The sequence below is a fragment of the Dipteris shenzhenensis genome, chromosome 12 (genome assembly GCF_047967505.1).
Source record: "Dipteris shenzhenensis isolate YYH24624 ecotype China chromosome 12, Dip_SZ_1.0, whole genome shotgun sequence".
Taxonomy (NCBI): domain Eukaryota; kingdom Viridiplantae; phylum Streptophyta; class Polypodiopsida; order Gleicheniales; family Dipteridaceae; genus Dipteris; species Dipteris shenzhenensis.
Window position 1 is genome coordinate 5060225 of NC_141607.1, and position 137421 is coordinate 5197645.

General features: G+C 43.0%; 2 protein-coding genes across 2 annotated transcripts; one reads left to right on the plus strand and one right to left on the minus strand.

The window, feature by feature from the left end:
* Positions 1 to 6429: 6429 nt before the first annotated feature.
* On the minus strand, positions 6430 to 92348 carry XEG113 (xyloglucanase 113). Its single transcript, XM_087382449.1, has 13 exons — positions 91944 to 92348; positions 91349 to 91690; positions 79309 to 79514; positions 74986 to 75091; positions 68091 to 68347; positions 67817 to 67952; positions 61154 to 61248; positions 60938 to 60991; positions 39123 to 39236; positions 19891 to 19989; positions 7150 to 7266; positions 6934 to 7020; positions 6430 to 6790 (listed from the first exon to the last, which is right to left on the minus strand). The coding sequence occupies exons 1-13, from the start codon at positions 92107 to 92109 to the stop codon at positions 6623 to 6625; spliced, it is 1947 nt and encodes a 648-aa protein (XP_087238575.1). The 5' UTR covers positions 92110 to 92348; the 3' UTR covers positions 6430 to 6622.
* Positions 92349 to 110709: 18361 nt separating this feature from the next.
* On the plus strand, positions 110710 to 111923 carry LOC147895725 (protein SRC2 homolog). The gene has a single exon (XM_087383058.1). It carries the CDS (start codon positions 110775 to 110777, stop codon positions 111561 to 111563), a length of 789 nt encoding a protein of 262 aa, XP_087239184.1. The 5' UTR covers positions 110710 to 110774; the 3' UTR covers positions 111564 to 111923.
* Positions 111924 to 137421: the final 25498 nt, after the last annotated feature.

Below are 137421 nucleotides of genomic sequence, written 5' to 3' on the forward strand. Positions count from 1 at the left end.
GACTTGTAGTGGCAATAAATAAGGCATTGGTTTGCATGGATCACATTCTTTGTCAGCATGGACGAAGGTTGGCAGAGTTTGATGGATTGCCTATACCCGACAGATCATATTTGTCAGCTACAAATGGTTTATTGGAAGAAGAGAGAATGTTCAATGCTAAGAAAGAGGGACAGATTGGCCAACAGATGGAAAGTTCCCCGAATCATTGTTAGCGAGCTGCATTTGATCAGATTTTGGCAAGGATATATGCAGATGTTGGTGAGGTTTTCTTTCTTGATGGTTCGGGAGGATCGGGAAAGACCTTTCTTTATAATTGTTTGCTATCTCGATTACGTGGTGAGGGACATATCGCATTGGCATGTGCATCTTCGGGGATTGCAGCATTGCTCTTGACCAATGGACGCACAGCACACTCACGATTCAAGATACCTTTGGATTTGCATGCCACTAGCACTTGCAATGTAAAGGTCAACATTCAACTTGAAGATGTTTTGAAGTTGGCTAAGTTGATAATATGGGATGAGGCACCAATGATGCATCGGTTTGCATTTGAAGTATTGGATCGAACATTGCAAGATATCATGTCAAATGATAAGCTCTTTGGTGGAAAGGTGGTATTGTTAGGAGGAGATTTTAGACAAGTATTGCTAGTGGTTCCAAAGGCGGGATGAGAGGAGATTGTTAATGCTACGTTATGCCACTCAAAATTATGGAGATACATTAAGGTATTAAAACTAACACAAAATATGCGAGTTCTCCAAAATGGTGATAGTTCAATAGAGCATGAATTCATACAATGGGTTTTGAACATTGGAAATGGGATAAATAGATGCATAAAAGAAGGTGATGTCATGATTCCATAAAAAATGGTTTTAGATACAAACTCCATGGAAGGCCTTATTCAATGGGTGTATCAAGGACTTGCAAGGGTTGTGGATTATGCACCATATTTCTGAGACCGCGCTATTCTAGCACCTCGAAACCTTGAGGTCGATGCAATCAATAATGCTACACTGAGGGCAATGCCGGGGGATGAAAAAGAGTATCTAAGTGCAGATTCAGTGATCAACTCTGGTGAAGATCCTTTCTATTATGCAATAGAGTATCTGAATAGCCTTGATCTTGGAGGTGGATACCCACATTATCGATTGGTTCTGAAGATGAATGCTCCAATCATTTTGTTATGGAATCTGAATCCTCGACAAGGACTCTACAATGGGACCCAATTGATATGCAAAGAATTTTACATGAAGGTGTTAGAAGCTAAAATTACGACTGGTGCCAATGCTGGAGATAGAGTGTTCATTCCAAGGATTACTTTCCTTCCCAGTAGCTTGAAACTTCCATTTGAAATGAGGAGGATGCAATTTCCCGTTCGACTGTTTCCCCTTTATGGGTGGACCTCATATATGGCTCTGTTTCTATGTTTATTTGTCCATATCTGCGACCTACTTTTTGGACGACAGATACACTTTGGATTTCGTGGTGTGATTCCCTAAGGAGTTGCTAGGATCATTACCTCTATGTTCTTTTCAGGATACAGGGACTATGCGGGATTTGGGGTTTTGTCTCTGGAAAACTTATGAACATATTATATTCTTGCATATTCATACATTGTTCTTGGATGTATCGTTTGAAGTATACTAAGTATACTTATTCATAGAACACATTTTTTGTTAAATTATGACACTTGCATTTAGATATTAGTATGTTTGTTGTGTTTATAAAAGTTTTGTTGTTATGTTGTTGGTATAAGAGGTCATCATATAATGGGTGATTTCCACACACACACACACACACTATTGATATCAAATATTTTTTTTCCAAATAAAGGCATTGTTAGGGCTTCATTGGGATTTCGTTGAAAATTTGCAAGCTTACAAACTTTGAGATTTGTAAACTTTCAGATTGAGAGAGAGAGAGAGAGAGAGAGAGAGAGAGAGAGAGAGAGAGAGAGAGATGCAAAGTTACTGAAAACATTTTTCCCCACTAAAGGCATTCTGTCTATATCCCCGGTTTTTTCTACCACTGCTGTGTCATCCACACCGCCATTTGCGGGCCTCAAGCAGTCATTGGATCCTATATGGTAGAGGTAGATATCCCTATGGGTTTCTCTCATCTGGCTCAAATAGCTATATCGAGATATGAGGTTGCGGTGGCATTGGGACATGATAACCAAACTTATTGGGAATCGAATAACTATTCGTTAGTCAAGTCAAAAATTGATGAAATCCTTTTACTGAGTAGTCTCATCCTCCCCTTGTTGCATGTATACATGCTTATCCCACATAAATATTGGTTCTGATTAGGGATAAGGGGGGTTTCTCTTGTTCATAATCCAGTTATTACTGAAATTGCTTGAAGAATTAGATTGTAATACATCTCAATACATTGACTCAGGAATCTTTTCGTGGTTAGACTGGTCAGTAGAAGCAAAAAAGGGGATTGAATTCGATATCTGGTTCGCTTTGTGAATAGACGGGGGAAAAAAGGGGATTCAACGAATGAGATGTAGCAATCACATCTAACTAGATGGACCAACTCGTGGGTATCGCGCTCTTTTGCCTCCGACCCATATGTGGAGAGGAGGAAATCAAATCCCACAGTACCTGTCACCCATATGGATGGATCGGAATCGACTTCCGAGGAAGCAAATGATATGTTTGAAAAAGGGGGAGAAGGGTGTGGAACTAGTAACTCCCCACCATCAACCAATTAGCAATGAAATGCCAGATGGTTCTACCGATTCGACAATCAAATGAAGACAATACGTCTTCATTTGATTGTCGAATCGGTAGAACCATGTATTGTCTTCATTTGATTGTCGAATCGGTAGAACCATCTGGCATTTCATTGCTAATTGGTTGATGGTGGGGAGTTACTAGTTCCACACCCTTCTCCCCCTTTTTCAAACATATCATTTATGTCTTCATTTGATTGCGTCTTCATTTGATTGTCGAATCGGTAGAACCATCTGGCATTTCATTGCTAATTGGTTGATGGTGGGGAGTTACTAGTTCCACACCCTTCTCCCCCTTTTTCAAACATATCATTTGCTTCCTCGGAAGTCGATTCTGATCCATCCAGATGGGTGACAGGTACTGTAGGATTTAATTTCCTCCTCTCCACATAGAGTTTAATTAATTGCTGGGATTGTAGTTCAATTGGTTAGAGCACCGCCCTATCAAGGCGGAAGTTGCAGGTTCCAGACCCGTCAATCCCGCTACATTTTATTGAGTCATTTCAAATAACTCAGTCGAGATATACAAATTATAATGAAGTAACTCTGCGGTTTCTAGGTCAAGCTGGATTCGAACCAGCGTAGGTGTTGCCAGCGGATTTACAGTCCGTCCCCATTAGCCACTCGCGCATCGACCCATAGATTTAGACCGGGCTTGGAAGTACTTGAAAATAGAAATGCTAAAGATCCAATTTGATAATTTTGTAAAAAGCATTAGATTTGTAAATTAAAACCTGAAATTTTACTCCTTGAACTTAAAGGAACCTAAGGATCCCATCCTTGAGACCCAACAAAGCGGGTCGCTAGCTCGTCGTAGACGGGTCAGGTTACTTGTTATAGCTAAAAGCTCACTAAGGGATATTGAAGCTCACCAAGGGATTTTGCAGGACATCCTTCTTGTATACTTAAATAAAATTGTCCATAGCACACATAGTTGCATCAGAGTCTAACCTTATCAAGAGATTTATAAGATGGATGAATGGTAGGTTGTACGAAACGTAAACAAATAAGGTAGATCTCCAAGACAAAACCTGCTATTGACATGGGTGCCCAAAGTGAAGAATTACCAACAATAATCTTTAAAAATACGATAATAGAACCTGAGAGAGGGAGATTTTAATAGCACCTAAAGAGACCATATGAGACGAGTACACGAAATAGTCAAAGAGTCACGAGTAAGGAGCCAGGGGACATCATCCTTGCACTTTATCTTCCGATGTGGGCTCAACATTCCTCACTCTGTATATATTTTATGCAGTGGGCTCAAAATCCCAACGTGTAGGAGGGAGAGTATTCAATACTGATGCATAATGGACCAACACAAAAGCGTACAAATCTTGTTGCAACAATGTATCGAGGACCATGAGTAACTATGAAATGTCGCACCATCTCTGTTGTCACTCGCTTTTTTATTTACTATCAACTCTTGTCTACTTCATAATGTGCCTTCTCTGGCCACTATTAGGCCCCCCCCCGTTCAGTTTAAGGGGGGTAATTAATTTATTTATTTGCGCAAGGGATTTTGATTAACAGAAGTGTGGAAGGCGTTAATATATTCTTTGCACAGATTAACATAAGCTGCTTCCAGAAGGGTTACAAAGTTTCCATCGTTGCCGCCCTCGATAGCAAGGAAGAGAGGCGGAGAGAGGGGGGAGGGAGAGGGGAAGGCTGAGCAGAGGGGGAGGAAGAGGAGAGGAGCTGAGGGAGAGGGAGAGGGGAGGGTGGGAAGGAAGGAGGAGAGGCTGGAGGAAGTAGAAGGAGAGGGAGGAGAAATCAAAGGGAAAGGAGGCGAAAGGAGAAGGAGAAAAAGATCGAAGGAGGAGAAGAAGCAGGGGCAGAAGAAGGAGAGGTGGAAGAGAAGGAAAGGTAGAGGAGGAGGAGGAGGAGAAGGAGAGGTGAAGGGAGAAGGAGAGGCGGAAGGGAGGCGGGAGAGGAAGCGAAGGAGAAGGAGAGCCGGTGGTGCAAGGAGAGGCGGATCAATTAGATAGGTTAATTAGGAACAAAAAGGGGGGGAGAAAGATCGCGATTAATTAATTAATGCAATTAGGGAGCATTTGCGATTAGTAGCTGCAAATAGGTGCCACTAAAATGATGTAAATATTTTTCCTCTTTCTTAAAAACTGAAGTCTATATGCACAACTACAGGATACACAATGCAAGGAAGATAAAAGAAGTTTGCACATCAAAGAAACGCCTTCATGGTTTGAAACATGCACACAAGAAGTTGGTGTATGAAATGGACCTGTGTTTTGTAAAATTGGGATATGAACTGGAAACAAAAAGTACATTCTATCACAAAATTTAAGGGGAGATACCAATATTGCCCTCTTCTATGTAGAGCATCTTATTGTGATTGGAGGCAACGAAAACCTATCAATTAAAATTTTGTGGAGAATTTGACAAAGATTTGGGAATGGTGTATTATTTTTTGAAGATTGCACATCATTCTCAGTTTTTGAAACTTGCAATTGACATTTAATTATTCACATTGTGTATTTTCGTCTTGCATTTGTTGTGGATAGATAGTCTAATTGCATTGTACATGACTACGTAGTCTAATTGCATTTGTTGTGGATATACAAGGTTAATTTCTAATATTAGAGAGGAATCAAAGGAGTAAGACCAACCCAAACACTTTTTTTGTAGTATCCAGAAAAGATCAAGTTGGCACAAGTTGGTCTTCTAGGGGATGGACAAGTCTTAAAAAACAAGTGATCCATTTTCATCTATGGCCACTCAATAGAAGGCTGGGCACGTTTTCCGAATAATCTCATTCGCAGTATCTGCCTCCCTCAATTGATGGTGACACCTGTATCAAGTGCTGGTGCAAAGGAGACACGGTGCCTTTGGATATATGGTAGCTGCCCTAGGAGACTGGAGATGGACTACCACTTCCGTTGCTCGAGTGCATCTAAGGCTCGGTGATTGCCTCTCAATCTGCCTTTCCAAGGATGATGGGAACTAGAGTATCTAACTTCATCATCTGCAGTAGCAGATAAGAATTCTGTGATGCGAGGCTAAGAGCTTTGTGAGAACCCTGAAGAAGCACTGGTGCTGTCCTGCAGGACATGCCTTGCAAAAATGCTCATGCCTGTCAAGGGTCTTCCTAAAACCCTCTGTACCCTAACCTCCTTGATTACTTAGCGCAGAGCGCATCTGAATACGAGATGTGTCTCACCTATCTCGACTCATCCAAGTCACATAGCTGCCAGAGATACAAAGAGACGTGCATAAGGCATGTGACAGGCATATGATGTTGCCCTTGGGAGCAAGGTGAAGAGACCCTAAGATACAAAGAAACACGCATAAGGCATGTCACAGGCATATGATGTTGCCCTTAAGAAGAGGAGAGATTTAAACTCGTTTGTAAAGGAGAATTGGAGAATCGATCAAATTTGAAAACTAAATTGGGATGCTTTCCTTCCAAATGCGCAGAAAATACCCTTGTGTTGGAATATTTAGAGACGTCTTTTTGTTATTGCTGTGTGACCCAGAGATGAGGTGGAACTATTCTCCTTCATGCTAGTCATTCTAAACCACCCTAGGGAAGAGGAGGCACTTCTTGCCTTGTCCCTGTCGACTCTGCTTTCTAATGTATAACTAAATATTCCCGTACTCAGAAAGTACTTTCAAAAACATGATATTGACTGGTAAAAAATCTTTAGCAGAGAGAGATGAACGGCTTCATATTGATAAAACACATTTCAAGAATAGAGGCTGGGCCACAAGGGATGACAGGGCATTTTAGCCTGTCCTTTAGGCACCACTCATTAAAGACGGACTTTCTTAGCCCTAAAAGATGGCCCTTTGAAATAGCTCAAGAACATTATACAGGACAATGCAGCTTGCTTCACAAAAGGATATGGAATTACAACTATGTCCTCACCATGGAGGGTGGTCATCCTCCACTTTAGCAGGAGGAAGTGGCCTCCAATTGGGCTTTTCATCCCAGTACATATCATAAAAAATGTGGCCACGCTGAAGATTTTGTGCACAGCACCAAATACCAGTGTATCTTTTGACGCGAGTCCTAAACTTTGCTTCTCTTTGCTGTCAATTAAAATTCCAAATAATCCCTTTTGTAAGTATTCGTTTGACTTCATATAAAGCAAAAATAGGTTCCTTCAGCATACAAACATCCTACGAAAATGAAGGTTAGCAAAACTAATAATAAGCAGCAGGTAAGGTCATACCTTATCTGTGAAGCCTTTAAATGCATCAGCCATTGACGAAAATTCCAAGATCTTTATGTCACTATAACTTGAAAGAGCTTCCAAGATCTGGCAAATCAAATCTCACCTTTAGCAATACCCATGGAGTTATGAAAAACCCCTCTTTGTTTAAATGATTCAGGTGAGTTGGTGACAATTTCGTTCAGGTTAAAATCTGCGCTTAACCAAAATCATAACCTCATCCTCTGTACTGTTTTTTGGAAGCCATAATTTTTTAGGTGCTCCATCAACCTTTCCACCACATTCCGCAGAGCCTTTCTTGCACAACTTTGCCTTCAATTTAGAAGTTTTCACCTGAAAAGCACCATGATGGAAGGCTAAGGGTGCTGCAATAGTCACTGTCGCCTGACACTTTTCCACAGTTCACATGAAATTACACATTTCAAATTATCCAAGGGCCATGGAAAAGTATGACATATCATTAACTCATGCAGCTTTTAGCTGCACTATCAAAAGCATCGAAAAAAGTATCAGGACTTTGACTTCGAGAAATGAACTTTTAACCAGATATCAAAGCTAATACAGCCATATCCTTGCACTAACAATCTAAAAGAAAAAACGATGTTGCATAGATGCTCAAAACGATTCTTGTGGCTTGTAAACGAGTCACAAAACCAAGGCCATAAAAGTTCCAATTAACCACTCAGGAGGTGAAGGTACCAAACCAGACTCTATTAGTACGCCACATGCTCTTGCTGCTACTAACATCTGGGCAAATAATTCCCCCAAACTGTCTAGAATGAACTAGAAGACAAGGGAAGTGGCTGGTGCTGTCATTATGGCAGTGTCTGCATGATATTGCAAGAGCCAAAACTGGGCTAAGCAACAAAACATATTTCTTTTTTGTTTTTTTCCCAAAGAGAACTTCTACTAAGTGTGATCAAAATAGAGAACTTAAGGATAAACTCCTTTGCCACAAGGGGCCTGTGGCAAATATGCATGAAGAACAAACCATGGTTCTACTCCCTCATAAAAGATGGCCTCCTGGCCACAGCAGCATGGGAGGAACCCTGAATCCTGCCCAGCTTTGCATTTGAAATTTCTTGATGAAAGAAAATGAAACTAGGATGGCCAATGCACTTAGCAAGCTAAGAAAGGGGAACTAATGATGTCTTACCAAACTAATACCATTCTCCAAAGAAACCATGCAAGACCAAAAGTAATTTCTTCACAAGCAGCCATTTCTTGTGTACGTGTGTGTGCATCCCACTGGTGAATTTGCCTCGATAAATGTTAGCATACTGCTACAGACTTAACTTCCTTTAGCTCATAGGAACTTCAGCTAAAAAATTTATCCAAAATATTAGAAGAAAATATATATGCAAGTCCATATAGATTTCATGTAGGAAATGCATGTGGCGGATTGAGCAGGATCATGTTTTGGTAAAAGTATTCTTGAATGATTCTTTACAATTGGGATGTCATGTCATTGAGCATACCTAATGATCGATAGACTTGGGAAGAACCCTATGTCCATCTCATCTCATTGAATTAGACGTTTGGACATAATTGTTTACTAAAATTCTTGTTGTTTTCAACTCTCTCTCTCTCTATTTCTTCTGTTTACAATGCAAGAATGAAATATTTTGATATTTGTCAACGAATTGAAAGAGTTAGGAAAAGCAACCTAATTCCAAATGATATTTAGATATTTGTCTTCACAGAAATGAAAGAGTTATGAAACAAAACTTAATTCCAATTATATTTTAGGGATTATGGCATGTTGGAGGATTTTTCGACCAACTAGATACCTCAAATGGACGCAATGGGATTGATTACTCATTCTAGCTCAAGCATCCGTTTTATAATGGACCATACAAATGGGCTAGGTGTTAATCTTGAATACCATAGTACTTAAAAGAGACTTTTGACTTTGGATGAAATTATGCTATGTGGAATAGAAGGTCTGTAAAGCACAATTTCCTAGTTCTGTACTTCGATCACGGGAGCAGCACCATGAATCACCTCCCAGCCATATCTCGCTGAGGCTGACAAGCAGACAGAGATCTTCATTCAAAAATCAACGTGAATAATTTTTTTCTCTTCTCTCTCTAGCCTCAACAAGCCCCAATTCCCTAGATAGGTCTAGATGCCACATGTCATCCATATAGGGCCTTCCTAATGCAACATTTCACCCCTCTTGGGATGCATTAAATTCTTTGCCCCTAGGCACAACCTTTGCATTAGGCCCTTGGCCTTAGATCTACCTAGCCTGGTGCTATCAGCCCTCACCTAGGACCTTGATATTAAATCTCTCCCGATCATTTACATGAAGCGCAAACACATATAGATCCTTTAAGGGAAATGTCGACTGATTCTTCCGAGGTCATGCTACCTCGGCTAGAGCGTAACAATCCTTCCCTCTTCAAACATCAGCGTCCTCGATGATAAAATCTAGGAACACTTTCCGCAACTGATATACGGATTCCCAGGTAGCTTCGGATAGAGGCTGACCATGCCATGCAACCAACACCGTGGATATCTTCCAATTTCGTATTTGCATTGTTCCTCGGTCCAGGATTCTTGTTGGTTTGCGCCTTGCAATATCCTCTATCTCCTGAAACAAAACCACACCTTCGATTAGTGAGTCACCTGTATGTAAAAATTTCTTTAAGCGCGAAACATGAAAAACCGGGTGCACCTTACACCCCTGTGGCAATTCTAATTTATAGGCTACACTGCCTATTCTCTTTAGAATTAACCACGGCCCACAGTATCGAGGTGATAACTTAGCACACTCTCCTGAAGTCAACGACTTCGAGTGCGAAGGAACTCTGAGAAAAACTTTTTCTCCTTCCTTAAATACTCTTATAGACCGGTTTTCATCCGCATACACCTTGGCTTTATCCATAGCCTGGCGGATATTAGCTCTCGCAAGTGCTAGCATCTCCCGCATCTGAACTACAAAGTTCGCGGCACTAGGCACTTTCTGAGATACTCCAACTATAGTTGGATTGGCTGGTCTATAACCATAGTTCAGCTCAAACGGACTGAACCCTGTAGAGGAATGTTTTCTATCATTGTAGGCAAACTCCAACAATGGCAACCACTTGTCTCACGTATGTTGCCTCAATGACACATATGCCCTCAGCATATCCTCTAAAGTCTGGTTGACTCTCTCCATCTGACCATCCGTCTCAGGATGATCCCCACTACTCATTCCCAACTCAGTCCTTAGTGTCTCAAATACCGCTGTCCAAAAATGACCGGTAAATCTGACATCTCTGTCTGACACTATGGATCTAGGCAATCCATGCAGGCGAAATATATGTCTAATGAACAAATCCACCACTTGCGGGGCACTAACAGACTCTCTAGTCGGAATGAAGTGAGTCATCTTGGTTAGACGATCAACCACCATAAAGATAGAATCATATCCTCCTTGTGTCGTAGGCAGCCCTACAATAAAGTCCATGGAAATGCTCTCCCACTTACTTAGTGGTATTTCCAAGGGCTGTAAAAGTCCGGGTGGCTTCACCCGCTCGGCCTTGCTTACCTGACACGAGAAACACCGTGTCACATATTCATGAATATGCTTTTTCATCTTTGGCCAAAAGAAATCTTGCTTCACGAGATCATATGTCTTCTCGACCCCTGGATGTCCCGCACACGGGCTATCATGGCACTGTCGAATGACTCTCTGTCTGAGATCATTCTGACTAGGTACTACAACCTTGCCATTTCTAACTAGCATACCATCCCTTATGGTATATCTTGCATAAGTCTGGCCTTTTCTGGATGCCAGGTCATCCTTTTCATTTTCCCTGGGTTTTAACACATGAGCTTTAGGCCATAAGCTCTGGACAAACTCGTCCACCTTTTGAGTTTCTCTTATCTCGGTCATTAGAGCACTCTCTAATACCGTGAAACTCAGGTTGTGCATAATGCGAGACAACACATCAGCAACCTTATTATCTTTTCCTCTTCGGTACCGAATCGTTAGATTAAACTCCTGCATGAGCTTTGCCCACCTAGCTTGGCGGCCCCTCAAGTCAGGCTGTTTACAAAAATGTTTCAGAGTATCATGATCCACATCCACATAAAACTCTAAACCATACAAATAATGCCTCCATGTTTTCAAAGCATGGATAACAGCATACAACTCCAATTCATGAGTTGGCCAATTCCTTTGAGAGGGAGAAAGCTTCTTGCTTTCAAAGGCTACTGGCCTTCCCTCTTGAAGGAGAACTGCTCCTACCGCAATGCCACTTGCATCGGTTTCTGGGAACAACGGTTTCTGGGGATCAACTATTTTTAACACCGGTCCTGTGACCACAGCTTGTTTTATGGTGTTAAAACTTTCTTGTTGATTCTGTCCCCAAATAAAAGGTACTTTATTTGAGGTCAGATCAGTCAATGGCGATACTATTCCGGAATATCCTTTGATATGCCTTCTATAAAACTGGACAAATCCCAAGAATGATCGCAACGCGGTCAGACTCTGAGGGATTGGCCAAGTTAGTATCGCAGCCACTTTCTTCGGATCCATTTCTACCCCCTGTGGAGTAATTATGAATCCTAAATATTCAAGCCTAACCATACACAGTATAGTTTTCTTTTTATTTACATAAAGACTGGCTTTCCTCAAGTACTGAACACTACTCTTAAGTGTTCACGATGCTCAGTAATACTTTTACTGAATATCAGGATATCGTCAATAAAATGTACTACGAACTTTCCGATATACGGACGTAGTAAATCGTTCATAAGCATGACGAAGGTCGCTGGAGCATTGGTAAGTCCGAAGGGCATTACCAAAAACTCATAATGACCAAACCTGCTTCTAAAAGTGGTTTTATGCACATCCTCGGCTCTAATCCGGATTTGATGGTAGCCACACTTAAGATCAATCTTACTGAAAATCACGGCTCCATGTAATGCATCTAGCAAATCATCAATCCGAGCCATCGGATACCTGTGCTTAACAGTGATATTATTCAATGCTCTGTAATCTATACAGAGGCGAAACGTATCATCCTTTTTCTTCTTTAATATCACTGGCGAAGCAAAAGGTGAGAAACTTGGTTGAATCTGCCCCAACTTGAGGTATTCTTCCAGTTGTCTACGCACCTCCGCCTCTTCAGTAAAACTCATTCTATAGGGAGGTCTATTTACAGGCTCTACCCCGGGGATCAGTTCAATCTTATGTTGAACTTTCCGCTCTGCAGTCAACCCATAAGGTAGTTCATCCCTAAAACAGTCAGAGAACTCCTTTGTTATAAGATTAGCCAGCTTGGCCATCTCACCACTTTGCGTAACATCAGTGCTAGCCGAAGAATCATCAACCGGCTCTACCGATGCTGTGCAAAGGAATAAAAACTCTACTTGAGCTTTTTGGATTTCCATCACGGAAACCAACGGTCCTTGAGGTATATCTTTTTCACCTCGTAAGACATAAAGCACATCATTCATCTTGAATTGATATACGTGCTTTTTCTAATCAATGGCTGGATTCTTCTTAGAATGCCACGCCATACCCAGGGCTATATCTGCATGAGCAAGCTTGGTCATTTCAAAATCAAGCTTCTCAGCATAGTCCTGAATCCGAAGCTCCAACTGGGTAACCCTTTGGTCCCATACTTCAGTTGAACTTCCATCTGCCATCCTGACTGTATACGCATAGTCAGACGGGCTTGTCTTTAATTTCAGGCTCTTCACGAGCTTGGAGTTAATCACATTGTGAGTTGACGCCGAGTCAAACAACACAATGACATCATGATTGGCCACTTGCCCTTTCATTTTAATTAACTCCGTATCATTAAAGGCTGTATACCCCGTTGCTGCGGGCTTAGATAGGATGTTATCACGTGCACTCGTCACTAGCTTAGCAACAGACACACATAACAAACAAGGTACTAACCTCTGAGAAGATCCCGCTAGCTGAATCTGCATCTCTTCTGCTCTGGTACTTCCCTGCATCTCCACGTCGCACTCTGAGATCACCATCTCAGCCATCCGACGATCTTTGTTACGTGGACAATCCTTCCACTGATGAGGCTGAAGGCAACCAAAACATAAGCCTTCTCTCCTCGCTTTTTCCCTTTGTTCTGGGTTCAAGGGAGACTTAGACCAAGCTCGGGCTGCCATTGGGGTTACTTTCCTCTTCACTCCAATGGTGGTACTTGGTTTAGGAGTTTCAGCCGGTCTCGCCTGCTTGGCTTGACCACTCGGCTGCGAACCACTCCCTCTACTAGCCCACTTCTTCTTAAACCCAGATTTCTTCGGATACCCATACTGGGTTCCGACCTGTGCAAACCCACTTGGCTTGCTGCCCTTGGCATCCTCGTAGTTCGGGGCTATAGCTGTTGCATCATCTAACGTGTTCGCGTACTTAGCCCGAACTTCCATTTTTATTCGATCATTCAATCCAAATATGAAATCTTTTACTTGGATTGATTGAGGCAGGGGTTCGTCAACCTTCATTACACTCTCTCGAAACTTATCAGTGTATTCTGCCACTGATAAATTTCTCTGACGAAGGTTCCTATATTGATCCCAAGCTCGGGATGCTTTGTCAGGAGGTAAGAAGTGTTTCCTGAACTCTCTTTTAAACCCCTCCCAGGTAGTGGATGCTATCCCATCTTTTTGTTGTTTAATCCACCACCGATCCGCTGCCTCACTAAACATGTGGGTGGCCTAGCAGATCTTTTTGATGTCATTTCTGATTTCACAAATGGCGAACGCCTCGTCCCATTTGTGTAACCAGGTCTCAATGACATCGGAGCTACGGTCGTTCATCCGACCAGAATACTTTTCCGGTCTGTAATTGGCAATATTTGGCACTTTAGCCTTCCTAGGCTCGACCGTATGGACGCTAGACTCCTGTTCCATTGGAGCCTTTCCCTTCTCCTCTCGAGAAGGTCTGGCAGACATACTATGTATCGCTCTCCTAAGTTCGGACTGCCCTGCATTGGCCTGTAATTGCTGCGCTAACAACTGTTGCAAGGCATCCTTAAGCAATGCAATCCTGCCAGATAAAGTGTGAGCTACTGGGCGTGACACCTGCTGGGTCGGCCGGACTCCTGATTCACCAGGGTCCCTCCTAGAAGCTCCTTCTTCTGCTTCCATTCTGTTCAATGGGTGTTTTGGTTTGTTTTGTTTTGATTTGGGTTTTTTTTTTTTTAAATTTAAAAATAAAACACCACTAGCAAACTGTATTTACCAGCTGACACAATCCAGTGTGCTAATAGTCTGACACAATTCCCTATCCTAGGGAATTCCTGCAATCCCACATTCACACTGATCAGGCATTTAACATAGGCATATATCTCAGATGGCGCTTTTCCCTATACTAGGGAAATTTCTGCAAACTGACTCTAACTAAAGCACACATGCATATGCACAGGCATAATCTATCCCTGTTACAACATTAAAGCCTCATGCAGGCTGATCATTCACGAGATCTTGTCTATGAAAATAGAGCATCACCCGACTAAATCAAGGAGAAAAAAAAACAACATGAACTAATGGAGGTTGAAGAGAACTCCCTGGTCATCCACGAACAGCCACGCTCCCTTTTGGTTCCATGCAATTCGAGTCCCCGAAGCCTGCAGCCTCCACGTACTGCCTGCTCGCAAATAATACGACCTTGGTTTCTTTTACTTCTGTCACACCTGCGCTCCAAACCTGCTGTCTACGACAAAACCTTTCACCTAGCTCCACGTAACGATCAACATGCCTCTGCCTACGAACTATTTATGTGACCATGCATGGCTCTGACTGGAGCACGTCGTTCGTCGACCACGCATCGTCCAATCCACATGTCTGTAATTCGTTGAATGAGTCCGTCGCATGGAGGTCACGAGTAGCAGGACCCTCCTGCGCTCTTCATCTACCTCGTTTCGTCAAATTACCTTACGAGAACCCTCCTGCGCTCCAGCAACAACACAGACGCCTGCATATATCCCGCTCCTACGTTCTACGACCCGTTTGCGTAGGCCACCGTTGGACGACTAGCGCACTGCGATGATCAGGCACCGTCACGGGCACACCCCTCTCTAATTTCGTTGTAGTTGCGGGAGCGCCAACAACCCCCCCTTTCCTAGTTCGTGGATGTCACAGATTACCAACCGTTCCACCTAGGCTCCAGGCCTGCTGTCCGTCAGCGCCTTACGGGACCCCCAAGCTCCAACCACGATTCAGAAGCCTCCGTCAACGTCGTCAGGTCGCAACATCACATGGTCAGCCCGTCGATTGGCGCTCAGGTCCTTCGACCATCCCATGTGAAGGTCACCGTTGGGCGACTCGCCACCAACGCTCCACGCCTTTCCACTGCGTTGCAACTCTGCAATGCGTTTGACGAAACGCACGAAGCCATCTCCCTCCACTTCGTAGCCTCGGCTCTGATACCAATTGTAAAGCACAATTTCCTAGTTCTGTACTTCGATCACGGGAGCAGCACCATGAATCACCTCCCAGCCATATCTCGCTGAGGCTGACAAGCAGACAGAGATCTTCATTCAAAAATCAACGTGAATAATTTTCTTCTCTTCTCTCTCTAGCCTCAACAAGCCCCAATTCCCTAGATAGATCTAGATGCCACATGTCATCCATATAGGGCCTTCCTAATGCAACATTTCACCCCTCTCTTGGGATGCATTAAATTCTTTGCCCCTACAACCTTTGCATTAGGCCCTTGGCCTTAGATCTACCTAGTCTGGTGCTATCAGCCCTCACCTAGGACCTTGATATTAAATCCCTCCTGATCATTTACATGAAGCGCAAACACATATATATTACAGAGATAGATCCTTTAAGGGAAATGTCGACTCATTCTTCCGAGGTCATGCTACCTCGGCTAGAGCGTAACAAGGTCAAAGGCGCAACTTGAGATAGAGCAGCCTTCATGCACCCTGGTCCCATAAGTAAATTACTTATTTGGTCAACCAAGGGTTGCCAATAGGTACCCCTAGGGGGTTATGAGGGACAGTAAGGGGGTTATGAGGGCCAGTAAAATGTGAGGCTAGCATGGAAGGCCCCCGGTTTGAAGATAGACTAAGCCACTTAAGTGAAAGGCCAAACAGGGTAAAAAGCATTTATGATAACTATAGCTACATATTAGCATGAGGCGCTTGGGCCATGGGCTTTCTCAGAATGGTACTTGGATTGTAGTAGTTGAGCATAGGCATGGCAAACTAGCAATCTCGTCCAATGTTCCTCTAGAGGAAGGGACATCAATGCCATGGGATGGTAGGCCTGGGCATAATACACTCAGAATGAGGTTGAGGAGCTCTATGTTTGTGTTGGATTAACTGATGTGTAGCCCTCTCGGAATACAGAAACAAACCCCATGAGAAATATCAACCCAATTGAATCTTGCTCAAATCATACACGACATGCTCAACGTTTGCACATGAAAAACAAAACCATCTCATATCTTATGAGGAGGGACAGCTCCACAATGTAGACCACCGACATACTACTGCTCATGCCTCCAGGCGATATTGACTCAGTACAAACTCACCTAAGGACTCTATGACCGTTATGAGCAGCTGCTTTTTGGCACACTACCAGGAGCAACACAACTGAAACGCGAATGGACAGAGAGAAAAGACTCGAAGCTTCGAGTCGGTATATGAAGACCGCCATTAAACCGAAACCGCCTCTGAGAGATTAGCCACGTCGAGCAGCCAATGCACGCGCACCTTGCGCCACAAGCTTCCCATGCACTAGCCAGTACCATTACACCAATCGCCATTCGCACGTGACGTTGAAACAGCGAATACCATTGAGCCTACTAACAAGGTTAACACTCCCACTCATTTACCTTAGAAGAAGAGCTCCCCCATGAGGCATTCTCCAACAACCCAGGATAAACATAACACACGAAACCTTTGCTAAATCTCTCGAACGATTGAGCACTTTAACTCATGCAAATTCAAACAGCTAAAAAGACTCAAAGCTCTCACAGATCTCTCAGGTCGTTGCTTTGCTACTGAATGTTGGATTAATTGATGTGTAGCCCTCTCGGAACACAGGAACAAACTCCACGAAAAATATCAACCCAATCAAATCTTGCATGAAATAAATAGTTGCAGTCCGCTTGCTCTCTCTCTCTCTCTCTCTCTCTCTCTCTCAAATCATACACAACACACGCTCAACGTTTGCAATAGAAGCTCACATGAAAAACAAAACCATCTCATATATTTATCAGGAGGGACAGCTCCACAACATACTGCTCATGCCTACAAACCTTGTCACAGCTTACAAGTGATATTGACTCAGTACAAACTCACCTAAGGACTCTATGACGCTCTTGGACACAATACCAGGAGCAACACAACTGAAACGTGACTCTCATTGAGACAAATGGACAAAGAGAGAAGACTCGAAGCTTTGAGTCAGTACATGAAGACTGCCATGAAATTGAAACCGCCTCTGTGAGATTAGCCTCGTTGAGCAGCCAATGCATGAGCACCTTGTGCCACACGGCTTCCCCTGCACTGGCTAGTACCATTGCACCAATCGCCAATCACACGTGACGTTGAACCAGCCAATACCATTGAGCCTACTAACAAGGCTAAGGCTCCCACTAATTCACCTTAGAACAAGAGCTCCCCCATGGGGCATTCTCCAACAGTTTGGGTGATGAGTTTCATATGATGCTCTTTAGGTATTGAATATCTGTCTTTTACTCGATGGAACTCTAATCATCTAGGTCTAGGATTATGTCCTTGGCAACCATTGGTGTTAACTAGTCATCATGAAGGCAAAAACATGATTTTAGCATCGATTCTCAGCCAAACTATTTTGGGCTACTAGCTAGTTTCCAGCCCTGATTTTTTATGTTCGCAGCCATTTAGACCAGTCTCAAGTTCAGTTCACATGTGTGATAAATGTATTGCCCCTTAATCCATTGGCAGCCTCTAGAAGTTGTGTGAGCATCTTGTTGCAGAAGTTGGCAGCATTTTGCACCTGCTTCAGCCTTGGCACAAGCTTCAAGATCGCGAGTGTGACGTGATACAATAATAAACTCATACATACATATAGACAGACACCCAAACATAGGCCCACACGTTTTCATACCGAGTTTCAGAGGTGAAGGGTAAACTCAGTCGTGAAAAAGGCCAGCACTAAAGGAGAAGGCTAATAAAAAAGTAGTCCACATTCTTTCATTCAAGTTACAACATCTTGTGAAGACTACACAAATTCACTTTAGTCAAGGAGCAATAAGCAAAAAATGCTTAGACAATCTAGCTGACAGGGCAACACACCACTTAAGCCACAACATGGACGAAAACTTCACAAGGTGAAATTTGCATGTCTGAAACTAGAATAGGAACACATAGCCAAATGAATCCGGAACATGCCCAAACTCATCCTCTACAAACAGAACACAATGTGCAGTTTCAATCTCATGACAATCATTCACAAGGTTGAAAACTAGAAACTAGCAAGGGCTAGCTACTATGGCATCCCCAGTGACGTCATCAGTGCCCAACAATGGGTGTAGACCATAGTATACGTACGCTCTCACACATACAGATCCATACACCCAAACATACTTGAGCATCCATTTATACAAAGGTCTTCGTACGAAGTTTCCATCATCACTCTGGAGGTGAAGAGTAGACTCAGCCATGACAAAGGTTAACACTAAAAAATCCGTCCACATTCTCTTCATTCAAGCCACAATTGTTTGTAAAGGCTATACAAATTCATTATAGTCTCTCCTAAACGAGCAATTTTAAGAAAAGAATGCTTAGACAAACTAGCTGATAGGGCAATACACCACTTAAGATAGAAAGAATTTATCACAATAGCTGCAACATGGACGAAAACTTTACGAGGTGAAATTTGCATGTCTGTTAATACAGCTACATGAATCCAGAACATGCCTAAACTCATCCTCTAAAAACACAGCACATAGTGAAGTTTCAGTCTTGTGACTGCCACTCACAAGGTCAGAAACTCCATCAACCGTAGCATGGACTAGCTACTGACATTGACGTCATCACTGCCCAACGGTGGATGTACGCCATAGTATAAACAAATGATCTCACATAAAGCTCCAAATATCCACACATCCATGAGCATCCGTTTAGACAAAGGTCTTCGACCTGACTTTCTATAAGTATTCTGCACGTGAAGGGCAGACTCAGCCGTGACAAAGGCTAGTACTTAAAGAAGAAGGCTAATCAAGAAGTAGCATAAATTCTTGGAAGACCATACAAATTCAAATTAGTGTCTCCCACACTAGCAATTCTAAGCAAGAATGAGCTGATAGGTCAATGCAACACTTTAGATAGAAAGAATTTATCATAATATCAGCAAGCCGCAACATAGGCGAGAGCTTGACAAGGTGAAATTCACATGTTCGCTAATATAGCGAGCATGCATATCTCTAGATGAGGTAAACCCATCCTCTAAAAACACAATACATAGTGCAGTTTCAATCTTGTGATAGTCACTCACAAGGTTGAAAACCATATACTCCATCACGCATTGCAGAGACTATCTACTCTGACATCCCCCAACGTCATTAGCACCCAACCGTGGGAGTAGACCATCATACAAACATACTTTTTTTTTGTGAAACCACTGCTTTTGATTTTTCAGAATAGTCTTTTCTTTAGACTATTCTCATTGTAAAACTTTTCCATCATACAGACATACACTCTCACTCGTATAGATACACAACCCACACATACTTGAGTATCCATTTATACAGAGGTCTTCATACTGAGTGTCTGTTAGCACTCTGGAGGTGAAGGGCAGACTCAGCTATGACAAAGTCTAGCACTAAAGGAGAAACCTAATAAAACATTAGTTCACATCTCTTCATTCAAAATACAACTGCTTGGGAAGACTATATGAATTCATTTCAACCCTTCCCAAACGAGCAATTCTAAGCAAACACTGTTTATAGATCTAACTCATAGGGCTTAAGATATAAGAATTTATTTGCATGTGACAAACCTGTCCTGGCAACCTCGGGTTATCCAAAAAGGAATATTCCCTAAAGTGTATGGCAGGTCCATATATCTCCTCATCAAGGTTTTCTTGCATTCTGTTGACCTACAGAGAAGAGAACAAAGGCCATCAAGCAGCAGAATCATCCAAAAATATATAAATTCATAGAGAAGAAAGATACAGTTGAAAAATGTACAAAAATATAAATCTTCACCCAAAAATACGATACTATTTAGATACGATATGAGATATAAAACATATAAAACAGTAAAGGGAAACTAACTACTAGACATTGCTCACAAGAACAGTGCTACAAACTTAGGTGGTCTTCACATTTTTTTTCTGCATCCTCAACCCCTTGAACAATAAAGACCCAACATTGTTACAAAGAAAGAACCATATTTTTACTCAAAGTCTGTAGATTGGTAGAAAAGCTTGTCCATTCACAAGGACATTTTCAATTTACAAACCAATGTTCTATAAGATGGACATTTACATCTTTTATCTTCATACCTCACCTTTCGCTCCTAAATCTTTGGAGCATTGTGGTAAAACTTTCTAGGCATAGCTATTTTAATTTGCAAACAGCTAACCTGGAAAAAGAGCAAGCTAGTCAAAACCAGTCCTGTTTTTCCATCATAGGAACCCTTCTATCAACAATGACAAAAGTATGTTTCTTACTTGTGCCAATATTTAACCTATACAATTGCATGGCTTTGTATCAAACCTCTATGATTGTGTATCCGCATGCATGCGTGTGTGTGCGTGCGTGTGTGCGAGTGCGTGCATGTGCGTGTGGTGGTGTGGATGTGTGGGAATGGTGGGAGGATGGTCTAACTCCGACTTTCTTTTGTTTCTTATGGGAGCATATAGGCACTCCGCTCTGGCAGGCCTACCAAGAGATTTTTGACACAGGTTCCCTCCCCCAGTCCATGAGTCGCGGTTGGATCTGCTTACTCCCAAAAGGGGAGGGCAGGTCGGACATTTGCCAGTGAAGGCCGATTACCCTTCTAGACACTGCTTACAAGATCTTGGCCACAGTCTTGAGCTTGAGGTTGAGGCCCCACCTTCCAGATATCCTTCACGATACAAAGACTGGTTTTGTTCAGGAACGCAGTATCCTGGACAACATCTTTACTCTGCTCGATAGGACAAAGTGTTGGGCCAATTGGGCCCAAAAGTCATTGGGCGTCTTGCATCTCCCGGAAAAAGGTAGTCTTCACAATATCAATCCCGCTCTGTGGGCTGGGAATGAATAGGCAATAAGTCCCACGACGAAAGGTCCCTTTCAATGGCACCTTGTTGAAGGTAGAAACCCAATGTTGATGGAGGAACTCAACAAAGAAGAGGAAACAACAAAACAGCAAAGAGTCTCACAAGACACAGGGCAAGCTACTGCATGGGGGAGACACTTGCTCACCCTCTGTGGATGTTTCAGCTTGAAGATATGTAATGGGAGAAAGATCTTCGACAACACAAATAGCTTCTCATGCACAAGCACACATTGGTCTACTATGGTTGATTACCTCATAATTAACCCACACGCAACCCATTTATTTAAAAAATTGAGATTGATGATAAAGCACTTGAATCATTTTCCCTCTCCATGCACGGCATAACTAAAACACAAAACAGCCACTGAGGCCAGGACATCCCCCCAGATCAAGATGGACTACAGACAAAAACACCATGTGTATCAAAACACCTATAAAGCACCCTACACAAGCTGAAGTAGTGTGTTGAGTTGATAACCAGCTAAGAGACTCTCTAACAGAGGTAGCCCACACATGTTTTAATAAAGGAAAATGAAGGAGCAAAGGAATTTCCTGTAATAGCTGGTATGGTATGGAATGCAGAGATGCCAGACATGCATAGAACTCAGCAATAAAAGAAAAAACAGGGAGAGGGAATCCAAAACAGTAACCAGGAAAAAAAAAGAGGAGATTCCTGCAAAGCATACACCATACACAGGAGAGGTATAAACAGCTCAAAAGGAACCCGAGTAAATTCTTCAAAAAATTTCCATGCAAAAAAACCCAAAGGAGGGGCAAAAGGGAAGACATAATAGCATTTATCAAGAGCTTCTACAAGAGAGACCGGGGAGATGACAAGGAAACAAAGTCATTTTCTATCAAGGCACAAGGTATCATGTCAATTGAGGACATAAGAAATGGACTAAAGAGACTAGCCAATGGCAAGGCACTGCACCCTCAAGGCCTCCTTGCAGAAATTTTAAAATGGGGGGAACAAAAAATAAGAGAGACGATCACAATAGTAAGGAACAAGGCAATAGAAGAGGGGTTCCCACAAGAGTGGCAAACCAACAAAATAGTTCCCAAATTGGAAGGAGGGGGGGAAGAAAGGCAAGGACAAGCAGCCTAATGGCCAAGCTCTATGGCACGATCTAGGAACAGAAAATGAGTGAATGGGCGCACAGCAATGGGGCATGATCACCATCCCAAGCAAGTCTCAGGCCCAGGCATATGGTGGACCACCTAGTCACAATCAGAGCAATAGTAGAAGGGGCAACGGGTAAAGACAATGCTCTATATTGCTGCTTTGTAGACTTCAAGGAGTTTTGACATGGTCCCTAGAGAAAAGCTTTGGGGAATAGCAAAACTAGGGTCTCCAAGACCCAAGGGAAGCCACACTTTGACTGTACGAAAAGGTGTTGGATGAGATTGTGCATCACTAGTGAACGACTTCGATTGTACGAAAAGGTGTTGGATGGATTGCGCATCACTAGTGAATGACTCAAACTCATGCGTCAAAGTCACTATGAGCAGTGACATAGGCGTCACGCAAGGATGTCCCCTCTCACCAATCCTATTTGGGCTGTTCATTGATGAACTATATGATTGGATGATTACAGCCTACATACTCTCACCTGTTGCCATATGCAGATGACAATCCTATTTACAAAGGATGAACATGGACTACAAAGACACTTGGATCCTTTACACGAATTCTGTAAATTTGCTAGCGTGCCAGTAAACATCGCAAAGACCAAGGTTATGATCATTATTGGGATATGAATGTTTATCTAGATCTCTAGACTCAATCCCAAACAATAATATATATAGCCATGATTTTTCATATCAAAGGCTTTATTTGGGTCCTGTTTAGCCTATTTCATTACTTCCTCATTACTACCAATTATGACAATGTCATAAAGACAATGAGAACTATATTGCCTTTGTTATCATGCTTCGTATACAAATTATAATCTGAAAAACTCTTATTGAAGTCCTTTCCATGGAAATGTTTATCAATATTTTTATATCAAGCATGATGTGCTTGTTTCAAATCATACAAAGATTTTCATGTTTTGCAGAACTTTTCTCGCATAGACCTCTCTTTCATATCACCATTTAGAAAAGCGGTTTCAACGTCCATGTGATAAAGAGGCCAGCCCCATAATGAGCGGCAAGGGCTACCATCAATCTCATAGTATTATGTTTGGCTACTAGCACATAGCTCTCGGGTCACATTAGCCCTGGTTAGACGCAGAGCTATGGCCAGGAGACATGCCAAGGCTGCACCTTTGAGTGGCCGACAGCACTCTATCGCCGATTTCATGCCCCCATTGCCTCATCCCTCCTAATGTCCAAATGGTGATGATGATGATGATGGTGATGGTGATGATGATGAGATAGTCGACTACTGACATGACTATGTTGTACTTAGGATTTAGTACTGACATTCTGCATTTTTTGCATTTGCATTGGTGTGGATGCTCGTTTAGTAGCTCCACCACCACAGCTCATTTGTACCAAGTTTTTCACCGTCTCATAGACCCATTGGTCTTCCAAAGACTTTAATTTTTTTTTTTTTCAAAAAGAAGGGCTAATTATATTACTTCGAGACAAGGAATACAAGAGACTCAACAGCAATGCTGGAGCACAGGGATAACTCCCACCTGCGAAACTACAAGCCACACAGGGCTAAGCATAAAACTGTTACAAAATGCTGTCAACACAAAAAGCCCTAGTCTGGGTCTTCTGAAAACCAGTAAACCGCGAAACCAAAAAAGCTACGGATCCCTGATGAAGTGAATCCTGGAAGTACTAGAAAATCTTCGAGACAGTGAACCATCAACTGATATGACTCCTCTGAGTCAACATCCAGCAATCGAGGCCGACCAATAATCCCTGATGAAGTGAATCTTGGAGATACTTGTAATCCAAGCATGTATGGATCCCTCCTCCGCTGAGCTCCCGTCCATCGTGCCCGCGCGAGGGTGCCAATAGGAAGAGACCTGCCAGCATGAGCAACCACCACCTGACGGGGGGCGAGTCCGCACTCCAGTAGCCCGCTCCACGCACCTGCAGGCCTCAACCCACATGGGGAGCCTCCTCGTACGACAAGAAGAAGTAGAGCCAAAGGAGAAGGGATCCCTGAGGAAAGAGTCGAGGGCCGCCGCCCTGTGGGAAAAGAATCTTCGAGAAAAACTCTGAGTCTTGAGAAGCTTCGAGACCCAAGCAAGGAGGCCACTAGCCGACGCGACCCCTCTGGGTTGTTGTCCAAGGGCCAGGTCTTTCCAGCTCCAGTGCACCACTCGCGGCCAGGAGATGCTGATGGGACGAGGGCAGCACAACCACCACCACGGGGAGGCACGAACTGGACGGCTGGGGGATGGCCATGGCCGATGCTGCCAGGGCAACTCCAACTCCGGAAGAGCAGGAGAGTGCAGGGCAAACCTCCTCCCGCCAAAGAAATGCCACCGGGAAGGGAGAGACGCTTCCTGAAAGATGAACCTACTGCTGCTGTGAAAGTGCAAATGTGGAGGACCGCCAGGGCAAGGGAGACGGCTGAAGCCGAAGATACTCCCCTCCGAAGAAGTGCAAGGCCCCATGCCACAAGTGGCTCGACACCTCCAAATGCCCGAACACCCCCAACCCAGACGCTTTCTACTCCACGGAGAGGGAGAAGGGTGCAAAAGACCAACCTGGAAGACCACACTGCCACGGGAAGGAAGCCACCAACAAGCAGGCCAAGGCTGGGGATGCGCCATCCAGGAGAGGCTCACGGCTGAACCGGAGCAGGGGGGGCAGCCAGTTAGCAGGCGGGAGCACTCAGCAAGCGGAGGGGGCTTGCAGCAAGGCGAGCAGGGCGGCGAGCAGGGTGCGAGGGGAGGGCGCGGGGAGAGAAGGGTGGGAGTGGCAGGGCGGAGCCTAGGCAGCGCGAGGGGTGGGGGCAGCAGCGGGCGGGGTGAAGGTCGCGTCGCTCCCAAGGGATTGTAACATAGCACAGATATAAAGTACTCCAAAGACTTTAATAAACTTTCTTTCTTTCTTTTTCTTTTCTCATCGAAGTCAATGTCTTCTTTTTGGGCATGATCCTTTGCAACCAGCTTGGCTTTATACTTTTCCACTCATCATCACTCTGCATTTTAATCCGGTAGACCCATTTGTCATCGATGGAAATCTTTCTCATGGTAAATTTACTAGCTTCCAAGTTTCCTTTTGTATGATACCATCACACTCCTCTTTCATGGCTTCTTGCCACTTGGGCTATACTTGGCATCATATCTCTTAGGCTCGACTATATCTTTCATAGTAGTCATAAATGCACTCACATTATACCTTTGTAAGATGAGCAATAATAATTGATTTATTATCCAATTTTCTTATGTTGGCATCAGGAATCAGGATACGAGCATAAGCCGGGCAGCCAAACACCCACAAATGATCTATTCTAGGCTTTAAATCTGTAATGACAGCTCACAAGTTTTGTTCAATACAGCTTTTGCAGCATGCCAATCATGAAGTTACATAGCTGTATTTACTACTTCAGCCCATAAGTGTTTTGGTATATTATGGGCTTTCAGCATATCCCTAAATTCTCACCTAGAGTACGGTTCACTCATCTATTTTCTACTCTCCCCTTGCTGGATTCGAGGTTTGATCGTGAGACTCCAAGTTACTCCTCCTTTTTGTTTGCGGATCTTTCTGCAAAGAAGGCATATCACTTCCTGCTTCCACAGCCTTGGATTCAAGATTATGACAATCACTTTTGGCATCTGAATAAGTCCCTTTCTTGGTGGAGAACAACTCTTCGACGCATCTGGAACAGCAAACTCCCTCTCAAGCAAAGAGTCTTCCTATGACGTTGTTTGGCTAGGGCTTTACCGGTGGGATCTCCAAGTGCATTGCTTCCTCGACTTGCCCCACTTGCTCTCAGGCAAGAGAGACGGTCTTGCATCTATTTTGGACTTGTTCGCATGGGATTTTTTTTTTTCGAATGATGCCAAGGCTTCGAGCTCGTTTTCCATCCAATTCCTTTGGGAAGCAGTTTTGGTTTCTTGGAAGATATGCTTCTATCCTGGAGTATGATAATTTCTTCTCCTGGTGTCACTATTGGGCTCTTTGGGTGTCGTATCGTTCTCGTACCATTTGACTGTATGAGCACTCTTCAGTGAATGTCTTCCCACACTTTCGGGCTTCTTTGCTTCGGTCGATACAGGATGCTCATCCTTTGGAGACCTTCCTTAGGCCCAGTTGGAAGTTTTTTAATTACTATTTTTAGTTGAGTATAGCTGTCCCACTTTGGGACAGCTACGAATGTAAATGCTTTCTTGATGTAAAATTTCTTTTACAAAAAAAAAGAGAGAGAGTGTGTTTGTGTGTGCCTTCGCGCACGTGTGCACAAAGAGACAGAGAGAGAGAGAGAGAGAGAGAGAGAGAGAGAGAGATTAATGTCCACAGGAGACCTCGCGGGTCCATGGGACAAGAAAACACACACCAAAATCATCAACATCAGTTAGAGACTGAGAGTCTTTGGGGGAGTATATCAACTCAGCTCCAGTTTATTTAGATGCATAACTAGCTACTATTTTATCTTAGAAAAAAACGGCTTGAGCAACGTCAGTTTAAGATTGAGAGTCTTTGGGTTTAGATTTGAAATCACGGATCAAGGCTTGTCCATCCCTATATACTGCCCATTTTCCATCTTTGCGTGCATCCTTCACTTTAGTAAGTTCAACATTCCTTTGTTTGAGTTGATTTGGGGTAAGCTCCTCAGATATCCATACCTGTGTGCCTTTCAATTTGTTTGTCTGTTGGAGAATCTCGACTCTACCTACCCTCTCTGTGAACTCAACTTGTACTTGTGTTCCCTTTTGAGAGATCCAACTCATGTCAGTTTCATCCCATTCTATCTATAGTATTTCCTTCTTGAGACTTGTGATCTTCTCTTCTACTGTGTATCCCTCCGTAAAATTATCTGCAGGACATCCCATACAATCCTTTGGCAACCCCCCTATGCGCAATCTCTTCTTGTTTTTTGCTATGGCTTCCTACTCTGTTAACTCCGTATATAAATCTGCTTTGTTGATTTTGTTGTTGGCTAGCTGAATTGAGCTGAGTGGTGATCATCTTTTCGACCGTGGAGACAAGTGTTTGTGCTGGTGGAGATGAGCTGCATTTTTGTAAAACTTCAGCAATGATTTCCTGCTTACCTTCATTGTTTTCCAACTCCTTCACTTTCTTCCTGAGAGCTTTACTATAAGCCTGAGCTCTCTTACTTCCTGTGTTAGGTAGTAGATCTCTCTTATGGGTTTGGTCCAGGCCTTCGCTTAAAATGCAATGCATAAGGGCTGGGTGTCGCTGCTACATCGGAATAGGAGGGCTTGCTGAGGGGTGTTGTTGCAAATATCTTGGTCTTCAGAAATTCCATGGTGTCTGCTTTAAATGCAGGAGCCCTTTAGCTTGAATTGACCCCCTGAGGCTGATCCAAGGGCTCAGCTCGGCCTATGGGTGGTTCTCCCATGAACTGCTACTGCTGCAGAGGGTTGGAACGAGTTGGAGCGGAGGTGGAGTGGAGGTAGAACGGGGGTAAAGCGAGGTAGAACGGGGGTAAAGCGAAGTGAAGCGGAGGGGGTGCGGTGGACTAGCGGGGCTAGAGTGGAGGGCTAGCGGTAGCGGGGCTGGAGCAGAGAGAGAGAGAGAGAGAGAGAGAGAGAGAGAGAGAGAGAGGAACATGCCTAGACTCATCCTTTTAAAAGGCAACAAATAGTGTAGTTTCAATCTCATAATAGTAACTAATAAGGTTGAAGACCATAAACTCTATCACGCATAACATGGACTAGCTACTATGACGTTCCTACCGATGTCATTAGCGCCCAATGGTGGGTATAGACCATAGTATAAACAAATGTTCTCACACATACATATCTACACACCCACACACACTTGATCAACCATTTATATAAAAGTCTTCGTACTACCGAGTTTCTGTCAACACTGCAGAGGTGAAGGGCAAACTTAGTTGTGACAAAGGCTAGCACTATAGGAGAAGGCTAATCGATAAGTAGTCTACATTCTCTTCATTCAAGCTATAATTGCTTGTGAAGACTATAATATTTCATTTTGGTCTCTCCCAAACGAGTATTTCTAAGTAAAACATGCTTAAAAAAGAAAGATGATAGTGCGACACACCACTTAAGGTCGAAAAAGTTTATCGCTTATATAGCAAGAACATATATCTAGATGAATCCAAGAACACGCCCAGATGCATCATTTCAAACTTAACAAATAGTACAACACGATAGTCACTCACAAGGTTGAAAACCATAAACTCTATCATGCATAGTAGGGACTAGCTATTGGGTGTAGACCAAAGTATAAACAAATGCTCACACTATACATATATACATACAGATCCACGCACACTCAAGCATCCATTTTTATAGAAGTCTTTGTAGCGAGTTTCTGTCAGCACTCTAAAGGTGAACGGTAGACTCATTCGTGACAAAGGCTAGCACTATAAGAGAAGGCTAAATAAAAAATTGGTCCACGTTCTCTTCGTTCAAGCTACAACTTCTTGTGTGAAGACTATAGTATTTCATTTTAGTATCTCCCAAACGAGCATTTCTAAGCAATAGATGCTTAGAAAAGAAAGCTGATAGGGCAATGCACCACTTAAAATTGAAAGAATTTATTGCAATATCAGCGGGCCACATTGTTTTCACAAGGTAAAATTTGCGCATACAGCCTATATGTATATGTGTATATCATGGTCGTACAGTCTTTACGTGCATAGTGTTAGATGTGCATTAGGTGTGATCTTTGGAAGACTTTTATTTCTGAAATTTTAAGGTCCAAAAAAGTATTTTTTTAGAGTTTCAATATTCATGGGACATGTACAAAAGGATGATTGGGGCAGAGAAAGGGATGAGAGGGACTAAAGTCGACAGGGACGGCTGATAATTAAAGGGGGCTGAGTCTCAAAGAGGGTAGGGGAAAGGGGATGTGAGCATAGAGGACTGAGAAGGAGCGCTAACACTGAGAATGAAGGAGGGTTGAGAGGAAAATGGGTGAGAGGGGACTTGGAGAGAGACGGGAGGGAGAGCTGAGAATGAAGGGTGGGGCAGGGTTGACAGAGAGCTGACAGAGGGCAAAAGAGCTGAGAGGGGAGTGAGGGCTGAGAGAGGGCAAGGGGTTGAGAGAGGGCTGACTAAGGGCTGAGAGAGGCAAGGGGCAGATAGAGTTGTTAGTGAGTAAAGAATCGAGAGCTCTAGCAGACTCGAGAGCAGAATGAATAACAAGGTGTATGCAAAGGGGTTAAGTGGGACAACAGTGTTGTCTCGGTGAGTTTCACGGAAAACACCACCAAAAATAAAAAACTCCACTCCCACCCACCCACCCCAAAAAAAAGGGAAAAAAGGAGCACACCTTACGATGCGAAGGGTTCAAAAATGCCCTAAACGCTTTGAATGGCACCTTACGGTAAGGTGAGTGCACCTAATAAACCATGTTGTGAGTCTGTGTGTGTGCATGTGTCTATACATACACACATGCATGCATGCATGCATCCATATGCACATGCAAATGCATATACATATACGTATAATACACACACCCGGCGCGTGCGTGCACACACAATTTGGTGAAATCCAGACAATTATATGATCGAAAGTTGTCTACAAGAAGGAGAGCAATTAAATCTTTAGAAAACTCGCATATATTCCAGGTACTAAGAGTAATCCAACCCCACACACACACTTCTTTTTTTTTTTGGGTGAAACCACTGTAATTATATCAAGAAAAAGTTTTTACAATGAGAATAGTCTAAAGAAAAGACTATTCTGAAAAATCAAAAGCAGAGAAATCAATAAAATATCCAAATATAGAGCCACTTGGATATAGAGCCACACCCACACACTTTTTTTGGGTGAAATCTTTGATTGATTATATTATATGAGTAGCAACCTCAAAACAAGGTGCTACAATAACATCAACTGAAAATTTCAATATATGCCAAAAAGACCTCATGATCTATAACATAAATTAGCTCATTCAACCTCGCATCCATTTGAATAAAATTTGTAATAGAGTCAACTTTGTTATCTTGGGTATAAGTCCATCTCCTTTTACATTAGGGCCACATGATCGAAAAGGCACATACATCATCCAGATCATGTCAATCACTAGGGTTGGCCACACATTACACATTACTTCTGCTACCTATAATGACGATTTTCCATCACATGAAAAAAGAACAATCTTCTGCTGTGGTTCCTGTTGTTTTGTAGCAAGAAAGGACTTACTGCCTGTACTTGTTTGAAAGTCTTTTGCAATATTCTTTTTCGTCTATGAGTAATTTTGCACAGTTGATCACCCTCCCTATTAATATGGCTTACTCTTACATAACACCAATCAGCGATAAGGATGTTCTATTTCAAATGATCAGGTTGTGTCACCACAATGTAAATATCCTAAGTAAAAGTATAGTTGACCATTTATTTGATCATAATTAAAGAGTTTTCATATGTGTTAATTATGGTCAAAGAATTGACTACGGTCAAAGATACTTGACCCTGGTCAAGTAAACCTGACTTCAGTCGGGAGACTTGGTTTATTACCAAGAGGGTTAACTGCGGTTAACCAGAGAACTACAGAGCTGACTACGGTCAGAGAGTGTTGACTCCGGTCAACGAGACTTGGCATGCACCAAGAGGGTTAACTACGCTTAACCAAGATGTGCCAACTTCGGTTCAAGAGTTGTGCCAACTTCAATTGGAGAGACTTGACTATAATTAAGGCGCCTCGACCTTTGGTCAAAGCCCCTTAATTATGATCAAGAGCGTTGAATTCGGTCAACCAGAGAATAAATATATATTTTTATATTTGTTATGTGTGCACATGTGTTCAGTGGGGACGCCCACCGTGACTAGAATTAGTCCACAGTGTGTTATTTGCATGCAAAGCGCTAACAATTAATGGGTGCCATGGTGGTGCGCTTTAATTAATTGTTGCAGGTACTAGGAAGAGTGATTTTCCTAAGCGCAATGGAGCCTAACACGAGTCTAGGAGGCGGTTCATGTGACCAAGTGCTTCGAAGACTCCAGAGTTGCCCTTAGTGGCATGTAATTAGGAAAGTAAAGTAGAATTTGACAAGTGGCTTGTTGCCAAGAAAGGGAGCCTAAGAGCTCATGTAATGATTTCATTTTTGTTACGTTTGGATTTTATGCATGTACAGCTTCTACGCTGAACTCTTGTACTTGATTTCTCTCTTATGAATAAAAACCTTCGGTGGGGTCCAGCCTGACGATTGTCATGGGCCCTAGTGTATCTGTTGAGAGAGGGAGAGAGGGAGAGAAATGAAAGTGTCTTTGCTGTATTTTACGTGGAAGGTTTTGACTGTCCTCTACGAGTAGATTACATTGGTATCAGAGCCTGCTTTCGAGGCTTTTTCAAGCTTTGACGATCGGGCAGATAGAGTGTGAAGAGCGCAAGTGTTTGAGGTTACACAGAGCTAGGCACTAATGAATTTGTGACGAAAAATCTATGCTTGATGAAGCCACCTTGATCGCACTCTTGTTGGTAGATGCGATGAGTGCAGCAACGATTAGTAAGCATGGCCATACTCTCTATGCCAAGGCTCGGACAGGGATTAGCGTAGCAGCGCGGGACCATGAGCAGAGGAAGAAGATGAAATGAACAAGAAGTAAGTAGTTCTGTTGACGGAAAGACTGACGCAGAGATTCCGTTCACGTAGCAAGTACAAGCCACGAGATTTTATTCGGAGGTCTCGTCGTGATCAGAATATTTTGTTCATCGTTTGGAGTCTCTGATGTTGTGCGTCAAGTTGCGGGCGTTGATTCGCAATTGCTAGAAAGGTGTAGAGAGGGTGTAAAGCAGCGGGTCTAGCCATCGTTCCATTTTTCGGTGATGCTGAGCGCTGACAGAAGTCCTGCGATGGAGGTCACTAGAAGGCGCAGGCGCGATGCGCGACGCTGCCCAACCAGCCAAGGTCTGAAACCTTAGGCATACGTGGCTTTTGCTGATGTGCCCAGGGTGCCAGCTAGGAGTACACGTGGCAAATGAGCAGCAGGCAGGTGACGTGGCAGGTATGCATAGAGCTGACGTGGCGCTTACACATGGCACATAGGTGATATGGCGGCCACATGTGCGAGCTGACGTGACAACCAACAGGTCCAGCTGACATGGCAGACACACATGGATGCTGACGTGGCAATGGGAGCTAATGCTGACGTCGCAGCACATGCAGGGTGATGACATGACAGGACACGTGGCAGCCAAGTGGCAGACCTGGGTCAGAGCAACCCCTGTCAAGATTAACTACAGTTAGTCAACCATGGTTTTGTTAACCCTGGTTAAAGGTTCTATTAGTTGGTCTAACCAAACTAGACTGGTTAGTCAAACCAGGTCTGACCAACTAGCCTTAGTTTTAGTTAACCAGACCATAGCTGGTTAACTAGACTACAGATGGTTGGGGTCCAGTTGAGAGCCAACCAGACCAGAGCCAGTTAGTCTGGTTAGAGTAACCAGCCGGTTACCCATCCAGTTACTGTCAAAAAAAAAAAGAAAGTTGCAAAGACTGTTTCTGCTAGCAGTTTTCACTTATCTGAGAAAGTATTTACTGTCAGGAAAAAAGCAGAAATCAGAGATTTGCAGAAAAAGAGTATGCATGCCTTTGAGCAGTGAAAAGAGGGAAAAACAGATGCTTTTTGAAGCCATTTGCAGCAGCCAGAAAAGAGGCACACAGCTTTAAGTTTATGCCTTGAGTTGACAGCCCAGTACTGGCATAGAATGTGAATGCAAGACACCTCTTGTTGAGGTAATTTTTCTCTTTGAAAATCAAAGGTTGTGCGCATTAGTTGCATACACAGTGTGTGTGAGAAACTTGCAGATCTCAGACGAGTGGTAAGAAAATGGCTCAACCACCTATCCAGAGGGATTCACAAGATGGGGATGCACATCCAAGAGAGAGAAGTGTGCAGCAAAATCAGCAAGAATTTGAGCAGATGGTACCCACTCGTATACAAGAGATGGAAAATCTCACAAAGGATCCAAGAGCTCAGCATTTGTTTCAAGCAGAAACTATGCCTAATGCAGCTTATGATGTGCCAATGCTAGAGGCACACTCTCGTGTACAGCCAGAGAGAGAGAGATCTCATAGGGGACGGTCTCATAGCAGGAAGAGATCGAGGCATCATCACCGATCTCCCAGTCCTTCACCGTCTACCTCGAGCTTGACTTCTGTATCTTCTTCTTTATCAGATAAACCAGCTAGAAAAAGAAGGAAACACAAGAAGTCTAGGAAGAGTAAGTCTTCCAGAGAGACCGAGGAATTCAAAGAGGGAGGTAAATCTGTCAAGTTTATGACCTATAATGGACAATATGGTCATACAAACAAAGCATTGTAGTTCATCAGGTAGTTTGATGTTGCATTCGGTACTGGAAAGTTTTCAGAATCCTCCAAGTTAAGAATGGTCAGTTTGCACTTGACAGCGACAGCTAGTGCATGGTGGATTGCACAGACCACAGATGGGTCAGCCCCAGAGAAGTGGAAGGACTTCAAGAAAGCCTTCTACCAGCAGTTTATGCTTAAACAGTTTAGAGACCATGTTCTTCAAGATTGGGATAGTTTGCATATGGATGCAGGAGATACAGTGGATGTGTACAACCAAAAGTTTTGGGATGCTTATTTGCAGGTTGCACCTTTCAAAAAGATCTTCAAAGGAACCTAAATGAGAAAGTATATAGCCAGTCTCAGTCCAAGAATTCAGGCAATAGTGAATGCTTTGGGGGCAAAGAACATTCAAGACCTTATGCATTCAGCTTTAGTAGCTAGTCTTGTGCCGTTAGAAGATCCATCCACAGTACTATCCTTGCATGCAGGACATGCTGAAAAGAAGAAAACTGATTTTTCAGAAATAGTATCCCAAGATTGAAAAGAAAGGGTTTCAGCCTCAGAAGCCGAGGGGTACTCAGTTTTCAAAGTCATATAAAGGCAAATCCCCATTCACTCCTGAACAAATAGCAGAATTCCGCAGAGATGGGAAATGCTTTAAGTGTGGCAAAGAGGGACATGTGGCTGCCCAGTGCCCAGAAAAGCCTTCAACTTCGAAGGGAAAAGAGGTAGAGAAGCCGCGGGGACCGCAAAAGCCAATGGTAGGAGGAATTCCTGACATACTGGGTCATGTTTCAAACCCAGAAGAACGAGAATTGTTGCTATCATGGGGCAAAGTCAGAGACCAGCAAGTGCTGATTTTATTTGATCCAGGGGCTACTGATAATTTCATATCAGAGGACCTAGCCTTGAGGCTGGGAATAAAAACGGAGGAGTTGGGTAGGGCGATCAGATGTTCTGTGGAAACCCTGTGCCAGTCACTCCCTTGATAGGATCAGGAAGACTTCTTCATTTCTCCACTGAAACATCATGATGTAGTCTTGGGTATGCCTTCGTTTCATCGCAAGGCACTGAAGTTGACTCTTCCTGAAAGAGTGCTGGAGTTTGTACATAGGGGCAGAGTATATCGTGTGGTTGCTAGGAATAGAGGGGAAACTATTCCCATTGTATCAAAGAGTTCTGTTGGAAAAGAAATAAAGTCTGCAGTTTCAGCTTACATGATTTTTGTAAAAGAGAGAGATGTGGAAATGCATGCTGAAATAAGTGAGGCAGATCAGAATAAAATTCAGTTCCTTGAAAATTTTAAAGATTGCTTTTTTGACGCTTTGCCAGGGGAGCTACCCCTTAAGAGACCTGAGGATCATGGCATAAACTCATTTTTGGCAGCGAGCAACCCAATAGGCCCCATACAGAGTTAGTGCAACTCAGCGAGAAGAGATTATGACTTGTGCAACTCAGCGAGAAGAGATTATGACTCAGGTGCAGGACTTGTTGTCCAAGGGGTTGATTCAGCCCAGTTCTTCTCCTTTTTGTTCCCCTGTACTGCTAGTACAGAAGAAAGATGGCTCATTCCGTATGTGCGTCGATTACCGTGCACTGAAAAAAATGACCATCAAGAATAGATTCCCTATTCCGCGCATTGATGATGTGCTGGACCAGTTAAATGGAGCTTCAGTTTTCAGCAGGATAGACTTAAAGAGTGGCTATCACCAAGTGAGGATACAGTCTCAGGATGTGCACAAGACATCGTTCCGCACTACTTTTGTGTTGTATGAATATCTGGTGATGCCTTTGGATTGACAAATGCCCCAGCTACTTTCAATAGGATGATGGATCGTATCTTCCGACCCTACAGACAGTTCACTGGTACCTTCTTCGATGACATAATTGTCTTTTCTAAATCCGAAGAAGAGCACAAGGAACATCTTGCTATAGTGTTTCAAGAGCTGAGAAATAATCAGTACTATGCAAACAGCAAGAAAAGTGAATTCTTCCTAGAAGAAATCCATTACTTGGGGCATATAATATCCAAAGATGGGATACGGATGGATCCGACAAAGATTCGTGCCATTCACGAATGGCCAGAGCTGAAAACTGCTGTCCATGAAGTTCTAAGTTTCCTGGGCCTGTGTTCTTACTACAAAAGATTTATCAGACATTTTGCGGATATAGCCGCTCCACTCCACGATCCTATTAAAAAAAATGCAGCTTTCAGATGGGGAATTCCTCAAAAGATAGCCTTTACCACACTCAAAGAGAAGCAAACTACAGCGCCAATCTTAATCGTTCCAGATTTGTATCAGCCATTTGATGTGGATTGTGATGCTTGTGGGGAATGTGTTGGGGCTGCATTGCATCAGAATGGTCATGTGGTGGCCTATGAGAGCAGGAGACTCTGGGATGTAGAGAGATATTTGGGAATCTATGAGAAAGAGTTAATCCATGCCATCCATACATGGAAGCACTATCTTTTGGGTGTAGATTTTACTGTTAAAATAGATCACCAAAGTCAGAGATATTTTCTAACTCAGACAAAACTTTCCGAGAAGCATATGAAATGGGCAAATATGCTGTCAATGTATCATTTTCAGATTGTCCATACCCCAGGAATTTGGAACAGAGTGGCAGATGCCTTGTCCCGAAGACCCCAGGTCAACAATGTGACTATTGCTTATCATCAGGACCTGGAAGGCATGAGGGAGCAATATGCTAATGATGCAGATTTTAGCGAGATTTTACAGCAAATGCAAGAGGGGCAGTCCACTAGTCACTATTCCCTGAAAGATGGGTATCTAATGAAAGATGACTGCCTATGCATCACCCAGGAGATGAGGAAAAAGATTTTGGAGGAATGCCATGCACCTCCCTATGCTGGACATAGAGGAATTACAGCAGCAACTCTAGCCTTAGAGAGGTATTTCTTTTCGCCAGGGATGCGGAAAGATATACATCAATTTGTTACTGAATGCCTCACGTGTCAAAAAGTGAAGTATGATAGACGGAAGGCCCCTGGCCTACTTATGCCTCTTCCCGTGCCTCAGGCACCGTGGGAAAGTATTACAATGGACTTCATTTTTTATTTGCCAAGATCAAAGTCAGGGAATGATGGGATTTGAACTATCATTGATAGATTCAGCAAGCAAGCTCATTTCATTCCGGTTCGCAAAACCATAAAGGCAGATCATATGGCTAAGCTTTTCATGGCACAGATCTTTAAGCACCATGGTATGCCTAAGTCCATTGTCAGTGATCGAGATCCCAGAATGACCAGTCTATTCTGGAGAGCTTTATTTGATAATATGGGGACGAATTTGAATTTTTCTTCTTCTTTCCATCCCCAAACAGATGGTCAAAGTGAAGTAGCAAATTCTATAGTATTGGATATGCTGAAATACTACGTGGGTGACCAAGGTTCAGACTGGGAAAAGTACCTACCATTGGTAGAGTTTGCTTACAATAATACAATGCACAACTCTACAGGGAAAGCCCCCTTTGAGGTCATTTATGGGAAGGTGATTCTGCCACCTATCCTGAGGACCAAGGATGAAATATTTGCAGCTGATCAGTTTGTGAGAGAACTCCAGACAGCTTACAGCCAAGTCCGGACAGCAATTGAAAGGTCTCAAGAGAAGCATAAAAGAGCTGTAGATAAGCATAGGAGACAGTTAGATCTCAAGGAAGGGGATTGGGTACTTTTGAAGTTCGAGAAAGCTAGGCTCCGTAAGTTTAAAGGCAAACAGAAAGTGTATGCAAAGTTATCTCCCAAATACTATGGCCCTTTCAGTATTACAGAAAGAATAAATGAGGTTGCATTCAAGTTAGCATTGCCAGAGCATTGGAGGATTCACAATGCATTCCATGTGAGTCTTCTAAAGAAATTCCAGGGGCCAGAGCCTACAGAGCCAATATCAGAGGGTCCACCAGAAGTGGATGAGCTGGAGGAGGTCCTTCAGCCAGAGCAGATTCTGTACCATATTGTACGCAAAGGCCCTCAGGGCAAGGAGTTTTACAGGTATCTTGTAAAATTCAAGAATTATACAGCATTAGATGCCAAGTGGATGGATGAAGACATGTTATCCGATCATCCACAGCTTCTGGATGTTTACAAGGAAGCTTTTCAGTTGAGGTCAACTGAATAGAAGCCGAGGGGATGCCACCACAATGTAAATATCCTAAGAACCAGAGAATAAATATATATTTTAATATTTGTTATGTGTGCACATGTGTTCAATGGGGACGCCCACCATGACTAGAATTAGTCCACAGTGTGTTATTTGCATGCAAAGCGCTAATAATTAATGAATGCCATGGTGGTGCGCTTTAATTGATTGTTGTAGGTACTAGGAAGAGTGATTTTCCTAAGCGCAATGGAGCCCAACAAGAGTCTAGGAGGCGGTTCACGTGACCAAGTGCTTCAAAGACTCCAGAGTTGCCCTTAGTGGCATGTAATTAGGAAAGTAAAGTAGAATTTGACAAGTGGCTTGTTGCCAAGAAAGGGAGCCTAAGAGCTCATGTAATGATTTCATTTTTGTTACGTTTGGATTTTATGCATGTACAGCTTCTACACTGAACTCTTGTATTTGATTTCTCTCTTATGAATAAAAACCTTCGGGGGGGTCCAGCCCAACGATTGTCCTGGGCCCTAGTGTATCTGTTGAGAGAGGGAGAGAGGGAGAGAAATGAAAGTGTCTTTGCTGTCCTCTACGGGTAGATTACAGGTTGACCCTTTTGCAAGGCAGTATTGATTAATTTATTCTTGTTCTACACAACAAAATTGTTTTCGCAATTATGTTACTTATCATTGGACTTTGTATCATAACTCAATGAAGGTCTGCTGCAGCATCGTCAACAAGGTTGTTTGCACTTCAAGAGTTGAAAAGTTCCCTCTCATTTTCGAAAAATGAATAAATTATGATCTCGAGTAATGCCTCCTGCCTTCCCTATGAACAAAATCAGAATACATCTTTCTCTGAGGATATCTATTAAACAAATACCTGATAAACACCTGTTAGAATATGAAGCCAAGTTGAGTCAGTTTGGTATGTTCTAGTCTAGTGTGGCCTAATCAAGTATCAAGCTACAAGCTCTTTGGTCTACATGTGAGTACTCTCATTTTTGTTCATTGCTCTAGTCATTTCATTTCCATTTCATTATGTCTCCTTTTGAGTATTACACATTATTAAGCCCACGCTTGGACTTTTAAAACCAAAGTTGTCACAATCTTGTAGTACATTAGCCTACCCTCTCTCTCCCCCTCTTTCCACCGTGTTCCTTCAACACTATCTAACCTTTTAAAGCATAATCTTTCCATTGAAACATGTCTGGACAATCATCTAAATCACACAATAAAATTTCTTCATAGAATTTTCCAAGCTTCAGTTCAGCCCAAGTTGTGCTTCATTTGTGCAAAATTCACATTACAGAAAACACAAACATTCTAACAGCATCCAACTGTCCAATGACTGCATTAACCACAACTGAAGCATTTGTAAAACTAAAATTCCCACCTAATTGTCATGCCAGCAGCCACAACGTACAATGAATCCAACATAAAACTAAGTGAATGCTGACAAAGTCACCTCAAAGACATGGTCCAATGGACACAGAAAGGGTTGTCTTGTTTTTGTGCCTGGAAGTACCCCTGGGTGTCCGAACCACAAGCGATCCAGTCTGCACCACAATTCAGGCATTACCTGCACAGAATTTCCGAGGGCAGTTTTCAATCAAAACAACCTTCATACCTTCTATCAAAATACCATATGCTTCCGGCAATGACAGAGTGATCAAATAATCTGGACTGTTAACATTTAGCTTCTAAGAGCATATGATGAGTCTAGGGAGAAAATCCATGGCTAAAGACAAGGACATAGAAGGAGGCTCGCTTAAAACTGACTAAAACAAAAGGAAGGACAATTGTAATTACAAGTAATTTTTAAAAAGAGTTTATAACTGCATGATAATCACCTCACGATTAAGAACGATACATATCACTCAGGGAAAACTCTGATATTAAGCACACCATAGTGATAGACAGCAAACTGCACCTAGCTTTGGCACCATTTTGAGGGTTTAAAGTAAGAACACACGAGGAGGAAATTAGTGCATCGTCAGAGATATTTTGGTGTGCTTTCTTGTGTGATTAACTCTAGAAAAGAAGAGAATCTGAGGCTACAATTCATAGAGACACCACTGTTCAAGGAATGATCAAACACTCAGATGAAGTCAATGAAAGAAGAGATGAGTTTAGGCTATATGGTTTATGGGCTGAAGTAGTTAGTGATAAAGATTCCAAGAAATGTTGAAGAAGTTGGACACTCAACTCAATATGAGTCGACTGATTATCTCAAGTCAATGGACAGACTGAGCGAGTAATCAGACATTGGAAGACATCTCAGAGCTTATGTCTGCTTAAGGCAGTCTGATTGGGGAGAATATCTTCCATTGTTGAAATTTGCTTAGCAATGCTAAGCATTTAGCCACACAAACCAGTTCATTCATGTTGATGTATGCATACGAGCCTAGAGCCCCATGGGTAGTTGGTTTGCAGTCTTGCAAATTTGCAAGGCAAAGGCAAAGCCACAAATTAAAAGACACTCAGATTTGGATACCAGAAGAGCTCACTCCTAATCAGCTTAAACAAAGAGCTACGGAACTCAAGCAACAAAATCACAAACATGCTTTGAACATATTAACACTCCACACTTTATTTACTCTGTCTGACAAAGCTACATTCTTCAATCCTTGACAAAAACAAAGAAATTCCCTCTGTTTCACAAGACGATGAGACAATTAATGCTCAACTTGTACTTGTGTTTTGTTTGTCGATTTCTTTATGATTCTAACACTCACAAGTGTCTAGAATCTCTATCTACAACCCATCTATACTAGTGTTTAAGAGCATTTTGGGTCCTTTGCAAAATTAATAAAGTCTCCTCCTCCTCCTCCTCCTCCGCCCCCTCTCACCTTGATCTGAACAATCTTTGCAACCCCTTCTCACTCTCCATTTCTTTTCCTTCTCTTTGTTTCTCTTAGCAGAATTCTTTGTTGTCAAATGACAAGCTATTGCCTGGAGATTATAGAGGAGGAGGGAGGGACCTGGGTAGACTGGTCCTGCTAAGCACCAATTTTCATGCTTGATTTTTAAGTTGAAGGACCAGAAACAAGATTTGGTGAAAGAAAGAAGGCTCACCTCTTCTTTTTTTGGTATTTCTCTACTTTCCCTTTCTCTACTTTCACTTTCCCTTCCTTTTTCTAAAGTTTCTCTCCTCCTTTCCTTTCCTTTTCTTTCTTGAAAGAAAGAAACAATACACAAAAAACAATCATGAAAGAGAAGAGTATGAAAGCTATAACTATTATTTTTGTGCTTTCTCTTTGTTTGTAGGCTTCTCTTTGTTCCCTCAATCCAATCCCTTTGGAAAGTCGCTTCTCCAAACTCCTCATGGAAGTGAATGGACATCTTTAGCCTGCACCGAGCTGACAGTACGGAACTGTCAGTACGGATCCGTACTTGCAGTAGGTCAAAATGCAGCACAAGTAGTTGGAGCTGCTGCTCCAGGAGCTTCCACAATAGAGCAAAAAAGATGGGATTCTAGAGATGCACAAGCTCTATCAGTGATTTCTCTCTCTGTCAAGAGGTTCATTATACCTCACATTCGGTCATGCAAGACATCAAAGGAAGCTTGGGAGATATTAGAGAGTATGTTTGCAGCAAGAATGATGCCAGAGTTTCCTTTCTGAAGCGAGAGCTTTCTCATACGCATATGGATGAGGGAGATTCCATGATTTCATTTGAGGGAGCAACTGCTGTATATTGATGAATTCATTCCGGATTCAAAGATGATTACCACCACTTTGAATTGTCTTCCTAAGTCCTATCTTGGTTTCCACACCTCGCTGAATTTGTCATTGAGGGGGGGTAGCAATCCTCTCTCCTTTCACGAGTTGGTAGTACTTATGTTACAAGAGGAGCACACACAAAGAAATATGGCAACCAGGGCTGGCGAGCATGCCATGCTTTCCAAGTTCAAGCCCAAGGGAAAAGGGCAGCAAAAGCAACATGCCAATCAGCCCTCACATCAGCATAAAGCTGATTCAGGACAGCCCTCTTATAAGGCTAAGGGTGATGCAGATAAGCAGAAAAAGAAGGGCATTTGTCACTCTTGCAAGAAGCCAGGTCATTATATTGGTGAATGCAAGAAGCGCATAGCTAAAGAAAAGAAAAGGGATTCAGGTATGGTTGTGTCAGATGCATCAGCTCCTTCACATGATGGGGGAGATGTTGCGGCCAACTTTGTGGAAGAGCACTATGCCTTACTTTAGACTTTTCAGTGGGTAGTTCAGATGCTACAGCCACTAATGATGATGACCCTTATGCTTTCTTGACTTGCAGTTATGATTCTTCAAAGGATGCATGCTCTCTCAGTGTCAATGAGACACAGAATACTTAGTATTTTGATAGTGGTGCTTCAAATCACATCACTTCTAAGAAGAGCCTATTTGCATCTCGCATCCTCCACCTACTAAAAAGAAGGTGACTTGTGCAAATAATTCTTCTTATTCAGTGTGTGGAGTGGGGGACATTATTCTTGTGAGAGTTTGGGGAGAGAGAGAGAGAGCGAGAGAGAGTGAGCTTGAGAGCTGAAAGCTTGAGAGCTGAGTTGCAATAGAAGAGTGTAAAAGAGTACAACTGAAAGAGTTAGAGATAAGGTTTTGTCCTAGTGACAAAACCTTAGTAGTCACTAGACATAGTTAGTGAACTAACTGCGGTTAGGGGGAAAAAATGAAGGAGATGGAGAGAGTGAGAGCTTGAGAGAGTGTGAGAGTCGAAAGCTTAGAAGCTGTAGTTGCAAAATAGAGTGTAAAGAGTACAACACAAAGTAGAGTTGATAAGGTTTTGTCATAGTGACAAAACCTTAGTAGTCACTAACCATAGTTAGTGAACTAACTGTAGTTAGGGGGAAAAACCTCTAAATGAGGGAAAAGTGCCCCTAACTAACTTATTATATTACATTGGTCACTGCTGAATTATATCTATAATTCCAACACCCCCCTGCAGTGCCAATGTCATGTACAAGGCTGATCAATCACCAAACGGATATAAGTTCAGGGCACTGCGAAATGCCTCGAACTTCTCACGTGGTAGTGCTTTGGTGAAAATATCTGCAACGTTGTCATGTGTGGACACAAAGATCATACTGATCTCTCCTGCATGCAACTTCTCTCTGACGTAGTGATAGTGAACTTCAATGTGCTTCGTGCGAGCATGAAACACTGGATTCTTTGCCACTGCAATGGCACTCTGACTATCAGTGAGAATTGGAGAAGGACCCTCCAAAGACAGATGAAGATCAGCAAATAAACGTCTCAGCCAGACACATTCAACTGTTGCTGTGAAAGCTGCCCTGTACTCAGCTTCACATGATGAGGTAGCCACTGTAGATTGTTTCTTGCTCAGCCATGAAATGCAAGATTTTCCCAAAAAGAAACAATTGCCACTAGTGGACTGCCTAGTGTCATAATCACCAGCCCAATCTGAATCACTGTAGGCATGCATCTGCAAGTCACCCCCCCTGGGAAATAGTAAGCCAAAAGACTTGGTGCCTTGCAAGTAACGAAAGATGCGCTTAACTGCCTGCCAATGCATAGTTTTGGGGCTGTGCATGTACCTGCTCACCTGAGATACTGCAAACTGAATATCAGGCCTAGTATTGCAGAGATATATGAGGCATCCAACAGCTTGACTGTAAAGTGTGGCATCAACTGATTCTCCTGCATCATGCATTGTGAGTTTCAGCCCCGGTTCCATAGGAGTAGATATGGGCTTACACTCTTGCATGTTAAATCTGTCCAAGAGTTTCTGAACATACTTGGACTGAGACATAACAGTGCCACGTCTCTCATGAGAGAACTGGATCCCCAAATAAAAGTGAAGCAGCCCCAAATCTGACATATCAAAGTGGGTCTGCAAATCAGTTTTGAAATCTGCAATTTTGTCGTCATTGGACCCTGTGAGCAGTAAGTCATCAACATAAAGAAGGATGACTAATATTTCCCCCCCATCCATCTTGATGTAGAGGGTGCTCTCAGTAGGACTATTGTGCAGCCCCTTGCTGGTCAAAAAGGCATGTATCTTGGCATACCATGCACGAGGGGCCTGTTTCAGCCCATATAAAGCTTTATTAAGCTTGCAGACTTGAAGTGCATTTGCTGTAATTCCAAAACCCGGAGGTGGTTTGACATACACCTCTTCCAGCAAGTCCCCATTTAAGAAGGCTGTTTTGATGTCCAACTGATGAACATTCCACTCAAAATGTGCAGCCATTGCAATTACTGATCGGATGGTAGTCATCCGGGATGTAGGAGCAAAAGTCTCCTCATAATCTATGCCCTTTTTTTGAGCATAGCCTTTAGCAACCAGCCTGGCTTTATATTTGTCAATGGAGCCATCTGGCTTCCGTTTGACTTTAAATACCCATCGTGTGCCAATAGCATGTTTACCCTGTGGCAAGTCCACAACATCCCAAGTCTGATTTTTTGCAATGGACTGCAACTCATCGTGCATGGCATTCATCCAATGCACATTACCTTGTGCCTCTTCAAATGTGGCAGGCTCCTCTTCATCAAGGAGAGTACCTGCATATGCTGATTCCACTGAATTAGCACCTTCCATGTGCCTTGCTGCACTGCGAGTCCTGCCAGGTAACGGAGCATCAAGTTTACTCTCCCGGAGAGTCTGTAACAGCCAGTTTGGGACTGTTTTTGCTGATTGTATGTCTGCAATTTCTTGCTGTACCACTTGTTCCACTTCCTGTGGAGGAGGCATGACATCCCTTGGCGGAGCTGAAGCAATTGAAGGTTGCTGTAAATTCTGATTTGGATCAGAAAAATCAGCAGGGGAACCCAAAGCAATGGGTAGCAACCCTTGAAAGACATCTTCTGAAGGTGAAGGCATTTGAAAATCAGCCTGAGTGTAAGCTGAATTTTCAGAGAATATCACATCTCTACTTACAATGATTTTGCGTGTAGCAGGATTGTAGAGACGATACCCCTTGCTTTCCGCACTGTATCCAACAAATATGCATTTGATGGCTTTATCTGACAATTTGTGCCTAAATTCAACTGGCACATGTGCATAGGCAAGGCATCCAAAGACTCGGAAGTGATCCACTGAAGGCTTCCTGTCATTCCAGACCTCAAAAGGAGTTTTTGTTTTTAAAGCCTTAGTGGGAGCCCTGTTCAAAATGTAATTGGCACACATCAAACCCTCTAACCAGAATTTATGAGGCATGTGTTTGCTTTTCAGCATACATCTGTCCATCTCCATGAGGGTTCTATTTTTCCTCTCAGCTTTGCCATTTTGTTGAGGGGTCAGCTTGACTGTGAGCTGATGCACAATACCCTTTTGTTTGAGAAAAGCATCAAATTCTGCAGATAGGTATTCCCCATCTCTATCCGTGCGTAATGTCTGTATCTTGAGCCCTGTTTCATTTTCAACCATGGCTGAAAAGTGTTTAAACACTGTGAACACTTCAGATTTCTTTTTCAGCCCATAAACCCAAGTAAAATTGGAGTAGTCATCAATAAATGTGACAAAGTAGAGATGACCACCCAATGAAGGAGTCCTCATGGGACCACAGACATCACTGTGTATAAGCTGCAATTTGCGAACAGCTTTAACTGAACCATCCTTCTTGAAGGGAAATCTATGCATTTTACCTAAAATGCACCCTTCACAGGCATGTGGAGGAGGTATCTCAAGAGGTGGCAATGCATCAACCATTGAAAATTTCTGAAGTGTCATTAAGCTGTTGTAATGCATGTGGCCATATCTGGCATGCCATAATTCTGCATTTTGCATGGCAACTGTAGGGGTAGAAATTGCCAAAGCATGAGCTGCTCTTTTCTGAAAAATATCAAGCTGAAAAAGCCCACGCAGCAGAGTACCAGATAACATTAAGGCATAGTTAGCTTCCCTGTCCCGGACAGCACATTTGTCATCCTCAAAGATGACCTGAAATCCATCTCTGTTAAGAGTGGACACTGAAAGGAGATTTTTGGTTATGCCAGGCACATATAAGACATCAGAAAGTCTGAAAATTGAGCCATCAATTGCAGTGAGCGCAACTTCTCCTGTGCCACGTACTGAATATGAGGAGTTGTTGGCACAAGTGACTTTCTTACCAACAGGGGGTGGATTCAAGGAAGTAAAAAGACACTTCCTTGAAGTGATGTGCTTGGATGCACCGCTGTCAAAATACCATGTGTTCAGTGTTTCATCAACACTGAAAGCAGATGCATCTGAAGGAGAGTCAAAACTGCAAGTCAAAAATGCATATGTATCATCACTGCAAGAAGCTGTACTGTCCCGAGCATCTGGAACAGCCAACCTAGAATCAGAAATGCAAGATAAAAAGGCATAATCTTGACCAACAAAGTTGGCTGCAGCATCTCCACTGTCAGATGCACAAGGGGCTGAATCTGAAACAGCCATTCCTGAGCTGTTTTTCTTTTCCTTTGCAATCCTTTTCCTGCATTCTGCTATGTGATGACCTGGCTTTTTGCAGTAGTGACAAAAACCCTTCTTTTTGGGCTTGCTTGCATCACTTTTGGCCTTTTGTGAAGGCTGTCCTGACCCACTGGAAGGCTGATTTGCTGCTGTTTTTGCCTGTCCCTTTGTTTTTGATTTGAATTTTGAGAGCATGGCTTGTTCACCTGCACGTGAAGCCAAATTTTTCCTGGTCTGCTCTTCCTGAAGCAGAAGTCCTATCAGCTCATGAAAAGAAAGAGGATTTGCACCCCCCCTCAATGATAAATTCAGCGAAGTATGAAAGCTGAGATAAGACTCAGGAAGAGAATTCAGAGTGGTTGTAATCATCTCTGAATCAGGAATAATTTCATCTATGTTTAACAACTGCTCTCTGAGATCCTGTAGCTTAGTGAGGTGGGCTGACATGGAGTCACCCTCCTCCATATGTGTATTGCTCAACTCTCTTTTTAAAAAAGATACCCTGGCATCATTCCGTGCTGCATACATGCTTTCCAAAATATCCCACGCTGCCCTGGAGGTCTTACACGACCGGATATGCGGAATGATTGATCTTTTCACTGAAAGAGAGATGCAAGACAAGGCTAAGGCATCCCGTGAATCCCATCTCTTTTGCTCAGGAGTATTGACTGTAGCTGCACCAACAACTTGTCCTGCAGCTGCACCTTGTGCACGACCTCTTCCACCTCCTTGGTGAGGAGGGGTAGCAGGTGCAATATCTGCTGGTCGGATTTCATCCCCATTGACATAATCCCATAAATTGCGAGAAATCAGAATATTACGTACCATGAAACTCCAGAGGGAGTAGTTGGTACCATCCAATTTGTCTTCCTGAGAAAGACCACCGAACTGAAAATCATTCTGATTTTGATGGGCCATATCTGAAAAAGGAATTGAAGCAGATACAAAGCTGAATTCCCTTACTGGGAATAGAATGCACAACTCCCAAAAACCACACCCAAGCACGGGCTGTATATGCAACTTAGATTTCTGCACTTGAGCTGTCAGAAATCTGTCCAAGCATAAAACACTCTCCAAAATCTGCCAAAAGTGTTCCAAACACTCCAAGAAAGGCAGTATGTACTGAATACTCCAAAAAATGCTCTCCAAACACAAAAGCCCCAATTTGTGGCTAGAAATTGCAGCCAGAAAGGGGTAAAAATGCTAAAAGCCCCAAATCTGCAATTTTAATACAAAAGCCCCAAATTTCAGACAAATCTGCAATTTTGCTCTTGTTATAGCTTCAAACTTGTCCAATGATTGCAATGTCTGCAATCTGCAAAATACCCCAAATGTACTTGCAGAATACTTAGCCAAACAATGGCTGTCTGCAAACTTAGCCTGCCAAAGATCACCTGCCAAATCTCTTGTCCAAAACCAAGAAGATACCTGCTGCTGTACTGAAGCAGATTCAGTACAGATTTACTGTACTGAATACAGTACGGAGATGCCGTACAGTTTGTACGGCACCGTACGGCTGGTACGTCGACGACAGGTACGGCCACGGTGTACGGCGCTGTACGGCGTACGGCCACAGTGTACGGCGCGCAGGTACGGCGAAGTACGGCGCAGATGACGAAACTTTTCGCAGGTACGGCGCAGTACGGTGTACGGCGAAGTACAGCGCAGCAAATGGCGACACCTGCGTAAGGCTTCCGTACAGTCGTACGGACTGTACGGACGGATTGGAGCGGGCTGGAGCTCAAGGTAAGGCGCTGGTATGAAGAAGGAGCAGAGGGCACACAAGCCTAGAACCTGCTCTGATACCAAATGAAGGAGATGGAGAGAGTGAGAGCTTGAGAGAGTGTGAGAGTCGAAAGCTTAGAAGCTGTAGTTGCAAAATAGAGTGTAAAGAGTACAACACAAAGTAGAGTTGATAAGGTTTTGTCATAGTGACAAAACCTTAGTAGTCACTAACCATAGTTAGTGAACTAACTGTAGTTAGGGGGAAAAACCTCTAAATGAGGGAAAAGTGCCCCTAACTAACTTATTATATTACATTGGTCACTGCTGAATTATATCTATAATTCCAACAAAAACCTCTTAAAGAGGGAAAAGTGCCCCTAACTAGCTTATTAAATTACATTGGTCACTGCTGAATTATATCTATAATTCTAACACCCCCCTACAGTGCCAATGTCATGTACAAGGCTGATCAATCACCAAACGGATATAAGTACAGGGCACTACGAAATGCCTCAAACTTTTCACGTGGTAGTGCTTTGGTGAAAATATTTGCAACGTTGTCATGTGTGGACACAAAGATCATATTGATCTCTCCTGCATGCAACTTCTGTCTGACGTAGTCATAGTGAACCTCAATGTGCTTCGTGCGAGCATGAAACACTGGATTCTTTGCCACTGCAATGGCACTTTGACTATCAGTGAGAATCGGAGAAGGACCCTCCAAAGACAGATGAAGATCAGCAAATAGACGTCGCAGCCAGACACATTCAACTGTTGCTGTGAAAGCTGCCCTGTACTCAGCTTCACATGATGAGGTAGCCATTGTAGATTGTTTCTTGCTCAGCCAGGAAATGCAAGATTTACCCAAAAAGAAACAATTGCCACTAGTGGACTGCCTAGTGTCATAATCACCAGCCCAATCTGAATCACTGTAGGCATGCATCTGCAAGTCACCCCCCTCGGGAAATAACAAGCCAAAAGACTTCGTGCCCTGCAAATAACGGAAGATGCGCTTAACTGCCTGCCAATGCATAGTTTTTGGGCTGTGCATGTACCTGCTCACCTGAGATACTGCAAACTGAATATCAGGTCTAGTGTTGCACAGATATATGAGGCATCCAACAGCCTGATTGTAAGATGTGGCATCAACTGATTCTCCTGCATCATGCATTGTGAGTTTCAGCCCCGGCTCCATGGGAGTGGCTATGCTTACAATCATGCATGTTAAATCTGTCCAAGAGTTTCTGCACATACTTGGACTGAGACATAACAGTGCCACGTCTCTCTTGAGAGAACTGGATCCCCAAATAAAAGTGAAGCAGCCCCAAATCTGACATGTCAAAGGTGGTCTGCAAATCAGCTTTGAAATCTGCAATTTTATCTTCATTGGACCCTGTGAGCAATAAGTCATCAACATAAAGAAGGATGACTAAAATTTCCCCCCCATCCATCTTGATGTAGAGGGTGCTCTCAGTAGGACTATTGTGCAGCCCCTTGCTGGTCAAAAAGGCATGAATCTTGGCATACCATGCACGAGGGGCCTGTTTCAGCCCATACAAAGCTTTGTTTAGCTTGCATACCTGAAGTGCATTTGCTGTAATTTCGAAGCCTGGAGGTTGTTTGACATACACCTCTTCCAGCAAGTCTCCATTTAAGAAGGCTGTTTTTATGTCCAACTGATGAACATTCCACTCAAAATGTGCAGCCATTGCAATAACAGATCGGATGGTGGTCATCCGGGATGTAGGAGCAAATGTCTCCTCATAATCTATGCCCTTTTTCTGAGCATAGCCTTTAGCAACCAGCCTTGCCTTGTATCTGTCAATGGAGCCATCTGGCTTCCGTTTGACCTTGAAAACCCATCGTGTGCCAATGGCATGTTTACCTGGTGGCAAGTCTACAACATCCAAAGTCTGATTTTTTTCAATGGACTGCAACTCATCGTGCATGGCATTCATCCAATGCACATTGTCCTTTGCTTCTTCGAATGTTGCAGGCTCCTCCTCATCAAAAAGAGTACCTGCATATGCTGATTCCACTGAATTAGCACTATCCATGTGCCTTGCTGCACTGCGAGTTTTGCCAGGTAATGGAGCATCAATTTTACTCTCCCTGAGAGTCTGTAACAACCAGTTTGCGACTGTTTCTGCTGCATGTATGTCTACAATTTCTTGCTGCACCACCTGTTCCACTGCCTGTGGAGGTAGCAAGACATCCTGTGGCTGAACTGAAGCATCATCGGGAGGTCGCTGTAAATTCTGATTTGCATCAGAAATATCAGCAGGGGAACCCAAGGCAATGGGTAGCAACCCCTCAAAAACATCCTCTGAAGAAGAAGGCATATGAAATTCAGCCTGAGTGTGAGCTGAATTTTCTGCAAATATCACATCTCTACTGACAATGATCTTGCGTGTAGTAGGATTGTAGAGACGGTACCCCTTGCTTTCTGCACTGTACCCAACAAATATGCACTTAATTGCCTTATCTGACAACTTGTGCCTAAATTCAACTGGCACATGAGCATATGCAAGGCATCCAAAGACTCGGAAATGATCCACTGAAGGCTTTCTCCCATTCCAGACCTCATAGGGAGTTTTTGTTTTCAAAGCCTTAGTGGGAGCCCGATTTAAAATGTAGTTGGCACACATCAGACCTTCAAGCCAGAATTTGTGAGGCATGTGTTTGCTTTTCAGCATACATTTGTCCATCTCCATAAGAGTTCTATTTTTCCTCTCAGCTTTGCCATTTTGCTGAGGGGTCAGCCTCACTATGAGCTGATGCACAATACCCTTGCCTTTCAGAAAAGCATCAAAATCTGCAGACAAGTATTTCCCACCTCTATCTGTGCGTAATGTCTGTATCTTGAGTCCGGTTTCATTTTCAACCATGGCTGAAAAGTGTTTAAACACCATGAACACTTCTGATTTGCGCTTCAGCCCAAAGACCCTAGTGAAATTGGAGTAATCATCAATAAAGGTAACAAAGTAGAGATGACCACCCAATGATGGAGTCCTCATGGGACCACAGACATCACTGTGTATAAGCTGTAATTTGCGGACAGCTTTAACTGAACCATCCTTTTTGAAGGGGAATCTATGCATCTTGCCTAAAATGCACCCTTCACAGGCATGTGGAGGAGGTATCTCAAGAGGTGGCAATGCATCAACCATAGAGTGCTTCTGAAGTGTCATCAAGCTGTTGTAATGCATGTGGCCATATCGGGCGTGCCATAATTCTGCATTCTGCATGGCAGCAGTAGGGGTAGAAACTGCAAGAGCATGGGCTGCTCTTTTCTCAAAAAGATCAAGCTGAAAAAGCCCACGCAGCAGAGTACCAGATAATTTTAAGGCATAATCATTTTCCCTGTCTCGGACAGCACATTTGTCATCCTCAAAGATGACCTGAAATCCAGCTCAGTTAAGAGGACACTGAAAGAAGATTCTTGGTGATACCAGGCACATATAAGACATCTGAAAGTCTGAAAACTGAGCCATCAATGGCAGTAAGCTCAACTTCTCCTGTGCCACGTACTGAATATGACGAGTTATTGGCACAAGTGACTTTCTTATTAACGGGAGGTGGATGCAAGGAAGTAAAAAGACACTTCCTAGAAGTGATATGCTTGGATGCACCGTTGTCAAAATACCAAGTGTTCAGTGTTTCATTGACACTGAAAGCAGATGCATCCGTAGAAGAGTCATAACTGCAAGTCAAAAATGCATATGTATCATCATTACAAGTGGCTGTACTATCCCGAGCGAGCAGCCAGCCTAGAATCTGAAATGCAAGATAAAAAGGCATAATCCTGTCCAACAAAGTTGGCTGCAGCATCCCCACTGTCAGATGCATGTGGAGCTGAATCTGAAACAGCCATATCGGAGCTGTTTTTCTTCTCTTTTGCAAGCCTTTTCCTGCATTCTGCAATGTGATGACCTGGCTTTTTGCAGTAATGACAAAAACCCTTCTTCTTGGGCTTACTTGCATCATTTTTAGCCTTTTGTGAAGGCTGTCCTGACCCACTGGAAGGCTGATTTACTGATGTCTTTGCCTGTCCCTTTGTTTTTTACTTAAACTTTGAGAGCATAGCTTGTTCACCTGCACGTGAAGCCAAGTTTTTCCTGGTCTGCTCTTCCTGAAGCAGAAGTCCTATCAACTCATGAAAAGTGAGAGGGTTTGCACCCCCCCTCAATGATAAGTTCAGCGAGGTATGAAAGCTGAGATAAGACTCAGGAAGAGAATTCAGAGTGGTAGTAATCATCTCTGAATCAGGAATAATCTCATCTATGTTCAATAATTGCTCTCTGAGATCCTGTAGCTTTGTGAGGTGGACTGACATGAAGTCACCCTCTTCCATATGTGTATTACTTAACTCTCTTTTCAAGAAAGATACCCTTGCATCATTCCGGGCTGCATACATGCTTTCTAAGATATCCCACGCTGCCTTCGAGGTCTTACACGACCGGATATGCGGAATGATAAATCTTTTCACTGAAAGAGAGATGCATGACAAAGCTAAGGCATCCCGTGAATCCCATCTCTTCTGCTCTGGAGTAGTGGCTATAGCTGCACCAACAACTTATTCTGCAGCTGCACCCTGTGCATGACCTCTTCCACCTCCTTGTTGAGGAGGGGTATTAGGTGCCATACCTGCTGGTCGGATCTCACCCCCATTCACATAATCCCATAAATTGCGAGAAATCAGAATATTGCGTACCATAAAACTCCAAAGGGAGTAGTTGGTACCATCCAACTTGTCTTCTTGTGAAAGACCACCGAACTGGAAGTCATTCTGATTTTGCTGGGCCATATCTGAGAAAGAGATTTAAGCAGATACAAAACTGAATTCCCTTACCGGGAATGAAATGCACAACTCCCAAAAAACACAGCCAAGCACTAGCTGTAAATGCAACTCAGATTTCTGCACTTGCACTGTCAAAAATCTGTCCAAGCATCAAAAACTCTCCAGAATCTGCCAAAAGTGTTGCAAAACACTTCCAGAAAGGCAGTATGAACTGAAATCTCCAAAAATTGCTCTCCCAACACAAAAGCCCCAAAATAGGCCCGAAATTGCAACCGAAAAGGGGCAAATTGATCAAAAGCCCCAAATGTTGCAAGAATTGCGCTCTGTCTGCAAAAGCCCCAAATTTCAATGCAAAATTGCAGTGTAATTACAAAATCCCCAAATTTCTTCAAGAAATTGTACTGCAGAATTGAAAGCCCCAAATTTCGAGCTTGAAATTATCTGCAAAGTCCCAAATTTTGCAAAATGCCCAATTCAAATAATATGCTCAAATCTGCCCAAAAAACTGTTCTGCCAAACAATGGCTTCCTGCAAAGAAATGTCTGCCAGACGACCAATTGCAAGAATGCTTGCAGGAATGAAACCTGCTCAGAAGGCCAAATGCAACTGTACGGCCTATACGGTGACTGTACACGGTGACTGTACGACAGAGGTACGGTTGGCAGCGTGTACAACTGTACTGAATGTACGGTCAAGTTGTACGGACGAACGCCTTGCTGTGTACGATTGTACGGACGACCTTGTACGACAACTGTACGGATGGGCTGCACTCAGAAAGTACGGGAGGCTGTACGGAACAGTACGGATGCCTGATGGACTGACGACGAAAATGACGCAGGAGCAGTACGATCGACGCAGGTGTACGGATGGCGACAACGAACCGTACGGAACTGTACGACGAACCGTACAGTCTGGCGACGGGCTGTACTACTGAAGATCTACTGTACGGAATGGAGCTATAGACTGTATGACGCTTCACTTGTACAGGTGACGAGCTGTACGACGACCACGCAGGTACTGTACGGGACTGTACGGAATCAGTCCGTACAGATCTGTACGGACGATACGGCGAGCTGGCACAGGAGCTTGTGGGCTGGAGCTGGAGGACAAGAAGGAAGGAGCAAGGAGCACGATCAAACTGCTCTGATACCAAATGTGAGAGTTTAGGGAGAGAGAGAGAGAGCGAGAGAGAGTGAGCTTGAGAGCTGAAAGCTTAAGAGCTGAGTTGCAATAGAAGAGCGTAAAAGAGTACAACTGAAAGAGTTAGAGATAAGGTTTTGTCCTAGTGACAAAACCTTAGTAGTCACTAACCATAGTTAGTGAACTAACTGCGGTTAGGGGAAAAAACCTCTTAAAGAGGGAAAAGTGCCCCTAACTAGCTTATTAAATTACATTGGTCACTGTTGAATTATATCTATAATTCTAACAATTCTCACATCCACTGATGGCACAGATTTCAGAATTTCAAATATTCTCTATGTGCCAAGCATAAAGAAGAATTTGCTTTCAGTGTCCTTCTTAATAGAGGAGGATTTCAGGTTGTATTTGATGATGCTAAGTTTGCAGTCAAAGACAAAGAGAATGACTATGCTTTGATGTTGTCTGGCACTTTGTATCGGGTCTTTTTCAGCTTGATTTATATGAGAAAAGATCCGATCATGCATTTTCAGTAAGCACTCCCACTGCTGCAATGCAGAATGCGCAGTTATGGCATGCCAAGTATGGGAACATGAGCTATGGCAACTTAATGACACTTCAGAAGCATGATATGGTTGATGCATTGCCTCCTTTAGAGTCACCTCCTCCTCATGCATGTGAGGGTTGCATCCTTGGCAAGATGCATAGATTTCCTTTCAAGAAGGATGGTGCAGTGAAAGCTACACGCAAATTACAGCTTATTCATTGTGATGCCTGCGGTCCCATGAGGACACCTGCTTTTGGGGTTTATCTTTATTATATTACATTCATAGATGACTTCACCAACTACACTTGGGTCTATGGTCTTAAGGCAAAATCGGAACTGTTTATGCATTTCAAACACTTTGTGGCTATGGTTGAACACTTCGCATAGATAAAGGGGGGGAGTATATGTCTCATGAGTTTGAGGCATTTTTGAAGGAGAAAGGCATCACGCATCAGCTTACAATGAGGCTTACACCTTAACAGAATTGCACTCTTATGGAGATGGATAGATGCATGCTTACCAGTAAAAAGTTGCCTCTCAGGTTTTGGCCTAAAGGTCTCATGAGTGCCAACTATGTTTTGAATCGGGCTCCCACAAAGGCTTTGAAAACAATCACTCCCTATGAGGCATGGCATGGGAGAAAGTCTTCAGTGGATCACTTCAGAGTTTTTGGTTGTGTTGCATATGCCCACGTGCCTGTTGAGTTTAGACACAAGTTGTCAGATAAGACACTTAAATGCATTTTTGTTGGGTATAGTTCACAAAGCAAAGGCTATCGTCTCTACAATCCTGCTTCACGCAAGATTTTTGTTAGTAGAGATGTTATATTTCCTGAAAATTCAGCACATACACATGCTGAATTTAATATTCCAGCTTCTTCAGATGATGTTTTTGAGGGGATGTTTCCTATAGCATTTGGTTCCCCAACTGAGGTTCATGCTGAAAATCAGAATTTACAGCAACCTCCTCCTGATCCACATGCCCCCGATTCAGCCACAGGCTGATTTTATACCTCCACAGGGTGTGGATGAAGTTGTCACGCAAGAGATTCAAGAGATACACGCAGCCAAAACAGTCCCGAATTGGTTGCTACATACTCTCAGGGAGATTAGGCTTGAGGCTCCATTGCCTGGCAGGACTCGTAGTACAGTAAGGCACGAAGGCACGCAGGGAGAGCTCTTTCAGTTGAGATAGCTTATGCAGGGACTCTTCTTGATGAAAGAACCTGACTCTTTAAGAATAATGTGCATTGGTGGATGCATGGCATGCATGCCATGCACAATGAATTGCAGTCCATAGAGAAAAATCAGACTTGGGATGTTATGGATTTGCCACCAAGTAAGCATGTCATTGGTACCAAGTGGGTTTTCAAAGTGAAAAGGAAGCCAAATGGGTCTATTGACAGGTACAAGGCAAGGCTGGTTGCCAAAGGCTATGCACAGAAGAAAGGCATACATTATGAGGAGACTTTTGCTCCTACATCCCGGATGACCACCATACGGTCAGTATTGCAATGGCTGCAAATTTTGTTTGGAATGTCCATCAGTTGGACATAAAAACAGCTTTCCTTAATGGGGACTTGCAGGAAGAGGTTTATGTCAAACAACCTCCTGGATTTGAATTTTCTCGCAATGCACTTCAGGTTTGCAAGCTTAACAAAGCTTTATATGGGCTGAAACAAGCTCCACGTGCACGGTATGCCAAGATAGATGCATTCCTGGCAAGTAAGGGATTACACAATAGTCCCACGGAAAGCACCCTCTACATCAAGAAGGATGGGGGGGATATTTTGGTCATCATACTTTATGTAGATGACATGCTGCTCACAGGGTCAAATGAGGATATAATTGCAGATTTTAAGACTGAGTTGAAAGCTAACATGACAGATTTGGTCATGTTAAATTTTTATTTGGGGATCCAATTTATACAAGACAAGCGTGGCATTGTTATGTCTCAATCCAAGTATGTGCAAAAGCTCTTGGATAGGTTCAACATGCATGATTGTAAGCCTATTGCCACTCCCATGGAGTCGGGGCTGAAGCTTACTATGTATGATGCGGGTGAATCAGTGGATGTCACACTTTACAGCCACGCTGTTGGATGCCTCATCTATTTGTGCAATACAAGACACGATATTTAGTATGCAGTATCTCAGGTGAGCACATATATGCACAGCCCAAAGACAGCACATTAGCAACGCATCTTCCGTTCTTTGCAAGGCACAAAGTCTTATGGCTTGATGTTTCCCGAGGGGGTGACTTGCAGACACATGCTTACAGTGATTCAAATTGGGCTAGAGACTATGATACCAGGTAGTCCACTAGTGGTAATTGTTTCTTTTTGGGCAAAGCTTGCATTTCTTGGCTGAGCAAGAAGCAATCTACAGTGGCTACTTCCTCATGTGAAGCTGAGTACAGGGCAGCTTTCACAGCGAAGGTTGAGTGTATTTGGCTGCGATGATTGTTCGCTGATCTTCGTCTCTTATTGGAGGGTCCTTCTCCAATCCTCACTGATAGTCAGAGTGCTATAGCAGTGGCAAAGAATCCTGTGTTTCATGCTCGCACGAAGCACATTGAGGTTCATTATCATTATGTCAGAGAGAAGTTGCATGCAAGGGAGATTAGTATGATCTATGTGTCAACACATGACTGTTGCAGACATCTTCACCAAAGCACTTCCACGTGAGAAGTTTGAGGCATTTCGCAGTGCCCTCAACTTATCTCCTTTTAGTAATTGATCACTACCTTGTACACCACATTGGCACTGCAGGGGGGGTGTAAGAATTATTATTATATTCTAGGCAGTGGCCAATGTAATGTAAGGGGCACTTTTCCTATTAGAGGTTTTTCCCCCTAACCACAGTCTAATCTCTATACTCCGATAGTGCTCTCCACCCAGTCTCATATACCTCCTCGGGCACGTACTCTCCCTAAAACGGACTCATATAGGCTCATCACCCCCCAAATCATGACCCTTGGGAGTTGCATCTCCTGTAGTCTCGTGATTAAGCAAGATCACGAAACCGTGTCGAAAGCCTTCCGGAAGTCTACAAAGCAAGCAAAGACTTTCTGACGCCTGACTTCGCCTCCTCAATAATAGCTCGTAAAGTGAAAATGTGATCCAGAGTGGAGTGTTGTCTCCGGGAACCTACTTGCCCAAGAGCCCGCTGCCCATGTCCCTCTGTATGGTTGCTAATCGCCCGCTCTAGTACCACTCCATATATCTTGGCCACAGTGTGTCCAATCATGAGGGTGCGGTAGTTCCCAGTGTCCATGGAATCTCCTGCTTTATGTATCGGTACAATGGTGGTGGTGCTCCAAGTAGATGGGAAGCCATGGCATACGTGGTTGAACAAACGTGCTAGGATAGGGTCTAGGACCTCCTGTCCATGTGCAAAATGCTCGATGCGTAGTCCCTCATGGTCTAGTGATCTCTGGTTATGGAGTTGCAGGAGCACTTTGTGCACGTTGTATGTAGTGAACAGATGGCATGTAGTGGGTCTGGGTATGGCTAACACATCTGGTAGTGCTTGGTCTCAGACATCATAAAGAGAGCATGCATACGTGTGCCAGATACTCGGGTCTGTGATGGGATCTCCTACTTTATGTATCGGTACAATGGTGGTGGTGCTCCAAGTAGATGGGAAGCCATGGCATACAGCGTGGTTGAACAACTGTGCTAGGACCTCTTGTCTATGTGCAAAATGCTCGGTATGTAGTCCCTCATGGTCTAGTGATCTCTGGTTATGGAGTCGCAGGAGCGCTTTGTGTACGTTATATATAGTGAGCAGATGGCATGTAGTGGGTCTGGGTATGGCTGACACATCTGGTACTGCTTGGTCTCAGAAATCATAAAGAGAGCACGCATACGTGTGCCAAATACTCGGGTCTGTGATGGGAATAGGCGGCTTTCCTTCTGTGAGAAGCCCCCAACCAATAGTGGGGTTGCCTCCTCGGAAGGATCTCATCACCTCATCCATCTTGCGTGTGAGAAAAGCCCACTTCTTCTGTGTCATACGACGTGAGACCCGTTGTGCCTCAAGTAGTGTCATATGTCCCAAAGCTCGCCCACGTATGAGGTGAGCTCTCAACTCTCTGCACTCGTCATCAAACTAAGAGTTCTGAGGCATCTTTCCCTTTGGGACCTGCGAGGATCGAGTCGTGGGGAAAGATATGATCGTTGTAGCCTGTATCACAGTGACCAAGGTATCCGAAGCATGAGTGAGGTCTATGTCATCTCCAAGTAAGACTGGGAGTTGTTGATGCGTTGTCACGCATTATGCTAATATGAGTTTCACGGTATTAGAGAGTGCTCTAATGTCCTCGAGATTAGAGAAACTCAAAAGGTGGATGGGACGAGCCTTTGGCCTAAGGCTCATGTGCTTAAACCTAGGGAAAAGGATGACCTGGCATCCAGAAAAGGCCAAACTTATGCAAGATATACCATAAGAAATGGCAAGGTAGTAGTACCTAATCAGAATGATCTCAGGCAGAGAGTCATTCAATAGTGCCATGATAGCCTGTGTACCGGACATCCAAGAGTCGAGAAGACATATGATCTCATAAAATGAGATTTCTTTTGGCAAAAAATTAAAAAAAAAATCATGAATATGTGACACGTTTTTCGTGTCACGTGAGTAAGGTAGAGCGGGTGAAGCCACCCGGACTTTTACAGCCCTTGCAAATACCACTAGGCAGGTGGGAGAGCATTTCCATGGACTTTATAGTTCGTCTGCCTATGACCCAAGGTGGATATGATTCTATCCTTGTGGTGGTTGATCGTCTTATCAAGATGGCTCACTTCATTCTGACTAGGGAGTCTATTAGTACCCCGGAAGTGGTAGATTTGTTTATTAAACATATATTTCATCTGCATGGATTACCCATATCCACAGTGTCAGACAGGGATGCTAAATTTATCAATCATTTTTGGACCGTAGTGTTTGAGGCACTAAGGACCGAGTTGGGGATGAGTAGTGGGGATCATCCTGAAACGGATGGTCAGACGGAAATAGTCAACCAGACTTTAGAGGATATGCCTAGAGCATATGTTTCATTGCGGCAACATACGTGAGACAAGTGGTTACCACTGTTAGAATTTGCCTACAATAATAGAAAACATTCCTCTACAAGAATGAGTCCATTTGAGTTGAGCTATTATTATATGACTAATGTAATAATTATCGAACACACACACATATGCTAGAAGCGCACCAATGCATAATTTTAATAGTCATGCACAATTCATGATCCACATCGTAATTTCCAAACACAAGGATATAGAACAACAAATCCAACTATGGTTGGAATACCTCAGAAAGTGCCTAATGCCGCGAACTATGTGGTTCAAATGCGGGAGATGCTAGCACTTGCGAGAGCTAACATCCGCCACGTTATGGATAGAGCTAAGGCACACGTGGATGAAAATAGATCCACTCTCTAGAAATCTCCGCCAAAAGTCTTTGGAATTGTTACTGAACAAAGTGTTCAATAATTCCTCCTCGTTTCAACAAATAAATTCATGTTTCTTCTTGCGAACCAATCGATGATACTCGCGTATGGTGTCACGTTCGGTCTTATGTTTGGTTTCGAATCTCAGTTGGCAGCGCAAAGCCTTACACTTATCATCATACCAACTGTTGCAAGGGACGCAGCCCCAAGTGGTGGTGGACGTATAGAGCGAGTAGTCGAGGGAAGGCGTGAAGTGCAGCCTCATGGAGTGAGCGGGTGATCAGGGCAGCATGATCCTCTAGTAGGTGTATGAAGTCAATATATGTGAGGAGCGTATAAAAGGCATGCTGAGTACATAGGTGAGAGACTACGATCAAAATGTATCTCCTGATTAGTGTTGTGAATGATCAGAGGGGTGAAGGGTACTGCGAGGTGAGGCATGGAGATCTGGAGGAAGAGATAGGTGTGGTCTAAGAGGTAGTGATATGGGAGGCAAAACGAGCTAGAGCAAGTAAAGCGACCCAAGGATGGCCATCTGTCAAGACCATTATAAATAATGAGTTAATGCATCCTGCCAAGATCAAAGCCAAAACTGAGCTTCATAGAAGAACTTCTCACTCTACTTAATGATTTTGGCTCTAGTAACCACTGCTCAATAGATATGTGTAGCTGTGCCATTGGTAAGCTTCCTTGCATTTGCTGCATGCTCAGCTACTTGGGAGGCAATTTGGTCTTCTTCATCATGTCATTCTTTCGATAGTTGTGTTTGACACATCTCGTATCATGCTTTGTAAAAAGTGTATGATTCCTTGTAATGGTGAGCTCTGTGTTCTGTTTTCTCCGCCAAGGAATCTAAATGCTGATTTTCTATCTTTACTAGGGCAATGGTCCTCAAGAATTCTGTGCTTGGTGATTCTAGTTGGAGACATACAACATCTCGTCTAAAAAAGGAAAAGAGCTCACAAAAAGTACTATTTGTGAAAACTATACAAGATGTAATGAATCAAAAATCCACTTTCAGCTCAGTAAATTAAATCAAACAAAAAAACGTGGAGAAGCAGCGAGCTAATGAGAGCAGAGTAATGTTCAGGACTGAATTTCATTTTCATTTATAATCAAATTTCACCTTGCAATGTATGTTTATGATGATAACAACGTCACACAATAAACATTTGCTTCATTTTCAGAGAAGACAACACTTCAAAATGTACAAGGATTTTGGTGCTTACCAAGGTCCGATTCAAAATGGAAGCAATGGCAAGGGCATCCCGTATTTGTTTTATCTGCATGTTTTGGCAACATCGTCTTTCTTATACTGAAATTTTAAACAATAAAGCATTCCCAATCATGAACATATGCTAATGAATCAAGAAATTTCAGATTACAAAATATGTCCAATCTTTGAGATAAAGTAGAAGACAGTTATGTAGGGTAAAAAGGGATACCTGATAATTGATCAATTTAAAATGGTTCTCTATAGAGTGAGCCCCACTTGTCATTAGGTCTCCAGGAATAATAGATTGAAATGCCAAAAATCCACCTGTGATTCCATACTTAACGTAAACGTAAACATTCAGTAAGCACTTTTGTTCTTTCTTTAGATAGGTGTGTTCATGTTTACTTCATGTAATCTTTTTAAAATGAAACACACTTTTTTGCCTCCTGTTTTCCTGCCCCTTTTCAGATTTGAAGTGATTTCTTCTCTTTTATTTATTTGAAGTGATATTCTTCTCTTTTCTTTCTTGCATCATTTCTTTGTTATTGTCAGGAACATAGCAGCCTATTTTGGTGCGGCACTTGAGTCGTATAACAGGAGACCTTCAACTCGTCGATTTAGTACATTCACAAATTAGCAAGATAGTTTGTAGTTGTCCAGTTTCTTACCCCTTGAGATTATTGTATTTATTTTCATTTGGGTTGTATTCTCCCCCCCCTCCGCCCCCCCCCTCTCTCTCTCTCTCTCTCTCTCTCTCTCTCTCTCTCTGGTTGTGCAGTACTGTGTACCTATTGGCGCACCGTATCTGCTATCATGCAGGCCTTTGGAGGCTCTAAAGCCCATCTCCTCCCCATTTCATCCTGTTTGCAGGCCACTTGCAGTCATGGAGCCCATAGGCTGGTGAGCCTGCCACAGTCCCTGGCTGTTAGCACTTAGCCCTGGTATGAGCCTTGTAGGTCAGGTCAACTCTATGAGATGACTTCTCTGGTCAACCATATGGTTAACTTGGGGGCCATATAGGCCACCCTTTGTATTTTCCTCTTATTTATTTGAGTAGTACTAAGTTTTGCTCCAGCTTGTTGTTTGCTTCCCGCACTCCACCCCCGTTCCATTGCTTCTTGCACCCAACAGTCGTATCAGAGCAGGTTCTCGTGCTCCTACTGCCTTCCCTTGTGCTCTCCCATTGCTCCTACCTGCCATTTTTCTCCAGCTCAGTCTGATGCCTCATTTCATCACCAGAAACCTGTTTTTTAAGCGGAAAAACTGTCCAGCAACCGTTGTTTGACTTTTTAAGGTCTGATTGCAACATTTTTTGAAATTTCTGAGAGGATCATAGGGCTCTGATACCATGTTGAGGAACTAAAGGGAAAGCATGAAGTGAACACAAAATGAGAATGCTTGATTATGGAATGAAGAAAGGTGAGGTCCTTATGTAGGCACCTCTTACATGATCACAGACATCACTGATGACCTCTGAGCTCCACAATCATCTCCTCAATCAGCTCCTAGAATCAATCATTCTATGTGGCATCTTCCACCTAACAGTGCTTATGGGCACCTAACTGTGCCTCTAGCACACACACACAGAACCCAAGGTGTGCCTGGGGCATACACCTTGAGATATCCCAACACTTTCTGCTTCTTGTTTCGTGTTCCATACATGTCATTTGGCAGAGTGTGGCCACTCAATCGATTGACCATCAAGGCAAGTTACAATAGCTCTTGCAAGATAGTTCATCTCCCACTACCATTCGCATACACGCTGACTATGATTCAAGGTGCCCTAAGTGCATTGCCCCATTTGAATGTACTTAAGGACCTGTACCCTCGAGTACAAAAGGGTGCACATGACATATATAGGCAGAAGAAGAAAGGGAAGCCAAAAATAGACAATCACAATATGATTCATGCCATGCTCAAAGGTATGGAAGATGTTATGGTAGGCTTACAAATAAGAAGCCAGAGAAGTCAAAGTTCTTCCGAGTAGTAGTCCAGTCACAAGGTTTTAGCGCACAGAGAGATTTTGTATTCATTGCGTTGGCAATCAAAGAAACAGTGATGTCTTCATGAATGCACAGACAAACTCGATGTACAAGAAGCCTATAGCAAGGCACACATAGACCAAAAAGCATGCGCAGAAAAGACAAGGTGTCCCTTACAGAAAATTCAACAAGAGATGCAGAACTAACAGAGTCAAGATAGATATAATGGGAACCATTTAAAGGGCAGGCAGGCTCAACCATTTTAGATGTGCACAGTAAATGACAGTAAACAAAACAAGAATGGGGGGGAAATAATGGTAGGAATGCTAGAAAGATCTCACCTTAAATACTCTGGAATTAATCAGGGTGTGTAATGCCTGATGGCAAGGGAGAGATGCACAACATGACTCACTTTCTCATCATATGGACATTTAGATTACAAAACGATAACATCTCCATGAAAAGGAACATCAAGCATGCAAATGAGGAAAAATTTGTACATGATTCATAAATACAATGCTTTTGTGGAATCTAAAAACAAAGGAAGATTTGTTCCTGCCTTTTACTTAGGGAAATGAGACGCTCAGGATTCATGTGAATGTGCTGAAGTTCGATCAGTGGCACAAATAAAGTTAGACCAAGAAAAGCAGCGAAAGGTAACCAAAAAGATAGAAAAGCTGCAACAACAGATGTAAACCCAGGTGAACTTTATCGTGGATAGACGTGGTCAGAAAAGGCGAGCTAGGGCTCCTTTATAGAAGACCAGTTGAGCCATGCTTGAGAAGGAAGGGAGGGGTGCTTTTACAGGGCCAAAACATAGATGTGAAGGGGGCACTCATTGCTACATCACACCACTTTTATCTAAATTAGTGTGGGAATTACAGATTACCAAGTAGAAGTTTTAAGACGGGCTCTCCTTCGTCGGTTCTTCAGAGTCTTTTTGCTTGGTTTCTTCTTATGCTCCACTTTCATCCACATCCCACTAGAGGGCTCCGCCAAGGGGGCCTGACTCTGCTGTTGCTACTTGCGCATGTGACTTTGCCTGTCCACCTGAGGCTCTCGTTGGTGGTTCTGCAGCTTGGGGGGTCGTCTCTAGCCTCGAGAACAATCCCTGGCTAGGCATCCATGCTCTCTGCATCGAGGCACTGACCCGGTAACCCTGAGATCTCAATCCTCTGACGTAGCTCTCACCCCCCTCGAGAGTCTCGAGAAGGATCCACTCCGGGATGGACTATGGGTCCTCTATCACCAATTTGAGTCTAAGGACGCCCTCATCTATCACCACCGACATGGCTGACTCTAGTAGGGACTCCAATACTGTGCCAAAAGCTCTACCAATGGAGGGGGGGATGGGCCTATACTCCCTGGGAAGTCGTGGAAAACGAAGCGTCACCGAAAAGCAAGGCACATGATATGGGACGAGTCCATGTCCTCTACAGTAAAGCCGTAGTGCCACGGGAAAAGGAAAACCAGGTGGGGGCCAAGATAGATGGGGCTCTGCTCAACTAGTGTCTAGGTGGTGTCCGGTGAGCACAACTGGAGAAGGCAGACTCCTGGATGTGGTCCCCCCCTAATGCTAAACTCGCCTGTAACCAGTCACGGATCTAGCTCCTGGAAGGGGTGAGCCCTACTATTCAGCCCACTACTGCTCTGTCCGTGAGGGATTGAACTACTTGCTTGACCTATTTGCTTGTCCTGGGAAGAGAGAATAACCTTGATGGCTGGGGGTTTTGAAGGTGCTGCCATTTGAGCCCTTTTGGCCAAACAGAAGTCGCCACCAAGTTCTCTTTCTTCCATGTGTCAACAATTAACCCGAAGCTCCAAAAAAGAAAGAAGAGAAAAGGCCACGCCAGTGCTGCATACGGGCTGACACTTAGGCTAAGAAGTAAGCAAACTCGAGCGACGTGCAAGCAGCCCGAGGTGCCACAACACCTCCAAGCTTCTCAAGAAGCGCACCCCACTCAAGTCCTGCTCTAAGGGTGCTCAAAAGGAGACCCTCGAGACCTAGCCCAACCCCAACACAGGCAGTTGGTTGCCTTATCACAACAGCTCCAAGCAAATGGCTAAAAAGGCGGGAGAAAGGAAAAAAATAGCGCATGGGGGGCGGAAAAGGATCCTACGGGAAGAGGTGGAGGCGAAGGAAGAAGCGGGGGGGAGCGGAAGCGATGAAAGAAGGGGAGCGGAGAAGAAGCACGTGGGGGGGAGGAGGTAGAAGAGGGTGGGGGCGGCAGCTGCCTACACGCGGGGGGGCAGAAGATAGGGTGGGGGGGAGAAGAAGACGAGGGGGGGGGGGGCGGAAGTAGTGCGGGTTGGAGGAGAAGACGTGGGGGGCACGAAGGGAGGAGATTTAGGCACGCCGGGGTGCAAGAGGAGGGAGCAGCGACGGGAGGGGGCGTGGAAGGGGAGGCGGAGCAGGAGGTGTGACGGGGGAGGCGGAGGCCGAATGGAAGGGAAGGAGGGGACGATATGGCGAGGAGGGGAGCTTCGGGAGCAGGGAACCCACCACTTGCTGCAAGTTTTGAAGCTGCCAAAACATGTTTTCAGAGCTGTTGAGGGAGCTTTTTCTGGAGCAGATGAATCAATTATGGAGCAGGTCCTTGTAGCTTCCCAAGCCTTGAAGAATGACCAGGCAAGAGGAAACTTGCAGGGCAGTAAGTTTAAGCGGTTAGGCCCTGTCAAACAGCCACAATATGGAGCATTTAGCTTCCGTGATGTGGAGCTGTATGGAGTAGGTGAGGAAAGCAGGGAGACTAGGGGGCTGAGGGGATGAAGGGATGAGAGGGATGGAGGTAGGGGAGCAGGGAGAGAGAGACAGGGGGCGATGGGGAGCTGCTGCTGTAGTTCTAAGCTAAATATTATTGAAAAGCATTGTAACTGAACTAGGGATACCAAAGCATTGTGTCTGTCAAAACACTTAAAAGGGTCTTGATATTCTATCCAAGACTCATAAGCCTTTTATATGCTTTTCTGAAATAAAAGATGGAAATATCCTAGGATGAGGCAAAGAATTCTAGTGAAGGGACACGGCCTCATCGCATACGTCAGCCTCGGTTTTCCATTGTATGGTTAATTATTTTTGGTGATGTTTATGTGCTGGAATTATTGAAAATCTTCTGATGATGGTGGCAGTCTTGTGATGAATGGTTTTATGAGAGTTTAGTCTTAAGTGGAATCTGGTTCAATATTCATAGGGCTTACACAATTTTACACGACTCTGTCAAATATGCTGCTTTTTAATCAATCATAACCAATTAGCTGTGTCTGCATAAGCAATGGAGGCAAGGTGCTACCATCCCAGCCCCGAGGTGGAATGGACCATGTTATTATATGCAAACTCTACCTGTGAAGAAAACCGTTCTGACAATGTCAACTGGTCATCTATGTACACCTTGAAAGATCCAGAATAGCAGCTTTTGGTCTTTTGCTTTGACCAACCATCTATGACTGGAATGCTGAAGAAAATCCAAGTGTAGTGTCCGATTGACAAATTAAGCTTGCGAAGACAATGGTAATCTTACTATTTACCTAATTGGGATACAGGTGCTGCACTGGCATATGCTGCAAGTGCTAGATAGCAGTCAGAGATGCTGCGAGAGCTCATCCTCACTCCTCTCTCACACTCACAAGTAAATGGCACAAAAAGCAGGTAGATCCTGTATTGATGGAAAAGCCCTAGATTTGGGATCTTCCACTAGTCCCTCTATTTTCTCCTACTTACTGCTATATATGCATGGATCACAGCATATATTTTTATATTACACTCACATATTATTGGCATTGGTCACCTATCAGGCTAGGAAAAAATGGTAGGGTTACTGCATAGGTCACTTGCTGCCCCCGGGGCCCAGGGCCAATGCTCCCCCTTAGCTCAAGTCTAGTAGGTTGCAAATTAACAGCCGGTTTATGAGTTCTTTTTTCACTAGAGCATCAGGTTTATTCAGCAACTCTGTGCATAGTTGTTGCTGCCCCGTATACAGGGGTTTTTTAAGAAGGGTCAGGGTGTTCTAATTGTTGTGATCCATCACTTCTAATGTTTGAAGTCTGGTGGCAAAAGGTGTTATTTTGAGGTTGCTTCACAGTTAGGTTCACTGTGCATTGAGTGGTGGGTGCCTCTGGGTCTCATGCCAACATTTTTAACCAAGAATCTAGTGGTCTGCTTGCAATTAGCTCACATTTGGCTCATCAAAAGTTATGCAATTTGCAAGGCTACACTTTAGCAAACAGTGTGTTGAAGCAGATAGTATCTGTGTGTGCTCAGTCAGGTTTTTAAAGCTATGCAAGTATCACACGTGGGTTGTCGCCTTACGTGTCTGCCATTGTAAGCTAACTGGCTCACATGTGGTGTTAAAGGATGTGTAGGACAGAGGATGGCACAGCGATAGCCAAAGGTCCCGAAAATGCTTGTCAGCAGTAGTATGTTCAACAGGAGCAGCTCTTGCGAAGTGTTTACAGATGCAAACAGATAGTTCTCAATTGGGTCAACGAGTATGAGGGTACCAGAGAGTTTGGTGTGCAAGAAGATGGTTTTCACGGGGACTTTCTTTTGCAAGCAATCAATGCATCATGTTATGTTTTAAAGTATGGTATTTCTGTGCAAGATTGGTTTTTACAAGCATTTGGTTAAGGATGTAGTTTGCAAGCCTTGGTTGGGGCTTGTCCCAGCTAAAAGAGATCCATGTATTAGTTTGGAGCCCTTAGTTAGGGGCTTAATTTGTTCACTCTTCCTTGATGGCATTTCGCTTCTGCGAGCCAAAATATGAAAATTATTTGACTTCTTCTTCTTTAACTTTAATAGAGCTACCTAAATTTTTATCCTCCCCCCCCCCCTCCCCTCCCGGGGCCCCAACCAAAAAAACGATCCCCCACCCCACAGCTAGCATTTTGTTATGCTCGTCACAGCAACACCACACCTGGCACATTGTAGTATTCAGGTTTGTCATAAAACAGCTTAGCCTCTCGAAGCCGATGTCGCTTGCCTTCTGTTCCACCAAACTGGAATGTTGTATGCACCGCATAGGGCTTTAGCTCCAGTTGCTCATACAAAGCCTGCTCCGTGTAAGTAAAACAGATTGTCATAGAACATAAATACATTTTCTATCATTTCGCACTATAAGCACAATCTTTCACAATCAGAATTGTCCAGGGTTCAAAACAGATAAAGACAGGTTGTCATAGCCACATCACCTGTACAAAATATGTGTGACCGCTGCAAAAAATACTGACAGGAAGGACACCGAGCTTTAAGTTTCCATCATAAGAATAGAAAAGTCCACTGCCGCTGTCTACAGCAGGCCCTAGCTGCCTTCTCATCAAGTCATTAAACCCATTCTGATCCCAGATATGGTCGTCTGCTCGAAGTAGTTTTTCCCATTCATGAGCAAATTGTTTTGCTACTTCCGAGGGGCGCCAGTGAAAAATGCCAATATTGTATGCACTTTGGGCTGCAGGTATATCTGGGTCAGTGAAATCTTCAAAATGTGTAACAGAACCCATGAGAATCTTACTATGAGAGGTTGTTACCAAACCTGTTAGAATTAACCTGTGGAATAACCACCTTAGAATTCTCTAATCCAGAACAAAAAAATCTAAAATACAAACAATCATGAATGTAAACACAAACAACAGATGGCATCTCAATTACCACATAAACTAAGACCATACAATAAGGACCCCAGACAACAATACTAAAGATACTCTGATCCAACAATCCAGCTAAAACCGGTGCTCCATTTTTATTCGAACAAGAGGGAGATCAAACTTGCCACGTAATAAGAAACACAAGATTGTTTTGTTACAAAACATGCTTCTGCACTCCTCATCCCCCCACAAAAGACAGGTTACACCAGCGTCATCACCATCCAATGGCAAGAGTAGACCATAGTATAAACAATTGATCACACACATAAATATCCACATTCCACACACTTGAGCATCCCTTTATACAAAAGTCTTCGTATTAAGTTTCTATCAGCAATCACGAGGTGAAGGGCAAACTCAAAGGCTAGCATTAAATGAGAAGGCTAATCAAAAAATACTCCACATCCTCTTTATACTAGCTACAACTGCTCGTGAAGACCATAGGATATTTTAATCAACACACAACTAGAAAAGAGGATGTGGTTGCCAATGTTTTATCTCGAAGACACAGGTTCGTGCCATTCCACAGTCATCATGAAGGCTTAGCAGTCATGAAGGAGAATTATCAGGACAATCCACATCTGGACGGAGTTAACTAAGGGAGGAGCCACAAGGATGATCTGGACGGAGTTAAATGAGGGAGGATATGTATGAAATTAGAACAAGATCTGTGTGACAGCGATGTCATAGCCTTCCATTTGTAGGATGTCGAGATATGTTACTGTAACAGGGAAATAGCCTCACTCACTCTCTCTCTTGCTCAATACTATCTGAACTAAGAGAATGATGCACTCAAAATACAAGTGGAACTGTGGAGCGAGTGTGAGAACCAAAGGGGGAGAATATAGCAGCCCCCCAGAGAGGGAAAATGAATAATGAACAATGTCAGGCCCAAAGGGCGGAATACAACTGTAAATAGACAAGAACTGTGTGGAGGGGAATCCCTCACTACAGGACTAAGGACTACAGGACAAAAGAGTGGACTAAGGACTACTATAGACTAACTGAATGACTGGATGGGCTGCTCTGGTCTGCTGCAGTCTTCTCCGGGCCTGATCCTGGACTCAAATGCTGCTGCTGGCTGAGGGCTAGAGCTCACTGAGGAGGAGGATGAATGAGGGCCAAAGGCTGCTCTTTTATAGCACCCTTTGGACCCTAAAATGGCCGACTGGAAGGGCTGCTGTACCGACTGGACCAGTCTGCTACGAGCTTGCGACCGGTAAGTATAGACCATCACTCGTCACCCCGTTACTCTGACAAGGATAGGAGACAAACATAAGCCAAAGTAATAGAATCATTTTTTGGGGAACTACCCAGGGCAAAGGACCCTTATTGACACATAAAATCCATACATCATTTTAGAGGGACTTCTCAAGGCAGAGAACCTTTAATTGGCTCATGTCACACATACTTAGAATGCAAAATCTTTGTCATCCACAACATAGGCCGAGAGCACCTAATCTTGAGGAAGCTCGTCTGGTGGTTTATCAGCTGCAAGATTAGCATGATGTTGCTCTTGTTCTCGATCCTTCTTTTTGAAGCAGTGTGCTTCAAGATGCCCTTTGCGCATACAGTACCTGCATGTGATGTTCTTGCTGGCTCTTCATTTGTTGTGGGAGATGAGGGCCTCGTCAGTGCCTGAATAATGAGGAGTCGAATTCTTGTTGTGGCAATCCTTTTCAAGGAGGAGAGCTACCATATCATCAAATGTGGTAGTAACCAACCTAAGTACTTCGAGAGTGTTCTCAAAGCGAGAGACTCCTTCCATACTTTTCATAAGTACTGCCATCTTATCCTCATCTTCAGGAGGACATTTTAAACTTGACAATTGTTGTACAAGAGATTGCAATTTAGATAAATGATCACGAAACTCATCATGATCCTTCATTTCCAACTTGTAAAATTGCAACTTTAGAAAAACTTTGGAGTTTGTAATTTTGTTACCAAATAGAGTCTCCAAACTCTTCCAAATATCCTTTATAGTCGATTTGATGTCCACATGATAAATCAAGGAGTCCGCAAGGAAAGCCCAATGAGAGAAATGGCCCGAGTGTTCCGTTTCTTCCATTCCTTGTGTTCAATTTCATCAGCATCTTCGTCATCGATAACTTCCCATACACCTTCCTTCATAAGAAGGAGCTTCATCTTGGTTTGTCAGGTGGGAAAACCTTCCCCGTTGAATTTGTCCATGATCACCGAGTTGGAGGAGATGGAAACCATGATGCTCTAAGTACAAGAGAAAGATAGAGTTCTCCGAGAAGAGTCAGTGTGCAGGAGCATTTAGCATATTCAAGGCAGATTCCAGCATCTAATAATGTCCTTTTGCAAGGCTAAACCACGTTCTCATAATACATGAGGCTGAACACTAGCAGCCCACAGTTACAGACACGAAATTCGCGCAGGGATGAAATTCGTCACTTTCTTGTAGAGGCCATAACTTTTCACCAAGATGTCAAAACGAAAAGCTGTAAAATGAAAAATGTATTTCGCAAGATGCTCTACAACTTTGCTTCGGATTGCAGGTTGAACTTCCATTTCTGTCGCAAGATATGGACGCCGCTCAGAGAACAGGCGCTTTCCGGGCAGAAGTGGCTGTAGCTAGGCAGCCATCAGGGCATTTGCTGTGGGCTCCTTGCAGAGAACTGAGCTGCAAATGCCGGCCAGCAAGTCGATGAAGATCGTGAAGGTCATCTCCTTCTCCTTCTCCAAGTCAATACAGCCAATGTCGGTGGAGAGAATCAAGATCTCAGGCAACAGGAGCAGCTCCATGTCTTCATCTTCAGGTCTCCAATGCCGGTGGTGAGGCTCGGGTAGAGGAGGAGCAGAGCTCAAGGGAGAGGAGCTCAAGTCTCAAGTGGAAGAGAGGACCTTCCAAGAAGGAGGAGGGAGAGTAGCCTTTCTCACTTTCCTCACCTCAACCTCTTGGGGTGGCTCGGATACCACGTGAAGAGACATGGCATGGAGGAACGGAATGAAAAATGGAAAGGCAAAGAACTAAATGGAAAGCATAACTGAAATGAAAGGATGCAATAACCAATAGAACTTACATGACCAAGAGAGCTCCAAGTGAGTTGATTGATTTGACATGAGAAAGTACAATGCCTTTATAGGATAGGCATACACACACTCCAAGTGTCAAATGTATATGGGATAAGTCCCATAGTGACACGTGGCACTCTAGGATATAAAGTAGTCTAGTACTACTCTAGTACTCAATAAAAACACACTCTTTGACTCTGGTTTCAACAGTTTTTGAGCTTCTGGCAGCCCACCAACAGCCCACAATTTGCCCTGGTAGTCGAAAATCAGCAAGGCAATGTGATAGCATAGCCCTGGAGCACTTTCCCATCCTATGACTTGCCTCTCCCTCTTCTTCTGTGGTCCAGAAACAAGCTTCAAAGCAAATTTCGCCCTTTTTTGCTTGCTCTTCAAGCCAGCTTGCTAAACGTGGCCCCCTACGCTATTTTTAGCTGCAGGATTTGTCCCTTGCCTTGGCCCATGGAATTAATTGCACTGAAGTGTCCTTTGAACTGTTTTTAATCAGTTGGAGGCTTGGGCAATCACCGTAAATTCCTAAAGCTTAGAAATTCACGTCCCAGTGACACCCATCTTGGACTGCTCACTAGTACTCATGGTATCCCTTCCCAAATCTCATCTGTACCATAAAACAGTGGGGCTGTTCCTAAACTCACCCTCCCTATCTCAGAAAAGAAAATATGAAGCTCTCATACCAATGTAGTAGGGAGATAGCCTAACTCACTCTCTCTCCTTCTCAATACTATCTGAACTAAAAGAATGATGCACTCAAAACACAAGTGGAACTGTGGAGTGAGTGTGAGAATCAGAGGGAGAGAATATAGCAAGCCTCCGGAGAGTGAAAATGAACAATGAACAACATCTAGCCCAAAGAGCTGAATACAATTGTAAATAGACAAGAACTGTATGGAGGGGAATCCCTCACTACAAAAGAGTGAACTAACGACTACAGTAGACTAACTTAAGGACTGATGGGCTGCTGGTCTGCTGCATTCTTCTCCGGGCCTGATCGTGGACTCCAATGCTACTGCTGGCGGAGGGCCAGAGCTCTCTGAGGAGGAGGATGAATGAGCGCCAAAGGCTGTGGACCCTAAAATGGCCGACTGGAGGGGCTGCTATACTGACTGGACCATTCTGCTGCACCAACTAGATCAGTCTGCTGCACCGACCTGTACTGCTCACCCAATCTGTCTGTGTGTCCCTTTGCCTGCGTGGCAGCTGATGTGGCTGCCTGCGTGGCAGCCCAGCATGTCCACGGCTGCACAAGCCCGTGACAGTACCGACTTTGAGGCAGCTTGAAAGGTATTTCTATTGGCCTCAGATTAGAAAGGATGTTTATCAGTACATTTCTTCTTGTTCCATTTGTGAAAAAGCAAAACATGACCGTAAGCATACTTTTGTTCATTATGGTAATTCCAAGTCTATCGTTTCTAACCAAGGGAGTAAGTTTACTTAGAAATTATTGGCCAGCATTAATTGACAACTTGGGTACCAAACTAGAATTTCTATCTTCATATCATCTGGAGACTGATGGACAGAGCAAGGCTGCAAACAAAATCTTTCTTAAATTATTACACAGCTATGTCTACGATCACCCTCGGTTGTGGAAAGTTTATCTTTAAGACCATACACTCGTCTAGAAGTAAAGCTCCAACCCAGGAGATTTATGGGGAACCTTAACCTTTGTGAGTTATGCACATAAAGACGTGGTATTTGCTGCAGCTAAGTTTATCAAGGACCAGAAATTAGCATATGAGTATGTAAGAAAACACATTATTCAGGTCTAGGAAGGATAGAAGCACCCCAAAGCGTATTTTTTGACACTCATGCATGACGCGTGGTTAAAAAAAAGAAAATATGCATGCCATGGCAGGGTCCCTCTTGGGAAAGTTGATGTGCTTTTGGGTGCACTAGTGCATAGAGTCTAAGGCTCATATGAGTATGCATGAGAACATCTGCGTGTTTGTTAGGCGTGTATGTGTGTTGGTGTAATATATGTGTGGTTGGTGTGTGATGAGAAACTAGTGGCGTGATTTGTGGGTCAAGATTTCATTTGCTGATCTCATGGATGAAGCACAAATGTATCTTCGACATGGTCATGTTACCTTGAATATGACTGTCATCTTTCCAGTATGCCTTTTCGATCGATAGGATGGTCTCATTTTCACCATCCTCAGTATGGCATTATTTCTATCGGGCTCTCTAGCATGGTTGTGTACATACCATCTTTAGTGTAGTTCTACCATCTTCACATGATTATACCATTTACCAGATGGTGATTGACATTTAGTATCCACACATGCTTACATCTAATAACACGATGTTGGAAGCTAGTGCATGGGCTGGACCTACACATCAGTGGCATTACGAGTCGTTCAACTATAGTTTACACCTCTCGCTAAATTATCAACATGCCATACAAGACTGATGACACTTCGCACATCCACAAAGTACCACCATCGGGTCTACAACCATTGATGTCATTTCTGGTCCACCCAGTGGTCGTTTTTTATATCTCACACCAGCTACATTAGTTTGTGATGTTTGTGGATTCTCACACATAAGCTGTTCCATTCCAATCATGAGAGATTTGCCATGCAAGCGGACTGATTTCTCAAATCCCACTTGCTTCCCGCTCTCCCAACAAAATTGCAGTCAGCCATTAATAGGAGACAACATTATCAAGGGAAAAGCCGAGAAGCATAAATCGAAGGCAATGATTTTGGAGTAGGTGGTGACGCACCCTTATCCATGTAAGAGCATGCTGATGCTGCAGGGCGGCCTAGAAAAAAAAAAAGTGGACGATTTTGCCAAATGTAATATGCAGAACAAAAGAAAATTGTAGTATAAACAACAGTGAAAAACTACATAGTATCCCTAATCAGAGAAATAGTAATGTGCAGAAACTGTAAAAAATGAAATAATCACCCTATTCGGACTATACGTGCCTCCAGAAACCAGAAATGTTAATAAAACTGTGTATTTAAGTTTTCGGTCAACTGTTCGTTACTACCCACCTTCAACTAAGGGATCCACTAGCCAAAAGTAGCTAATAGCACTCACATTAACTTGACGCAATCAGTTGTGATGCCTGCCCTCCGTTACCTAGACTTGTATGGACTCTGGAGTAAGGCAGTAAATAGAAAACCAATAGGCAAAACACAGCAGGGTGAGGTGTTATGCAAGGTTTTCTCCTGTCGGGTAGGGTAACTGTACCAACCTCAGCTTGTTTCTTTCAACACTAACAACCTCACAATTCATCCATATTGAAGCCTTGAGATGCCAAGTAATTGCAAAGCTTAAAGCAAATTCAAACCTCATCTAGGGCGAAAAAGAAACATAGAATTATCTAGCTTTCAATGTGCTCCAACAGTAATGCCAGCTAGGAGCTAGAAACAGCGGTTACCTCTTTCCCAAACTTCCAATTGATCATTATTCACTGAACTTGCCACTTCGTCACTTGAGACCAAGACATCAGCTATAGGAAACCGAGCAAAATACGGAAGTGGATTCTGCATCCAGCCAATAATAAATAACAGAAGTCATCTTTTACATCTCAACTCCAATCTTTTAAAGTAGACACCTATAGAAAGTATTGCTGAAGTCTCTTGATGTGCATCTACATGTCAGAGACTTGAATATGGGCTGCACGGGTGAAATTTGAAATTGAAACAGATAATTCATCACCCACAAGACTCGAGGCACATTTTTTGCTATCAAAACCAAATAAACCAATGACTGTCCTAGTTGACTTCCAATCAAAGCTGTAATATGCCTAGAATTTGTGAAAGAGAAGTAACACAATCCACCAGCGATTTCCAGATATACAGGGTAGCCAACATTTCAGTGTTAAGGCTTACTATTGAAGGGTCTTGAGAACACATTTATTCCACCGACAGCCTGAAAGGCAATTGCCCTTATAATTAAATAAGTTGGTCAAAAGTTTTGGGATGCTTATTTGCAGGTTGCACCTTTCAAAAAGATCTCCAAAGGAACCCAAATGAGAAAGTTCTGTCGGCACTCCGGAGGTGAAGGGCAGACTCAGCCATGACGAAGGCTAGCAATTCTAGCTTATATGCAACCTCATTAATATCTTTTCAAGATTAAGAAGGGTCCATAGTACCTAGGGGATTACTTTTCTACGACCCCATCCGTAACGTCTTTGATACCTTTGATATTCGCAAGTACACATGCGTTCCCTCATAAAAATCTCTGGGCAAACGCAGTCTATTAGCATACAACCGTGCTCTATCCTAAGAACTCCTAATACATTCTCACACAGTCACTAACAGCTCTTGAATATCCTGCAAGAAATCTTTAGCTGCATCTAGCTGAATACCCTTCAATACAACCGTCATAGGAGACCTAGGTTTATATCCATACATAAGCATAAACTCATTGAATCCGGTAGCCGTATGCTTAGTAGTATTGTAGGCAATTTGGGATGTACTTCCCAATGAGATGGCTTCTTGGAGACGCATGCTCGAAGCAAATCTCTCAAGACCTAATCCACACTTTCTATTTGCCCATCAGACTTACGATGATCAGTGGAACTCATACTCAAAGTGCCTCCTAACTTCTTAACACATCCTGCCAGAAGTGTCCAGTGTGTAGGTAAATTCTAGCCATCTTTTCCAAATAGCACCATGCACTTGTTGGTATCCCACAGTGAAGTTTATGGAAAAACTCTTCAATTTACTTCCAGGATATCTAGAGGATGCAACAATCCTCCAGCCCTAAGGCACTCAGGCTTATTCGATTGACATTGCTTGCCTTTACCGCATAGTCAGTAATCTCAGCCTTCATCTTAGGCCAATCAAGCATCTGTTTTACTAAGCCATCGGTTCGTTGAATTCTAGGATGAACTATGGTTGGAGCACCATAACACTCATATAAGATCTTCCTCCTAACCTCTACATCATTAGGGACGCAACCCTTATCATTTCAGAATAGAAAGCCATTCAAATGTAGAACTAACCACCTGCCACATGAACAGATCGTTTTACCCTGAACCTTGGTCTATTTGTGTGGAGCTCCCGCCCTGACCCATTGCCAATACCAACCAAAATGATTGACGGCCTTATATAGCCCTCTCAAGGAATCATAAAAGTCAGCTCCTATCTAGGTAAAAACTCAAAGAGTTTACCTCACCAATGCGACTCAAAGCATTGGCAATCTTGTTCAAACCACCCTTCTAATATCTAATTTCCAATCAAAGTCTTGCATCAATTCAGCCCACCATGCCTTCCCCTCAACTCAAGCCTATCACATATGTATTTAGTAGACTCATGGCCCCTCAATACAACAAACTTGGCTCTAGACAATGTCTCCAAGTTTTCAATGCATAAATAACTGCATATAATTTCTTCTCCTAGGTTGGCCACCAAACCTGAGTATCATCTAGCTTTTTACTCTCAAAAGCTACCGGTCTGTCCTCCTAGAATAAAGCTATGCCTACTGCGAAATCACTAGCATCAACCTCAACTACAAATGGTCCATTGGGATCCGGAGCCAATATAGGTGCTTCTTTCACCTTAAACTAGAGAGTCCTGAAAGCCTATCAAGTTTATCATTCCAAGAGATAGGACTGTTAGACTGAAGTCCACGTCTCTTAAGGAATTCGTCAAAAGGAATAGTTCGCTTCGAATAACCTCTCAATGACTTCCTAAGAACGAAAGTCAAACATAAGAACGCACAAAGTTTCCTTAGTGTCTGACGAATGGGCCAATCCAATACCTTTTCATGCCTCTCAGGAAAGTTTATGTCCAAGTTACAACTTACAAGAGTCCTTTATCACGCCAATATAGGTGCTTCTTTCACCTTAAACTGGAGAGTCCAGAAAGCCTATCAAGTTTATCATTCCAAGAGATAGGACTGTTAGACTAAAGTCCACGTCTCTTAAGGAGTTCGTCGAAAGGAATAGTTCGCTTTGAATAACCCCTCATTGACTAACATAAGAACGAACAAAGTTGCCTAGTGTCTGACAAACGGGCCAATCCAATACCTTTTGGATCCTCTCATGGTCAATGCTCATGCCATCTCGGGAAAGGTCATGTCCAAGTTACAACTTACAAGAGTTCTTTATCAGTCTTAGACTCCTTCGCATACAGCTTATCACTCCTTATTGTCGCTAACACAATGAAGAGATGCTCAATATACTCATCAAGAGAATGGTTGTATACCATAATATTGTCCAAAAATAGCACTCCGAATTTCCCCAGATATTGACGAAAGATATCATTCATCATCCATTGGAAGGTCACAGGAGCATTCATGAGTCCAAAAGGGAGTACTAAGAACTCATAATGGCTATGCCTAGTTCGGAATCCCATCTTATAGACATCTTCCTCAACTCTGTGAATCTGGTAGTAGCCAATACGAAGGCCAATCTCATAAACTACTCAGCTCCTTGCAGCCTATCAATCAAGTCATTCGCTCTAAGGGGATATTGCTTCTTGATTGTAATTTTATTCAATTTTTGTAATACATGCACATTCTCTAACTTCTACCCTTCTTGTGCTTTAATTACTAGAGCAACCCAAGGAGATTTACTTTTGCTAATCTGCCCCAAGCATAGATATTCCGACAACTGTCATGATATCTCATCTTCTTTTGTTTAGCTCATCTTGTAAGGCGCCATGCTTACAGGCTAAGCTCTTGGAACTAAATCTATCCGATGATCTACCGTCCTCCTAACGGGTGGTAAACCAAGCGACAACTCTCTTTTTTTTTCAATGAAAAGACTTCATATGTATGAAAGAAACCCCAAGTGTGAAGAGCATGGCAAAATAAGGCATGAGAAAAGACACCCTAAGTGGGTAAAAAGCGTGCTCATCAAAGAGAGCTAGAAAAGCACCAAGGTTGAGGCTGAAAGTGCCACCTCAACCCTATTGGTGAACTTCGAGAAAAACGGGGAGCCACTCCACTTCTTGAGGAAAACTCTCCTCCTAGCCAAACCATATGGCCATCAAAGTGTGTATAGTATCTGTCCAAATATCTCGAAGCCATCTAGATAAAGACTATGTGCATCTGGATCTCCAGATAGGCCATGCTGAAATGCTCACCAGAATCTCCCAAAAAGTATCCATTGTAGCATGTATAGGTTGGTAAGAACATCATCCGGAGAGCATGACTCAAATAAATGTCATCAAACTGAAAGAGCCCGAGAAGAGTCATGCCTCTCACAAAACACCTGAGGCCAACATCCAATCCACGAACCCAAATCATGAAGAGAGGAGAAGGAACAAAAGTTCTTAAAAGACTAGCAATCCCCCTCCAGACGATCCTCGCCTATCCTCAATCCTATGGACTGGACAATGCTAAATAAACTCCTCCGCAGAAAGGCAATGAGAGCAAGTGGAACAAGGACCTCCACTGGTTCATGCAACCCCACTATAGATAGAAAGCCAAAAGAAGAGACTGATTTACTATCATGGCATTACACTAGTGATTTGTTGCTGACACAAATCTGAGAAAGACCTCTTGCAAGAATCAAGAGTACTTCTGCAATTTCACTTTTACAATGTGAAGGTAATAGGCAACAGCATTCAAGAGGACACACGTGTTTGTTATTGTATTTAATGGGGCTTGAAACAATTTTAGTATGAAATGCATGAAATATCCTGAATATTTTTATAATAACTGAGAAGTTTATATTTCAGAAGTTTAATTGTCACACACCACTCAAGAGATCATGCATTTAGTACTCTGAATAAAATTCCCAGCTTACCTGTATCCAAACCATATCAGTGTCGCACATAAGCAGTTCATATCCCATTGACAAGAATTGATTGACTAGGATAACTTTTTCTCTTCCCATCTTGTGGAAACTTGGAGTACCCCAGCCAACATCAAAGGTATTCGCATTGCTACCCATGTCAAAGACAGGGACACCTTCCCAGAATAAAGACTTCAGTATCTCTGTATCCATTGCACCTTCATCAACATCAACAGTCACTGACAATATTATTGAGGAGACAAGATCAGTACATAACTTGCAGATTACATCATCATGCACTGGAGTGACCTGGGCAGGCACATGCTTCCCTCACAAGGTTTCAGTTTTAGGAGTATGGAGCCCGCAAATCAAAATATATATTTCTGCCATACACATGTACCTACAGCATCATATGTCCAAATCTATACATTTATGCAAGAACCATAAAGACTATGGTCAGTGAAAGAGAAGCTTCTTCTTAGAAGGCAAAGCAGATACTTATTCAGGATTGCAACAAAGAGAGAGGAGTTGAAATACATCAGCAAAGGAACTTCTCATTCTACTTCCATGACATGCGAACTAATACCATTTCTCATAAGGCAGAGAATGAAAGACCATAAGAATAGATTTTGAAGCTCCAAACTGCTCTAGAAGCTGGCACACTTCACAAGGCAGCACCAAACTGCTCCAAAAAGAAGAAAAATGCTTCAAAACACTGAAACGCAGTTCGAAGCAGACTGAACTGTCTTCAAAGCCTGCTGCAGATTCCGTACAAGGCCCGTACAACATTAAATGCACCTGTCAGAAATCCGTACTGCAGTAAATGACTTCTGACACGGTCCGTACAGCAGTTAATGATGCTGATGCAGTCCGTACTGCAGTAAATGATGATGACGCAGTCCATACTGCAATAAATGCTGCTGTCGCAGTCACGTACTGCCCCGTACAGCAGTAAATGCTTGTCAGCAGATATGTACTGCACCGTACAGCAGTAAATGCTTTCGTACCGCAGTCCCGTACTGTTGTACGGACCACACGTGCGAGCTTTGAAGGAGTAAATGCAGTCGTACAGATCTGTGCCAGCCTTAAATGTGTCTGTACAAGGACGTAAAGTTGTACGGATTACGTACAACAGTAGTAATTTCACACGTGTGATGCCGTACAGTTGCAGAAGAGCTCGGGGCTGGTGCTGCAAGTCCGAAATGCTCCCAAATGCTCCGAATGTGCCTCCCTTCGCAGTAGCTGCTCCAAAATGCAATCTTCTCGTGTCAGAAAGAGGTTCTTTGCAACAAAAGTGCTTGGAAAGGTCTCAAACACTCGTGGGAGTGTGAAAACCAGTAAGACCAGCAGAAATGAGGGCTCCAGAGGCTGCCAAACAGCTTGGGAAAGCTGTCAATGGCTGAGGGAATGGATTCCCGACCTGTTCTGATACCATTGTTGGGTGTTGGAAGCAATGGAAGCACAAAGGAGAAAAACGAGATGCTGTGATAGACTGCTGTAAAAACTGAAGTGTGGAGGCTCAAGGGAGGGCCAACATAACAAAACTCTAGGGCTGACTGCCCTAACTAGACTAAGTGTCCTAAATGAGCTAGATGGTACATAAACTAATTGTGCCAATAGTCCTAACTGACTATAACTAGGCCTACAAGGCACATACGAAGGTATAAGTGGCATCTATGGATAGCCCATGAGATGGCCTACAATACCATACCTTCCCTTTGGTGCTCCTGTTGTAGAAGAGTGAGGTCATCATCCAGGTAAATTCTGGTTCCTTTCAGAGTCGCTCTCATGCTCATAAGGGTCTTCCTGTCCATAACTGTCTGGAACTTCAGCACTAATGGCTTTGTAGGTGCCTTAGGTTTGCCCACCCTCCAGGCTGTCGCACAAGTAAGATTGACCCCCATTATAGTGAACAATATCTTGGCATCTGCCATTGGAGTGTCTCCTATTGGTAGGCCCCTTACCAGGACATCTAGCACCTTGCTGGTCCTTGTCTTTTCCTCCTCATGTGCTTCAAAGATAAATTCTTTCTTCGGGACTATTGTGCCCTTTTTAATCACATCTTTCCATTCCAACATCTTAGCTTCCCCTTTGCTGATTTGTTGTTTAAGCTCAGCATGTGTGCCTTGCATTGTTTCCTGCATGGCTGCAATATCCTTCCTGAGAGTGGCATTCTCTGTTTTTAGCTCTTCCATTGCCTCGTAATTCCCTTCCGGGGTCGCTTTCATGTCCTTCGGTTGCTGCACTTCAATCTCCAAAGCATGTACCTTGTCCCAGAGCTTGTTTATTTCAGATATCCATTCAGCCTTCTCTTTCTCCCATTCCTTTTTTTGGCCTTTTCTTTTCTCGACTCCTCTTGCATTTTCCCTCCATGTTTTTTACCTCAGCTAGTGTTTTGTCTACATATACCTTCTCTGCAAGGAGGGCCACATTTGTAGATTCCAAGTTGCCAATTTTTTCAATCAATGCAAGGCATATCTTTTGGAGGCTAGTGAGGACACTAGATGTCGTGTTTTGGAGGATGGGCTCATCATCAGACCTCAGTATCTCGAGGACAGAGGAGTCTCACATGCGCTGAAGATTGCCATCGGATAGATGCAGGTGTCGTCCCATCAGCTGAGGATCGAGGCAGGGAGAGCTGCAGGCATACCCCGGGAGGAGCAGACTTGCAGGTTGTGCACAATGGGGGTGGTACAAACAGAGGAGCATTTTCTCTATGTCTGCCTAGACTACTATGAGATCCGAGGGCGCTACCACTGCCTTTTTCAGGAGGGGCACAGCTTTGGCCCACTCTCACGATTGTTCCACTTCCAAGACCAAGTCTGTATTGGGCTCTACTTGATGGAGATGCGACGACATAGAGAGATGCTACTACGACATATCAGAGAGCAGCAGGATGGGACCGCCACACCACAGGGTGCTGAGGTAGACCGAGCGCAAAGACAGGTCACGGATTTCTATGCATTTGACTCAGCTCCAGGGCACTCTGGGGTAGAGGAGGAGGAGCTAGCTGACATGAGAGATGTATGGATCGGTGGAGAGAGCCGACACAGCACTTTAGGAAGAGGGACACAAAGACCGTACACGATGCGACAGGCGACCAGAGCACACATGATCGAGGTTTGACCTATTTCAGCTCTCCTCAGGGGAGATCGACCAAGGCGAGGCGTCACCCTTGACATAGCCCATCGGATCCAGAGATCGAGGAGACCACACCCTCCACCACCACGGGAGACAACCTGACAGATGTAGATACGTGAGCTCTTTGCATCTCATCAGAGAGCCACCATGGAGCCTGGATATGTGGAGCCAATTCATGCACTTGGGACTCTAGCTCTGAACACTTGATATTTTCATGCCACCCTCATGCTATTTTGCTACTTTTTTGCTATTTTGTACTAGTCTAACAAGCACCTTAGCGAGCCCTTTGCCCCGGCCCACAGTGGTCTGTATAAGTTACTTGATTCTGTACTTTGTCCCATAGGCACACGAGGCCTCCTGCGGACATTAATATTTCTTTCTTTCTCTCTCTCTCTCAGACCCCTTCCTCCCTCCCTCAGACCCAACACCCCCCCCATCTCTCTCAGCCCCTCAGCCCTGCCCCTCCTGTGACCCTTAGCCTCGCCCTCACCTGCCCTCAGCCCCGTGCTCAGCTCCTGCCCTTTGTGCAACCCTCCTGCTCAGTGGCGCTGAATGGTACGCTACCCCGCGACCTCTATCTTCCCCGTGCTCACTTCTCCAAGATGCTGCTGCTGCCGCGGGCTGTGCGCCAAGCTGCGTGACAGCCCTGGGCAACTCTAGGCCCCCGCAGCAGCCTATAGCTTGGCTTAGGCCAAGCCAGGCTGCTGACTGCAGCCCCCAGGCCCGTCTAGGGACCCAAACAGAACGCCAGGGCCCCGAACACACCTCCCTTGCCCCGAGTCTGAAGACAGCCCCTGCCCTCAAGGCAGCCTCTGCCCAGAGTCTGAAGACCTGCAAATAACATCAAGAAGTCAGCTATGACGCCTGCAAGAGGCCCTGGATTTGCCTCTGCCTGTTCGAGGCCCAAGAAGCCACTGCTCCAGCCCCAAGAAGTACCATTGATTGTGAGGCTCTGGACGGCAGCAGATCCCTCATGGGCATGAGGACAACATTTAAGGGCACCAGAACTTTCTTGGATGATGATCTCACACTCTTGCAACAAGAGCACCGACGGGAGGGGATGCTCCGTGTAATGACAGCAAAACAGGAAGGGAAGTGGGCTGTGTACCAAGATGGCAAAATGATCATTCGAGAGAGAGCAAAAAGGACAGAGAAGATAGAAGGGGGAATGGATAGCACATGACAGTGTCTCCCCCGAGGACGTGGGTGGAGAATAACCTGAAAATGGCAGTATGGAATTGCAATGGCACCCTCTGGTCTGACCCGGGAGGTTTCTCAGAAACATACATTGGCAAAGACGTGATCTTCTACACCGAGACGCATGAGAGCTCGGAGAGAGGACTGCCCACAGTGACAGGATATGCTTGGGAGTCAGCCCATAGGAAGGAGATGAGGAGAAACAGTGGGGTACGCGGGTCTGGAGGGGTGGCTGTCCTTTTCAGATCACTCATGAGATCACTCATATCTATGGTACAGAGAGAGGAGCACACTCAACACATGTGGATACAAATCCAACTACTAGATACACATCCTATTTTCATCGCAGTGTGCTATTTTCCCCTAGATACGTCATCATATGCACACGAGGTCACTACACAGGGACACAACCCATATGAGACAATACATGATGACATCATAGAGTTTTCCAAGCAAGGTGATATCCTTATCCTGGGTGACTTCAATGCACGTACAGGAGATAGACAGGTAGGCTTGCTGGATTTAACATCTAATTCCCTCATAGTGCTGGAGCTATATGCAGCAGAGCTTGGGATAGTGAGACACTCAACAGACACAGTGCATGTGACAGGATATGGGCGACACCTACTTGAGTTGGGGGCATTCCATGAGCTAATCATATATAATGGTCTCTAAAGATGGCCATCATCAGGCGTCACTTGCTTCCCACATGGCACCGGAACGAGCACAGTTGACTACATCGTGTTTCCCTTAGCCTTCGCCTCATGGATACATGACTTTATCGTACCTCCCCCCCCACTTGATCCTGGCCACTCATACTTAGCCTTTCGTTTATCTGCTACTATGCCAGTTACAAGGAGGGCCCATCCCACATCCACTCGGGTGCAAGTCCACTTTGACTATGCCCTTGACCCCGTCTATGTGAGCCACTTAGCCCAAGAGCTCCTGGCCTCACTACTTGGAGATGATGGAGATCTCACCCATGCCTCAAACATCCTTGCCTCAGTAGTACACGAAGCCGCCATCGGGTCCTTCCCCACAACTCGATCCACACATGTCTCAAGTGGGAAGATGCCCCCCAAAACCCTTGGTATGATGACGAATGTAGAGAGATGATAACTTACCTCACACGTAAGCAAGCCCTAGGCCATTTGATGTCACTTGAGGCACAGCGGATCTCCCGACGATTGACATATCGTAAGAGGCGGGCTTTCCTCACGCATAGGATGGAGGAGGTGATCAAATCATTCCGAGGGGGAGATTGGATGGGGGCTTCTATCAGAGGGGAAGTCACCTATTCCCATCACAAATCCAATGGTTTGGCACACATATGCATGCTCTCTCTATGACGTCCCAATGCAGGCACCACCGGACATGTCCTCTATGCCCAGGCCCAATATTTGTCATCTGTTCACTGCACAGAATGTTCGGGCTGCACTATGTCGGCTTCATAACCGGAGAGCACAAGACCATGAGGGGCTACGGACTGAGCATTTCGCACAAGGACAAAGGTATTGACTCCGATCCTAGCATAGATGTTCAACCATGCGATATGCCACGGCTTCCCACTTGCTTGGAGCACTAGCACCATTGTACCGATACACAAAGAAGCTGATCCCATGGACGCTGGGAACTACCGTACCCTCATGATTGGCCACACCTTGGCCAAGATTTATGGTTCAGTTCTAGAGAGAGAGATCAATGGCCACACAGAGACCCGTGGACAGAGGGCTCTAGGTCAAGTAGGTTTTCAGAGACAACACTCCACCCTAGACCACATCTTCACTCTGAGGGCTATCATTGAGGAGGCAAGATCGAGAGGTCAGAAAGTCTACGCTTGCTTTGTAGACTTTCGAAAGGCCTTCGACACTATCCCACGGTCCCACATGATCAGGAGGCTACATGAGATGCAGATTCCAGAGCTCCTGATTTGGGGGGGTGATGAGCCTATACGAGTCCGTCAGGGGGAGAGCTCGTGCCCCAAGAGGCCTATCAGATTGGGTTGAGAGCACGATCGGCGTGAAGCAAGGATGCCCCCTTTCACCGACTCCTTTCGGACTCTACATTGATGAGATCACATCCTTCATAGACTGCCTAGGTGGCAAGAGATCACTACTTGCTGATTTGATTATATAGATACTACTATATGCAAATGACATAGTCCTCATATCATCTTCAGCAAAGGGACTACAGAGACATTTAGAGGCCTTGGAGGTGTTTTGCACAGAGAGAGACTTGACAGTTAACTTTGGGAAGACCAAGGTTATGATCTTCAACACCTCACGAGCAGTACTTCGTCGACAGAGCTTCACTTCCCGAGGGGAGCTAGTGCAGATAGTGCAGGCCTACACATACTTGGGGGCAGTTTTCACAGGACCAGTCTTCACGATGACCCATGCAACCAAAACACGACACACGAGGATGGGGTGCTCGAGCCCGACTAGAGAGACATTGATTCCAAGCTCACTTTCAAGGTCCACTGACGAAGGGCTGGAATTTTGACACCCTAGTGAGGCTCGCTGCTATGTATGCAGCACCGTTCTAGGGGGGTGATCTCCCAGCACCAGAGTGGAAGAAATTTGAGACACAACAGGTGACCATGGGATCTAGGATGATTTGGAGTAAGCCCTCAGTCCCACATCAGATCGTACAAGCACAATTCGCTATGACACCACTTCATATCGATGCCATCTTTCAGACAGTGACTTTTCTGCATAGAGTCTAGGAGCTACCCAGTTGGAGATTGCCAAGGCTAGCATTAGAGGCTAGCATTAGAGTCATCTAGACAATTAGCAGAGTGTGGAGGCAGCACATCATGGTATGCACTCGTATTTGCATGGTTTGCCAGACATGGTATTCAGACCGGCTCCCCCCATTTCAGTATAGCATGGATGCACCACAGAGTCGATCCGACGAGATGAGATTAGACCTCCTCTAGCTCTATACGTCTCGGACTTGGGGTGGGACAAGGAGTTACCCACCAAGATCCAGTTCTACCACGCCCATTTCCTGAGTATCGCAAGAGGGACTCATCATTAGGGCCCAATACCTTGAGGACAATGGTGTAAGATACATCATCTTATATAGGTAAGGTCACCACAGAGGGACACAACCAGTATGAGACAATACACGATGACACCCTCCTTCTTGGTGACTTCAATGCATGCACAAGAGATAGACAGGTGGACTTACTTGACTGTGCATCTGATCCCCTCATATTACTGGAGCTAGATGCGGCAGAGCTCAGGATAGTGAGGCACTCATGCTGCAGTGCTCCACTTAACAGCCGATCATGTCTTATGGAGAGCATCTTTGATGCTGTGTTGCCAAACCACTTTGTGTTTGTTTCAAAGGAAATTCAGACCACTACTATAACCATCTTTGCAACTAGATAATCTAGGTTGTGCACCACTTTCCAATTGTACAGATCATCTCTACCTTAAAGAGTATAGTCTTTTAGTCAAACAAGTTTTGAGGCATTGTAGAGTTGTCACTTCATGAGTCCTTGGGTGCAAGGTGAATTTTATAAAGACGTGAGCCTAGTAGTCACCCAAATGACTTGATGTTGTTGCCTAGAATGCTTCCAATAGCTTTGAGACCACACTTTGATGGCAATCCTTCATGCATCTGCTACCTCTAAGGCATGCTGCTCTATACATTGAGGATGTAGTTTTCACTTTGTTGTATGGGGCTTCGCTTTTCATGGAGTTATTTCTCCCTCCTCAAATATTGCAAATTTATTTTCTATTGTTGTTTGGATATTGTTCCATATGTTTCCTCCCCTTCTGTCCTTGTACCTTGACAAAAAAATTTAAGTTTTCTATCTCATAGACTTTTTTCCTTCTCTTGCAAGCCATGAAAATCTATGTCATACCATAAGATACCCTATTTTAAGTAAAGTGAAACAGGAATAGAGACTAGCTAGCCCATAAAGAGACTGCAAGTATACCCAGAGAGCAGCAGACTTGCAAATTGTGCCCGCTCGGGGAGGTCCAGACAGAGGAGGCGCCTGCCCCGCCTATTATGAGATCCGAGGACGGTACCACTTTGCTTCAGTCCCTCACTCAACTGATCCACTTCCAAGACCAAGTCTATATTAAGCTATACCTGATAGAGATGCGACGACACAGAGAGATCCTACTGCGACATATCAGAGAGTAGCAAGAGATGACCACGTCACAAGATACTGAGGCACACCGACCACAGAGGCAAGTGATGGACTTCTATGCATTTGAGTCAGCTACAGGGCACATGGAGTGGAGGAGGAGGAGATAGTTGATATGAGGACAACATGGATTAGGAAAGAGAGCAAACACGACATATACACCGAGTGGAACCAGAGCACACACAATCGAGGTCCGATCTATCTCAGCCATCCGTTCCTCACCAAATCATTCGGGCGGAGTTTGGGTCCCCCACTACAGCTAGATGCTGCATTTCAGGTCATCACGTATCTGTATCGAGTCATGGAGTATGGGGATTACACCTCTAGGCGTAGCAGGCTACCATGGCTAGCACTGTCCTCTTCTATGACACTTGCAGTAGGAGGGGACCAGAGGTGCTGGTATGCACGCACAGAGAGATGGTTTGAGGGACTGGGGCTCCACATGGACAGACTACCTCCCTTCCAGTACAGCATGGATGCTCCGTTCTCTCCCCTCCTATAACACGAGGTCAACCAGGTTATCCGTGAGGATCTATTACAGCTACACATATTCCGGTCCTGGTTGGGACCGAGTCATCTTCCAATGAAACTTAGCTTCTACAGAGATCACTTCTTACATATCACAGCAGAGAGTTTCATTGATCCACCAAGATACACACAGATTTACTTACCCCACTCACTTAGGATCTCTCTTGGGAAGTTATGGGTCTCTTCACATAGACTTCGTATCGAGAGTGGCAGAGCAGAGCGACTACCCAGGGAGAGGCGCATATGCACTTTGTGTGACATGCAGGAGGTTGAGACAGAGGAGCACTTCATCTTCAGGTGTCCTGTTTACTATGAGATCCGAGGGCGTTTCTACTGCCTCTTTAGAGACAGCTATGGGATTTTTGCCCGATTCATCTCCTACCCATACCAGCAATGTTTGGCACATTTCATTCATAAGGTACTCAAACACCGCGAAAGGATACTTCGAGCACAGAGACAAAAGCAGACTTTTTCCGTGGCTGATCCGTCTCAGAGCTCTATCACAGAGTTTTTTCAGCCAGATCACATGGACCCCCACGAGACGAGGCCTCGACATGACCGTGACCCGGAGCCTATGACCCGACAGCTCAGACAGAGGGTTGACACACAGATCACACTTGGGGACATCTCCTCCTTGTTTAGAGTCGGGTCATGCCCGGCGGGGGTCACAATAGCCATGGTTAGACGCAGAGCTATGACCAGGAGACATGCCAGGGCTGCACCTTTGAGTGCTTGACAACACTCTATCGCTGATTTCATGCCCCCATTGCCTCATCCACCCTGTGTCCTTATGATGATGATGATGAGATAGTCGACTACCGACACGACTAGTACTTAGGACTTAGTACTGCCATTCTGCATTTTTTGCATTTGCATTGGTGTAGATGCTCGTTTAGTAGCTCCACCACCACAGCTTGTTTGTACCAGGTTCTTCATAGACCCATCGGTCGAGACAGCCTGACAAATGCAGATCCGGGATATCTTCACGGCACATCGGAGAGCTACCACAGTGCCGGGCTTCGGCTTATGAGTCTCAGACCTCAGCCCACACTTGAGCTTACACTTGAGTTTCTTTGTTGGAGCTTTTAAGCTCCATATTTTATCAGAGCACTCAGAAAAAGGGTCTTAGCGTACCCTTTGCTTTTCCTTCAGCCCCGTGAGGCTTGTATGAGCTATCTTTTTCCCCATGTACTTTGTCCCATAGGCCCACGAGGCCTCTTGCAGACGTTAATAGATCTCTCTCTCTCTCTCTCTCTCTCTCTCTCTCTCTCTCTCTCTCTCTCTTATCCCTTCTCCTTCCTTCTCTCCCTTCCTCTCCTCAATCCCCCTTTCTCTAATCTATCCCCTACTTCCGTTTCTACATTGGTATCAGAACATCACGTTCTTGAAACCATGCAGGTCCAAGTGTAGAGATGGCCCTTGTTAAAACATAGGAGGCTGCGCTGAAGTCTGCTCTAGAGTCTGCATTGTGCTCTCTGTGAGGTTGGAATTCAGATTGAAGGTGAAAGGGGGGAAGCAAAGGTGTCAGGGTCAGAGCTCTGATACTGATGTAGAAAAGGGGTAGGGGCAGAGTAGAGGAAGAGGATAAAAGGGCGGAAGGGAGAGAGAAGGAAGGAGACAAGGAAGGGGAGGTAGGAGAGAGAGAGAGAGAGAGAGAGAGAGAGAGTAGGAGAGTAGGCAGCAAGTAGCAGGAAGGCGGAGAATGGATAGGATTAGATGTTACAACCAAAAAAGTCAGTACAATGGAAGTGACGTGGGCTTATATAGTCCCTTCATTACTTAGACCTAACCCAGTCCCTTCATTACTTAGACCTAACCCACACTAACTTAGGCTAGTTTTGGCCTTCCAGTACAACAAAAAATATCATTAAGTGTGGGCTGTGAACCATGTACCACAAAATCGAGTAATGGTCTAGATTACAAGTTATCTCACTGCAACCTATCCATGTCATAATAATCCACCTAGACTATCTATATGTGAATTTGTGCAGCACAGCTGTCGAGTGATTATCCAGGTGAAGGTGCTTCATCTAGAACAACATTCTAAGGAGTTTGAAAGGCAGGATTAACTTGTGCAGCCAGACTTGTGGCATGCCAGCACGAAAATAGGCTCTTCCATGTCATTAACAACACAATTTTAGCCGTGTGTTTGGCAGCTGCGCTGGAAGCATAAAGAAAAACCAAAGCTCTTCAGAATGATGATGCTCTCAAGGTTAAGGTTCCAAACCCACATCCTCCTCCCAGCATCTTTGCTTATAAGGCAAAAAAACTCCTTCCCTATTATTACTCAAGCCCTCCTATTCCTACCCTGAGCGTCCCCCGTCAGATGATGTCAAAGCTGTTCTTAACTTTCTTTCTTTCTAAAGAGAGCACTCATCTAAAATGTTAAACGAGTTAAAAATTCACAATCGCATTTGGTAATAAGCATTTTAGTAATGTGGACAAGGGTACTGTTCCTATTTTTCTGACTTGATGTCATTCAAACATATAGTTTGTGCTGGTACTTTGCTCCTCAAAGGTCCATTATATAATCGGCGCTCCACAATAATTGTGCTTTAGCATGAAGCAAGACTGATGTTACGTAGGAAGCATCTAGACCTCAAGTAAGCTGCTAAAACGGTCCTGAATCATAGGCCATGCACACTGCTCTTGTAAGTAATCAAGGACATCGGAAGACGGGCAACAGAGAGCCTACCTTTCTATTTCCAACAAGTTATGCTCTGCCCTCTACTCCACAGTATCTCTTGCAGGTGAAACGAGCAAGGATGAATGATATTACAAATGCAAAAAGCCATAGAATCTTTCCCAGAATAAAAGATTAATGAATCATGATGTAAGTTATTATTACCTGCACACGCATTGCCTGACTAAAATGCCTGAAACTTGGGGTAAAATAACAGAATACCTGCTTTCCACTGAGAGAATGATGCAGATAAAGTAGCTTTGTACGGAAAAGTTGCAATACATAACACAGTGAACGTCAAGAAAGGGAGACCCTTTGTTTTAGGCTGGAGAACATACCCACAAGGATATTGAAAACTTTCATCTCCGTCAGATGCCTAACCCAATTTAGGACAAAATCCAGGAACGCATGATTTGCAAAAGTAACAACGATCACATTGTTAACGGCTCTAGACTCGATCATTTCTTTTGTCAACTTGAACACCTTCGATGGAGGCATTTTGCTGCCAGCAGGAGGCTGTTCCCATATTGTTCTTCTTAAAAGGGCTTGATATTCCACTCCTAAGCTCTTGTTCTCATGTCTCCTTTTTCTATTGTCTGATTCTTTTTTTCTAACCTTACTGTTGTCCGTAGGTTGTTCTTCATCATTGCTAGCGGACACGTTTCGATCAATGTCCATTCCTACAGACAAACAACAATCCCACCAAAAAAAGGATCCTTCGTGAAAGAAAGATGAACTAGGAACAAAAATTAAGGATGTGGCAAAATTCAAAGAGATCAGATAAATATCGGGCATCGCTAGAGGAAGCCCACTCGCATTCTAAATGATACGAGCAAAGTGGGTTTCAGACACGGTGCATTCTATTCGCCCAATTCGAATCAATTCAGCATGATGGAGAGCCAAAAATATTCTCTCGACGCGTCTGAGCAATACCAGTGGAAAGCGGAGAGAGCCCGTTTGCAACCTGACCCACATTCCCAGCACCGACGTCCTTGACTCTTGCTACGAATTCCCAGTAAATGGGACGTCCAAGGTAGTAGGAAAAAATGAACACGCAAACCACGACACTGAGCTGAATGCCGACGAAGAAGGGCTTCATAATTGCAAGGAAGGAGCGTTTGAGGAATGCGGGCGATCGGGGTAGAGCAAGATGAGTGATCGGAGAGGTTTAAGACGACGATGTGAGAGTGAGGGTGAGAGTGAGAGAGGGGAAGTCAGGTGTGCAAGCTCGGTGCGGTGCACGGATGAACGCCACTGTGGCACCTCCCCTTGCCTACATGGCACGCCCATGTGTACCCTTCCTTTGAACTTTCCATGCTTCTTTCAAGTTTTTGGGAACACAAGTTCGTTGAGAGCCTATATGGAATCAGCAACTCTTGATTGTTCTCATCCTACATGTTGGTTTTCTAGCCATAATATAAATATATATTAAACCTCGGACATTTGTCCAAGAGCCACCTTCTAGATTTTGAATCCTCCAACGTAACTTAGAAGACTGCGCATGCTAAATAAGTATCCATTTTTCTTTGGTTCAATATATTTTTCAAACATTCTTGCACCATTTCAACATACCATTGCATTGCAAGGCTTAAAGGTATATATTTCTCCAACTCTAACTCCCCATAAACCAACCTAAATTATTTTTTTGACACTTGATTACCACCCTAAAACACTTGTTAGATCCTCTTTCTCATTTTTGTATGTGGACTAAGTATATCAAACAATGTATTTGAATAGCAAGGAAACTAAGATGTCTATAATACATATTAAAGTGCCTTTGTTACATGCATGGTAGCCATAACCAGACCTAAATCCCCACAAGGATTAAAGTTACCCACTTCATTGGAATTCATTGGTAAATATTGACTATTGGTTAGGATTAGTGCGATGCAACTATCGGCATGCAACCCACTCCCTTGAGTTGTTGGTATGCAAGGTCTGATAGACCCTCAGCAACTAATATGGCACCATGATGAAGAACTAGAACTCTTAGATTTAGGACTCATAGAGCACACTAATTGGGTTTCACCCATCGTCATCGTGCCTAAATACAACAAGAAGCTAAGGATATGTGCCAACTTAAAGAATGTGAATGCCACCACAATCGGGGATCACTAACCCCTATTCCTAATAGAAACAATGCTGCAAAAGGTGGCTGGATCAAAGTATACAGCTACTTGGATGGCTTTAGTGGCTATAAACAAGTGCAAATTGCTCCTCACAATCAATTCAAAATAGCATATGCTATAGAATGGGGAATCTTTGCCCATAGATTCATGACCTTCGACCTATGTAATGCCCCTGCCGCATTCCAAAGAGTCATCTTCACCGCCTTCAAGTCATTGTTGCTGAATAAGTTCCTATAGGTATTATTGGATGATTTGTGCATCCACTCCAACAAGTGCCAATTCATGGTCACCCACGGAGTTGTTTTGAGACACATCATTTCTCAACATGGGATTGCAACTGACATGGACAAAATCAAAATCACCATGGAATTGCCACCTCCTACAAATTCAAAAGGTGTACAGGTCTTTATGGGACATGCCAACTACCATAGAAGATTTGCAGTATATGATAGCCAGACCACTTTACAAATATTGGGTGGAATTGTTATCGACAGAAGAGTGCGACCAAGCCTTTGAGATTCTAAAGTGGTGCCTAATCAAAGCACCCATCCTTATATCTCCCAATTGGGATATTTATTTTCATGTTCATACTGTGTCATTTATTTTTTAACAAAGGCTAAAGTCAAGACTACCAACGTTGAAGACAAGATTAAGGTATGCCTCCTTGTGTCTTTATGCAAATTAAGAGATAAAGAAGAAGAAGAAGAAGGAAAGAGTCACAAAAGCACGAGATAACGAAGAAGAAAAAGATCTACCTTGTATTGCGTTCTAATTTAGAGGAAACTCCTCCTAGGGAAGAATGCATAAAGAAAATCTTGTATGATTTGTGGATATCTTTCCATAGGACCTTCCGAGAAGGCCACATCCTTGACCTCTTTGATCACACAATAAGAGTTATACTAGGGATTGTGCCTCATGTTAGGGCACCATACAGGACTACACAATAAGAAAACATGAAGTTCAAACTCTAGCTCGATCATTTGTTGAAGCAAGGCTTAATTATAATTATTTATCTCCATGGGAGCTCTAGTATTATTTTAAAAAGGACACCATCTATGTATAGATTATCGAGGGTAAACAATAAACAATAAATATCATTAACCTAGATTAATGATCTTTTGGATTGGCTCTCTAGAGTCTTCTACATATTTGATCTAAGATCTGGTTATCACCCAATTACAATAAAAGATGATAATATATTGAAGAATTTGTTTAAACGATAATGGACACTATGGATGTACTACTTTGCCTTTGTTATAAATAACTACACTAGTCACATTGATATACCTAATGAGCGATATTTTCCATGAAGATACAGCATATTCCTATATGATATAGTCATCTATTCTAAAACAAAAGAGAGTAGTTGTCAAATTTCTTTGATTTAATAAAAGAGAAAGTGACAAAATTTTGTGTACTAAGGATCTTTGAAATAGGAAAAGCATTCACAGTCACTCATTATGCATTGGAAACAAATAGGCTATGTATTTTCTCAATATGGAAGGGTAGTAGCATAATAAAGTTAAAAGAACATGATAAAAAAGTTTCCTACATATAATATAGAATTAGTTGTAGTTGTGCATGCATTGAAGCATTGGCCAAGAATTGTTCATTGAAGCTCTAACTATTTTATTATCAAACCAAATTTGAATAGTATACGTAGATAATGGAACTTGAAGGAAATTTTAAATGAAAAGGTTTTGATGTAAATATTATTATAGAATTCACAACAAGACAAAGCACCCATAGACGCGCGCACAGACGCATTTCATGAACTAAATAAAAAACTTACGGGCGCGTCTATTTGCACGTCTGGAGACCCGCATCTAATTGCGCGTCTATATATCAAACTTATGTGCGTATAGACGCGCACAAAGACACATAAATAGACGCGCTTATAAACGCTTTTATAGATGCACGTATAGACGCAAGTCGAACAGACAGACGTGAATATAAATGCGTTTTTAAACGCACTGATAGACGCGCTTTTTTTTTAAAAAAAAAATTTACAGAATACTGTGTATGTTGTGTATGCTATATAGTTACAAGAATCCCATATCCACTGTAATTCAATTCTTACAGCCAACCGCATTTTAATTACAATTCCAAATAAAATATTACAACTCCAAAACGCAATAAAATTGAAAGCTCAAAAAGTGCTTGTATATACATATAGCACGAAGCTAAGCCACGTCATGTGGCTTCAAGTACAAAAAATAAGGAAGCTAAGCCATGTCATGTGGCTTCAAGTACAAAAAATAAGAGAAGTCTATATACAAGAGGCACGAAGCCAAGCCAATGGCTTTAAGTACAAAAAAGAATAGTAGCACTACTTCTACGACTAATCCTCGCTGCCTTCTACGCTCCCTTCTGCGCTCCCTTTTGTGCTCCCTTCTGCACCTCCTTCCTCGTCTTCCTCGTCGTCTTGTGCATGGGCCTGTAAACAAGGGACAACATAATCAACCCGTCATCATAGAAGTGTCTCCATGTATCTCCTCTGCGATGGTGGCGGTGGTAGGCTGTCTCCACTGGAGTAGGGTATCTGCCCACGATCTCAAGCTGCATGACCGCGATACACTTTGTGGAGGGATTAGTACAAAGAAACAACCAACCTCCTAATAAACTACATAATCAATATAATTTGAGATCGATACTTACAAATTGGGCCTCCCATGATTCAACACCCCCTGCTCCAAAATGCGCGCTTCCATATTCCTCCATCTGGATCCTCCGTGCCTCCACGTGCCGCAGACTGGGCTCCTCCCTCGCTGACTTCATTGCCTTCTTCCACTCACGCTTGTGAGCGGTGTGGGGCGGGCCCCTTGGAGGTTGACCTGCCTCAAGCCTGGCAAGCTCCGCTAGTGCCTGCCTCTTAAGCGAAGATCTTTTATTGCTAAGTATCGTAACAATCTTTGACTTCCCCCATTTATCTGTGAACTGGCGATTGGGGGGGTTAGGATACCTAGAGCGAACAGTAGCGAGGGTCTCATCAGCCAACCTCTTTGGGTGGTCTTTATAGTGGATAAAGCAATCTCTGTAATTGTTAGCAATTACAGAGAGCGCATGAAGGCCATGATGTCCTTCCCCCGTGCATCCATCAAGATGCCTCCTGTCTGAGTGATGTCATAATAAATCGTACCATCACCCAGAGGCACGTCTAAATCATCTGAATCATCCTCCTCCTCACCGCCACATGGCCCAAAGCACTGTGCCATGCATCCGCCACCGCTCTCCCTGCTACTACGCCTGCTACCCTATCGTGTTGAGCTCGTACGCTGGCCACTCGTAGCTGGGGACTGCACGGGACTACGCTGACCACTCGTAGCTGGAGAACCGAGTCTCGATGGCTGGGGAGTACGTCAACGGCTGCCCGAGATAGAAGGACCTCCTGACGGCATGGGGGAAGGGCATAAGACGGGATGGCAGAACGGACATAAGACGGCATGGGGAAAGGGGCATAAGACGGTACGGGGGAAGGGGCATAAGACGGCTGTGCTGACTCCGCTGGAGTGATCTCAGGTGGTGTGGGGTGGCTCGGAGTCTGTAGTGCTGACTCCTGGGGAGTGTTAAGGGTACCCGTCATATACCCGTATAACTCCGCAGGACTAGGAGGGTGCCCTAAAAGATTATATAAGTCCTTCCAAATCGATTCCCGCGGATCAGGTGAGCTAGAAGCACTTCCTGGCCACATGTTGAACTGGAAAAAAGGAAACAAATCTATTACTTTGGGAGCTGAGAAGAAAGGGGAAGAAAAAAGAGGCTCTATCAGAGCGCGTCTATAGACCCGTCTGATTTGCGCATCTATAGACGCGTCTAACAGAGCGTTTAACAGTGCGTTTAACAGTTCGTCTAACAGTGCGTTTAACGGTGCGTCTAACAGTGCGTTTAAAAGCGCGTCTAACAGTGCGTTTACAAGTGCGTTTAACAGGGCGTCTGTGTGAGCGTCTATAGACGCGTTTGTGTGTGTCTGTAACAAGCCAGACGCATGGATAGACGCGCCTGTAGACGCGCTTTTAGACGCGCCTATAGACGCACTCCGACAGGCGAGAATACTAAAAAGTCAAAAAGGACGTTGCGCCCGACAAAAGAGCGTGACGCTCATACCTAGATCCTGCATTTCCTAGATGCGAGAAAGTACAAAACTGGAAAGAGCAAGCAAGAACAACTTCAAAAGGACTTACTTGGATAAAGGTATGGAAGGTTCTTTCTTTTCCAAACTTGTTTCTTCTCCTTGTTCGTACTCCTCCTCTCCTTTAGGCTTGGAAGTAAGTGTAGGTACGGTCCCTTTCTCTTGAGTGAAAGCTTGGAACTATGTATGGGAGGCTCTCTCTTAAGCTTCGAATCTATGGAACTGCTAATAAAGAAGGAAGGAAGCCGCTCGCGAAGTTTAAGTAATGAAAAGAAAAGCAAAGCGAGCGGCGCACCGAAAAGCAGGTTTAAAACCGCGTCTATAGTCGCGTCTATTAGCGCGTCTATAGGCGCGTCTGAATACACAGAGTAGACGTGTCTATAGTCGCGTCTATTAGCGCGTCTATAGGCGTGTTTAAATACACAGAGTAGACGCGCGTTTAGACGCGCCGTTAGACGCGACTATAGACGCGGCGATAGACACAACACAGAGTTTAAATTAAGCATTTGAAGAAGAGCAAATTTGGTGGGTTGTTTGTTTGTAGGATGTCTCCATCTTCAACAAGTAGCTCCAGTGAGGATGAATCCCTCCGTATCCACCATCGCGAAATGTGGTTGGAGCAAAAAATCAAATGTCTGTGTGATCGATGATAGCCAAACATGAAGGGGAAGTACATGTGGCAAGAGACGAGCTAGGAGATTTTAATATGTATAATATCAAACACATCATGTCTAGTTTAGTATCTATTAAGCTATGTATCAATCGAAGTAGGCAAATTTCAAGAGCTTGCAGGCCATGGATGGAGGACCTACAAATCTAAAACATAGTGGTAGATCAGTAGCCATGCGAGAGGATTGAGGAGGAGGATTGCAGTTGTGCAATTAAGGATTTATTTCCAAAACCATTAGTCAAAAAATGGTGCCATCATAGGCTACGCACTACCTCTCTCTATGAAAGGAATCACATTTCTAAATGGGGGAAGAGAGGAGACCAATAGACTATGGACTGTTTCCATGTAGAACATCCCCAAACATGCCCTGGATGCTGCACAGGTCTACAAACATGCTTGCTGCCTTCTGTCTTGGAATAGACCAGAGATGCACTCCTAATGGTCTAGGCCCTATGCTCGTTAAAAACTGGCATATCGTTTATTCTCATATTGTATGTATCAATGGTCATAGAATTTCTCTCATCTAGTCTCTATTGCTCAAAGGTCTACTGTTTCTAATTACCAATCATTGAGAGCTTAGCTGCTGCTCCTTGAGTCTCTTAATTGATGCTCCCAACATCCCTTGGGTGCTGCAATCTACTTGTAGACTTCTGACATGAGACTAACAGCTTAACATTGATATCTTTCGACACCGTAAGGGACTCCTATAAATTTGCAGTTATCTGCCAATGACCTTTTGTATAGTTCCTGGTGCCCACATGGTAGCTAGCATGTTGCCCATGTTTCCCCCATGCAATATCACATTGCATTCTGACCCTCTGTTGGACACCTCCCCCATACTCTCCCATGTGTTGCCAACAATAAGAGCATGGATATCTCAACCTTTCTCCAAGGCTGCTATGTTAGCACTAAGAACACAGACAAAGTTACCTCGTCTGGCTTCACACCTTCATCCTACTTTTGACCAAACAGTTGTAGGGCTTCCTTGTTGAACCCGTTCTAAGCACATGCTAAAATTATGGTATTCCATGAGACCATATTCCACATAGGCATCATTGCAAACACAGCCCTTGAATCATCTAGACTCCCACATTTCCCATACATATTGACAAGGGCTGTCCCCACAACAACATCAGATTCCAATTTACATCCAACAAAACTAGCATGTAAGTGCCTGCCTTCTTCCAAGGCTTTTTCTATGGTGCACACATCCAAAATGCAAATGAAAGTGACCTTGTTATGGTCAATGCTTTCACCCTCCATTTAACATCGTGCACGCAGGATTACGCTCAATCATATCTCAAAGTATGGAGAATGGGATGTGACCGTAAACAGGGTAAGGGTTTGTAAGTTAAGGTTGATTGAGATACCTATGGGTGTTCATATGTTTGAGTTATGATCCCGTTTTAATTTGATACAAGATGCAGTGCCACACCCGCACATGTTACCCTATGCCCGTCGTGAGGAGGCGAAGCGTCGGCGATATGAGGTGGGATCTTCAGGAGGGACCGTTATGGATGCATGGAGTGATCGTGATAGTAGCCATCCGCCATTACCTCATGAAGCCATGGAGGAGGAGGTGTTTGATGATATGGTGCGGGATTTATATGTCCAAGGGAGGGATAATAGCATGGAGCAGGATGATCTTTTTACCGCAGCATCGACTCCACTGTTTGAGGGGTGCACATTCTCTGTTCTACGTGCCTCCCTTGAGTTACTAAACTTGCAAACCATCTATGGATGGAGCAATGCAAGTTTGAATGCATTACTCAAGTAAGCTTTAAAGTCGATTTTGCAAACATGGTGAATTATGCGCGTGGGTCAATTACTCGAATGCTTTTCCTCATTTATGGTCTTCACGTGCAGGCTATTGTGTAAAATGCTTCCAAGGGAGAATAAATTACCGACCTCAAGAGATATGGCAAGGCAACATGTGACCTCTCTTGGAGGATTAGATTACAAGCGCATCCATGCATGTGTCAACGATTGCGTTTTGTTTCGTGGACTACATAAGGATGCAAGAGAGTGTCCTACTTGTGGAGAGGCAAGATATAGAGCAGATCTCAAAACCTTGGACGTGCCTGGTAAGGTATTGCGACATTTTCCCATAATCCCTCGCATCCAACATATGTTCAAGTGCAAATCTATTGCAGAGCTCATGTCATGGCATTCCTCCCATCGATCAACCGATGGCAAGTGGAGAACTCCCGCGGACTCTCCTGCGTGGAAGCATATTGAAGACACATGGCCAAGCTTCAAGGAAGAACCTAGGAGCTTGAGACTTGGATTGGGTATGGACGGTGTGAACCCATTTGGTCTCAAAAGCACGCCTTACAGTGTATGGCCAGTGGTATTGGTGAATTACAATCTTCCACCCTCTATGGCTATTAAGAAAGGACATGTCATGCTGTCCCTTCTAATTCCAAGGAAACATAAAGTCAAAAACCCTGATGTTTATTTGGAGCCTTTGATTGATGAGCTAGAGATACTTTGGAGAGGTATCGAGGTGCATGATGTGAGCAGGCCTCCCTCGTCACGAGACTTCAACTGCAAAGCAGTCTTGATGTGGACGATGCATGACTTCCCAGGCTATGGCAAGTGTTCAGGTAAGCATTGCATTTTTTAATTATGAATAGGCAAAGGACGTGGCACCCTAAACCCACCTTCCACTCTTAATTGCATCTATTGTTCAGGTCTCACTACATCAGGTTACCATGCATGTCCTGTTTGTGGTCCTTCGCTAGTTGCCTCACGGCAGACGCATTGAATAAGGTCATCTATGAGAATCACCATCGAGTTCTCCCACCTGATCATCCTAGATATGTTGCCCCTTGGAATGAAGTCCTCCCACAATCACTCACCGCGGGAGATTGGATGAGAATTTGGGACGGTTCCACGACGACTCCACCACTTGGCATGAGCCGGTAAGGGTTTGTAACTATTGGCTGGAAGTAAAGATTGGCTATATTGGTTGAAAGTAAAGATTGCACGCTAACACTTTATTTTTTTTAGATACTCCATCTTTTATCGTTTACCATATTGGTCCCACCTCAAGATCAATCACCTGCTCGATCCCATGCATATCTTCAAGAATGTGGCATCTACCATTTGGGAGCATTTGAATGGGACACGAGATTCGGCAGGCATAAGGGAGGATCTACGTACCACAGGGAGGATGCGTGAAGCTTGGCCTCAAGAGAGACCAAATGGGCGTGTTTTTTTACCTCGTGCACCGTGGATGTTATCAAAGCTAGAGATGGCGACGGTGAAGCGCGCTATTACTACAATTCGTACTCCCACTGGATGCATGAGGTGTTTGAAGGGAGCCTTTACAAAGAGCAAGAAAAGAGGTGTAGAGCAATTATATGGCTTGAAATCTCATGATTGGCACAAGATGCTCCAAGTAAGTATTTTATATGCATAATATCTTTTTCCTTTCAAATTTGTGAGTGAATAGCTATAAGCAACTAATCAACCACCTCCTCGCGGGTTCAGTTCATACTACCTACTAGCATTTCACGTAGTGCATCAAAGGACGTGAAAGATTGTATTTACAAGATGGGCGAGCTTGTGAGGTATGTGAGCTCAAAGGAAATAGATCCCACCATGCTTGAGAATGCTCGAGTTATGTCAGTGGAGGCAGTTTATTTAGTGGAGGAGACATTTCCACGTTCTATTCTCACAAGCCAACTACATCTCATAGTACATTTGGTGGATGAGATTGCTATATGCGGTACTATACATGCACGATGGTTGTTCTTCCTCGAGCGCTTCATGAAGACCTTGAAGGGCTTCGTGAGACAAAATGCAAGACCCGAAGGTAGCATGGCCGAGGGTTGGTTGGTACAAGAGTCACTTGTATATATTTCTGAGTTTCTTGTTGATGTGGATAGCTCTCTCCCACGACTATGGAAAGATGATGAAGACCTAAGGATGACCTCTATTGTGCCTCAAGGAAAAGGACGCAACAAAGTAATAGACACGGAGTTGCATAATAGTATCAACCTCTTTTGCGTGCTTAATAGTGATGTGATGAAAAGATGGGTGACAAGATACGAGGATGCAAAGGCAAGAAGACAAGAAGAAAGGGCCCTCTTTCGTACACACCACGGATCTTGTGTGCCATACCCTCAGCATCTAAGAGCACTTCCAAAGCATATTCATGTGGATTGGCTACTTGATGAAATGGAGAAAGCAGAGAAAGACGAGGGGATGCATATCACAATGGAAGAATGGGAGTATGCTAGGGGATGCATGAGCAAGGTCGGTATATAGAATGTTATGCATAAGTTAGGAGCTTTTTATAATTTAGATTGCTTATTTAATTGATTTTTTCTTGGTGTAGTGCACTATGTTCAATGCTATATGGTGTGAGGGCAAGCATTTTCGAACAGAACGGATTGATGATAAGAGAAACACAAAAGATTGCGGCATCATTGCTAGCTTTGAGGGAGCCAATGGAGCCATGGATGATTATTGTGGCATAATCCAAGATATCATTATGCTTGACTTTCGACGCTTCTTTGTGTATGTTTTGGATGTAAAGTGGTTTAAGGACGTGGTGGAAAGAGGCCCTAATGCAACAATCAAATGCCATGCAAGTGGCTTTGTAACTATTGACTCCACAAAGTTTTGGCAAAGTAGAAAGGACACACTAGTACTACCGCAACAATGTGAACAGGTACTGTGCACACACATAAAAATACTCGCTTTTAAATATTTGATGCAAGAAAAGTAACATGATTGTATTTGTGTTTGAATTAGGTTGTCTATCAACCAATGGTGGATAATAATAGATGGTGGCATGTTATACCTATTATGCCACGTTCCAAAGTGATGTATAGTACATTTACTAATATGGAGCGTATGGAGGATGATCATGGCCATGGACGTGATGATGACCATGATACAAGAGAGGAGGATGATCATGACATAGGAGATATAGATATTGAGGCCGGCATTACCCGTGAGGACGAGCCTACCATTGGAGATGCTGATTTCGATGAGCACATGAGTGGCACAAGTAGTAGTGGGTTGAATGTATTTGTAGATCTAAACACTTGTTTGGATTTTGAAGTAGATAGTTTAGCAAGGGTTGATCTCATTGAGGATGAGATTGAACCGTAGCCCCACAATTGATATTGGCAAAACTATTTTACATATTGTCTCATTCTCCTCATTTCACTTAATTCTTGTATATGTGGGCTTGCAAAAAATTATGTGCTTTGGTAATCATGGGCAATGTTTGGAAAGCAAAGATGTACACCAAAATCTCACTTTCTGTATTCTCTGGAACGCGTCTAAATGCGCGTCTGAGTCTCAGTGTAAACACGCAAATAAACACGCAAATACACGCGCAAATAGACGCGCTAATAAACGGGATGTTAGACGGGCCCGTATTTTCTCAGGTCAAACGCGCAAATAGACGCGGTGATTTACGCGCAAATAGACGAGCGTTTAGCCACGCATTTAGACGCGCTCGTAATTTCTCTACTAAAGTAACGCCTATAGACGCGCCCGCTATTTTGCGTGTCTACCAAGCGCGTCTATAGTTGCTTTGTGTTGTTGTCAAATTTCTTTGATTTAATAAAAGAGAAAGTGACAAAATTTTGTGTACTAAGGATCTTTGAAATAGGAAAAGCATTCACAGTCACTCATTATGCATTGGAAACAAATAGGCTATGTATTTTCCCAATATGGAAGGGTAGTAGCATAATAAAGTTAAAAGAACATGATAAAAAAGTTTCCTACATATAATATAGAATTAGTTGTAGTTGTGCATGCATTAAAGCATTGGCCAAGAATTGTTCATTGAAGCTCTAACTATTTTATTATCAAACCAAATTTGAATAGTATACGTAGATAATGGAACTTGAAGGAAATTTTAAATGAAAAGGTTTTGATGTTAATATTATTATAGGGAGAGAAAATAAAGTTGTCAATCCTCTTAATCATATATATTTTTTGCAATGCAATGATTGTATCTATGTCAAATATGATTGTTGAAATAAAGGATGGTTTATCCTCCAATCCTTTCTATAAGCCTATTATGCAAGAGTTGAATGAGAATAGTGATGTTTTTCTTGCTAAAAAGTATGATAAAGTGAATGGTATCCTTTATTATAAGAAACTATTATGTGTATATAGATATCCCAAAAATCAAGAAAAGAATTCTGTTTAACTATCATCATAACTCAAGTTTTTGGGATTTAATAGGACATGTTGGAAAGTAAGGAAACGAATTTTTTGGCTTGGTTTAAAGAGATATGTCATAAATAGATGTTTATATTGCTAAATAGTGTTCAAGGCAAAGCACCCTAGAATAGCCTCATACCTAGGGTTGTTTTGGAAATCCATTACAACAAGGCACACCCGATGTGTGATACCGAAGGTTTTAATTTTAATGTCCTTGAGTACTCCCATGGGATGAGCCATGCCTCCACTAGCTAATTTAACTACCAAGGAAGTACTCTTTTGGTCAGGACTTCCCCACTTTTCCCAGCATTGTTTTGTGATGATGCTAACACCTGCTCCTCCATCTAAGATTGCCATAGCTTTCTTATCATGGAAGGACATGGGTAACACTGCATTCATGTCATGTCTTGGGGGGGCTTCCCAGCCCCCTGCTTACTCCATTGCCCCCCTCCTCCTTTTATACAGCTCGTGAGAGGCGATTCACGGAAGCATCTCAAAGCCTGTGGAATTTTTCAGATGTTACGTGGCGCAATTTGCAAAGTTTCCAAGCCTTAGGTTTATCGCACCTTCGCAAATTTTCCAAGACTTAGCTTAATCGTGCACTCGACCCCCACGTCAAATTAATTAATGAATCATTTTTTCATCGTTGGGGGGCTCTATTCACCTCAGTTCATGTATGACATGATGGGATTATTGGAGTTAAAACCAACACCATTCCAGCTCAAGATGGCTTCATCCGAAACTAGGAGATTCTGACCTTTCGAGTGAAATGCATAGTCCTTGCAATGGAAGAAGGGGAATGCCACACCCAATGCTATTGGGAAGACCTAGTTTAAGACAAATAAAGCTAAGTATGATTGGGAAGTGTCAAAAATCACAGTTCAGAGTGGGAAAAAGAAGCCGAAGAAAGGCAAAAGAAAATGGTAAAAGTTTTGCCATAAGTCGAGTTTGTCTGTCTGTCTATCTATCTATATATCTACCCATCTATCTATCTCTCTCTTTTGAAAGTGTTAATGCATTTGTAAAAACATATAACTACAACCAACCAAATTAGTTGTTACCATCTAAAGTAGTCTATTGGCAATATTGTAGTGTCCCCATAAACATTTTTGATTCTACAAATATGATACATGTGTCAAAAGAGACGTTGCAAAGCATGGATAAGGATTTGAAAATGATTAAGTAATGCATGAGACAGCTCAAGATAAACAAAAGAAATATTGTGATAAGAAAATAATGCACCAAGTATTTAAGGCGAGCTTTTTAGTGTTCTAAAGAGTTTGGCCTAAGAAAAATGGGAAAATATAAAATACTATCGCATGTATGGTAGACGCTTAAGACATTGAAGAAATAAAAAACTTGACTCATAAATTAGAGTGGCTAAATCCAAGTGTACTTTGTATGATGATGGTAGTCTAAGAGTGGTTCCATAGGCCATTCTTGTGATAAGAAATTGAGCTAACATATCAATTCATGAGGTCCTTTCAAATGGGATCTTTATCTAGTGGACAAACTAACATAGGAGGGTTGGGAGATTTTGTGTGAAAAAATCATACATTTGTGCTCTAAGGTCCAAGGATAGATCATTTTGAAGGAGTGGTTGATGTGAGGCCTCATGTTGCTCAACTTTCTCATGCTCATTTTGATTCTTTAGGTCTTTTGCATATTTTGTCAGCGTATGCAAGGCCAATGTGTATATGAGATGACTTTATTTTTAAAAAGTATCTATGGAAAATTTTATATTCTTTGAGGACTACAATTTTTCTTTTCTAAATGTAATGTTAAGAATGCATTTTTAGTAAATCTAACGTTAGTGAATGTGAAAACATTCAAACAAAAAGCCATTTTTGGCATTGATATCCATTTCAAAATGGTAGCACATTGTTGAGTCCCAAGATTTGTCTCTAATAACTTTTTTGTAGGTCTTTGAAAGGCGGATAAAAGTCATCTTATTGGTTTTTTGGAGATTTTGCTTCATTTGGAAGCTATAAGCTTTCGAAGTGGATAGATATTTTTCAATGTAGTATTAAATTTATAGAGAATCTCTACGGAATATTATCAACAGAGCCTAGTCTACTTTGTAAAAAAGCATGTGGATTTGGAAAACTAGGTAATTTCTAAAACCATATTCGCTTTTAGAAGAAAGGGCAATTTTGGCAATTTAACGCTTCTTCTAGATTTTCATGGCCTTTGAGAGGCTGAATTCTAATGCGATAGATTGATATTACGATAAAGGTCCAATGCGTGGATTTTGAGATGATTTCTCTTTCCAAAATGAGATCAAAATTTGAGATTCAAGGATCATATGATTTGCAAGCATTGCGAACAATTTATGTAAGAGATTTACTAAATGATTCATGCATGAGATTTATCAAGATTGAGACTTAGACTAAGATTGATATTGAGATCAAGATTTTACCTTTGATGATATCAAAATTTTATGCCTGGTGGCATTCAACGTAGGAGTTAACTCATGGTGTCAATGAGGATGTACCAATTAGATGTGTTCTTTCTTATTGAGCGATGTCTCTCTTGTAAAAAGTTATTTTGGAATAAAGCTTCAATTATCTATTCTTTCCTATTACAAAATTGTGTTAAAAGTGAGGTTTCTTGAATTTTTGCATTGATGCCTCACAAATTATAGGCTCAGTATATTGGTCATAATATACAACAAGATGCATTAATCCTCCTCCATGCAAAGTTTCAACTTGAGTAAACCTACTTAAGTCATCCTAAACACTTACCCATAAAATTGTTGCTACTTAGTGTGTATATACATGACTACTAAAGGGTTTTGGATGGCTACATGAATTACAATGGCGATGGAATAATGCACATATCACTATTTGTGTGTAGCATTTATATATGCAAAAATCTATTCCATAGACCTCTTAGTTCACTCTATATGCTTATCATATCAAAAACTTGCTAGATAAAATGATGTATCACATGAAATGATAGCATAGAAGTTTTAAAAAGTCTCTGCTAATAATGGGATCTTGCATATATTTTAATTATAGAACATGGCCTAACTTGGTTTGTTAGTCCACTATATATCGACCAATAACTTACTATGGTGCCTTGGGGTACAAAGCACATCCAACAACACATAGCAATAAATACAAACTGTCAAAGAAAGGTGATGGTAATGGGCCATGTGACTAAGCATGTGAATATGGTGAAGAACATGCCCTACCATGCTCTGACCAAAAAATTTAAAGCTAAAATCAGAGGACCCCTAAAAGCGGGCGTTATAGCTATAAGACCAATATAACCATCATGTGTTTGATTTTAGCAATGCTTATATTGACGCTATTCTGATATTGACAATTATTTCAAAGCTTGTTCCACATCAACTGTTTTTTTGATGTTTAGGCTTTCTATTTAGTTATTTCAATGTTTATGGTTTAGGATTTTTGGATGAAAAGCATATTTCCTATGATAGATAATTGTTTGTTTTTCATAATTTATGATGAAGTTTTATTGGGGGAAATGTGGTGATTTATAGATGTCATCGAGCACCTCAAATGTGGTAGAGTGATCCCAAAGTACACAACTTCGCATAGCTAATAAGCATATTCAAGGCTATGGGTATATCGAATTATAAAATTACAAGCACATGTGCGAAAGAGGTGCAAAACATGGAGGACCTATGAGTAGGAGGATTGTGCTTGCCTAGATCAATTGGCCTTGTGGATATTCTATTTTAGGATTGTGAAGAGGAACCAGATGAAAGGCAACATCTTGCATTGCATTACTGACCTCATGAGTCACAATTGAATCAAAACTAGTATCGATGTTTTGCTAAAAGAGGCATGGGCAAAGAGGAGGAGAATCACAAGGGACACCCAATAATGTGAATATGTACCTACAAAGAGTGACCAAGAGCAAGAAGATGCCATGTGCAACATGATACATGCTTATTTTGATATGTATCCAAGGAATAAGCATGAGTTAGAGGATCTTCTAGGAGACTGGAGAGCATTCAAAACCACATCCCATGAGTCCTGAGGAGGCTCGATTAAGAGATGAGGCAAATACATTGTTATACATAGGATGTAGCACACGTCACCTTGCAACAATTGTTTTTGCATTGAGTCAAAAGGCTACCTTTGCATGGTTTGACATATGTGTCACCTTTATCTTGTGGTAAGGAACCTTGTTTTAGTATAAGAAGAGATTTTATAAACATAGACCTAATTTGACATGTAGCATTTTTGCATAGGTTTCTTTGTACGTTGTTTCCAAAGGGTAACATGGTTCCAACTCCATGCTTTTCCAAATGGTTTTATTCCTTATAGGGTTACATATGAGCATTCCACAATTTTTGTAAAATGCGGAGAACTATGATATAGGCAAGATACATAAGGCCAAAAGATACCATGCATATGTACGTTTCTTTTAAAAGGGTAACACGGTTCCAACTCCATGCTTTTCCAAATGGTTTTATTCCTTATAGGGATGCATATGAGCATGCCACAATTTTTGTAAAATGTGGAGAACTATGATATAGGCAAGACACATAAGGCCAAAAGGTACCAAAGAGGTGTCATGACATATCCCCATTACCCTATGCTAAAATACATGGTTTTTTGCACTTCATTGGGCCAATTTACTAATTGGCATTCTCAAAATCACTCAACAGATGGCATGTTGAGAATCCCAACTGATGTAAAGCATGGCACCACATAAAGAGCGCCTTATTGGAGACATTTAGAATTAAACTATCTTTTGGATCCGACGCACATATTCAAACATGTTTGTAAAAGCCTATGGAAGCATTTGATATGAGATAAAGACAATTGGAAGAAATGAGAGGACTTGAGGGTCATTAGAATAAAGAGGAGGATGTGGCCAATAGAGGTCGATGGAAAGGTGAAACTGTATCCAAAGACATTGGGGGTCTTTACTCCAATGGATGATAGCTATGTCAAAAGTGTGATTGCAACATGAGAACATTAGAAGATACATACACTCCTTGAAAAATACTTCTATCGACTAACAAAAGACTAAGTCATCTAAAGTCACGTGGTTGGCACAAGATGTTATTGGTGCATTTCATATTTTCATACCATAAGTGAAATAGTTTTTCAAAAAATTTCGATGCTTCAATGTGTTTTTTAACATTGGTCTTTTCCTAAATAGGTAGACTGATGCTACACCAAAATTTATTGTCTCTTTTACAAATAAACTACCTCCTTGAGTGCAAACACTACTCCACTCCAAAGATCACAAGAGGTAAGAATCCATTTCTATTTTTGTGTGAGGGATTTCCCTTTAGCTTCCTTCTTTCCTTTCTTCCCCTTGCCTTTCGCTCCTTTCCTTCCTACTCTCCCATAACCTTTTCCTCCTCCCTCCCCCCCCCTCTCCTTTTCCTCCTTTCTTTTCCTTCTCCCCTCTTCTTTTCTTTCTTCCCTCTTTTCTCCTTCTCTAGGTTCTCTCCCCTTTCCTCCTCGTTTCCCCCTTCTTTCTCCTTGGACCCCTCTTTCTTCCTCTCCCCTCTTCTCTTACTTGCTCTTTCTCCCCTCTTTCCTCCTATTTTTTGCCTTCTCTCCCCTGACCATTTGCCTTCTCTCCCCTAACCATGTGCTTTTCTCCTTCTCTTACATCTTTCTCTCCCTTTTCTCCTTTTTTTCTTCTCTTCTTTAGTGTAAGTGTAAAGAGGAGCAATTAGTGTAAGTGTGGGAAGGCCCCCTAGGGAGACGAGTTTATTTTAGTTACCTCATGTCATACACTCAAGAAAATCCCCCAGAGCTTGAAAAGCTACTTGAACCGAGGACTGATAACCCCCTAATAACAATCTAAATCTAGAAGTAACACTAAGCCCAAGTGCTACACACTATAGTATTGGAGACCTTTGACCCCAAAAAAGGTTGACGAGGAAAATCCTCCATGCCATAAGTTGGGGACCAAACATTTTTTCTTTCCATTTTCACACCCCCATGCAACTCCCTCTTTCTTTTTCAGCTATCATGGGGGAGTGCCAAGTAGCCGAGGTAGTGGGCCAATTATAATGGTAAATTTCCATCCAACTCTCAGGTCGAACCAACGTTAGAGGATAGTTTGATGAAGGGTTTGAGACCCTAGGTGAGAGTGGTGGGCTATGTGATAAGAAGAAGACTGCGGAAAAAGATGTTAAGCTTATCGGGCCCATCCGCCGGAGGCCTACGCTGCCATGTTGCAGGGTTTGATTGCAGGCAACTCGCTACAAGATTTGAACGCAGGCAGCTAGCTCAGGTGGGCAAAGCCCTACCGCCTGAGGTGCTACTGCACCTAGGCATCCTTGAAGCAAGGCGTTCCCTCCCGATCTTCTATGTGAGAAATTCATTCTTGAATTGAAGAATGCAAATTCTCATAAGGGAGGCATGCCACGTGGCAAGGGTGAGAGCATTCTCGAAGAATGTGTGTCTCATACGGAAGGGGCCAAGTGGAGAGTGGCGAGGAAGGTTCGTGGAGAGGTGCATGGCGTGTGGGAAGCGCGGACACGTAGAAAAGAAGCGAATGCAAATGCAATGTTTACTCCCGACGCCAACACTCCGCTATCCTCGAAAGCTCCACTTACTCTTCTTCCATTCCCTCCGTTGAACATTCCCTCCTCCTCCTCCTCCCCCCTCCGCCTTCTCCATTTCTCCATCTCTCCCATGGAGCACCGCCCCGTCTCCATCACCCTCTCCTCCGCTGATGACCTCAAGGATGTTAGCTTCCTCGGCAAAAAAATGCACACCTACGCCGTCGCTTGGATCGACCCCTACGACCGCCGCTCCACCACCGTCGACAAGGCCGGTGGCACCCGCCCTGTTTGGGATCAGACCTTCTCTTTCTCGGTGCCCGAGGCCGCCTTCGAGCAGCCCCGCGCTCGCCTCACCGTCGAGATCTACAATCGTGGGCCTTTCGGCAACCGGTTCGTCGGTGCGGTTTACGTACCGCTCGCTGATATCGTAGGAGCCCGTGAGGAGAAAAGCTTAACTTATCAGGTGAAAAGGCGCTGTGGGCGCGTTAGGGGATCTCTTCTTCTCTCCGTTCGTGTAGGTGAGAAGACTGTGGTGGATTCATCGAGAAACTATGGAGCGACTTCATCTGGCGATGACCCGGTGACGGCTTACACCTATGGATATGGTGTGTATCCACCCCAATACGGCAACCAGGGCAGTTGGCAACAACAGGATGCGTATCCACCCCAGTACGGCAACCAGGGATATCCCCCTCACTATCCTCCGCCTCAGTATCCTTCTGCCTATCCAACACAGGGATATTCATCCCAACAAAATTACCCACCTACAAATAGCAGGCCGGGCATGGGGCTTGGAACTGGATTGATGGCCGGTGCCCTGGGAGGCTTGTTGGTTGGAGATCTAATCGGCGATATGTCGTCGAACGATAATGGTGGATACGCTGGCGGATACGATGGTGGATTCGATGGTGGCTTTTGATCAGCTTTAGAAGAACGGCTGGGTGCCTCAAGTGGACAAAAAATCAGAACTCAATTAATTAATGTAATTAAGCTAAGAAATTGAAGTGTGATCGAATTAGGCTAAGGTCTCTTCAAAATATTAATCCCAATCACTTTCACCGTTTAGAATTTTTCTAGCACCCACTTGCTCCTCTCGTCTTCCTCAATGTCGAGGCATCCCTTGTTGCTTATCCCTCCATGCGACTCGTTTTCTCCTTGGCATCCTCTCCCTATTGCTTGCTCCCTCTCTACTCCTACTTCTTTTCACCCTGCGTGTCCATCCTTTCCTACTGCATGAACTGAACATCATCGGCCTTGTCTCACAACGTTTCATCACACGCTCTTGCCACCTAACAAACATTCAGAATGTAATTTTCTTTTGTCAACTATTACACTATTCAAAACCAATGGACTGATGTCTAGATCATTACATCGATACACCACGAGGAAAGGACCTGTTCTTGGTTTTAATAGCTCTTGGAGAGGAAGCGTGCAACCATACTCTCTCTCTCTCTCTCTCTCTCTCTCTCTCTCTCTCTCTCTCTCTCTCGTATTACTTGCAATATGGATAAAGTATATCTTTTAATCAATTAAATTTCTATATTGACGATTCCTATCTTTTTATGCATGTTCTCGATGGAGCGAACATTGAGAGTCAGTAAAGAGAGCAATCATATTCTTCCTTTGGAGATTTTTTCATCTTCAGGTTGATGTTGTCATCGTCAATGCGCATCAATTTGTGAGGTAAGTCTTTGTTTATGCTTGTAGGATTCCACATCGCTTTGTGTTTTCTTTGTCGTGTGACTATCTAGTTCATTGCGTTTGCTATTGTGCATTGGCTATAGCGTTTGATGTAGTTGTTGTGGTTATAATTGTCATGTTGTCCTTTGCCAACCTATATTTGTAAGCTGTAGTTGCTAAGTCTGTCTGCGCCTTGCTGTAGATGTCATAGGTCTTTATTGTTGTGGTCAAAGTTGTGGTTGCCTAGGGAGTGTGTTGAGTCTACGTATTTGCATTCTCATTGGTCTGCATTGCGATTTGCATCATAGTTGCTACCTTCTAGTGTTTTACTTGTTTGTTGAATCCAACTTTCTTTGTGGCTGTCTACACATAGGTATGTGTCTACACTTGATTGTTTACATAGAGGTATGTCTAACAATTGTTTTAATGGGAAATAATATTCTTGGAAATTTTAAAGTAGGGAAAGATAATATCTTTGCAAAACTTGCATCCACATTTTTCTACTTGAAAATAATAATGACAAATTTGAGAGTTCATAAATCAAAGGTTTTTCTACTGACACAAAAAACATTTTATGTGAACTCGATGGTTATCTGCGCTGTTACTGGGTACATAATGGGTCAACTTTTTCTAAAATCTATGAATCTCGATCTACATCTCCGATCAACACAATACCAAAGCTATCTTTTTCCTTATTTTGCATATAAATCCCATGCAAAAAATAAATTTGCATTACGTTTTGTAAATAGTATGATTGACACTAAGGTAAGACCATACTTAATTAATGCTAGATCTTACCTCACCTTTTCCAGCCTCACTCAATTCACCTGACCTACTCTATCCTAGACTAACCTTAACTAGGCTAGGCTAGACATAACCTAAGCTAAGATAAGATAAATCAACCTAATGCACCTTGGTGGCATGGGGTATTGAGATGGAGAAGGAAGGGGGGGAAAGAGATGACGAAGGGGGATGAAGGGAGGTGACAGAACAAGGGAGCACTAAGCTAGTGAAGCACACAAGCTCACGTGCGCATGCACACGCGTACGCACACAGACACACACATGCACATGTGCACACACACACACACACACACACACACACACACACACACACACATGGACGTGCACACGAGATTTCCCCCTTTCCTTCCCTTTGTGACAAAGTAGTGTAATCTATTAGACATCTCTTTTGGGGTTCCCTAATTGTGAGAGGGTTTCGGTGGCATTTGGGCTTGGTTGTGAAGTGGTTTGGAATTATTCTCGAGTGTGGTTGAGTGGACAACAGTTAGATTGTTGAGTGATGTGCAAGGCTTTTCCTCGTCTGTGGCTACTATTTAGCTGTATCTGAGATCATCAATTCTCTTGGCTCTTTGGGTGTGTAGGAATCCATGGGTGTTTAGAGGGAGGGACTCGGTGTGTGCGTTGATAAGGGATTCGACTCATTCGATGTGTTGTCTAATGTTGGGCACCCAAAACCTAACCTAACTCTAACCAATAACCTAAATACGGCAGCAAACCTATCCACAATAGCCAGCTACCTCCTCGACTTTCCCCTTCTGTCATGGCCAACCAAACGCAAGATGCACAAACGCAAAGGCACACATGGGAGCAGTAAGAACACACACAAAGCGTGGTGGTGATGGGAGGGAGAGCACGAGAGCGCAACATGTTGCAGGGGGGCACATTGTGAGGGGCGACTCAAGAAAGGAGAGGGGGGAGGAGCAAGGCTACATTATACTTATTTTTTATATTTTTAATTAAAATAAATTGCGCCCCTAATTTAACATTCAAAAACCTTCATCTTCCTCTATTGTTCATTTCTACATTCTTAACAACAAAAAGCTGCTCGGCTTGGAAGCTTGATCTTATTCTTCACTATTTCTACATATTTGACAATTTCTTCATTTTATCGCCAAGAAGCTGCTCATTCCTGCCATGTCCTCATCTCACTCTTCCTCTCCTTTCTCCTGCTGCCTTGGGTTTGGGAGAGAAGGGAGGCCATTGGAAATCCTACACTAATGACACTCATCATGGAAGGTCTAAGCATATATGCAACAAATGCAAGCTAATTAGATATTGTGATGCATGTAATCAAAGTATGGACAACCATGAAAAATCCAATTCCAAGGATGAATCAAGCTCGAAGAAGAAGATGAGGATGAATCAAGCTCGAAGAAGAAGATGGATGACAAGGATTCCGAGGGCAAGCCAAGATCAAAGAATTTAGAGGACCATGAACAACAATGCAATTTTAAAGAAGAAAGAAGAACGAAACTCTGAAGAGAGTTCGATCCTAAACTGGGAGCAGGGAGTTTCTCATCTACAGTGGCCTTGCTTGTCCTTTTTTTGGTTTGATAGGTGAAAAAGTTTCTCCCGACGAAAATCTACCTCTTTCAATTTGGGTAAATTTCCCCTATTCCTTTTATTTGAGGAATATATTTCAAACTCTTAAGCAAGTAATACTTTTATTATTCACGATGCAAAATGATTAGCATTTTTTGAAAATTGAAGCCCAACAAATAGACAAGTAAGGGATTGCTCACATAAGCCTATGAGTTCTCTTTTCGATAACATGGAAGTAATCATCATTGCAACCTTTAAGATATAATACAATGGACTATGATCACATGAATGTTGACATTATCATCTGCTGATATTTTGCATTCATCATGGTCATTTGATTTTGATTTCCCAGTGCTCACTCACCGTCAAAAAGCATGCATAAAAAAATAGAGTATTGGTAAGGTAAAATCATAAGTTTATACGAATGTGTGTTGTAATTGAAATTAAACATATTCAATTCATCAATAGGAAGCTCCTACCCTTTCAAAAATACCCAAAATAACCAAAGTTTAAAAGTTTTATTTTCTTTTAGCTTAGCTTTCAGTTCTACTTTCTATTTTGCTTTATGTAGTTCAGATACAGCAATTTCACCTTGGATGAGTTGCTTGTGCACTCTTGTCCTAGATAATGGTCGTCTTTGACTGGACACCTGCATGCCAAAGATAACACATGAAGTATATTTAAAATATATCAACATATACCGATCATAAACAATGCACACATACGCACTCACAATGCCCATTGCAACAAATAACAACAATCTCCATCATAGCTTGCAAAATGAATTGTAACATGGGAGCGTAAAACCGCTTTGGAACCAACCAAACCTTCAAATTCTTCTTTGGTCTAGCATAATCAATTTTAGTTCATATATCTGATACCTATGCACAAGATAGAGAGACAAGGACAATGAGCTAAAGAAAAGAAATGGATATGGCTGTCAACTCCAAGAAAAACATGAGTCAAACTTTGCCCTACAGGGCATCGTGACTACTTATGAAAGCATCAAAGGTATTGATTTAAGGATGGATTGAACTACACTACAACTCAAGAATATTTGTGAGGAGAAATTCACACTTACAATGTTAATATGATAGCTAAAGTGGACTGCCACTCACCTTAATAATAATGACTAGGTGCTTAACCTTATGATGTGGTAACACTACTAATCAAATCCAATATAAGAGACACCCATGGAACACTAAGATAAACAAAATAATATCGGAAAAAGACCTGAACCTAGAATGTTATATGATCCATAAGAATTGCTTTCATAGTTTCAGCACAACTATAATTCAAATATATAAACATCGTATATTTGGAGATCCATGTTTATATTTCTTGCAAGCAATGTACCATCTCCTCTTTTGATTATTTGGGCCAACTTGAATGTCTTGTATCTTATGACTTGCATCTCCATCATAGAGACAAACTACTAATTTTTAGGCCAAGAATAGATGGACAAAAATGTTCAAATTTGCAGCTAGTAGTCCTGATTCTAGTATTACTACACTTAGCTAGCAAAGAGGTTGATATAAGTGAGTTAAAACATAGGAAATAACCATGTTTTTTACTCCATGGATGTGAAAGAACTTCTAAATAATGATGTCCTTCTCTTATCACCATCTCTTTTGTGAAGTGCTGTAGCATATGTTGTATCCAATATGAGACCATGCTCAACCCTTCCATCAAAAGATTCCAAGCTTCCACTTACAGAGCACTTACATCATCTAGGCTTGCAATCGGTGTCGTGATAAAAATCACATCTAGTATAAAATGCCCCTTAGTTTTTATAAGAGAAGAGTCACTAGCCCCTTAGTTGTAATCATTGTCGTAATAAAAATCACATCTAATATAAAATCCCCCTTAGTTGTTATAAGAGAGAAGTCACTAGCCAATGGACCTATTTCTCAATCATTCATGAAATCACTCCACATGCTAGCTCCCATGAAAGTTGAAACGTATAACTCAGGTTCCCATTTAAAATCATAGGTGTAGATAGGCTGAAAGGTAGGGCAAATAAAACATTGAAGCTAATCTGTAATGATGAATACATTGTATGCACCATAGATAGGATTGGGAGTATGGCGATGAGAGGAATGTACCTTATCCGATCCATCCGACTTCGGGTGGGAGACGGAGGTAACATTCTCCATTGTGATGTCAAAGGGTTGCCTACGATGATTGTGAACAACATTAGATATTCCTCAAGCAAGCAGAGAATCCTTCCTGATGCTGCACAAAGCTTAAGGCTTGCTTGACGAGGAATAAACTTCTCATGGGGATTAAAAATAGGGATGGCATGCGATGGTGGTGATGATTTTTGCATTAGCGTGAGGAAATCATGTCGCAATATGGGGAGCATCTTGTAGATGCTAAAAAGCATGGGATCTAAGAGTGCTTTTGCCTCCCAAGCCATTAGGGGAGAAATGGGGCCTCAAAAGGGCCTCCAATTAGTGTTTCCTAATTTTAAGGGATTAGAGAGGGATTTGAGGTGTACCAATGAGAGTGCTCCTTTGTCTAGGGCAATGGTATGTTGAGGTGGAGGGATGGCAGGCATGCAAAGAGCCTCTATTGGCTATTCCTCTAACATTGGTGACCACCCAAACCATCCCTCCCTCCTTATAACCCATGCTTGACCACCCTCCCATGTGCACCCCAAATCTCATTTAAGGTTTTGTCGGCCCTTGTGAGTAAATTTCTCTTCTCCTTGGGTGTATCGCAAGTCTACCTCCTCTTTCTCCTCTCCTCTGCTCTAGTCCAATTGCCCTCTCCCTCCATTGTGGGCGTAGTTGGAACAAAGTGACACAACTTGGCAATGTTGTGAGCTCCAGTGTGTTCTAGCACCATGGTGAGGAAGAAAGTGACACAAGCTGGTTGTATTGTGAGCTCCACTATGTTGTAGAGGCATGGTCAGGAACAAAGTGACCAAAGCTGGCAATATTGTGAGATCTAGTGTGTTCTAGAGGCATGGTCATACATAAGTTGGCAATATTGTGAGCTCTAGTGTGTTCTAGAACACTAAAAATGCATTGAATGACTTGAACTTACAATTTGACTAACTAGATAGTCATGGAAGGTTTTGCTAAGAATCCACATAAGCTTCCCAAGAGGAAGGATGTCCTACAACATCTTGAACTTAAAGGAGAGGAAGAATCTCTTGCCAAGTTGCAACAAGTGTACAAGGCAAATGACACATGCCTTGCTTCTAGGATACCATCACATTGTAAGTCATTCTTTCTATGTACCTTCCTTGCCTATCTTCTTTACAAGTGTGAGTGTAAAGATCCTATTTTAACGTAGAAGTGGGAAGAAGTGGAATCTTTGATAGGTGACTCCATTACCCTTCATGAGGGTTTAGATATTATTGACAATGGACTGTCTCTAAGTTATGTGCAGGAATACCTTCTAGTCATGGATAATGAAATGTAGGGTCTTTCAACTTTACTTGAAAAGGTAGGCAAGCATCTAGAGAGATGCATGAACAATGTCCATTTTATCCCTCATGCAACATCAAACAATGTGTTTGACCAGTACAAGCTACCCATAAATTGTAGGTTGGGCATTTTGGCATTTGCATAGCTTTCTTCATGACTAGTACAAGCTGTCCATAAATCGTAGGTTGGGAGTTTGGGCATTTGCATAGCTTTTCTTCATGACTAGTACAAGCTGTCCATAAATTGTAGGTTGGGAATTTTGGCATTTGCATAGCTTTTCTTCATGACTTGGAGGACATAAAAAACATTGATGCATTTTATATTGATGTTTTTATTGTGTGGTTTCATGTCCAAAGTTTATAGGTAATATGTCTAAAGTTTTACAGTTAATACCTATTTGTTTTGGGTATATAAAGGGGTAAGAGGCACTTTCACTTCACTTTTCTTCTAAAAATTATCATTGAGATTTGCTTGCATCATACAAAGGTCAATGAACATTAGAAGAGATGAAAACTTCTAGAGATTAATCATGATTAAAGGAGACAATGCTATGATGGTAAGCAACCTATGTATTGATTTATATTTTATGGTCTTTTAATGTAATGTGCTTTGTTAGGTCTGCTAATGTAATGGTTGTTGAATTGTTGTAGGAGGCATTTGAGATTAAGGAGTTCTCTCCTTGGCAGGCCAACTTTCATAGCACATTTGTTTGAAATCACTCATTGGTGCACTATATTAGTCAAGCAAGAGAATACGTTGTGGTCTTCCACATCCAATCAGAATGGCCTACTTAACTACTGAAGTGCATCAAAGTATTGACAACTTGATCATTGTGATCCATCACATGGCTTCCCCTATTGCATTGTATCCAATTGGGAATGGTGTAATAAACTTTGTGCTTGGCTACCCAGTGAAAGGAGAGCCTTAATGGTATTTGTATTAGGAGCTTACTAGGGGAGTTCAAAGCCTCTTTTTTTAAAGTATTAGAGGTAGCAAAGAGGAGGTACATGCTATGAAGAGTCTTTGTATTTGAATGGAGAGATTATAATACAAATATATTTTTTTATCACATTCTCTTCTTTGCAAGATACCATGTCATAAGCAATAATTTTGATTAATCTATGCTTAAATGTTGCATGTGTTGTTAATGCAATATAAGGTAATGTCGCTTTGAATTGTAGAGTATTGAGTACACCACCTCCAAGTTTGTTGTGTAGACAGGTGAAACTTTTATATGAAAACTTGTCCCTTTTCCTTCATTTGTATCCAATGTAATTACAAATTTATGACCCCCTCAACTTGTAACTAAGTTTTAAAGGTCTTCTACATTGAATTTTAACATACAAGGAAAAATAGGGTCAAAGACCTACTCATGCTCTTGATTTTGAACTAAAAAGCTTTGCAATCGGAGTTATAGTGAAAAGTTATAGCTATTTTACTATTCTCTTCATATTCCATGCAATTAAGTTCTATTAATTCAAAATTCTATACTAATCTAAGGATACAAGCGAAGTCTGACCACGGAGCAAATAACTTACGATTGAGACTGGAGCTAAATCGGATGAGGTTTATATCCCATGGATGGAGCTAATCCAAGAAAAGCTATGCTAATCTAGGAAGGATAGCGCTATTCTGGAAAACGTTATGGAAAGTATGTTGGCTAGTAACAAGTTGCTAGTGGCTGAGTGAGGTAGGACAGGCCATGTAGGATCCCATGGCTAAAGATAGATAGTGGTACAAGCTTTCCTCAGTATATCTTTCCTACTTTTGGGGCTAGCTTATGTGGAAAGCAAGGTTTTCCTTCTTCAACTCCGGTTGAGCTAAATTTTGCTTTTATTCTTGTTGGAAAAGCCACAAGATCTAGTTTGGCCTGGGTGCTTTTAGCTTGAAAGTGCTTTTTTAAAGGCTTATGTGCTATAAATCTAGGGTGGGTGGTCATTTTGAGGAGAGAAACAAGAAGATTGTTAGGATGTAGACATCCTATCATGCTACCTCTTACTGTCACGCAATTGTTCCTCAAGCTATCCCTTCATTCCTAGAGTGGTTAGAGCTGTATGATATCTTTTGCTGATTGCAATCTATCTGGGTCCTTCCTATTTGATGTTCCCACACTTCTAAGGCTATGAGATGAGTTTACAGTAGCAGCAGACCAAGGCCCACACAAAAGAAGATCACAAACTTCTCCTCTACAAAAGAGGGGCCAAATTGAGTGGAAGATGCAGGTCACAAGATCTTGAGCCTGCACTGCACCAGATCAACAAAGGATGTTTAAGGGCCAGTGACCAGGTGTCCCAGAGGAGATACTCTGATCACAGAATCAAAACACCACGCCATCGTACAACGCCATTAGATACACCCCATAGAGTCAAGCACAGGGCAATAACAATTTATCTCAAACATGCTACAAAGGTACCATGACTCCCATTGGGACCCAGCCAAAGCTCAAGCACAGCTTAGGTCATTCATGATAGATCAGGCACATGGCATAGCTACCTAAGTACATTGCCTAGCTGATCGACACATACCAAATCTCGATAGTTTCCAACCATGGGACGTTTTTATAGGTTGCTACTACTGATTTATATATCAAGGACCATGCCCAAACCCATTCTTTGCAAGGACTCGCCACTACGACAGCCCCGTTGGGTGTAGGCCATAGTATAAACAAACACCCTCACATATATACATCCACACACCCATGCACACTTGAGCATTCATTTGTACAAAAGTCTTCAAGCACTTCGAAGGTGAAGGGAAGACAGCCATGACAAAGGCTAGCACTAAAAGAGAAGACGAATAAAAAAGTAGTCCAAATTCTCTTGCTTTCAAACTATAACTACTATATTTTTGGAGGTGTACTAGACTCCTCTACTTTCCCTTTAAGTGGTGTTCTGATCATGATATATTTCAGCTTTTGGTCACATAGTCCTTTTTGGTCTTTCACAGCACAGTTGTTCAATCATGCCGTATGCCATGGCTTCCCGCCTACCTAGAGCACTACCACCATAATATTGATATACAAGGCAGATGATCCCATGGACACTGGGAGCTACCATACTCTTATGAATGGCCACACTTTGGCTAAGATATATGGGTCAATACTAGAGAGGAAGATCAGCAACCACATAGAGGATCACGGGGAGTGGGCTCTTGGGCAGGTAGGTTTTCGGAGATAGCACTCCACCTTGGACCACATCTTCACCTTGAGGGCTATCATTGAGGAGGCAAAGTCAAGGCACCCGAAAGTCTACACTTGCTTTGTAGACTTTCGTAAGGCATTTGATACTGTCCCACGTTTCGACTTGATCAGGAGGTTACAGGAGTTGCAGCTCCCAGAGATCATGATTTGGGGGGTTAGGAGTCTATATGAGCCCATCAGAGGGAGAGTACGTGCCTCGAGAGGTCTACCAGATTGGGTTCAGAGCACTGTCAAAGTGAAGCAAGGTTGCCCCCTCTCACCGACTCTCTTTGGGGTCTATATCGATGAGATTACATCCTTTGTAGATCATCTATGTGGAGGGGGTTCACTTCTAGCTGATATGATAGTGCAAATACTGTTATACGCAAATGACATAGTCCTCATATCATCCTCACGAGCATTACCAAAAAGCAAGTGGAGAAAAGCGAGCGACCCCAAATTAACGAGCGAGATTAAACAAGATGTGAGTGAGCAAGCCCTTTAATCTGCTCTCTGATGTCTCAAAATCTCATTGGAACAATAAAAGTGAACATAAGTAAGTCATACATACCCCAAAAGTGAACATAAGTAAGTCATACATATCCCAAAAATGTAGTCATGCTCCTCATAGTGTCACATTAGAGTCATTATGGAGAGATAGTGACATTGCAATACATATAAAATGCAATTAAAAAAACTAAGACTACTCAGACTAAAGATTCACACATCATGCCTCCCATGCATGCAGAGGTATTTCTTCCATTCATCTGGTTAAAAACATTAATTAAATTGTCCATCGCCTTCCTTTTCAAATGTTCACATTACAGGCATTTGGCCAAACAAGCACAAGATCCATCCAAAATACAGGAGCATATTATAAATCCCCTTCCTCCCCTTACAATCACATTAAGATCGTTATGGAGAGACAATGACAAAGCAGAAGGTATAATACATGATCAATAAGCAAAAGGTAATACATGATCAATAATACGTATCATGTCTCCCATGCTTGCAGGAAAAGGTCTTCCATACATACAATCCAAATAGATGGAAGCAAAACAAAATATTCCTTCATATTCTGTCTGATTTCTCAAAATCTCATTGGAACCACAAAAGTGAAGATAAGTACGTCATACATATCAAAAAATTGCAGTCATGCCTCAAAATGACATTTCTCTTCACCTTCCTCCTCATAGTGTCACATTAGAGTCATTATGGAGAAATGGCAACTTTGCAGTACATAATATATGCGATTGAAAAAAACAAAGACTGCTCAGACTGAAGATTCACACATCATGCCTCCCATGTGTGTAGAAGTACTCCTTCCATTCATCTGGTTAAAAACATTGATCAGATTGCATATCTCCTTCCTTCTCATATATTCACATTACAAGAATTTTTGACAAACAAGCACAAGATCCATCCAAAATAAAGGAGCATAAATAAATCCCCTTCCTCCCCTTACAATCACATTAAGATCATTATGGAGAGACAATGACAAAGAAAAAGGTATAATACATGATTAAAAATATGTATCATGTCTTCCATGCTTGCAAGAAAAGGTCTTCCATAGATATGATCCAAAAACATGGAAGAAAAACAAACAATATGATGGATATGAAGAGCAAAAAAATGCATTGCATGTACATCTTCTACCCCATGCACTACTCACATGATACTCACATATCTTGGCTCACATGTGTGCAAAATTGTATCCAATCATCCATGACAAAAATATGCAAGGATTTTCATCTGTATATTCTGTGTAATGAGAAAAGCAGAACAAAAGATCTCTCACAACATCTACTAGATGTAAGATGGGTATCTTTTTCCACCAAGATCTTGAAACAACTCAATCTTTGTAAGAGCTTACTGGTGCATAAATTGATGCACGATATCACTCAATCACAGCACCACAATGAACACAAGGTATATGTGCTTGCAGGGCATGTAAGAACTTTAATATGCTTCCCTTTGTGTGAATTCAAGACATGTACAACGTGGGAACTCTGAAATTGTGAGAGTATGTCAATCCCTTGGAAATCCAACCAATTCTTCATGCACCTTCTTTGGAATAATAATGCTCTCTTACAACTTGTCCATTCATTTCAACTGCCCTCTATGTCCTTTCTTTGAATTCTTTATTCAACTTAGTTCTAAATGACACTACCTTTCCATCATGATAAGGTGGCCACATGTGGCTTGGTGTGTGGATTTGTTGCATATGAGATGGGAATCCCATGATACCAAAGCATCATCGGTCTCAAATACAAATCCTGCTCTTATTAGGTTTTCCCTCTCATCCACAGTGATTGATGTCCCACTTGCAACCCTCTAAACACTTGGCGAGCCACCTTCCATGTATGGGTCACAATATCATTGGAAAACCAAACAAACTGCTCTGTCACTCCATTGAAATGATGCCTTCTTCCCTTGAAGTGCAGGGCTAGCACACCATAGCTTGCACTTCTACCAAGCACATTGTCCTACATCGCCTATGACTTTCTATTAAGTAACCAAAGCATGTGACCGCATTCTTTGTTCAGCTCTTCTAATTGCCCAGTTGGCATCATGAATGTCTACCTCTCTACAAACTACTTGGTTTGAAAGACTTGTAAATTCAAGATGTCATCTTTTTCCCACCACTCTTCTTGTTGTGACTATGATGTATTCTGGGCTACTACGTGTGTCAAATCAACAAGCTTATTTATGTCTCCCTTACCAAATCCACTAACATCAAATATCTGTTGGCATGGAGCCTCCAATTTTGGACCTGTACCCAAGCGTTTTCCACACATGAAGGCATTATAGTGGGCACTCTAAAGCACACTCATTGCAAGATCCCCAGCACAAGATTCATACAACGTAATATATCTTGCATACCTATGTAATGTTCTCATACTTGAATGTTTTGTCTCTGAGAGATTTACCCAGCGTCAAAACTTGAAAGGAAGAGATTCAAGAGAAGATCGGTGGAAAAATCTCAAGTAGTCGTGTCTACATAACAGCTCCAGAGTCTAGCATCCAGCATCCACAAACATAGCATGGCTACTGTGGAGCGTTGTAACTTGGCTCACCTGCGCGTACTTACTGCCGTAGAAAATTGACATTCTGTCAGTCCCCAATGTTCGACAACCCAACTTTCGTCCCAGTCCAGTTCTACCTTCTCTTGCAATTAGCTAGCAAAAGCAAAACATGTCCTGGACCCATGGTCGACATTTTGAAAATATGTGGTTGATGTTCATCTTGCAACTATTCAAGAAATAAGATACTCTGCACATATGGATATCTACATCGCCTTTTCAAATCTAGTATTGAAACCATTCCACCATCTCCTCCTCTTGCATCACATCTTGCACTCTGAGCTATTCTTTGAAGCCTTCTCCTTTGTGTCATTGGTGTGCTTGTATCCAAAACCTCCTAAAATTGTTCATCATCCTGTGCAACACCCCCCTTAGCAAGCAACATATCCATCATCAGATCTTATGTCACTATGACCTCTATGTTTTTGCAAGATATATTTGCATTTAGCCTGGTTCGCATTGAAACTAGATCATTTACTTGCAATTCCTTTGCACGACTGATCATGGAACCAACATGTATTGCACACCTTATCATCTTTACTCTTTCATGATGCAAGCAATAACATATAATAACATCACATAACTGATAAACACACTCTGGGATCTCCGAACAATGCCTCCAGACAATCAATCCTAAGGTTGGATCAATTGGACCAAGCATAGGAGGCCTCCTAAGCTTTCTCTTCCAGTGTGTATCATTCAAAACACCTGTTTGGTCAAGATAAGGACATTCAACATTACAGCATCTCAAGTATCTTGAACATCTACTCATTCTAACAACACCATTGAAAAAACCCTGAGAACATGTAGAATATTTTGTCCATACATGATCATATACATTCTGCTCCATTCGAAATATTGGAGATCCATTAGGCAAGGTGGGATCTCAAAGACAACATAACCATTATAAGTCTATGGTAGTTCTCTCAATAGATGTTCCTTAAGATCTACTAGTGAAACTTCCAATAAGAGTTCCTGTAGAACACGTGAGCACATAGACAAGAAAAGATGGCAAATGCTATGAGAACGAAGTTGTCAACATGCAGTCAAAAAAGGAGACAGAACTGAGGATGAGCTAGAAGAGCTTTGTGCAAAAATGAAGAGAGAAATACACAAAGAAGTTGATGATGCAGCAGTAGAAGATAGTGCAATAGAAGAGGAAATGCCAATAGAAATAACACTATAAAAGAAGTGGTCGATAGGAGACAACATAGTAGGAGAAGACATGGTAGTAGGAGAGGGCAGGATAAGACATGGCAGTTGAAGAGAGGAGCTGGAAGAAGTCCATCACTGGAGGCTTACTATTCGAATAGAGGTGGCATTGTCACAATTATCTTCTGAGGTGGATACACTAATACAAGGCTTTATTTGTAAATATTCATTTGTTTTTTGGCCACGAAAAGGAAAATGGCTCCATGACTTGCAACAATTATGTGGGTTGGAGGAAACAAATATTTTATAGTATCTTCTCATTAATGTAGAGTTATAATGTCACGAGATTTTAATGTTATGATAGAGTAATGTTATAATGTTAGGATAGTGACAATGTAATAATGTTCCTATAATCATAGTATATGTTAATATGTTGTTAATATAGTAATGTAGTAATGTAATAATGTTAGCGAGGGATAGAGTAATAATGTAATATTAATGATACAATATAATATATGATGGTCTATGTTATAATGCACGATGTTAAAAGTTTTAATCTTTTTATGTCACTGTAAGTATATGTAGAGAAAGAAATTCTATTAACATCCACTGGAAACCAAAAGGTCTATGGGACAGCAAGAAACCCTCTAGTACATCTGCTTTAGGGAGGGCACATGGCAACTCCCAAGGAGTGCAAAAAGCAATCCCAATTATTTAGAGTACCTACATGATATTCTAGAGAGTGAACAGCCATACATCAGTTTAAGACTGAGAGTTTAATTTAAACTCTCTGATTAGTGCTACCCCTTCACGGTAAACTGCCCATTTTCCATCCTTTCTGGCAGCCCTGACTTTAGCTAATTCAGTTGCCTTAATCTTGAGTTGGGTTTGTGTAAGCTCCTCTGCTATCCATACTTTGGTGCCCTTCAGCTTGTAAGATTGTCGAAGAAGCTTGATCCGCATATCTTTTGACTTCAGTGTAAGGATTGCATGACCTCTATAGTGTTAAATAGAAGCTGGCCTGGAGCCATCATCATCATTCACCCATTCGATGTTGGGCAAACTTGATTTGATCTTTGTCAATATTTCACTATATGTATCCTCCTCTTTGTACCAACCTTTTGGGAGCCCCCCTATTCTAATCTTCAACGCATTATCACATCTAGCTTTGTGTTCTTTAATCTCTGCTTGGATATCAGACTTACTTGCTTTGTTGTCCACTTCCACAAACACTTCCTTCCTAGCAGTTTGTACTTCAGTGTGAACAAGATCTTTAATTGTAGAGACTAGCTGCCGAGTAGGGGGGGAATCCTTACAAGATTATACAGCCTCATCAATTATTGCCTGCTTACCAGGCCCTTCCAAGATGTGAAGTCGAGCCTTTACTTCTGCTAGCTCCAATCGTAGCTCTCTCACTGCCTGCTACAGATAAAAAATCTGATCCTGTTGCCCGAGGATGGGCCGTTTTGAGCCTTCTTGTTAGTAATTCCGTGCGTATGGAGAGGGTGTCATGGTTGCAACTGTAGAGAACCGAGTCTTGGTGGATGTTGAAGGAGTTGAGGGGGACTTGGAGGAGAGGGTAGGCCAATCCATAGTTGGCTGTATGATGAACCCCCCTGGCTTAACCTAACCCCCGAGTTGGGTTGGGGGTTTAGCCCAACTCGAGGTTAGAGGGAATGTGAACAGGAGGAAGGTAGGCTGGGCCATGCTTTGTTGGCCATATTTCCTGTTACCCCCTGGCTGAGCTAACCCCCTAGTTGGGCTGGGGGTTCAGCCCAGCTAGGAGAGGCTACGGGAGAAGGGGCGGAGAGGCTACGGGAGGGGGGCCGAGAGCGAGAAAAGGGGGGGGCGGAGAGGCTACGGGACGGGAGGGGCGGAGAGGCTATGGGAGGGGAGGGGTGGAGAGGCTACGTACGGGAGGGGAGGGGCGGAGAGGCTACGAGGAGGGGGAGGAGAGGCTACAGGGAGGGGCTACAGAGAGCTAGTTTATGTTAAACAATTAATGTGCTGTTAGTACTCCAAACTTCCTGCCTTTTAAAGAAATTAATGTTCTAATAGAGGCAAGAAAGGGAAAATAAACCACAGAGATAGGCGAACCTATGACTAGAAGCTACACAGAAGAGCACACAATGCCATGTATTATGGAGCACGCAACGTCACACTCCTTCCTTTTTGGTGAGGCACGCACCTTCTTCTTCAACATAATAGCTTCCACCCCCAACTCTTCAAGCGCCCATATCTCAATCCTCACATGGGCGACTACTCTTGCATTCTCCAAACCAAGCAAAATCTCATTTTTCCAATTTGGGTCCTTCCTTATCTCTTCCCACATTGCCTTACTCTTCCATGTAAGTAATCGACCCAAAAGTAATCGGTTGGATTTGCTTAAGAGCAATTATGTCCCTTCTGTTGGAACATGAAGTCAAAGTGAGTGTTTTTAGTGTGTTTTATTGAGTTCTAGAGTGTGTTCTAGTCTACTTTATATCCTAGAGTGCCACGTGTCAATATGGGACTTATCCCATATACATTTGGTACTTTGGAGTGTATTCTATTTTATATATGATTGTACTTGTGTGTGTCACATCAAAACACACACACTTGGGAGTCTACAAGCTATCTTGGTCTACATGTGAGTACTTTTCAATTACTTCCAGTTTCGTTTCCATTTCCATTATGTTTTCTAGTTTTCCAATCTACTCCTAGTGCTAGCTTGGCATTTGCTCTACCACCATGTCTCTTCATGTGGTATCAGAGCCATGCCTCAAAACCCAATCAGGATTTTTTTTTCTTCAATTTCCCTAAGCCTCTTCTTTACCTAAGCCTCACTGCTAAAGAGCTAGCCTTGTCGCCTCTTCTACCCGAGCTTCTCCAACAATGAGCCTCCCAACACGCTACTTCAACAACACACTCAACTGGATTGATTCATCTCCCTAGCCATCCCTCTGAAGATCAACTGCCCGTCATCAAGTTCTACAGCGCATCTATCTACCCAAAGACTACGGTGCAGGACTATTACCTCTGACGGTGCTCTCCAGAAGCAACTGACGGCAATGCACATGTGCACATGTCCTGCTACTGCCTGTGACTTGTGACGCATGCTTTGATCTGCGTCAATCTCCTTCCTAAGTGTCACTGATGCGCATGACTATTGCTTCCGTGGCATGGACATCAGCGCTGCACGAACTACCTCATGAGCAGTCGTCAACAACAACTGAAAGGTGGGTGGCAAAGCACTTGCTAGGCACATAACTTTAACTACCCGTGACGTTGCAACTGTGCAGCCCAGTTTTCCAGCAGTTAGTAGAAGTTCGTGACTATTTTCAAGCAGTTTGCAACAGCTCGTGGCTACTTCCAGCAGTTCGTGGCATTTTTTGGGGAATTCTAGCCCGTTTTCAACTTTGAACTACTCCATCAGCAAATTTTCAAGGTCGCCTACCCTCATTTATGCTAGACGACCCTCTGCATAGCAACTTCAAGACCATTTGGTGCTAAAATTTGCAAAAATGGGCAAAAATTGTCAAATTTGTCCTAAAAGTTGACTTTTGCACTTTTAGCCCAAATTTTCAATATTTTTTGGGGATTTTGGCATATTTAGCCTCTTCTGCACTACGGTTTTCATATTTAGAGAAAAAATATCAAAAACCCTAATTTTTGAGAAACCCTAATTTTTAGATTTCAGGACTTTTCTGATTTCTTCAGTTCATTGGCATCCTTGAGCATTTTCATTCAAGTTTGAGCCTTTCGTTTGACTTCGGTGACACTCTGATCGGCACATTGAGAGTCACGACATGATCGCCCTTGGGAGCTGCTCCTATGGATTCATCGACACATCATTCGAGGGCATCCTCACCATGAGCTTCATCGACATACTCCATTGACATGCGGGATGGGCACTTTTGTGCGGCAGTTACTTCGGGCACATAGGTTCTCTGCCCTTGCTATGCATAAAATGAATGAAATATATCTTTACTACTTTCTTGTTTGAGTCAAGGGTACTCTGCCCTAGGTTGTCCCCCAAAATGAATGCAAATAAATCATGTGTGTTGAGTCAAAGGTTCTCTGCCTTGGATAGTCCTCCTAAAAAGATGTATTTTCCTATTTTGTTTTGGTGTGTGGCTCCATGTCTCTCATTAGCCCTTGGAGCCAAGAGGGGATGTACTGTGGAGCCATGTATTGGCTTTGATAGGTTGAGGGGGATGTATTGTGGGAGCCATGGATTGGCTTTGATAGGTCTCATTATCAGGCTTGGCCGAGTTCCAAGATGGTGGTGTATTCCTAGACCTATGAGCTGGTCATGTAGCCATGCTATAATGTGAGCCTCTGAGCATGTTGAGTCTCAAGCCATGAGAGTGCTTGGATCCACCCTGAACACGCTCAGACTTTAGCCTCTAAGTTACATAGGGTGCATAGTTTGATGACCGTCATTGTCATGTTCTGTTCTTGGTTCCATTCCAATAGTCCCTCAACTTAGACCATCATTGTCATGTTCTGTTCTTGGTTCCATCCCAGTAGTCTCTCACCTTGCCTTCATGGGGGGGTATGTTGGAACATGAAGTCAAAGTGAGTGTTTTTAGTGTGTTTTATTGAGTTCTAGAGTGTGTTCTAGTCTACTTTATATCCTAGAGTGCCACGTGTCAATATGGGACTTATCCCATATACATTTGGTACTTTGGAGTGTATTTTATTTTATATATGATTGTACTTGTGTGTGTCACATCAAAACACACACTTGGGAGTCTACAAGCTATCTTGGTCTACATGTGAGTACTTGTCAATTACTTCCAGTTACGTTTCCATTTCCATTATGTTTTCTAGTTTTCCAATCTGCTCCTAGTGCTAGCTTGGCATTTGCTCTACCACCATGTCTCTTCACCTTCATTTCAAGATTGGGAGGAATTTGAAGAGTTACTCCGTTGAATTTTGCACCTCCTTGGTCGAATTTGAATGTAGAAGGAACATTGGAAGGATGCCGCTTCGATGCAGCCATTTGACGCTTTGATGATGCCGCTGTACTGCATGAACAGGCCCTCTTCGCCCCATGATACTCTTAAATGGCAATTGCTACATAGTCTGTTGCATTTTCAAACATGAAGTCATGACTATATGCCATGACCACACACAATCGACCATAACCACACAAGCACTATATACATTGACCAGTAGTGCAATCCAACAGTCTGAAGATGAGAGTCATAGTGAACCATGATCAGGATGCCTGCTTAAGACCATAAATGGACTTGAGCAACTTACACACTTGGGAAGGATGTTGTGAGTCAACATAACCAGGAGGCTGTGCCATGTATATCTCCTCTATGATATCTCCATGCAGAAAAGCGGTTTTAACATACATTTGCTGAATGTCGAGATCAGCATGAACTGCAAGAGCAAAAAGAACACGTATGGTGGTGAGCTTGAAGACAAGAGAGAAAGTCTCAAAGTAGTCGAGGCCTGCTACTCGAGAATATCCTTTGGCCACCAATCGAGCTTTATACTTGGAGAGAGTCGTGATATTTGTGCTTGAATACCCATTTACAAGAAATGGCCAGATGATCAGAAGGAAGATCAGTTAAAACCCAAGTTGAATTACAAAGAAGAGATGAATATTCTTCATCCATGGCGTTCCAACAACATGCGGACTTTGGAAAGCTTCTTTATAAGTAGCAGGATCAGGATGGTCATGGTCATCTTGATAATATGCTTATGCTTGGAACCAAGGACATTTGGCGGCATAATAAAATTGACCATCTTCAATAATTTTTGAAGAGGGTTTCTTGGAGCGAGGAGGAAGAGGAGCAGAAGAGGATTTAAGGTGATCCTCAAGATCATGATAGACATTAGAGAAATCAAAGTCATGAGGAGGAGGCAGAGATTGATGTGATTCTTCAGAGAGGAAAGAGTCATGCGAAAGAGAAGGAACATCAGGAGAGGTAGGAATAATCGGAGGAACAGATGAAATATTGGGAGACTGAGGGTAATCAGGAAACGAAGGAGCTGAGGAGAGAGAATCATTAGAGGAAGTATCATTCTAAGGAATATCAACATTATCAGAAAACAAAAAAAGTGGATAAATAGAAAGATCTATGAGACAGATATCATTGAGAACATCAGTAGAGAGGAGAGCTCGATAAGAAGATTCATTGTCAGGGAAATCAAAAGAAGTGGTAGTGCCAGTACCTGGAAATGAGTCTTCAAAGAAAATCACATCGGTGCTCAAAATCATACGTTGAGTCATGGGATCCCATAGCTTATAGCCAGAGCGATGATCAAGATAGGCATTAAAAATAGTGCACGTGCTTCGAGGATCAAACTTAGTAGAGTGAGATGAAAGAATCTTATCAAAATCAAGACACTTAAAGACTCGAAAAGAAGAAATGTCATGCTTTCGTCCATACCACAGTTGATGAGGTGTGGCTTCATGTAGTACTGCAGTAGGAAGACAATTCTGTAGATAAGAGCCGTGTGAACTGCCTCGTCTCAAAAGCTTGAATCCAAATGACTATCTGTTAGCATTGTGCGTGAGAAATTATTAGTGGTCCGGTTCTTCCTTTCTGCCACGCCATTGAGCTGAGGTGTATAAGGAACTGGGAGTTCTCTGATGATCCCTGTGTCACAATAATATTCCTAAAAAGGTGAGCTTAGGTACTCACCACCATTGTCAGATCGAAGTATCTTCAATTTATGACCAGTTTGAAGCTCGGCCATGTGCTTGTAATCTTTGAAGTGTTGAAAAGCTTCTGATTTTTGTTTGAGAAAATGTACTTCCATCCATCTTCTGAAATCATCTATAAAAGTCATGTAGTAGTAACTACCGCCTTTGGATGGAATGGGCATCGGGCCACAGATATTCGTGTGAACAAGCTCCAGAATTTGAGTAGCACGAGGTCCTTGTTGATGAAAGCATCTGCGAGAGTGCTTGCCCAAAACACATGAATCACAATTGTTGAAACGAGGAGAATGATCAAAGTCAAAACCTTCTACAAGGTCATGTTGATGCATGTACTTAATAGACTGAAAATTGACATGGCCGAGCCTCTTATGCCATAGATCGGCATTGCTGTGGCTAGTGGCTAACATCACAAGATTTTTAATATCATTTGCATCTGCCAACAAGTAAAGAGATTGTGTGCGAATTCCTTTTGCAATAATCTGACATGTGACTTTATTGCGAATGATGCACCCATCCGTGCCAAACTCCACAACCATGCCCATGTCTGTAAGACGTGCAATTGAAATGAGGTCTTGTTTCAGGTAGGAACATACAACACACCTGAGAGCCGAAAAATTTCTCCTGGGGCAAGTTGAAATTCTATATCCCCTGCTCCAGTGATCGGGTGCTCCGTATCATCTCCCATTTGCACTGTTCTCTGGAAATTGCATGGCTTAAAACTGACGAACCAATCTCTATGGTAAGTCATGTGTTGATTTGCTCCAGAGTCCAGAATGAGGTTATCCACCATCTTGATGTCGGATGATTCATGGACATGATGCATGCGAGGCTTGTCGCAGCTGGAATCTGAGTGGAACGTCTCAATGCTTTCAATTTTCTGTTTAGATCTGCAAGCTTCTTTCTACATTCAAATTCAAAGTGCCCCTCAACATTACAATATCGACATTTACCTTTTCTACGACTTCCTGCTGTCCTGGGACCCGTGAATGATCTGGGCGGTGTTGGGCTAAGGCTAGAGACCAAAGCATGATCAGTTGGTGGAGCTTTCATTCCCAAATCAATCCGCATCGTCTCTTCCTCGTACAAAGCATCAGCTGCTTGATCCCAGGTTAGACCTTTGTTTATCACAAGGGTACTCCAACAGCCATGCCACGTACTAGGGAGTGATTGAATAGCTTGAGTTTCTGTTGTTCCATAGGTACTTTGTATGCATCACCTGCACGAGCAAGCTGGTTAAACAGCTCCTTATTCGAACGAACATGATCCCTGAGATCCTTACCTTCCAGGAATCAAAGATTTTCCAACTTGTGGAAGATGTGCAAGATTTCGACCTCCGAGCGCTTCTTATACTTTTGTATGAGCCACTCCCAGAGTCCATTGCTCGTGTCACACGGCCTCAAGAACAATATCCTTCTTGAGACTTAGCCCTATTGCTACCAACACCTTGTCTTCCTTTATTTGCCGGATTTTGCATCCGCATCCGCTCGAGGCTTCCTCTCAATCCCAGCTACTATTGGATAGCAGCCCTCGCCCTTCAAGTGTAAGATCATCATTTTTTTCCAGGCTTCAAAGCATGTTCCATCAAAGATGGGTACTAAGCGAAGGGTGGAACTCGAGGATGAAGTTGTCACATCACTCACAAATCTAAGGTCTTGACAGATCTATTTCAAACAATGAAATGTCATAGGCTCGAAGCTAGCTCTGATACCATTGATGAAAAGAAAAACAAGAAATACGCGCACACACAACCTTGATAGCAAGACACAAACTCACAACAACTGATAGACCAAAGACATGATTATTCGATTAGCATTACAGCTTCATGATATAGCTCAACTCAAACTCAATCAGTGCCTAGAAAAGTGGATCACCACCCTCTGCTTGATGCGAAGAATGTGCAAGCTAGCAAATGAACGATCGGTGTGATCGGTGTGTGAAGGCCATGCACATGAGCTTCTCAGCTAACAACCCTCGTGTCCACGTGGCTTATTCCCATGCAACGGACATGATTGCATGCATGAATTTCCATCATGATCCACCGAAAGGAAAAGATTCTCCAACGTCAGGAAGAAGAAACGAAGCGTCAAGAAGGAGGAGGCATAGATAGTGGGAGGGTGAGAGTCCAAAGTGGAAAGTTTGGTTCATCACCATCCATTCTCTGCGAGCATATCCACTGTGACCCGTTCTCTGCCCAGCATCTCAACCACAAAAGGAACCACCATCATGAAGGTTTGATCCACCGACAGGAAAAGCTTTCCAAACGTCAGGAAGAAGGAGACATACACTATGCCGAGCTCTATTGGATCCATCTCTGATACTCTAAGGGGTTCCGAGTCAAAATCTCGCAATCCCACCTCTTTGCTCCCTTTACGTGCATTGAAGTCATCTAATTGAAGGACCTCTCTCTGCTTAGAGAACTCCATGAGATCATCATAGCTCGTCTCATCTGGATGTGACCCTTTGTGGTGACCTCATGCGCATAACATGATGTATCCGAGGGAAAGTAGCATATTGCAATGACAATCAATCGTGGATTGCGCAGCTGAACTCGCACCCAAATGTGTTGTGCATGCTCCTCCTCCTGCATCACATAGATAAGCAATCTCAAATGTCATTTGCAAAGAACTGACATGCCTCTGGATCCTCATACTTCATTGTCTCTCCTTGTCCCATACCTGTTGGTGGACTCCCACGTATACAATGTGTCATGACTATAAGCAGTCCTCTCTTTGGGCTCTCATGTGTCTCGATGTAGAAGACACTCTCTCTATCAATGTAGGTATGTGAGAACCCCTTGGGTCAGACCACAAGGTGCCATCACACTTCCACACTATTATCCTCAATCTGTTTTGTCCCCCTGTGCCATGGCCTCGACACCATCATGTGCTGTCCACATCTCTCTCTCTCCTCTTTCTGCCCTCTCTCAAATAATGACGCTGCTATGTCCATAGGCATCCCACTTCCCTTCGTCTTTGGCTACCATTACACAAACCATCCTCTCTCTCCGGTGCTCTTGTTGCAAGAGCATGATGCATTGGTCCCTTTAGTGTGCTCATGATCATGAAAGTGGACTTGTCCATCCTGAATTTCACCACCATCAGCCTCGTGCATGCATCGGCCTTTCCTACTCCCATGCTGCCTCGAAGGTGAGGTCGACACCCATCTTGGTGATCAATGCTCTTTAGTGTCCACCACTGAGGCATCACCCACTGCTAGGCCTCTTACCAAGACATGTAGGGCCTTGTTGCTCCGTCTCTTCTCCTCCTCCAGGGCATCATAGATGAATTCTTTCTTCGGGGACGATGCACCCTTCTTTACTACTTTCCAATTTGATATCTCTGCCTTTTATTTAGTTATTTGCTAGGTGAAGTCCGCGTTCTTACCCCTACATATTAGCCTGCATGGTAGCCATCTCCTTCCTTCTTTTCTCATTTTCTTATTTGAACTCTTCTAATACCTGTTTGTCTTCTTCTCCTCATGTGCTAGGAGGGACTTCACCTACTCGTTATGCAATGGGAGGGTGAGAGTCCAAAGTGGAAAGCTTGGTTTAAATGATGAAAGAGTTCTACCCATTCAAGTACCCCCCCTTCCATTTTTGATGCACTTGAGACCAAAAAGGGCAGCGCATTAACGCGCTACCCTTTTCTGTCTCAAGTGCCTAAAAAAAGCTCCCTCAATACTCCTAAAAAATTATCCGTATGCTACTCAATTCTCCTCAAAAATTTTATGTGCGCTCAATACTCCTCGATATTGCATGTGCATAAAAAATGCTCTGTGTGCTCATTGCCTTTGGCATTTTTGATGCACTTGAGACCAAAAAGAGCAACACTTAATGCGATGCCCTTTTTGGTCTAAGGTGCCTTAAATTATGCTTACTATGTTCAATACTTCCCCTTCCATTGGCCTTGGCATTTTTAATGCACTTGAGACCAAAAAGGGCAGCGCATTGCCTTTTCATGTGCATCAATAACGTGCTCCTCTTGCACTCATCTCCAATACCAAAAACTGCTTCTTTCATAACCCAATGTTTATTACGGATTTTAGAGATATCTTCTTCCATCAGGGACAAGGGCATTTTTGACGCACTTCACACCAAAAAGGGCAGCGTATTAACGCACTACCCTTTTTGGTGTGAAGTGCATTAAATATGTCCTCTCTTTGCACTCTGCTCCAGGAGTTACAAGGGGTGATAGTGGGGAGGTGCAAGTTAGAATATGGACTCAAGGAAGGCTAACATAATAACAATTAGCAGATTTTAATGACAGTTCATCCTAAACTATGTATAAAGATATGATAGTTGGGATGTGAGAAAGAGCAAACCCATGCTTTGAATTCAACAAACACTTGGGCTTCCCCGCATATGGGTGAAGTGATATTTATGTTACTAGGTATAATTTTCAAGCAATGTGGTTGTTTTGATTGTTGTATCAGTTGTGATAATAAGACCCATTTTTGAATGCGAAAGAATTGTTGTATTAGCAAAGCAAACACACATTTTGGATTAGCACTTCGTTTCCTTTCAATTATTGAACCCACATGTTACCATTGCAGAATGTGAGTATGCCTTCAATTGAAAGTTAAGGTAGAGTGTAAGTTTCAATGTTGTAGTTATTATGCCCACATTTGACTTAGAGCAAGTTAAATTTTGTTTTGGAGATTCTTCCAAAATAGTGGATTTCACAAAGCTATGGAGTACCTCTACAAGGAAAATGTGGAAAAACCCACTCACTTTTTTAGGCCACGCTTTGTTGACTACCTCCATCGTCAGCAGAGCTATTGCAAAAACACCTAGAGGCTTTGGAGATGTTTGGCAGAGAGAGAGACCTGACAGTTAACCTTGGAAAGACCAAGGTTATATCTTCAACACCTCGCGAGCAATGTCCTGTCGCCATAGCTTCACATGCAAAGATGAGCCAGTGGAGGTAGTGCATTCTCACATATTTGGGGATAGTGTTCAACGGGCCAGGTTTCACGATGACCCATGCAGCTACAACACAACTCACATGAGGGCGGGGTGCTCTAGCAGGTGGTGGATCCATGTTGTACTATAAGGGGGAAAGTCTGTCCATCTGAATGTCGTGACTATCAAACCATGTGGATACTCGTGCGTACCATGTTGTATCAACACTGCTCCCTGCCAGTCGCCTGGAAGACTCCAATGCTAGCCTCGGTAATCTCCACTGGGATAAGGCCCAGAACCTGTGGAGAAATGTCACTGTTTGAAAGATGGCATCA

What these genes read in the sequence shown, in the direction of transcription:
- XEG113 (XM_087382449.1), bottom strand. Translation starts at nt 92,109, where the DNA reads ATGAAGCCCTTCTTCGTCGGCATTCAGCTCAGTGTCGTGGTTTGCGTG. An exon ending in AGTTTTCAATATCCTTGTGG is followed by an intron (nt 79,515 to 91,348) that starts GTATGTTCTCCA and finishes ATGTTGATGAAG; the next exon opens with GTGCAATGGATACAGAGATA. An exon ending in TTAAATTGATCAATTATCAG is followed by an intron (nt 60,992 to 61,153) that starts GTATCCCTTTTT and finishes CAAAACATGCAG; the next exon opens with ATAAAACAAATACGGGATGC.
- LOC147895725 (XM_087383058.1), top strand. Translation starts at nt 110,775, where the DNA reads ATGGAGCACCGCCCCGTCTCCATCACCCTCTCCTCCGCTGATGACCTC.